At 44.1% G+C, this 144,179-nt stretch overlaps 1 protein-coding gene across 2 annotated transcripts; it reads left to right on the top strand.

The window, feature by feature from the left end:
- Positions 1-37,722: 37,722 nt before the first annotated feature.
- Positions 37,723-110,680, top strand: PLA2G4A (phospholipase A2 group IVA). Of its 2 annotated transcripts, XM_086617267.1 has the most exons (17): positions 37,723-37,846; positions 44,669-44,750; positions 61,465-61,613; positions 65,190-65,303; positions 69,718-69,755; positions 71,151-71,292; positions 81,634-81,770; positions 86,189-86,411; positions 87,748-87,862; positions 92,342-92,479; positions 92,795-92,887; positions 95,638-95,709; positions 98,407-98,649; positions 105,783-105,967; positions 108,712-108,907; positions 109,115-109,272; positions 110,295-110,680. In XM_086617267.1, the coding sequence occupies exons 1-17, from the start codon at positions 37,814-37,816 to the stop codon at positions 110,424-110,426; spliced, it is 2,250 nt and encodes a 749-aa protein (XP_086473393.1). In that variant the 5' UTR covers positions 37,723-37,813; the 3' UTR covers positions 110,427-110,680. The 2 variants fall into 2 exon arrangements, with proteins under 2 accessions (XP_086473393.1, XP_086473394.1); XM_086617268.1 differs by lacking the exons at positions 69,718-69,755; positions 71,151-71,292.
- The last annotated feature ends 33,499 nt before the right edge of the window (positions 110,681-144,179 follow it).

Raw genomic sequence — 144,179 nt, 5'->3', positions numbered from 1 at the left:
GGGAGCTGGGTCTCTTTAGCTTGGAGAAGAGGAGACTGAGGGGGGACCTCATTAATGTTTATAAATATGGAAAGGGTGGCTGTCATGAGGATGGAGCCAGGCTCTTCTCAGTGGCATCCGATGATAGGACACGGGGAAATGGACATAAGCTGGAACATAGGAGGTTACGCTTAAACATGAGGAGGAACTTCTTCCCAGTAAGGGTACCAGAACACTGGAACAGGCTGCCCAGAGAGGTTGTGGAGTCTCCTTCTCTGGAGATGTTCCAAACCCACCTGGACGCGTTCTTGTGGGATCTGATCTAGGTGGTCCTGCTCCGGCAGAGGATGGGACTAGATGATCCTTTGAGGTCCCTTCCAATCCCTGACATTCTGTGATTCTGTGATTCTGTGATTCTGTGATTCTGCATATTGTGCCTCCTTCCTGCAAGCACAGTTATTTCTACTCAGAGTTTAAAATGAAAAATCACCTGCGTGTAAAATGCACGTAATTGACAAAAAGCAGCCTCGATGTGGAAGTTCATCCATTCTTACTTCTCCTGACTTACACGGCAGATGGAGGCTTGGTGGTCTGTGGGGTTGCTTGGATGCTGGATGGTTCTTGCTAAGAAGAGAGAGCTCTGCACAGAGTCCATACAGTGAATTCCTGCCGTAGCCAGGTCTGTGCAATCAAGGTGAGGTCCTGGTGGGGAAGAGCATCAGCAGGGGACCACAGGTTAACACCACCACTGTGATAGAAGCTGTTTTCTGGTTCTGCTACGTCATTCACGTTGTCTTCTTGTACCTTAGCTTACTAGTACCTGTGTTGTAGCATCCTTGGAAAGAAAGGGACTCTTGCGTTTCTATCAAGTAGCTGGTTTAGCTATAAAGACTTTTTTTTGGCATCCCTAGCTTTGTGAAGCTGTGCATGTCTTCATTTTATACTGGTTGGTGCTGAGAAACTGGCAAAGAAACTCCCTAAAAACCCCACCCTCACCCTTCCTCAGTGCAAAACTGCAATCAGCCTGCATCCAACAACTGCCAGCCAGCGTCTACGGCGAAACTGGCTTAACTGTGCTTATTCAGTACTGGCTAAAGCAGCCCTCTCTGAGGAAGACCCTCTGGAACTCCCATACTCCAAATATTTGAACCCACAGCAAAAATTTGAGAGCGTTTTTAAAACTGATGTGAGTGCCCTACATGTGGAAGTGTTGTACTAATGTTTGTGTGGGTACATCTGTGCCCAGCCCCTGCTTAACGGTTTGCAGAGATGGATCCACATGATATTTTTCCCTCTGAGGGTGGTGAGGCACTGGGACAGGTTGCCCAGAGAAACTGTGGCTGCCCCATCCCTGGAAGTGTTCAAGGCCAGGTTGGATGAGGCTTTGGGCAACCTGGTGTAGTGGAGGGTGTCCCTGCCCATGGCAGGGGGGTTGGAACTAGATGATCTTTGAGGTCCCTTCCAACCCAAACTATTCTATGATTCTATGACATCCCTCCTCCCAGGATAACTCCGTTTGCTTATCCATGTGCTCTCTGCTGCTTGACGTGTTGTTGACTGAGTATGACCTCTGTTTTTCCAGTTCTGGCTCGTAGCCAGCGTATTTCCATCTGAAGTTTTATGATCCTGATACTGAGACCTAATTATCTAGTTATGTGTGTCTCACTTCCAGCCAGTGTTTTAGCTGCATCTTACATCTCTTTTAGTGAAAAACACAGTGCAGTGGCATTAATGTCTTTGGTACGTGCCTGTCACTACCCAAAAGTTCAGATTTCCCCAGTTCTTCAGGCAAACAAAGACAAAGGAGTAACTGAGCAGGGTCACAGCTAGGAAGCTATGAGGCATCGAGGCAAGCCAGCAGATAAATCATAGAATCATAGAATCATAGAATGGTTAGGGTTGGAAGGGACCTTAAAGATCATCTAGTTCCAACCCCCCTGCCATGGGCAGGAAATCATCTGAGAGAAGGGCGAAGAATTAAAGCTGATAACCTAGTCAAGCCATCTTTCCATGTGGCGCAGAGCCGGACGGGACCGTGTCCTGGGAAACACCCAAGAATTGCGGTCTTTGGTGAACATTAGCAAGGCGAAAATTAAATCTAGAATCAACCAGAGCTCAGGGAATGATGAGTCAGCTGATGTGGGGACATCTCTGTTTTACAGAGGAGCAGCTGGCTGCCAGAGAGTGATGAGTGTCCCGATGGAAAGTGTCATTCTTATCTTCCAGCTTCATTGCCAACAGTTTGTTAAACCTGAACAGATCCACTTGCATAGAGTAAACCTCAACTGGTAAGTATTTCTCTTTTGTTTTTTTTTTTTTTTTTCCTCTTTCTTGGTTGTGAGTAGTTGATATGATACGCTACGATGCAGATTGTGTTTGCCTTGCTTTTTGTGCATGTTACTGGCTCATACCATACTGGACAGAGGTACTTAAATAGATACAGTGAGTGTGTATGTGTGTACATATGTGGCACATCCAGCCACATAAACGTGTACTTACAGGATTTTCTGAGAGCCCAGTGTGAAAAAATAATTCAGTTTGTCTGAAACTCTAGACCTAATTCCAGTCTGGATAAGAAATCTCTAGTATATAATTTCTGGAAGGTCTGACTGTAGATAAAAATTTAGATAAAATGTAGCTAAAATCTTTACATTAACTGATTTTGGAACTTGTGGCCTTCTCAATTTAGATGTAGATTATTTCAAGCTAATAAACCAAGTGATTCACATGGATGCAGAGGCTTTGTGTGAGGCTGATGGTTTCAGAGTGTCCCCTTGCTCTGTGGATCCCTTTTGCACCAGGGGCTCGTTGCCCTCAAAGAAGATAAAATTAATGATGGCAGATCTGTTTCCTGGCCTGCCTTCTCATCCTTTGCTCCTGCATTTCCATCCAATCACTTCAGTCCGTGGACAAGAAAACGGTACAGATATTTCTCTAATTTTGGGAAGGAAGTTCAAGACTATGTGCATGTGCACTGGGCAGCATAATGGGAGGCACTGCATAACACCAACCAAAACATACAGAGCCGTTCTGGCATCGTCAAAGTTGGCATGGAAGAGAAGCAGCGCGCTTTGCAAGAACAAACAATTCCCTATTAAGACACAGTGCAAACACAGGGATGTCCTCCGTGAGATTCTTTTAATTCTGTAGAGCTTTTAGCACGGTGCTAAATTTAAATTGGAAATATCATTTCCATTTAATCACTAGGAGAGGAGCAGTTAAGTTTTTCTACCTCGTCTTTCCTTGCTAATGGCCCTCTGTGTCTGCTGGACTTCTCGGTGTTTTCCCTCCGAGTCATTACACTTGTCTGGCAGAGGAAAAAAATGTACTGTGTAAGTAAAAAACTTAAAAATCTGCTGATAACGAGTATTCCTAGCGTGAAATAAGGGCGCTGTGTGGGGAGTAGGAATTAGTTATTTCTACTCAAGTCTCCCCAAAGCTTCAGGAAGAATGGGTTCGCTTTGGCAACCCGTGTTTTCTGACAAGAAAAGCAAGGACTGTTAACCTGGATTTACAAACCGTGCTGAGTTTAAACTGTAACAATTTCAAGCTGCAAATTCTTGTTTGGTTCTTAGAAACAGTTAAACATCTTGATGTTTTTACACTGAAGAATAAAAAATTCAAAAGAAAAAGGTGTAGGGTAAAAGGGTGTGGATTCAAGATACATTTTTAGGACTTAAAAAGTTAATCGAACTTTCAAAACTTCAGGTGTTGTTTTGGTTCAAGCTTGGGTTAAAAATGCCACTTTAGATCCAGGAATAGTAATCCACTCCTCCAAAATTCTCACATTCCTTCTTAAGGGTGTTTTACAAAACTAGTGGCTGAAGAGATGACAGCATATTATAAAACAAAGTTCGACTAAAACTTTGTCAAAAGAAATAAAAACGAAATCCTGCCATCTCAAGTGCAAAACTACTTGAAATTTCCAGTGGACTGATAATGGATTCATCAGCAGTAAATCAAAGATAATAAATGGTAATGGTTTGCCTACAGAAGAAAATACCCAGTCAGTTGTTATTAACAAATTAGTCGATTGTCTCTAAGTGAATACTAATTAAATTCTGGACATTTGGAAAAAAAAAAAAGTAATGATTAAGCTGGTTTGATGTGGATTATAATTATTTTTAAACTGAGAAATTGCTGACTAGTGGTGGCTTCATAAGATGATATTGTATTCTTTGGAATTTCTGGTAATTCAAAAAAGGGCATAAACTTGAAAGATATAGTAGTACTACATTTTATTTTTCTTCTGCTAGTTTTAAGCTTCAAATGGATGAAGTGTTACAGAGGTCTGCATATGGAGAAGCCTGAAATGACACTAAATGGCAGGAGTTTGTGAGGACAGGAAGGCATAGAAGTAAACATGCAATAAAGAATGGCTGAAGAAACCTGGACAAAAATCCCCAAAATTAAATTCAGGATAGGAACTGCAAAAATTCACAACTAAAACAAAATAATCTAAAAAGTATAGAGAGTAAAAGAGAGAAATGGGGAAAGAATGATGCCACTGAAATTCTGGTATAACCATTCCCAGCAAGGTTGTCACAAATCCCCAAAACAACCCAGTATGATTTTGAGGTTGGTCCCATCACATACCAGAGCGAGACATAGTAGTTTTTTGTGCACTTGCACCTAGACCATGGCATTGCCTTCTGAGCAGGAGACAGCTGGAAGAAGTTCAGAGCAAAAAAAAATAAATAAAAAAGGTACTTGGCTGGAAGGTTGGCTGTTCAAGTAGGTAAATATACCGCATGACTTGGCTGGATGACAGCTCGGTGGACAGCGAACTATCTATGGACATTGGAAGGGTATACGCAGGAGGAGGGAAGAAGAGTTTCAGGTGTCTTTAAAAATAGCAGGCAAAGTAACGGAGGAAACATTCATCTGGACAAAAGGGAGGGGATCCTTTAACAATGATGTCTCGCAGGCCATCACGTTCTCTCTCTGGGAAGTGGTGGAAACTTAGGAGTGTGCTGAAGAGCACACGAGGAATGGGGAGGAGGTGGCCTGATAGCGAGAAGCAAAGCAGGCACAGACAAGAGGCAGGAGAGGGAGAAGAGAAGAAATGTCCTGTTCTCTTCCCAAGCATGCTTGGCCAGGCCTCTTGCTACTGCACTGGAACTGACTTCTGAAGGACACCCATTCTGCTGAGCATCGGTGCCTTCATCTGCTAGAGCCTTTCCAGGTCCAGCTTACTTGAACATTTTCTCTCAGTGACTGAGAATTCATTCAGTCCTGCTGAGAACATACATTCCGTCGGAATGACAGTGGATTTTTAGTTGGCAGCACACCCATTAATTGCCTTTTTTCAAGTGATTGGTAGCAAGGAGCTCTGATGTTAGGAGAGCCTGAATTCAAGGTTGGCCTGGGACCAGAGGAGGTGCATGCCCATCCAGAGTAACCAGAGCAAGAAATGCCCATTGCCTACAGTGACACCGACTAATCAGGTAGGCATTTCAGAAATGATAATGTTCCAAATCGATTCCTTAGTGATGTGATATATTCCTAACGGGCCGACAGAAAAGAAATTGGAAGGCTTGAGAACATAGCTGGAGAGCTGGAGTATGAGTGGAAAAGGCAGGAAGGATTCATCTGAGGGAAGTGGCAGATGAAGTTGCTAAGCCACTATCCATCATATTTCAGAAGTCGTGGCAATCTGGTGAAGTTCCCACTGACTGGAAAAGCGGAAACATAGCCCCCATTTTTAAAAAGGGGAAAAAAAAAAGACCCAGGGAACTACAGGCCAGCCAGTCTCACCTCTGTGCCTGGCAAGATCATGGAGCAGATCCTCCTGGTGACTATGCTAAGGCACATAGAAAACAAGGAGGTGCTTGGGGACAGCCAACATGGCTTCACTAAGGGCAAATCCTGCCTGACTAATTTGGTGGCCTTCTATGATGAGGTTACAGCGTTGATGGATAGGGGAAGAGCAACTGACATCATCTACCTGGACCTATCCAAAGCATTTGATACTGTCCCACACGACATCCTTATCTCTAAACTGGAAAGACATGGTTTTGATGGATGGACCACTCGGTGGATAAGGCATTGGCTGGATGGTTGCTCTCAAAGAGTTGTGGCTAATGGTTCAATGTCCTAGTGGAGACCACTGACGAGTGGTGTTCCTCAGGGGTCGGTACTGGGACCAGTGCTATTTAACATCTTTGTTGGAGACATGGACAGTGGGATCGAGTGCATCCTCAGCAAGTTTGCAGATGACACCAAGCTGTGTGGTGGTGTGGACACGCTGGAGGGAAGGGATGTCATCCAGAGGGACCTTGACAGGCTGGAGAGGTGGGCCTGTGAGAACCTCATGAAGTTCAACAAGGCCAAGTGAAAGGTCCTGCATGTGGGTTGGGGCAATGCCATGCACAAATACAGGCTGGGCGGAGAATGGATTGAGAGCAGCCCTGAGGAAAAGGATTTGGGAGTGCTGGTGGATGAGAAGCGCAACATGAGCCAGCAATGTGCGCTGGCAGCCCAGAAAGCAAATCGTATCCTGGGCTGTATCAGAAGAAGTGTGGCCAGCAGGTCAAGGAAAGTGATTCTGCCCCTCTGCTCTGCTCTCGTGAGACCTGACGTGGAATACTGTGTTCAGCTCTGGAGTCCCCAACACAAGAAGGACATGGAGCTACTGGAACGAGTCCAGAGGAGGCCACGAAGATGATCCAAGGGCTGGAGCACCTCTGCTATGGAGACAGGCTGAGAGAGTTGGGGCTGTTCAGCCTGGAGAAGAGAAGGCTCCGGGGTGATCTTATAGCAGCTTTCCAGTACCTAAAGGGGGCCTACAGGAAAGCTGGAGAGGGACTTTTTACAAGGGTGTGTAGTGATAGGACAAGGGGCAATGGCTTTAAACTGAAAGAGGGCAGATTTAGGTTAGATATAAGAAAGAAATTCTTTACATTGAGGGTGGTGAGGTACTGGAACAGGTTGCCCAGAGAAGCTGTGGATGCCCCATCCCTGGAGGTGTTCAAGGCCAGATTGGATAGGGCTTTGGGCAACCTGGTGTAGTGGAGGATTTCCCTGCCCATGGCAGGGGGTTTGGAACTAGATGATCTTTGAGGTCCCTTCCAACCCAAACTGTTCTATGATTCTATGATTTGTTTGGTGACCTTTACTCACTGGTAGCGTTAGAATAAATTCCAAGGAAATACACATAGGAAATAGGTTGGTTGAAACAAATAATGGCCTGAAAGAGCAGTTTGCAGCCTTAGGCAAAGCTTGGACCCAAAGACGTGGCAAATTAACCATTAACCACTGTAATGATTTGTTTTCACCAGTTTCTTATAAGAAAAGCAGTGGTTTAATGTCATGACTGAGAATTACTACTCAAGCTTTAGCAATTTTGCCTTGGTTGGGCTTAGGGTGGTTTACACTCACGGAATGGAGGCAGGATTTTATCTTGAAGAGATGAATGTGTGAACACGAGAATTATTTCCCCTGAGGGAAATGCAGCATGCCGTGGGATTTTGAACGAAGGCAGAAGGTGGCCATCTAGGACCCATTTCAGAGCAGCTTTTAAGCATACAATTAAAATGAAGCATATGCTGAAATGTCTTTGACGTCAATGGGACTTCAACAGGGCTTAAGTGATGTCCTGATTAGAGAAGCTTCCATCACCTCACACTCCTGCTGATTTAAACCAGGACTGAAACAGAAGTCCTTAAAGCCTACATGCCCTTTCATGTGGCATTAAGGTTCCATGGGCAAATACGTGCACAATCAAATAGAAATGCAGTGACAAGTCATGTTGAGACCCAGAGCTAGCTGGATTATTCATGGCAAATTTTTTTATATCGCTTTTGCACAATTTCCTATGCAGGAAGCTTTGTTTAGGGACATAAAGAAAGATGGTTCATTAGGGGAGAGGCAGTGGGGAAGGTTTTTACCTTCATTGAACCATCCTGCTACGAGAGAAGGGAGAGAAGAGGTCGCCAGCCAGGAAACAAGAGTGTTGCTCTGATAAGCATGGTGTTGGAGTAAGCTCTGTGTTCTTGGCATCGAATTAGAGGGAATACTGGTGTAAACTGTGCTGACCTTGCTGTCGAGTCGGTTTGCTGTGAGCGAGAAGACTTCTGCTTGCTGAGATCTGGGTGTTGACAACGCTCGCTGGAGGCTGGTAATGGTTTATGTTACTGCTGTAGCTTAAAAAAAAACAAACAAACAAACAAAACTGCAAGCAGAACAAAAGAAGAAAGTTCAGGGTCTGTAAAGACAGGAGTGAAGAGAGAAACTGCAGTTGAGGTACCCAGTCTATAGTCAGTGTTGCTTTCACTACTATATTAACAAAAATCTAGTTTATTACTGAAATAATAGTTATCATTAGTGTCTGTAATTATTTTTTCATCAGCTGTTTTACTTGGCAACTTCACAGGAGTAAGCCCTGTTGTACTGATGGTAAACACAGAGTTACGTCCTGGAAGAGAATTTAATTTGGGCATATCCAGGAATGTAAAGCAGTGTAATCATTGAGGACTATGCTGTGGCACCCATTTAATCATTAATAAAAGGGATTATGCTCTATCAAATAATAATAACATCTCCTACTAATTGGTGTGCAAGGTTTGTTTTATTTGGCAAATCACTGTGTATTCTTTTCCAGTAGACAGAGGTACTTGTAAGGGGCCAGCAGATCAAGCACGAAGCTAAAGGGTGTTTCAAGTATTGCAACATTATCCTCTGATACATTTTGGCTGTATTTACTGAAATGGAGTAAGTTTTTTTACTGAAAATTTACTGAAATTGCAGCCTGTTCTTTTCCTGGCACAAAAGCTGTTTTTCTGCTCTTTTGCAGTGCGATTTTTGGTTGTCCTCATTGGCGTTGGTCAGCAGGAGCCAGAGACAAGAAAATAAGGACAGGTCAACTATTCTGCCCAGCATTCAGCAAGCAGTGGTTTAAGAACTTTTCATTTAATAACATTCCATTTCATGGCTGCACACAGACTTCCCTTCATGTATTTCTCCAATCTCTGATTTCACTTAGTATTTGGACCTTCACAGTATCTTCAGGTGGAGATGGCCCCAGTTGTCTGCTGTGACATAAAACTGCCTGATTCTAGGAGGGTACAGTTCATCACCATGAGATGTAATGAGTGAAAAGCCTAAAGCACAGCCCGTGTTTATTTAGGAATCACCTGTCACGGAGATTTTAATCCCTTATTAATGTAGGTACACTAGATCCACCCCAGATCTCTGCGTCCCTGTGCAGAGCGTGCATCTTTAGAGTGCAGAGCAGGGTTCCTAGGGCTGAGAGCCTTCTCCTGCCTCGTACAGGCTGGCTTCGTGCTGTTCCTGCTGTGCTCGCACAGCCTGAGTCTAATCAGTTTGGCACTCCACGCTGCTCAGCACTCCTCCCACTCCCCGTCTCTTCAGACTAAATTATTTGGGAAAACACGTTCGCTAGCCGTCCTTTTGGAGGTCGGTCACCTCGGGGCCTTGGGCTTGGTGGAAACCTAACAACTCAAATAACAAGAAGATAGCTAATAAGAGAAATGACAACTCTTTGGAGGGGAAAAAAAAAAAAAAAATCCAAAATTAATCTGACCCTGGAAACTTTCAGTCCGCTCCAGTATTGAATCGATGGAAAAAAGCACATTGTGTGTCAGTCTGCCTGCAGGTTGAAATAGCTGCCACTGCTATTTCCTACTTTAGAGATTATCTCTAAAATTAGAAAAATAACTCAAAGCTTAAGAGAATGAGGGAAGGTGCAGAAAAATTAGCCAGAGTATATTTGAAACTCCAAGTTGTGCAAAAAGGAAAATCCAGACATTCCCAAGCCGCCAGTTCCAAGACATGAAACGCACATTTTCTTCTTGCCGTATCGAGTTGCCCAGGTTTGTTTGTAGAATTGTAAAAAAACATTTCTGCAGGCATCACGTGTTTATCAGCTCTTCCGTGTTGATATTTCCAGGTTTTACTTCTATTTCCTAATTTCTACTCGCAAAGTCGACTGCCAGTTTGTTCTTTTGAGGAGAATGACAGATTGCTGCTGGGTGGGGTGATGTTGGTGATGTTTGTTTGGTCTTAATGTTTTCCAGCCATTTCTGGGAGCAGATGTCATTAATCATCAGAATACTTTGCTTCAGAAATAAATATCAGAAGTGTTCCTGACAGTATGTAGAATTAACGGCCAGGATCAACTCGATAAGCAGCAGCAACTCAAAAATTCAGCTTTCAGATAGTGGAAGAAGACTTCCACTTTTATTGTGGAGTGCCTTGGGCCTCTTCTGAGATAAAGAAAGGAATTCTTAATTTCTCAGTGAGGGATGTGTAAGTCTGCGTGATCTCTGAGGAACAGCTGGCTCCTGATTGTCTTGGGTTTATTTGTATATTAAGGCAAACATTTAAGACATGTTTAACTTCTAGATGCTCTGTTCCTTACAGTGCAAGAACAAAAACAAAGCCGCAAAAAGGATGCCATTTTCTCATCCTGCAAATGTAAAAATCGTTCACTTCCGCGTGTATTCTGCAAATTTGGACTCCAGTCTTCCCAAGCTTTAAAAACCGCAGGTTGAGAGATTGTTCCATACAAGACTCATTTTTGATTATTAGATGCTTGGTACCAGATAGATAGCATTTGTACGTTGATGTTCAGCTGTTCTAGAAATATTTTGAAAATTCACATTCGGCCTCAGAACACCCAAACGTCTTAGTTTCCTTGTAACCGAAAAGGACTGTGGGTCTGTGACTCTTACTGGTGGAACAATTCCCTATTTGAGTTGATCTGGTTTTGCAGAGCGTTTCTTTGCAGGTAGGGAATATTTTTATGTGCTTTGCTTTTGTTATAATAATACAGTAGATTTCGGGCATTAGGGAATAAGGTTTCCTGATATTCAAAGCCTCTTTAATGGTATCTAGGAACTTTACTGAATATTAGAACTTATTAAAAAATAAAGCCATCTCTCTGCCTGGTGCAGTTTCTTGTTTTGGTCTCTGATGTAGGTTTTTTGTGTCTGACTTAGTTTACGGCTGTGAGACAAATGATGTAACTAACGTTCAAGAGAACGAAGACGAAATAACCCGCCGACTTTAAAGCAGAATTGATCAGCAGAAGATGCAATACTCAGCAAACACATTTCTCAAGAGCTTCTTCACGTCAGTCTGTCACACCTGGATTCCTGGGCAGTGAGCACTCCCTGGAGAATGCTCGGCTCTTTAGCAGCAGGCGGCACTCTTTGGAAATTGCACCTGAGATTATCACTACTTTGAGGTTGTCAGTGTCATTTCTGATACGGGTGTCGAGTCTCTTCCTGTGGTCCCCACAAAACTGAGATTGATTTTAGTCCAAGGAGAAGCAGAAGAGTAATGGGCATTGTGAAAAAAAAAAAAAATCCCTTTAGCATACAGGATATATTGGGAATCTGGGCTTAAATAACAAAGAGAGCAGAGAAGGCTGGAGTTGAAATGTTGATTGAAGGGGGTGCAGCTGAAAAAATGCTGAACCTTCTTCTTTTCACACACTGTCACTTGCTTACCTGCCTGAGCAAATAGTTCCACTGCAAACAGAACCGTATTCATCTGAATGAGACATTTCTCGAGTATTTTAAATGTTTAATTGAAACAGACTTCTTTCCTGCAAAGGAGGAAAGGCTTAAAAAGAAAAAAAAACCTCAAAAGAAAAATTAATGCCACAATGGGACGTTAGAGATTTGCTTACAGTGATATGTTACGTTAGTGGACATTTTATCGTAAATAAGACAATAAGAATCTTTGCCATTACATACAAAAAAAAAAAAAAAAAGACATTATAACAGAAATGCACTCATTAGGAGAGGAAATGTGCAACTTACCCTTTAACTGGAGCGTTGCCTTTGAAGAACCTGAATAAACCAGAAAACCAGTGACCTGTGCTGTTAATAACAGTGCGTCAAGAGAATGTTTATAATGCCATAATTTTTAAAAGGGCAAACAAGGTTGTCCAAACACTACTTTCAGCTTTTTCAGAAATACTTTATCTCCTGAAAAGTGTGTCTCAGATATAAACTATGGGTTCCTTTCAGTTTTCTTGTGATACTTGTGTGAGTTCTTTGCAGGAAACACCATTGGCTTGACTGAAGCCTTCGCTGCCTCCAGGACTGTGCACTCGAGCACAGCAAGTGTTTGAGCTGCTCCATACCGTCAGAAACTTATTTCTAAAAATTCCTTTTTTTTTTAAATTATGCAGTTTTCCATAAGTCTCTTTACACACAAAACACTTGCGAAAAATAGAATAAGCAGTGAGTCCTGCCAATACTTCTTCCCAAGAAGAGTGGCATTTTCTTTATTTGGACAACTCCCATGAGTAAAGGTTTGTCAGAAGGAACATGACTGTGAAGGATGGGACATGATGAAGGCCCTGAATGCCCTAAATTCATATTCCTGTTATTCCTGCAATGAACAGAGTACAGTCCCAATGCGTACTTCCCTCTACTCTGCCCTGGTGAGGCCGCATCTGGAATATTGTGTCCAGTTCTGGGACCCTCAGTTCAAGAAGGACAAGGAACTGCTGGAGAGAGTCCAGTGCAGGGCCACAAAGATGATGAAGGGAGTGGAGCATCTCCCTTGCGAGGAAAGGCTGAGGGAGCTGGGTCTCTTTAGCTTGGAGAAGAGGACACTGAGGGGGCCTCATCAATGTTTATAAATATGGAAAGGGTGACTGTCATGAGGATGGAGCCAGGCTCTTCTCAGTGGCATCCAATGATAGGACAAGGAGAAATGGACATAAGCTGGAACATAGGAGGTTCTGCTTAAACATGAGGAAGAACTTCTTCCCAGTAAGGGTACCAGAGCACTGGAACAGGCTGCCCAGAGAGGTTGTGGAGTCTCCTTCTCTGGAGATGTTCCAAACCCGCCTGGACATGTTCTTGTGTGATCTGATCTAGGTGGTCCTGCTCTGGCAGGGGATTGGACTAGATGATCTTTGAGGTCCCTTCCAATCCCTGACATTCTGGGATTCTGTGATTCTCTGCTTTTTACTGATGGGGCCTTCCAAGCTCCTGGATGTTTTGCTTTGAATATTTTGAACCACTCTGCTGTTTAGTAGCGGGGCCGACTTAACTTCTTTTGATTTCTGTGGTGATGCAGCTTTTTCATATCACAAAGTCTTCATTAGTTACTCCTTTTTAGTTTGAATTCCCAACTGAAATGTATTCCATACAGTTTTCTGTTTACACTCTCTTTTTCTGCTCCTTTAGATATGTGTGAGGTGTAACAGGAGCACTCAAGGATGACAGCAAATTTTAGGAAATCTAAATAAATTTAATGCATCCATCCTCTATAGAGCAGAAGTCAATGAGATCCCTACAGTGGAGCCATTCTTCACGGGATGGGGTTAGAGGGAAAGTCTTAGGAAAAGAATTTTGATAACCCAAATACAAGTGTAGCTCATGTGGCAAAACTTTGAACTGCTGATTTAGATGTGTGCAGCCTGCCACTTGATCCAGTTTCACTGCGAGGCCAGTATCTGGTGTCCTGCTGATTTTTTTAAGGATGGTCGTCGGGCAGAGATGAGACTTGTGGACCAGTGAGTTCCTACTTCTTCCCAGACAATATTAAATTATATCTATAAACATGATAAAAGCATGATGTATTTGAAGGGAAATCATGCCTCACAAACCCGCTTCGAAGACGTTAGCCACCCTTTCCATGAAGGTGATCCAATCTGATACACTGGGATTTTTGAAAAAGAAGGTAAAATATCCACAGTCCTCTCATGGATTAATAAGGGGTTAAAAGAGGGGGAAAAGGATAAGAAGAAGTGTTCAGTTTTCTTAACTGAGAGTGATAACCAGTGGAATCTCTTGCTGGAGCCTGTGCTGTTGGATATGGTCATTCAAGAGAAAATAAAGGTTTAATAGTGAAGGAACCAGCTTTGGAGCTAGCAGAAGTATTCCGTGTCGCTGGAATTGCAGTACCTATACACAGATGTAGGTCCAAGTTCAGCATTACTGTTTAGGCAGGAGAGCTGGTCGTCACTGTGGCTAGCAGAAGGCAAGCAGGAAGTTAAAAATAGTCGGGAAGGGAACAGAAAACAAGCAAAACCATTGTTACTGGGTGAACTCACAGTGAATGAAAGAGCAGTGACTTACGCACCTCAAGACAAAAACGAAATAAAGAGGGATTCTTCAGCTTGGAAAAGAGATGGTGACAGACACAGGTCTGTGAGTGACAGGTGATTTGGAAAAGGAGTATGGGAAATTACTCGCTGTTACTTACAACACGAAAACTCAGTTTCAGCCAATCGATGACCAACCCGTAGACAAATAAACAAAAGGAAGTAAGTTTTCCATAACCTCAAAAATTGTGGAATTTCGAGACGTAGGAAGGTACAGAGACTGAAGGTATTCCATCAGAAAGAGTAGACATGATAAAAGTCATGTCCACAGGCAGCTAGTTAAAACTCCTCATCCTGGTGCAACCTTAAGGGGAGGAAATCCCAGGCGTGCACATCACTGTTGGGGAAAGGAGCATGTTCCTACATTTTTGCTTTAAGTCCCACTACTGGTCACAGCTGCAAACACAATGCTGGGTAAGAAAGAAGGTGGGAAATGACAGTGAGGACAGCAGATCCTCAGAATAATGAACTCCATACCATTCATGTTGTTAAAATATTTTTTTTTTGGTCTATTGCTTCTTTTTGTGACTGATTTTTGTTTAGACTGAGGCAACTTCATTTACTTCTATAATGTAAATGGTACTCCAGGGTATAATTTAATAAAATATTTGGTCCTGCATTCATCTCCTTTAAAATGAACGGGTTTAAGTGGTCCTGTAAATAAGATCAGCCTTAGTGGATAACGATTCTAACCTGTTGAAAAGTCACACGATTCTCCTGTCAAGCACGTGGCAAAGAAGCTGGTAACACCATGTATGAGTTTTGAACACTGTAAATCTACCTGGAAACACCAGCTGCTGTGAGATGGCTTCAGCTGAGCGGGGAGTTCACAAACGGGCCCTGCGGAGCGTTCGGCTGGCCCTCTGGGTGGCACCGATCTGGGGGGAATCATAGAATCATAGAATCATAGAACGGTTAGGGCTGGAAGGGACCTTCAAAGGTCATCTAGTCCAACCCCCCTGCAAGGAACAGGGATATCTCCAACTAGATCAGGTTGCTCAGGGCCTCGTCCAACCTGGCCTTGAACGTCTCCAGGGATGGAGCATCCACCACCTCTCTGGGCAACCTGTTCCAGTGTTCTACAACTCTCATGGTAAAAAATTTTTTCCTAATATCCAATGTGAATCTACCTCCCTCTATTTTAAAACCATTACCCCTTGTCCTATCACAACAGGCCCTCCTGAACAGCCTCTCCCCATCTTTCAATGGGGGAAATTGAATCCAATCCAAGCAATGTGTCGCTTTGCAGTAGGCACGGCTGTCCACCAGTTCACAATCCAGTGGGAAGCAGGACAGCTCTGCCTTCAGTGAGGGGATCGAGAAGAGGGAGCTTGGTCCTTCACAGTGCTGCATGATCGGGAGACCTTAGATGACAGGCATGAGTTGAAAGAAGCAGGGTACAGAATAGATCTAAAACTCCTCCTCCACAATGACAGTCCAGCCATGGCACAGGCTGCCCAGAGGTGGTGTGCCATCGCTGCACTCAGAAGTTCTCGAGTTTCCACTGGATCAAGCCCTGGGCAACCTGGTCTGACCCCAGAGCCTCCCCTCTTTGAGAAGGAGGCTGGACCAGAAACCTCTTGAGGTCCTTTCCAGCCTGAGTTATCCTGCAATCCTATCATTTTATGATGCCAGACGTAACAGATATAATAGCAGACAATTACAGAGACTAACTTCTTCCTTAATATGAAGGTTTCACCCGTCGTGCTGTACTTCAAGCTCTCAGAAGATATTTCAGGATCGCAGGATTGTGTCTGAAACCTGCTGTTATTTTAGCCCTTCATGTTTGTTTCCATAACTGTCACGGGTGACTTTGCCACAACCCTGGAAAACCACCACGTAGGAGGAAGGAGGGACAGAAAGAAGGGGTCTGCCAAGGAATCAGACACCTGAGCAGAATTGCCCTCGAATGCAAATTCGCCTCATTTGCAGTGGAAAGTCCTCCAGAACGATGAGTTGTATTTTAAGTGATAGAGGAAATGTTTGCGTGTGGATGCGGGGGAGTAAGTGCAGAGGCAAACTGGCTTAGAGGAAATTTCAGTTTTCTGCTGTACCGAAATGTCTGATGAATTGTCTTAGAGGAGCGATCTGGAAATTCAGAGTGCATTTATTCTGCCAGACGTCAGTGAGAGGAGGCACTTGGATAGCTGCTGCTTGCAGAGAATCCAGCTTTAGGCAGAGACCCAGACAGACTATTCCAGGTTATACAACTGATAAGCAAATGGCTGTTTTTCACTAGAAGTGGTCTTAAAAGCAAGATTTACAATTCCCCCCCTCCCAGCCCATTGTGTTATAAACAATGGATAACATTATTTTCAGCACAGAGAGATATTTTATATTTCAACACAGAAAGAGAGATATTTTGTCTTGACAAGCAAATGTTTGAAGCCTCATAGAATCATAGAATCACAGAATGGTTTGGGTTGGAAGGGACCTCAAAGATCATCTAGTTCCAACCCCCCTGCCATGGGCAGGGACACCCTCCACTACACCAGGTTGCTCAAAGCCTCATCCAGCCTGGCCTTGAACACTGCCAGGGATGGGGCAGCCACAGCTTCTCTCGGCAACCTGTTCCAGTGCCTCACCACCCTCTGAGTGAAAAATTTCTTCCTTAGATCTCATGGAAATCTGCCCTCTTTCAGTTTAAAATTGTCCATTTCCCCTTGTCCTATCGCTACAGGTCCTTGGAAAAAGTCCCTCTCCAGCTTTCCTGTAGGCCCCCTTTAAGTACTGGGAGGCTGCAATAAGATCACCCCAGAGCCTTCTCTTCTCCAGGCTGAACAGCCCCAACTCTCTCAGCCTGTCTCCATAGCAGAGGTGCTCCAGCCCTCGGATGGAGGCCTCAGGAATGTGGAGCAGGAGGTGGCCCTCTATGGAATAGCTGGGATTCGTAAGCCTGAGCAAAAAGTGATTTTTTTCTGATACATCCTGAAGTGTCTGTGCTTAAAGGTGACTGGGAGAAAATACTGGGTTTGTGTTAATCATGTGACAAAAGATCCCTTTTTGTTTACCTAGTTGCTTGTTTGTCCTGATATGCCCAGACTCGCTGTTCCGTGGTTCGTGCTGGGTTGTGTCTGAGCTTTGACGCTCTCGGGCAGCGCGCTGAAGCGGCCTCTGTCATTTGTCATAGCTTCCCTTACAAGTCTGCTTCAGAAAAGACCTTTGTCTGCCCCGTGCTTTGTCACAGCACCATTTTCCACACCCTCTAATTGCCTCGCCGCAGCCCATGGCTTGTTTCCACTGCGGACCAGCCGCTGCTGGGGAGAAAATCTAAGGAGGCAGCCTGCTGTCTGGGGGCTTTGGGAGATCGAAACCCATTTGCAGCACGTGTTGATCAGTGGAGAGCAGAAGTGATATCTCGCACTGCGGGGTATTGCAGAACGAACAGCAGCAGCAGGGAGTTGGTAGTGGGTTGACATAGTCTGAAATTTAAAAAAATCTTCACGTAAAAGAGAACAGAAGGAGGTTTCTTAACCCGTATCGTTCAGAAATTAGGTGATGAAGCGACCCACAAAATCTTACACGGGTGAGATGCCCTGCGTGGGCATGAGAATGAGGGATGGGGGAAGGCATCTGCTGAACTTGTTTTGTCACAGAGGAAAAAATATCATGAAACCCTGCCTGGAATTTTCTTGAGGAAATAGGATTAAGACCAAAAATGAGTTTCATAAGGTTATATGAAATAACAGGAACAGTCATAATGTAAAAGAAATCATTTCTTGCGTCTAAAGAAGGGAAGAGGAATTTTTGCTCTCTAGTTAGTCAGCTCCTTATCAAGAGTCTGTGTTTTTTCCTTGGACAGGGAGAAAGGGGAGTTTCAGTACTCGGAACTACGTGAGTCTTGATGGAAATACTGGAGTTCCCCTGTTTACTGGGGTTTGTGTTTATTTTTGCATTTGCTATCTGTAACACCACAAAGAAAGAATATAACCAGAGCCGTACCCTGGGAACAGTGATTAGCATAAATGTAAAAATGCCAAGAAAGAGAGCTGGAGATAAAGCCTTGGTTTGCAGATAACCTTCCCTTGGTACAGTTCAGGGACAGCTAATCAAGCCTGTGGGCAACACGTGGCTCCACAGAAGGTTGTAGATGGCTGGAGCGGGACCGTGCGAGGGTGGAGATGGTAAAGCAACAAGATCCCTGAGGAACGCAGCTCCTATCTGTGCTGGAGGGGTGGGTGCTTACGGTCACCTCTGAGACATACACAGCTTCTGCAAACTCTGCCTCTGCTGCGCTCAGCAGGATGTAGTCCCTATCTTGGGTACTACAAAATAGGAAAATTTGGTGAATTTACAGCACAGGAAGGGTGGCCATACCCTCAGCCTTGCCAATCAATCACCAGTCCAAGGGAAGAAAGTAACTAGCTTGCTAAGAGCAATCATATTCATGCCTTTTGCCTCTTCTATGTGTCTCAAGTCCATTACTGAGCTCTTGCGACACATCTTAAAGAGTTCTTTCCTACCAAAAGACGAGTTGATGGTGATCTTCAGATAGCGGTTGACGTGGAAGTCAAAAGGACCTGAAAAAATGACACCGTCATGGTTTCACTGCATCTTTCTGGTTAACGTTCCCCCAAATAGGCATGACGAGGCAGTGGGCGAAGAGGTTGTCCACATCAAATAAGTGCTTTCTGAGCTGGCAGTCCTAGGTTTGCTTTCTAAACGTGAACTTGCCCCTCTTTGTGACGGCACTTACAGGACAGCACTTTCCTACCATGCTATTTTTCCTTACAAGATGAGACAGAAAACTAGGTTAAAAGTTGCTCAGCTCTTGCAGTGCATCATAGCAGGAGACCAGTAAGATGACGGGGAAAATGAGGTTTCTGGCTTGCATTGCTTTGCACCGAGGAGTGGCTTGCTGTCCTCTAATTGTGGCTACTGGTTTACTACACATTAAGGAACCTTCTTAAGAGAATGGGAACGCCACTTCTTTACCTCTCACTCGTGGAGGTGTACCCTTTGGTTTTCTGTTCTTTGGGGAGGTCCTAGTTGAGTCATTTAAGCCATTTCTTTCTTTTATCTCTGTTTTCTTATGGCCACGTTTTTCAGAGAAGTGGGTTTAGATGCTAAATACGTGCAAAGCCCCAGCAAATTCCATCGTAAAACTTAAAACGGGGTATTTGGAAAGAGCTTGACGGCCACATCAAAGCGAAGCTCAGCCTTGTCTTTTGGTGCCTCTGGAGAAGAAGTGGCTGCTTTGAGACCTGTTATGTTGAGAGCACAAGTTGCGGGCAAGCGGCAGGTGAGCTTCCAGCCTGCCAGGTTCTCCCGCTGATTCCCACAAATGTAGGTGGGAAATGTTTTTTTTTTTTGGGGGGGTGTTAATGATGCAGCAAATAATACAATACTTCAATTTCCAAGTACACATAGGTATGTTTCGAAATACTTCCGTTTTAAATCCTTTAAAGCGAAACAGAAAAAAAAAAAGCCACGGAAGGGAATTTTACGGTCATTTTAAACATTCACCACGAGCAACGGTTACAGCGTTAACAAAAAGGAACATTTCGCCAGCTACCGAACCCAGCCGGCTGCTTGCTTTAACCTCCTCCTTCCCGCTTCCCCTTCCTCCAGGAACGACCATTGCGCCCCGGCTAAGCGCGCAGCTTTTAACCCGCTCCGTGCCAGACGAGGACCCGGGGGTGCCATTGGAATGAGGCGAGTCGGACTTCGCCGCCGCCCCCTCTCCTCACGGGAGCGCGGGCTGCCGCCGCTGCGGCGGGCGGGTCGGCCTTAAGGCTGCCCGCCGCTCCGCCACCGCAAAGCGGCCACGGGACGGGACGGGACGGGACGGGACGGGACGGGACGGGACGGGACGGGACGGGACGGGACGGGACGGGTCCCCCGGCGCTGCCCACCGGCAGCCGCCCGCCCCACCGGCGCCTCACGCCTCTTTAAGAGGCGTCTGTCAGCTGACGGCTGGCGCCTCCCCTGCCGCACGCGTGAAAAGCGCCGTGTGGCCGCGGCGGGACCGTGCCCCGGCCAGGAGGGATGGCCGCGCCCGCGGGACCCCCGGCAGCCGTAAGCGCGGCGCCTCCTCTTCCTCCTTCGCGGGGGAGGGCTGGCACAGCGGGGGGGGGGGGAGAGGGGTGCGGAGAGCCGCGGGGTGGGGCGGGCCGGAGCGCGGCGGGGAGGAGGAGGAGGAGGAGGAGGCGAGGTGCCTGCAGCCCCCCGCCGCGGCAGCCCCCCTTCCGTCGCAGCCCCCTTCCGTGAGGTGCGCCGGGGCGGGAGCGGCGCCTTTCCCGCGGGCGCACCTGCCGCCGCCGCGCTGCGCCCGTCCTTCCCGCTCCGCGCAGCGCGGTCCTGCCCGCTCGCCTCTCTGCCAGCAGCTCCGTCGCTGTCCCCCGCCCGCCCGCCCGCGGGCACGTCAGCGCGTAAAATGGAGCTTTCGTGAGGTAAAAGCGAGGCAGCGAGGGGTAAAACGGCGGAGTGTGGGGCGGGGGGGTGCGAGGGTATGGCTGTGGCCGCCGTGCAGCGGGGGAAGGACGGGCTGCCCCGGTTGCTCGGCGTCGGTCCCGCAGTCCCGGGGCGGTGGGTTCGTGCCCGGCTCTGCCCGCTGCCGCTGGAACCGCCCTTGGCACGTTCGCTGCCAGCTCTGCCCTCTCGTCCGCTTATCCCCGCGTGGTGCAGTCCGGCTTGAGGTTCATAGGGAAGTGAACCAATGCATCCGTTGAGGAAAAGTGTCACAAAATGTCTGCGACAGCAGCTTTTCTTTCGGGCCTGGTGCGAAAAGAGTTCCTGTTTGTGACTTGCAGCAGGCGTCTGTCCCCGCATGTCGGGGGTACGACAGACCCTAATCCCGTGTTTTCATGGGGTGACGCCGCGTTCCTCCTTGGGAACCAGCTCCCACGCTTTCGGCGGTAGAGGTTGATGGGCTGACCTCCGGTCAGTCCTGCTGCATCCTTTGGAGAAGCTGCCTGGGTGGTGCCAGCGGTTCCTGGGCTGGCGGATGTGTTTCCGCCCAGGCCTGCAGGTATCTGCATCCGTCCAAAGTCACTCACCTTTCCTCCAGCAGCCCCTGACGATGGGTTTGGATGGCTCTGCTGGGCTGTGAGATGGAGCTGCTGCAGCTCCAGCACCGCTTGGCTGTGTGATCATAGAATCATAGAACGGTTTGGGTTGGAAGGGACCTCAAAGATCATCTAGTTCCAACCCCCCTGCCATGGGCAGGGACACCCTCCACTACACCAGGTTGCCCAAAGAGGTTGATCCCCACAGAGGTTGTCTGTTGGCACCTTGGCTCGTGCCGTTGGGGAAAATCCCTTGGGCCACCTGAGCTGCCAGATGTGAAACTGTCAGTTTGGAGACTCCTTGCTGGTCAAGGAAACTAGATAAAGAGCTAATCCCAAGTGAGGAGCAATGGTGTGGGTAGGACTTCTAACCACAGTGGATGTTCCTGACAGGAAGATGGTCTTCTGCACCTCAGGAGGCTCAAGATATTTACATATGAAACAATTGATCAACTGCTCTGTGGTTACTGAGAGTTGTTTAGTCAAGAATTTCAGGGAGAAACGTGAACCCAAAACTGATGTGCTTATTTTATTTTCTTTCTGCTGGGGGAAGGTTTTGAATATACAGTGTAGAGTGAAGTTCTCCTTTGCCCGTGTGGTCTCTCAATCTCCACATTGTCCCTTTGCAACCACCTTTCTGCACTCTCCTGTTCTTCTATGGTGGGGATATGTAACAAAAAATAAATGGAAGCACTTATTCTTGAATCACATAATTTAATCTCCTCCTGCGTGGCCAGTTAATCTGCACTGGAAAAATACCAGTTTGACTTTTGGCACCAACTGCTGTTTATGACTTGTTTTTCTTAGAAGAATTAGACAAAAAGCAGAAAAAAAAAAATTCCAATGCAGTTGCTTCACTGCAATTGCACACTTGCTTTCATCTTAACGTGAATGTGTTTTATTGAACATAGTTATAATAAGGTGCCCTTCTGGAATTTTCATGACTTTGGGTAGATTTCTTTTGTCAGCTGGCCTAAACCAGCCAGAATAGGAAATGTTTCAGCCCATCTGTTTTTGCCTTAGTGTACTTCAGTTCGTAACTTCCACTCATATATAGGGGTTCTTCCAGTACCTCAAGGGGGCCTACAGGAAAGATGGGGAGAGGCTGTTCAGGAGGGCCAGTTATGATAGGACAAGGGGTAATGGTTTTAAAATAGAGGGAGGTAGGTTCAGGTTGGATATTAGGAAAAAATTTTTTACTATGAGAGTGGTGGAACACTGGAACAGGTTGCCCAGAGAGGTGGTGGATGCTCCATCCCTGGAGACGTTCAAGGCCAGGTTGGACAAGGCCCTGAGCAACCTGATCTAGTTGGAGATATCCCTGTTCCTTGCAGGGGGGTTGGACTAGATGACCTTTGAAGGTCCCTTCCAGCCCTAACCATTCTATGATTCTATGATTCTATGAAAATTATTGAGTATGGAGGGAGCCCTGACTATTTCCTTCCGTGGTGTTCTGCAAAGCCGTTGAGCAGCCACCTTGGATGTTTTGGGTAGGGTCTACTCTCTTCCTCAGCATGTTTTCCTGACAGTTCTAAGGGACTGAATCCAATGCAACGTAGCAATGACTTTCCATGTGCGCATCGCTTCAGGAGTAACAGCAAACGGCTCTGGCTCCCAGTCTGTTTTAATTGATGTGCAATATTCAGCGATGTAGCAACTTCTCTGCACATGGGTTGGGAGAGGACAGCCTTGGCAGTAGAACTGAAGGTGTTCTAGATAGTTGGGAGCTGTGGATTCAAATTGAATTCAGTTACTTGACCAGGATGGGCTGGGAGATACCAGGGACAGACTTGCATAGCAGCTGGAGAAGGAGATGTCTCCTGCTTGTACCCAGAAGTTCAAGCATATGAAAACTGACTACAGATTAGGAGAAAGTACTTATTTTTCCGTGGAAACTTTGTAGCACAGCAGGCAGAGAAGCTCAGAGTATGGTGTGGCCTGTGGTTAGTGTGTGGATAAGTTCAAGTTCATTCTTTACCTGATACAAAACGCTGATGTGGATCACAGTCTCCTTGTCCTTCGGGGCAGTGTCCTAAGAAGGGGAGTGATCTTGAGGGAGCAAAACCAAATTTTTGCCTAATTGCTTACTTGACATAGGTGGGGAAACCCACGTTTCAGTGCTTGCTGAATTTGAGTTTGCGACCAGTCTGGTTTTGTTTCACTTGCCTCTTTCTAAAGAGAAGCTCCGTGGAATCTGGGGAAGGATTTCTCTCTGATTTCATGGGCAGTGGCAGCAGAATTGGCTGTTTTACTGTGATGTGATGAACTCTTCCGTGTGTGTTTGCCATGCCTCGGTGATATAACTGCGCCTTTCCCACTGGCCTGAAAAACAAATCCCAGAACCTGTCTTAGTAATGGAAATGATCTCATCACTGCCCTGGGTTATAACAACGAGATGTAGTAACAGAATACTTTCAAAAGAACTCTCTCTTTTCTTTCTTTCCTTTTTTTAAAAAAAAAAAAAAAAAATCAGCCTGGTATTCAGATTTTCCTGAAGGCTTTCATTTACTGTTTACCTCAGAGAAATGATACGAATTTCCTGACTGTTCCCATTTCCAGTAACCTGTGTGTCAACGTCTGGAACATCTGGAGCAGCATTACTCAGCCCACGGTGCAGGGAGGGGAGGTGGTCTCCAGGCCATGTGAAAGTGGTCCACAAAGCACCAGGGAGCTCCAAAGAAATTTTTTTTTATTATTATTTTAAACAGATTGTGGGGAAAGTAAAAGTAACTAATGAACATTTAAACTTCAGCGAATTTTTTAATATGGAAAATCCTGTGGCAATACTGCAAGTGAGAATTGGTGGATTTTCCTTAGAAACATCAATTAGTTCTTCAGCTTGAAAGTATTCTATAGAGTGAGATGATTGCAATGAAAAATAAGACCGCAGTGTTAGTGAGGGGGAAAATATCAGACATATATTGACAGATGATGGGGCCATCACTGTACAAATTTTATTCATTTTCTCTAACGTTCATAAATAAATCCCTGGGCTGTTGCCCGTGGTAACTCGATGCCCATGTTGGTCCTGCATCAGCTGGCAGATGTGGCAGGGGCACGGGCACTGCAGTTTTTCCTCCCAATACGTTTTCCTTTCCCAGCAAGACAGTTGCTGGGATGACACTTTCCATCCCAGCTCGTTTTTTGCTGCGCGCTGGGGCTTCCAAGACTGTCGGCGGTGTGGTGACGGAAGCTTTTGGGATCTGGACTGGCAAATACAGACTGACTGTAGAAGTCAGTACGTGAGTGGGTTGTCCAGACTCTTCAAGTAATCCCTGGAGGAAAAACAGGTGCTTCCAAGATAAAATGAATGTGATCCTAAAGCAGATATCCAACAGGCCACGTGAATTATGTGCTAGGAGCACCTTTCTCTCCGCTAGCTAAGCACAGATGAAGACTTTTACGTGGCAGGGGTTTGAAGTGAGGTGGATCCCACCTCTGGTGTCTGTGTCTGAGTGCAGTAGTCTCTGTCTGCAGGCCCTCTCTAAGTTTTGAGACACAATCTCGTTTCAAATGAGTGGTAGCAGTGGGAATGGTGCATCCCAGAGCTTAGAGCAAAAAATACAGCGCTGCTTTGTGTCTGCCGATAACAAAATTACTTTGGCAGACTTGCATAGGCTTAATTACCAAATTAAATGTTGCACATTGTTTATTTTCACCACCTTAGGATGCTAAAAGCTTATGTTTCGAAATAGGAAGTAAGCTGCTTGCAAACAAGAGTCCTTGTCTCTCCATTGTTCCGACTTCCATCTCTTAAATATACAGATTTAGGAAGGGAACAGAAAATGTAGGGTCAAGAGCTTCTACATACACAATTTCAGAACTATACATGATTTGACTCAAATTGATTTTTTTTTTTTTGCAATTATCTGATAGTAAAGCCATCGAACTGACTCCTCATTGCTGTTTATGGAGTGTTTTCCTTGAAATGATCTCAGCATAAATCAGTAAAACTTGTATTTCTTTCCCTACTCGTATCATCAGTCCGTTAGAACAGTGCTTATATCCTTAGCCCAGACCTGTAGGAATTGCACTTTATGATAAATTATCCTTTTGTAGTTATGGTGATTGTGAAGTCATGTGTTTATTTGTACACACACAGACAGAATTATGATAAGATCTGTACCAATGTGTATTTCTTGTGCTAAGTGGCAGTCACAGCCCCCAAGGGGTTGTGGTGAAGACAGTGAATGGTGAGGAAGGCTGGTAAGTGGGATGCTGGGGCAGATGGAGATGTTGGAGTAAGGAGCACAGTGAATGCATTTGTATGGGCTGTCTCATTCTGTCTGGTCCACTGCAACGGCCAGAGTGTTTGACAGAAAGATCTGGCTTTTGGAAAGCCTTCTGGGTTAAGCATGTGGGGTTTCTTGGTTTGATTTTTTCTTTTCCTCCCTGTTGCCATGTTTGTGTCTCCAGGATATTGATTGTAAATGAGTCTTAACTACTAGAACCGCAGTTCTCATGCATTTTACTTACTATATTGTCAATTGGATGCTAAAAATAAATGCCCCCAAGTAGAGAATTTGTTTTGCCCTGTTCCAAAACCCACCAACGTCCGTGGGCAAACAAACCATGCTCCTTGGCATTGTGGTACCGAACACGGAGCCGCTCTCGCTGCAGCCTCGCTTTGCATGCTCTGTAGGAAAGTCGTGCCTTGGTCAAGTCAACATGCAAAAGTGTCCAAGCACAAGTACAGGCTGGGTGGAGAGTGGATTGAGAGCAGCCCTGAGGAGAAGGACTTGGGAGTGTTGGTTGATGAGAAGCTCAATATGAGCCGGCACCGTGCGCTGGCAGCCCAGAAAGCCAACTGTGTCCTGGGCTGCATCCAAAGCAGCGTGGGCAGCAGGGCGAGGGAGGGGATTCTGCCCCTCTGCTCTGCTCTCGTGAGATCCCACCTGCAGTGCTGTGTTCAGCTCTGGGGGCCCCAACACAAGAAGGACGTGGAGCTGTTGGTGCAGGTCCAGAGGAGGGCCACAAAGATGATCCGAGGGCTGGAGCACCTCTGCTATGGAGACAGGCTGAGAGAGTTGGGGCTGTTCAGCCTGGAGAAGAGAAGGCTCCGGGGTGATCTTATTGCAGCCTTCCAGAACTTAAAGGGGGCCTACAGGAAAGCTGGAGAGGGGCTTTGGACAAGGGCATGTAGTGACAGGACAAGGGGCAATGGCTTTAAACTGGAAGAGGGGAGATTTCGATTGGATCTAAGGAAGAAATTTTTCCCTCCGAGGGTGGTGAGGCACTGGGACAGGTTGCCCAGAGAAGCTGTGGCTGCCCCATCCCTGGAAGCATTCAAGGCCAGGTTGGATGAGGCTTTGGGCCACCTGGTGTAGTGGAAGGTGTCCCTGCCCATGGCAGGGGAGTTGGAACTAGATGATCTTTGAGGTCCCTTCCAACCCAAACCATTCCAGGATTCTGTGATTCTAAGTGTAACTCTATGCAAAATCAGCAGCTGCTGCCGGACCTTGCAGTCCTGTTAGGAAACAACCACGGAACTACAAGTTGTTTTTGGGAGGAGGTTATTGTCTTGTAGGCTCTTGGCATGTAATTAGTCAGAAACTTTCTGGTTGTGACCCTTGTGCACCGCCTTTTAAAATAAAATAAAATATTTTTTAAAATATTTATTAAAAAAAAATAATCTCTCCTATAATGGAGACGTGTAAAAGGTGCTGCACTTTGGAGGCACTTCCCTTCCTAAAAGTTTCATGGATGTGGGTGCCTGCTTCAAGGAACATCTGGTGTCAGGATCATCTCTAGACCTAGGCAATTCCTGTAAAATACGAAACTAACCATTGTTATGTTGCTGATTTGGTTGAATCCTTTTTCCTCCTCATCCGAAGAGAACCGACGATGAGTTTCTAACCGTTGGCACAAAGTGCAGCGCCCCTTTATCTTTTAATAAAGGTGTGAATCTGCCCCGTTTTCACAACCACGGGGTTTTTGAGCTGTCGTCGTGTGAAGAAAAGATATTTTTCCACGTGGAACCTCAACCCTTCCACGATGAATCAAGGGCAGTGCTAGTGAAAGACCTCAAGACAAACAAGAGCAGTAGCTTGTACAACATCTGAGAGGAACGTGCAGGAAGCAAGTCCTAGCTTTTCTTCTATCCAGCTTGTTTTTATGGGGGTGTGTGTGTTCAGCAATGATACTTGCAGACTCATTTTTTTTTTGTTACCAGACAGTTTAAGGTTCCTGTAGGAAGTTGGTGTGATGTCTGTGCTGACAGTAATGAAAACCACTTTTTTTTTTTTTCCTAATTGCAAAATCTGCCAACATCTTGCATTTCTCTGGCATTTTCCACGTTCAATAGCACATGCTCACACAGACTTTCCTGGTAAGTGACTGATTAAATTTAACTATTGCATACTTCCAAGTATTATTTTGCTTTTTATACTTAAATTCCTTTTCCAAGAGTCCCAAATTTCTTAATTTAATGAGTTCTTCAACTCTCCTGTGGCCTAGTGAATAAAGGTTTAATTTTTATAAGGATGTTTTTAATATAGAGAAATTAAACAGCATCTTCCTAGTCATTAAGTCAAGTCTGAATCAAAATTATGTGTAAAAACCTGAAATGATGTCTCATAATCTCACTTCAGACACTCTCCCCTTGCAAATGCAGTGTTGTAAAAGAAATGACCACTATAATTATAGTGAATTTTATTAGCTGGTGTTGTCTGAAAAAACTTAAGGCGTGGTGTTCCTGGGATTTTTTTTTTTGACTCATCTTCTATGTGCTTCCGAGGATAATCTCTTGTGATTTAGGAACTGCAATAGTGCAAGCATGAGAAGGATGTTTGATATGGCTAAAGCAGAAGGAAAACAGGTTTCGTTGCCTGTAAAACTTTTTTCACCAGTGATCATAGAGTAAGGATCATCTGATCATCACTTTTCACACGCTCGAGCAGAATGTGTGGTTGCTTGTGGGGCAGTCCTGCTGCTTGGTGTCACTTGTTAGGTGTACATGGAGGGCCAGGGAGAGAGTAAGGAGACAAAAATTCCTATGTCTGCTCTGAAATGAATAGTGTGGGAAGGTGGACAAGAGTCTCCCCCGACTGAGAGCGACCTGGGCACATACAGACTGCCTGTTATGAATTAATGTCAGTTGTCATAGAATCATTGAATCGCCTGGTTGGAAGAGACCCTCAAGATCATCGGGTCCAGCCACTCACCCTGCACTGTCAGGGTCCCTAAACCATGTTCCTCAACACCAAATCCACACGTTTTTTTAAACACCTCCAGGGATGGGGACTCCACCACCTCCCTGGGCAGCCTGTTCCAATACTTCACAACCCTCTCTGGAAAGAAATTCTTCCTGGTATCCAACCTAAATTTCCCCTGGTGTAACTTGAGGCCATTCCCTCTCGTCCTGTCATTCATAACGTGGGAGAAGAGACCGACCCCCATCTCCCTACAACTTCCTTTCAGGTAACTGTAGAGAGCGATAAGGTCCCCCCTGAGCCTCCTCTTCTCCAGACTGACCAGTCCCAGCTCCCTCCGCCGCTCCTCATAGGACAAGTTCTCTAAACCCTTTACTAGTTTCGTTGTTATAAGCATGAGCAAACTCTCACAAAAAGAGTTTTATTAAAACTGATGTCGTTCTCCAATGACAGCTTTTCGCTTTGACAGAGTTTAACAACAAAAACTCCTGTTGAAGAGTGATTGAACATCTCCGCTGTGTGTTCCTCTGCCCTGTAGCACGAGGCAGTCGTTTCCCCTCAGCCTGGAGCGGGCACATCAACTGCTGCTTTCATGTGCTGGGGGAGAGTTTGAACTGGCAAGGGAGGCAGTGAGCCCTCGGCGGCTGAAGAAATCGTTCAATTAAAAGCTTAGTTTGGTAAGAGAGTAGTCATAGTTCATCAAAGTTTCGCTGGACTTTCTCTGGCTGACCAACCCTCCGTGCCTCACAAGAGCCTGAAAGTCCCCCTTATGTCCCTGCTTTTGCAAAGCTGTAGGGAATATGCAAATTTGGGGTTTCTCCCTGACTTTGGTTGCTGTCCATTTTCTTCTTGAGTCATCGTTTGTGGCTCCTTAGTGAATTAGATTGTTTGTGTCGCGTTTCTTGAAGGCCACGTTTAATGTCTGGGTGGCTGGCTAGCAGTTACTGCTTTTTTTGTTGGTTTTGTGGGGTTTTGTTTGGTTTGTGTGACCGCTGGTGTAGCTAATCTCTTGGTATTGGTAGACACGACAGCAATGTTTGCTATATCTTCTTGCTTGTGACAAATAGAAAATTTTCCAATAGTTTTATTAAATCAAAATGTTATTTTCAGCTTTAACCCGTCTTCAAAGCCTTAGTTGGTAACGTGCATCCATTAATAGTGGTTTAGATCCTTCCTCCTCATCCTCTCAGGGCAGCACTTGAGACAGTGGTGTGAAAATGAAGCAAGCATCACCCAATTCAAAGCTTTCCTCCTAAATCGGTGGGAAATTGCACTAGAGCTCTTGCAGCAGCTTGGTGGTTTTGCTGGTGTTACTCTGAACTCAACGGAGTGGTGGAGCAGAAAATTCCAGCCCTTTTGACTCTGCCGCTATAGCCCCGGGAAAAGAGCAGGCACAGGCACTTGTCGGGTGGCGGAGGTGACTGGGGAACAGGGAGAGCTTCAGGGAAGCCATGAGAGGCACGGTAGGCAAAGAGGAAGCTCAGGAAGGGGCAGAACAATGTGCTGCTCCCTTGTGCAGTCGCCGAGCTGGAAGATAACTCACTGCTCACACCCTCCGGCCGGGAGAGGAGGGCTGCGGAGAAGCCACGACAAAGTCTTGCTTGAGTTTGTAGAGAAAATCAAAACTCCTGAGTAAATGCTTTGCTGGTGTAAGTTTGGCTTCAAATCCAAGTTGGTAACTTGGGAGCTTTTTTTGGAACTGCTCAAATCCTGGACCGGAGGTCTCTTTGGCTGTGTGGGTCAGGCTCTGCCCCAGGCTCCTTGGCTTTGTGAGGAAGCCAGATGTTGGATACACGACAAAGACCACTGGTGTAGGTGCACTTTCTATTGCAAAAGTGTCCAACTGCAGACTTATCAAGCAAATGGATAGGGCAGTTGGGCTATCCTGCTAGTTCTAGTATTTATTTGTTAATGATAAAATTATTGATGTGTGCAAAATGCCAAGAAATCTTTCGGAGTATAAGTTTACCACTTCATCTCTCCCCTCAAGAAAGTGATATATGCAGCAGGGTTGGCTGTATTTGCCTTTGTGTCTACGTGTTTGTGTGTAAAACATACGTTTCTGTTACTCAGACTCCAGCTTGGCAATACCTGTAAAACATTTCCCTACAAATTTTACTCACGTCATTTAAAAGAGACTGAAAAATCTCAGCGTCAGAAGTTGGGTCATGACTACTCTTACTAGAAAGTCCTGACAAATTTCCTTGAGTCACTCCAGCTCTTTGTCATCCTTTGAATGCTATGACCGTGCAGACCAAAGGAAGTGCAGCACAATTGTCCCCTTTTCTTGCAGCCAGGGACCAGAGCTCATATTTAGAATAAACAGTCTAAAACCAGAAGATGAAAGTTGTAATGTTGAGTCACGTTGTGCAGACACTGTGAGTGTAAGATGATGAAACACACCTTTGGTGTGCAGTCCTTTCTCCATCCCCGCCGTGCCGGCGTGACGGGAGCCTGTGTGTGCTGGCTGGTGGTAGTTTGCACTGAAATGCCAGGAAATTCAGGGGAAAAAAAAAAAAAAAAGTCATTTGGATAACTTACTCTGAATACTAGCTGAATTGGAAAAGAATTTAAAAAGATATTTAAAGGAAACGTTCTCCCAACTTTGAGCTAAATTTGTTTTATTGTTGACGTGCGTTACCTGAACAGAAGCCAGCTCTTAATTTTGCCAGCTCCTTGCATTTTGAGCTCTTTTTGTGGTTGTTCTTTTGTGTGTAACCACTGTGTAACTGTAGTGCAGAGGGATTGGCATCCTGAGAGCATCGGGCAGCTTCGCACGCATTGCAGCAGCTTGTCTCTCCCCTCCGAAAGTCAAACGTAAATACTTAGGGAAAATACTAGAATAAATTTTCATTTCACGTTTCTGATTTTAAACCATCCCTATTTTACAGCAGGGAAGTAAAAGAAGGAGCGAAGATGTAGATATGTTAGAGATATGTAAGAATCAAACTCATTTTAATCAAATTTTAATAAAATTTTAATAAAATTTTTAAAGGCATTGGCCCAGAAATATTGAGAAGCTGGATGAAGCTGTCACCAAGGGAGAGTGAGGGATTTGGATTGAGATCTTTGGAGTCTAAATCTGGTGCCCTAAAACATTTGCCAACGGTTCTTTCCACAGTACCAGTGAGGTTTTTTAATGGAGTTCCTGGAGGTTTTGTCAGGCAACAGCTTTTGGCTGACACACTGCAGCACAGGACAGGGAATCAAGAGTTTTACCCAAGATCCAGGTAGGAATGAAACACAGGGGAGGGTTTTTTTTCCTCTTCTTCCCTTCACCTGAGTTTAAAGGGATATATTCAATAAACAACTGTCCAGTCAGGTGTTGCACTTGAGATGTATATCGCTTAATTTTAGAAGTTATTATTTAAGTGTTTGCATTTTTGGCAAAGCTGCCACTGGTGTTGAGTTTTGCCACTGGTGTTGAGTTTTTCCGCTGCGGAGAGCCTGGCTCAACATCTCAAACGTGCTGGGTGCTTGGGGCACCCGTTATCTTGAGGTTGAAGTGTGAGGTTTTGTTCTCTGCTGCCTGAAGTTGGCTTCCAAAAGTAAGAATGCTCTTAAAAGAATAGCTGTCATGTGTAAAAAGTTTATTTGTGGAGTAACTAAATTCCGAAATCCTAATGTACAGAAATGCTGGGCATTTTTTCATCTTGCTTTTTCTAAATGATGGTGTGCCTGTAACAAATAGCCTCCAGAAACAATCTTCTTGAAATAATAGCTGGACTTGACTTCTGTACTGTAATTATTCTGGTGGGGAATATATCCTAATAATTCTACTTTCCATGGGACTTCCATCAGATTTTTCGCATTCTTCTTTGATTTTTGGCCTTCTTGCTGGAACAAAAAGTTAGCTGTTTCCCACATAAGCTACAGGCAGTCTGACCTACACAGTGGGGATTCCTGATCTACTGCTTGAGGCTTTGACGTGTTTTGAGGCTCTGCCATCCAAGCTATCTGGCTTGTTGGCTTGGATTTCTATAGAAGAAGACAGTGATCTTTGCCATTTATAAAGGATATTCTTGGAGTCCCTCAGCTGAGCTTCTTTTTATGTTCAAGGCTGTTTTTTATTTCTAGTGCGATTTCAATTGAAGTAAAATGCAAGACATTGGAGAAGAGTTACGTAAATGTATTAACTCAAGGAACTCTTTCATTCTCAGAATCAATTAACTCCTGACTTTGGATTTACTCAGTTCCACTTTCTAATATTTCTGTAAGTTCATCATACCGTAAAATCATGGATGATGACATGACTTTTTCTTGTAACCTCTTGCAAACTGTTGCAGTGAGTGTTCCTTGTTCACTCTCCTCTGCGTAAGCAGCATAGTTGTAAGATCAACCACCATGCCCTGAATCAATTGCCTCGTCCTCCAGGCCTGTCATTAACGGTGCTTGGCTGGGTGGGAACTGTACTGGGAACTTCCATGACCCATGTGAAGCAGGTGGAGATATTTGGCAAAAATGCTTCCAGCCTCTTGAATATTTCTGTTGGTAAGGTCATTCCTTGCAGAATGCAAGATGGGGATTTTTCTTCTCTTGCACCAAGTCCAGCTGAAGTTTATTACAAGAGCGTATCTCTTTGCCCCTGACTCACCAAGTCTTGCCTCCAGTAAATTCCTGTGAGTCTCCATGAGGTACTGGGCATAGAGAACTGGCCTGATTATATTACTTCTGTCTTCCTCGCTTTTAGCCTCTAAAGTAGCTTCCAGCACTACGTAAGGTGTAAATTCACCTTGCTCAGGATTTCTGCGACATTTCCAGAGTTTCAGCCCTGCTAGTGTGTTTTACAGCTCTCTCCTTCCATTGAAAGGAAATCTTAGTTACTCTGTGTCACCTGTGGTTGCAGAAATTGCTTACAGGCTGACAGGTCATCTTTTAGAAGGAGATTCACCATCTTTTCATTTGTTGCGTCCTCCGTAGCAGGAAATCGTGTGGTTTCCCAATCTTAAAATCTCCTGTCTGGCTATTGAGACTGTGTCAACTTCCTTTCCAAGCTTCACCCCAGAGCATCCTCCAAAAAGGTGGCACAAAGGTCGAGCTTTTTGCTTTTCTGCTCGGAATCCTTCCTTCCACCCATGCTGTCTTAGCAAGGCATGGGAAGAGCATTCATTGCACGTCAGCAAAGCATTTACTTTTTCATTTGTGATGAGCATGGAGTGATGGGTGCTCTCCACAGAGTCAGAGGTAAACCTTGTTTCTTGTGTGGGAAGACCTAAATTAAGAAATAACATTCCAGTGATTTTCCAGGATGCTAGGCGAAATCTTGTGGAACCAGATTATTTGTTATTTCTGTTATACAATCGCAGGATCAATCTGTAACCAAATAAGATTCTGTAATCCGATTTGATAAAAAAGGATGGTGAATTCATACCAAAAGCCTGAGTCAATACATGGTTTATTTTGTGCCCCTTCCTCTTATCATATTAGATTAAGCATTAATGACTGTACTGGTGAGTCACACTTAATCACTTATTTTTTAATTGTCTCTGTCTTTAATTTTTAAGAAGAATTGGTGAGCTTGAAATAAACAATGTCCCTTTTATGATTTTTCTTACATTCTTGAGGACGTATTCCGGTGGCGATATTTATACTGTGTTCTGAGTAATGGTTTTCGGAGCTTTTCTGCTTGGTGAGACTGTGTAGTAATCTCATACTCAGCGTGAAATGGGAAAATCTCATTTTTCTTCTTGTCCTTTGTCCTTGACATATCCTGTAAAACGGAATTTCCTGTAGGAATTTACTGCAACACTGAGAATGAGAATGTTCCAGTGACAATCTCCATCCATGTGTGTGTGAACTTCTCCTTGTGGAGTTGCTCGGTTATTGCAGGCCTTCAGAGACAATAATCCCGTATCCATTTCTCTCTGTCACCTCACGTGAAAATGAGCTGAGATCGAAGATGATCTGAGGGCTGGAGCACCTCTGCTATGGAGACAGGCTGGGAGAGTTGGAGCTGTTCAGCCTGGAGAAGAGAAGGCTCCGGGGAGACCTTCCAGCAGCCTTCCAGTACCTAAAGGGGGCCTACAGGAAAGCTGGAGAGGGGCTTTTTACAAGGGCGTGTAGTGACAGGACAAGGGGCAATGGCTTTAAACTGAAAGAGGGCAGATTTCGATTGGATCTAAGGAAGAAATTTTTCCCTCTGAGGGTGGTGAGGCACTGGAACAGGTTGCCCAGAGAAGCTGTGGCTGCCCCATCCCTGGAAGTGTTCAAGGCCAGGTTGGATGAGGCTTTGGGCAACCTGGTGTAGTGGAGGGTGTCCCTGCCCATGGCAGGGGGTTTGGAACTAGATGGTCTTGAAGGTCCCTTCCAACCCAAACCATTCTGTGATTCTATGATCACAGGAGAACCTTAATTTAAACAGCGAAACACCAATCCGCTAACAGCGTGTTGCTTTTGATGTCTGGAGCTGTGCCAAACAATTAAATGCTCTCGGGCTGACAAAAGTAAGGTTCATTTTTGGGTGAAAGTCAGATTTAGGAGCTCAGCAGAAAGCTGTCTCTCTGTTACATGGCCAAGCTAAACCATGGCCTGTTCAACAGGCTGTGTTTGCTCTGGTGTTTTGTGAACTTGGATGATTTGTCAATAAAACATCAAGAAATATATCATCCATCATGCTGTTGGTTGGAGCTGGATGGAAAACCAGGACATTAGGCTTTGTGGATCACATCAGGGTCTACTTGCTCCCTGGTCCTTTTCTCCCTGTTCAGAGATTCTGCCTGCGTATCTTTGCTTGCAGTTTGTGTGTGAGTGTTTGTGATACGGTTGTTGATGACGTGATGCGTATTTGTCTGGCTGCACGATCCTTGTCTCATTCAACGTGGAGGACAGGTGGTGCTTGGGGATCATTACGGCTCTGCAGTCAAAGAGACCGTTGTTTGCAGGATCATAGAATCATAGAATGGTTTGCGTTGGAAGGGACCTCAAAGATCATCTAGTTCCAACCCCCCTGCCATGGGCAGGGACACCTTTCACTACACCAGGTTGCTCAAAGCCTCATCCAACCTGGCCTTGAACACTTCCAGGGATGGGACATCCACAATTTCTCTGGGCAACCTGTTCCAGTGCCTCACCACCCTCAGAGTGAAGAATTTCTTCCTTATCTCCAATCTAAATCTGCCCTCTTTCAGTTTAAAGCCATTGCCCCTTGTCCTGTCACTACACGCCCTTGTAAAAAGTCCCTCTCCAGTTTTCCTGTAGGATCACCAATGGGTTTGGTGCAGATGTTGAAATAAATGAGGCAGGGGGTTATAGGGAAAGAGAGGATGATCTCATGTCGAAGCCAGTTGACCAGCGGAGTGATGATCTGGAGAACTGGAACTCTGCCTCTAGGATGCTGGACAAATACCTCAAAGCAGCCTTCTTCTCCTAGGTCTAACCTGGTGTCTGATTTCCACAGATAGAGCCGTACCCTCAGCTTAGTTTCAGGTATCTTCTTGAAATGAGCATGGTAACTTCTTGTTGGCTGGGCAGTCAGGGGAAACTGTGTGTTTTCTGTTTGATGACTTAGAATCATGGAATGGTTTGGGTTAGAAGGGACCTCAAAGATCATCTAGTTCCAACCTTATAAATTTCCTCTTCACTACAGTGATTGGATAGCCTTTACTGGTCCCATTTCTTGATTGCCTTTGAAGTTTGCAACACTTCCTCAAAAACTGGTATGGCAGGGCTTGCTTACCAAGGTTCTCCAATGTCCTACTTTAAGTAGGATGAAAGGTGAAATAAACTCGAATGTAACAAACCAGTGATACAATATGCCTATAAAAACAATGCTGCCTCCCTCACATCTCCCTGTTTACCCCACCGTTGGACCTGACTGATAGAATTTTAATGAAAATAAGTCTTTGCAATTACAGCCGGAGAAGAGCGGTGGATTTGTGTGTTAGAGATCTTCCCTGAAGTCCGAGAAGCTACTTGTTTCTGTGGTAGAGATGGCTCGTTCCTGCTGCCCTGAAGGAAAGCTCTGACCTGAATGTGTGTTAGCCTTTCTCGTTCAGACTTCCTTGGATAAACCCAAATAAATAAAACCAGGTGGATTTCTAGCCTCAAGCTATTGTTAGGGCTGGCAGGAATCAAAGAAGTGATATCGTAACGTTACTGTGATCGTGGTGAAAGAAAATTTTTGTTGCAATGCCTGCATGTGATTGCTCAAGAGCAAGGGTTTGGGGAGTGACATAAATTGTCATTCTTGAGAGCTTATTCTGCCCTTTCTTTCAAAATTGGGGATTAAGAATCCTTTCCTTGAGACCAAGCCTTCACGTGATGCTTTTTTCTTTTCACTTTGAAGCTTCTGCTGGTCATTGAGGTCTGACTGTGGTCCAGCTGAATCTGAGGACTGCAGTTCCTGTGGTTTTTTAGAGATGCAGGAAGGAATAACCTCTCTTAAATATTTTTTAATTTGATGGTTGGAAACAGTTCTGAAGTTTAAGGCCTCTGGTGGCCCCTGATTTCAGTAGAAGTCTTCACAAAGCATTCAGAAAACAGTGGCCTGTGAAGAACCTGTACAAGTCCTGCCAGCTGGTTTGCGTTTTGCCCACCAAAGCCTCTTGTGGATCCCTGGGGACAACTGGGGTGGCCAGGGAGGTTGTACACAGCTTCAGCTGGAATTCCCTTCCCGGGTTCACAGAGGGCACTATTGCTGCTCGTTAAATGAGCAGCCGCCAAATCAACTCTCCTGTGCTATTGCTGCAAATTAGATTCTGGGATTTGTTTTCCGTTGTGTTTGTTAGAGGCAGTTAGGTGCAACTTTGGGAATTTGTGGTTTGCAGAAAAAGCTTTCAGAGTGAAGGCGGTCCGAAAAGCTGTGTTGAAGTGGCTCAGCACACCCTCACTACTAGGGATTGCAGTTACCTGGTGGGAGTTGCTGCCCATCCTGCTTGTGCTCTACACCTGGCTTTTCAGTTCTAAAATTCACGTCCCTTGCTGTGAATGCAGGATGTATCCTTGTGCCTTACCTTGAACAGGGAGGAAGATCATCTCTGAGGAAGGAGGAACTTCCTGAAGGAGGAACTTCATCTCTGTCCTGTCCTGAGCATGTGGGCATCTTAATATAGAAGCAAAGCATGGGAGCCAAGAACTTGTAGCTACAGTAAAAAGGCTATTAACTAAACACTGATTATTATTATTATTATTATTTTTTAAAACTCATAATGCATGGAAGCATACAGATTTGAATTTATGTAATGGATCAATATAATTGCTCTTTTCTTTTGCTTATCTGTAGAGCTGCTAGAAACACTTGGATGACTGGAATTCAAGATATTTGGTTTGTGCTCTCACCCTGAGGTACAGGAAATAAGCACAAGGAATTTCTCCAGTTCAGGCAAGTAAGTATCTATACCTCCATAGCTTATGTGAAGTTAAGTTCTTGGTAAACAAATGAGTTGTGGGAACCTTCCTAAAGTGGAGGACTAATTTGCTCTGTTACAAAGTGTAGTTTAAAAGGAACATAATAATTTTAATGATTTTTTTTTCTTTATTTAAAGGATCTGTCATACTGAACTCTGCTTTGAAAAACTGAGAAACCTCTTCTGTGTAGAATTGAAAGAGACATTTGACGGTTGTCTTGAATAAAAATTAAAGCAAAAATGTCTGTCATTGATCCCTATCAACACATTGTGGTAAGTAACTTTGAATTTTCTATGTATCCTGTCTTATGTAATATATCCTGTCTCTTATAATATATCCTTTTAGAAGTTACTCTAAATAAGCACAAAGCATTAGAGTTATCATTAATACCTTAAAGAAATGGTAAATGTGATTACACAAATTTATTCAGAAATTCCTTGGAATGAAATTTGAAAGATTCAAGTGAGTTTTTCAAAAGCAGGTCGTGGCTTTTGAAACTACAGACATGTAGCTGCTTATGTGTAAGTCAAAATGGAACACAGGCTCCTAACAACCTCTTGGGTGTGATGTCACAGAGTATCTTTCTAAAGGACTTACTTGTTCACAGTGTTTCATCCAAGTGCCTATAGCTGACTGCTTCATACAAATTTTTCCACACACGGATTGCCAAAGTGACCTGTGGTCTACAAAAGTAGCATCACGTGTTTAACTTTCTCCCTTACAGTACAATTTCTTTTGTACAATTCTAGTTATGGAATAACTCTTTTCCCTTTTCATCAGCATGGATAGAAAGATAAATTGACAATTTTGGAAATTTAAATCTTAAACTAGTGTGCATCAGTGATGTCGATTCAAAGAAAATCTTCAAAATATAGCCTGCAAACTCTAGGTAAAGGTCAGTGAAATGATCTGTGCCACTCAACCAAAAGCTCCTGCTTCCTCCTTTCCGCTTGATTCCGGTGTTCCTGCTGGATCCCTTGTAGCAGCACTCAAAGGTGTCTGGCTGGAGTGAGCCAACTGACCCTGCCGAATTGGCAGAAAAACTGCTCAAAGCAAGAGGTTGTTCCTCTGCTGGCAGAGGTGGCCCAAGGGCAGGGTGCAACCAGGCGAGCACAACCTGTAGCAGCAGAGAAGTAGGAGCAAGGGGAGGAGGAGAAGGGAAGTGGGAGCGGAACTGCCCTTTGGATGGCAAGGCAGTGGAGTGGCTCAGCAGCCTGTTGAACACTGGCTTTCAGCTCTCATGTTCCCTCGCGTGTATTTGCTTGGGTGGCTTTCCAAAGTAAACACTGAAATTACAATTCCTACTCAAATCTGGAAGCAAGCTGGGTGTGTTCACAACCAGCACTTTTCGTAACAGTCCCAGAACCTCACGGCAGGAATCCAAGATAGCTCCCATACACTTGTCAGAATGTTGAACTTTTACAGGGCTAAAAATACAGCGTGTGCTTCCTTGAAACGATCTCTTATCAATTCTGTGGTTTCTGCCCCACGCAGTCACATCCTTTACGTGAGTTTGCAGCCAGCAGATGTCAAACTTGTGTTTTACCCGCTCCCTAGTCCTGTGAAAGCTGCTGTAAAGGCAAGTTTCAGGTCGGTGTCTGTATTTAACAGCCTTAAAACAACACACGAACTTCCTCCTTTCTGCATCGGTGCCCTCTCCTGGATGGAATTCTGGATCTGATCTATACCTTTGTGGAAGAGGTCTCAGGCACTCGACATTTTGTTGAATCATTCATGTAACAGCTCTTTTTTTCATGCCAATTTGTGTGCCACAACGAGCAAAGTGCAGCCTTAGAAGTAGTTAATCCTCTGGCAATGCTGAGCTGCTGCTGTAGGAATGTTGCTAATGCAGGAAGGAGCACTGTTAGTGCAAGAGCTGATCCCATAATAGCTTGAAAAGTGAGTGGAAATCTTTGAGGTTTCTTAATTTGGAAACTGAAATCGCATGGAACGTTTTACTAAAATTTAGAACAGTCAAAGGCAGCAATATGTATTGTCATATCAATACAAAAATCTTGAATTTTTAATTATATTCGGCATTAAAAGACTCAAAAGAATTCTGTATTTTCCGAAAGTCCTGCTGTTAACCATTATGTGTTTTCCAAGCTCTTTCTTTTTCTTTTTTTTTTTTTTTCCTCATTCTATGAAAGACTCTGAGGAAAAAAATAAGAAATTCACAAAGTTACTGCAGGTAGAGACAGAAGTGACTGTATCAAAAATGCTTTTAGATTCAGAGAATAAAGAATTAAAACACGTAATACGTGATCAGTTACATTGATATGGGGGATAAATATTACAGCCGTGGGGGAAATCACTTTAAGGCAAAATTTGTGTGTGTGTGTGCACAAATGTTTGTCTTAATTGTAATACCCCGTGACAGAAGAACACGGGCTTTATGAAAATCTGGTGCTTAAGAAAACAGGCAAACGTTTTTATTTGCCCAGCCCAGTTGTGAGCTCAAGTGTCCTTAATGTTAAGGAAGTAAAAGTAATAAATACTTATTACACAATCTGTCCATACCAGAGCTTCCTGCTTGGTGTTTTGTGTGCAGGTACATCTCCTCATTGAGTTACCTTCTCTGACTCAGCGTTCTGGGATTTGAAAAATGCTATTTTCAAGGCATGCAAATCCCTTGCTTTCTCAGTAAACGCGGAACGTTGGTAGGTAAAACCCGACTGTGTTACAGGAGATCTTGGCATGTTGTTCCATTTCCCAGTCCCATAGTGGGAAGGTAATGCTGTTTATGGACATACAAATGCAGCGATATGTAAAACAGAGGAAATCAGATAGTTATGGAAATTTTACTGTGGGGGGAAAAAAAGCAGTCAAAGGTGAGAGAGGAACAAAGGAGGCAGGAGGAGGAGCTGGAAGAGATGAAGAGCTCTGGTGTGAGAACAGGGGATACTGAACCATGACTGTGCAGGATACTTGGAAAACTGTGTGGATTGAACCAGTAGAGAATGGATACTGTCCACAGGAGGTTCCGTAATTCAGAAAACCCATGTTCAGAGAGGGCATATTGAAAACTCTTTTTTTCCCCTCTGTTCTTCCCTAAATTTATGGAGAAAGAGGAAGTGAAACGAAGCACGTATGTAAAGCTAGGTCACTTTGGGTGATAGGATTTAGGTTTTTGAGTTAATTGTGAGCTTCTGAAATTTTTAACCTGGCTTCAATTTTTAAAGTATGCAGATGTTGCTCCACTCAGTGTTGCAACGTTTAAGTGATTTATAGACCATCGTCTATTTTTCAGAAGCAATTGAGGAGTTGGCCATGTACAGATTTTTATCAAGACTTAAGATGAATGTCAGTCAGTTTGGAAAATGCAGCTTAGTCATCTAAACTAGCAAGGGCTGGATTTACAAAGGTATTCGGAGTCAATATGTTTCTTGGGGTATTTTCAGGCTGCATCTACTTCAGAACTCAAGTCTTTCCAAAAACTAACAAAAAATGCTTCTGAAAGTTGCACCAGGTGTTAATATGGACATTTGGGCCTCTTAATATCCTTAGAAACTGTATCCTAAGTGGAAAATTGCCTTAATTTCCGATTGCACTTAAGTTGCATGAAAAACATTTATTTTGGGATAAGAAAAGATCTAGGCTTTTGAGCTTCCTGTGTATCTCTGTGTATTTGGGTTTTTTTTACTAAGAGAGAGATCGTTTATTTTAGTAGTTGCAAATTTCTTGCAAGCGTGTGATTACAGCCAAATATTAATAACTCTCTCATTATAAGCCTCTGTGGGTTATTTTGGGTGAGGCGCAGGGAAAACAGATAATGTTTTTCTGTTTTGCCAGACCTCTGTGTGCTTACATTTGTTTCAGAGGATACCAGATGTTAAACCAGACTTCACTTTCTTGGCAGAACAACGGCTGGAATGACAGGGTTTGCTGCTTAAGTCAATAAAAAGCAATTTTCCCGATAGTATTAATAAAAACAGTTATTGATAGTATTAGTAAAACAATTACTGATGTGTAACAGAAAGTAGTGATGATCCCTGTGCTGCCATGGTGGGAATACACTAGTAAGTCATGGTTTGGCCTTGTTTTGGTGGTGGACCTTTTATTTAGGCATCTGAGTTTCATGAGTAAGACTAGGAGATGCAAGAAAATGACTTTACAGAAGTGCTTTTGGTCAGTGAGCATCTTGGTAGCATGTATAGTATCCCCATATTACAGCCAGGACTCTGGGGCACCAGAATTGCACACAGAGCAGCTGGGAACTGGATCCAACATGCCCATGTCTCCTACTCGTCGCTTAATTATAACTCCATCCTCCTCCTTGTTGCTAAATGTTCAACGATCTCTGATTTGTGGGCTCTAGTGAGGACAGGCTCTTTCTTAACAGCTGAGAATAAGGAGAAGGGTTTGTACTTTGGGCTGTTTCTCGTAATTATGAGGTTGTATGTGACAAAGGAACTACATCAATCTGCGTGAACAAACCCTGAGGCCAGCCCTGCCTTGTGAAACCCACGCTTCAGCCATCTGACATGCGTGTGGAGGTGGCACACACCGATAAAACAGCTTTGAGCGCGTTCAGGAAGCAACCTGAAAACAAGGGGCGGCGAGAGTCGGTGTTTTCTGGAGATTCACAGCTTGTAAAAATTCTTGAAGCAGGGTAAATGACAGAGCTGGGGTACTGGTGGTACCAGATAACCACTAAAATCCCTGTTTACCCTGCTGTAGTGGAAAACTGGACTTTTTTTTGCCACGTGGCAGAGGCAGGAGTTTATTCAGGGAGTTTATTAACCCCATCCTCCTTCCCATTCATCCGTCCACTCTTGGAAGCTGCGATGCAAAAGGTGATGGATGTCACAAAATCCTTGGTTTGTCTTCATGTCAGCACAGGGCAGGCTGTTAGGTAGGTGTTGCTTCCGAACAGCTTTGAATTCCCCCATCTAAACTCTTCCCGCTGGGTTTGATGCTTTTGAGGTGAGTTAACAGTCCCTGTTGGGAGAAGCAGGTAGAGCCTGGATTCCATTTTTACTGGGATAGTTGAGCCGTTTACTTGTGCAATGACGAGTATGGCACTTGTAAGGCAGTAGTTTGTATTGCCACAGTTTCCCCCCGCCTGCTTACTCGTTCTTGGAACCAGACAACTCCTACAGCTTACAGGGGGAAAATTACAGAGTTGGAATTTACTGCTGGGCAGACTGTCATGAAGTGAAGCCTCCAGCAGTTGTCACAACATGTGGGTGATTACAGCTGTAATAAAGATGCAACGATCCCGTGTCTGGGTCAGCCAGTGTCTGCAGTGAAGTCATACCCTCAGCATCACTGTGGGCACTTCCTCCTCGAGGTCATGCCACGGTGAGGTGGCGATGCCTTTGCAGACCTCTGGACTACGGGCTTGTGGAGGAGTTTGTGCTGGTATCATTTGCGTTGTGGTTTTCATGCGTCCTGACTCTATTTAAGTATCCACAAGCCACTTTTGCTGTCTTTAGAAGATTAGGTTTAGCTTTTTTCTTTTTTTTTTTTCCAGAAAATGGTATATAACCTATAAGAAACTGTCATTTTTTTGGTTTATTTGTAATAAAGCGATCCAGTGGACACCTGGGCACTGGATTTGGCAAAATTACATTTTGGACATTTGTAATAAAGGGATCCTGGAAAAGGACACCAGTCTCTGGGTGTGTAAGCATGTTGTAGATGTGAAATAATGAGGCTTGGCTGAAACAACCAGTTCTGAAATGACTGAGAACCACCTGAAGGCACTTAAAAAGTCTAGCAGTTGAAGCAGCAGTAGCTGAAATGGAGGCATGTGCCACTGTTGGAAACTAAGCCACGTGTGGGTTGAAGGGTATTTTTGGTCCCAATGACTGATGTGCAGTGTTTATTTTAATGTCTTTCACAAAGTTAACGAGTACTTAGGAAAAGATAAAACAATATCACAGTTTCAGCTGTAGAAATGGAAACCTGGGAAACGGCTGTATCAGTGCATATCATAGGTCCTGCAGGAGGTACACTTTTGGGCCGGTGGCTTGAGCGGTAAGAGCCAGGCAGCTTGGACCTGGTGCTCGTTGTAGAGGCAGAGCTCAGGTGTGAGATGGTCCCTCCTGGTGCCAGAGCTTCTGTCGCAAGAGCGCGAGCTGGCACGCTCCAGGTTGTACCCCCATGTAAGACAACATCTGGGCACTGGGGGCAGTCAGACAGCTCGAGTGCCTTAAGACTGGCTTTGAGATAGCAGTGGAGGTGGAAGTGCTGAGGTGATGGTGTGAGACCTGGTCCTGGCTCTAGTGCATAAAACTTACCCACAGGTGTCCCTGTAAAGGCCGATGTGGTCTGCCTTGCGACACACAGTGGTGGTTCTCATAATGGTGCTCAGTAGGTTGGTCAAACTTACAGCTGTGTAGGTAGAGCTACAGCGGGTGTGAGTTACTGAGCTCTTTTCATTAAGGCTTTTTCTTTGGTTTCTTAATTTCACACCTTTTTCTACTTCCGTAGTTCATTTGGGACAGAGCTGCTGTTAGAAAGGCGGCTCCTGCTGTGAACTGGGGCTTTGCAGGAAACAGGAAGCTCCAGAAGCAGCGTGAAATTTGCTTGTCGATGTTTTAACAGCTTGCTTTTCACCTTCCCTCCGTTGTCTTAAGGACACTTGCATTTCGGGTATCGATGTGTCCTAAGGTGGTGTATTCCATGCACTACCACCTATGTATCCCTTGCATGTGCAGTATGCATATAGCTGTTTCAGAACGTATACTTTGAAATATTTGCACCCATTCTCTTTACTGGGGGAAAGTAATTACAAAGAAGAGCGCACTGTAAAATAGCCCCCTTTTTATTTTTTTTTTTTCTCACCGTACCAAGTTGTCCCCGACTGACTAAATGCCTTAAAGCAGGTTCTGTAGAGAGGAGGAGTGTTGTTCGTTGAGATTAGTAGGTGTGGCTGCAGGAAAATCCAGCAACCCTATTATAAAGTCTGACCTTTCTGTAAAGCTACAGGGTGCAGTTCAGCTTTAAGATGCTCTATCCAGTATGAGTTTCACTTACATTTTGACTGGGTGATTTCTCTCTCTCAGTTTTTTGGAGAAAATGAAACCTATTTGGATAGGTGGTTTTTGGTTCTGGAGCTTAATCACCTCTAACTCTCTGACTTCCAGGTGGAACACCAGTATTCTCACATATTCACCGTGACAGTGAAGAAAGCCACGAATGTCACAAAAGGAGCGTTTGGTGACATGCGTGAGTATTTCTGTTTTGCCTCTTTCTTCTAGGAGACTGTTGCTGTAGGCAAGGGGAGATGACACAGCAAGCTTGTCATCCATTAAATGATTGTTAGTGGGTTGGTGGCGTTTTGGTGGCTTTTTTGGGGTCTTGCTTGTTAAAGCTGGGGCAACGTACCCATTTCCTTGCTCACTCACTAACTCAGAAAGCAGATTTGCCGCTCCTTCTTTGCATGGATCCAAAAAAGCTGAGTGAGGTGTAAACAATTTGCCTACGAGCAAGTGACACCTACACTTAGTTTTTTGGCTCAGTCGGAAGTGCTGCTCCGAGTATAGTGAAACTGGCAATTGCTGTATCTTCAAAAGGCTGTGGTTTGGTGGTGGGAAGACTTAAAAAGAAAGAAGCCCAGAGCTCTGCTGAGTCAGTGCCGTAAAAAGAAAAAAAAAAAAAATATCCAGAAGAGATAAGCACATCTCATGGTGGAGAGTTAAATAAGACACCAGCCCTTCTTCCCCCTTCTGTTGGGCTTCTGAGCCTCCGGGCTCAGTAGCCAAACAGGAAACCAGTGGGAAGAATGAGCCATGAAAACTGTTTGCTCTTAAGGGGTGAAGAAGGAGAGAAGAATATATTGGCTGACTCTGTAAAAAGGATGTTCCTGCTTCCTTGATCATGACCGTTGTGCTGTCAGCCGTCTGTCCCTTTCCCTGGCACTGCATGCAGAGCGTGGCGTAGCCTGAGGCTGCCAGCCGGTGCCGGGGGCACGCGTGTGGTGCCTTGGTCCTACACTCTGGCCAGGCTTCTCTCCCAGCACCTTCCTGGAAACTGCTTTCAGGTCGAAGTAAAGCAACTTCTCTGACACTCAGCTTTGCTGTAGCAGGTTAACAGTTAGGTTTTTTTTATCACTAGTGTCTACTGTTGATATTAAACTTGAGGAGTAGGTGGGAGGGACAGTTGGGAGGGGAAGGTTCAAGCGCCCCAGCTATGAGGGGAGCCCTAGCAGAAGGGGAGAAGAAGGAATTGGGAATCTATTTAGCATTACTATAGGTGGAGAAAAAGACCCCACAGAGAAGATGCAGTGGGGTGTTATCCTGATGGCCTCTGAGAGGGTCTTGATAGAAGAAGACTCTGGCAGTAGTGCTGTGAAGAGTAGAACAAGGGGCCTACATGCTTGCATGTGTAAGAGGATGGTTAAATGGAAAAATACAGGTTCTCAGACACAGCGGTCTCTGACGTGAGACATTGTGGGCAACATGAGAAGGGAAGAAAGGGGGTTGAAATGAGGACCTCATGATGTGATATTGAAGGGAGTATGGAAAGGGTGAAGAAAGCCAGGAGACCACGGTGTGCTCCCCCCACCTCGGACAAGTATGGTCCTGAAGTATAAACTCCAGATATCCATCAATATAATTGGGTTTTTTCCAGACAAAATGCTTATCTTATTGAGTCATCAAAACCAAAAAGCTACGCAGGAAGAACTTTTTATTTTGGTAAAACCTGACAGAACTGTGCTCAAGGGCCACTGAAACCTGCTTGGTTTCCTGTCTGAGGCAGCTACGAGTGCTCCGTAGCCTGAGGCATCTGCGTTCTGGGGTGTCTCTGAGTGGGCTTCCAAGTTCCTGGGGCTTGTTCTTGGAGTCCTGGCAAATCCTCCAAAGTGAAAAAAACAGATGTGTTGCTTCTGGTTTTATTTTGGAAAAGTGAAAAATATTTTTATTTCCTATGGACGTACAAAACTTGGTGTGTTGGAGGCTGGAAGCTGTTTGATCAGATCAGTAATCAGGTTAAATACTTAAGAAAGATGCATGAAGGTGTGAGCAGTGGAAGTAAGCATATATATAAATATTTTTTCATTTAATTTGCCAAAACCCTAACCTGTTGAAGGAATTTTTGACCTTTTAGGCTGGGTTTCAGATCTCAAGGATAGGATTCACTACCAGGGAGGGTGGCTATGATGTATAATATGAGATGCCTTGGTTGAGGTGGGTACCTGAGTGTTGCTCTCCCATGACAGAAACTACCAACTGTTGACTCTTCTGGTGGGTTTCTCCTAATTTACTCTCTTGTTGTTGCTCCACTTTGTGTAGACAGTGACTGTTCTGCGGGCAAGAGAGGTAATTTGACCTTGTGGTGGTGATGGATGTCCTGGTGAACATGAGAGATTTTGTGTAATGTTTTACTTTTCTTCTTTTTTCCATATCAGTCTTTCCAAGACTTTCTGGAATAGCTGTGAAAGAGCTGACTAAATCTAAATTTATTTTATAATTTTGCTGTTTGTGTGTGATATTTCTCATCTTAAAGATTTGAGGTCTACTTCTGCTCAAGGAGTCTCAGATAAGAGGTCTAGTGTGCATGGTGCCCCCGCTCTGTGGGTGGGCGTGAAGGGCCTGACTTCCCTGGCATAATTATCCACACCTCCGTTTCCTCAAGCCTAGGCTGGGGAGATAGGCAATGTTTTAAGTAAGGTTTTCAAGATTTCTTGAGCTCTTCATTAATGGAGAGCATAAATGGTTGTGTCATCCTTAAAACTAGGTGACAGATGCCCGCTACACCGTAACTTCCACAAGTACTGTGTTTCCTTGAGTGAACAGTTCACACACACAGCGCTGCTGATTCAAGACATTTTTAGCTTCCTGGCTGATCTGGGTGGTTGGAACAACAGAGAAGCTGGAGCTAGGATAGCTTCCAGTCTTCTATTTTTATTTTATTTGGCTGAGATTTCCCATTGTCTCTGTAAGCTTTAAAATTTTTGTAGAGTGATCTGACGAAGACAAGCAATCAAATCTGACAATCGAATCTGAATGTGGGTCATACCAGGATCTGAGTAGCTCAGCTACAGTAGCTGCTTTTGTTTCTGGCTGACAAAGCACATCAAAATAAACGAAAATGGCAATAATTGCATCATAAAAATTTTCCGTGTAAATGCTTTTCATATATGAAGGAAGTTAGTCTGCTGACACCAGTTTGTCATTCTGTGAATGTGTGTGGGGGGGTGATAAATGAGAATTACTGTAAGAATGCATGACCCAGGATGTTTGGGGGGGTTAAACGAAAAGTTTTAAGAGCAGACTCCCTCTTTCCCAGGAGTTCATTCAAATCTCTTCTTATTTCAGGTATCTGCCCATTTAGTGTTGCCTTTGTATATCAGTACTTCGTTTACTGATTCCACTTGTTTTAATTTTTATGGTGTCCCTTTCAAGGTGTCTCTTGCACTCAAGATACTGTCCTATCAACGTGCAATCCATGCGGCTCTGTCTTTACAAAAGGTTTAAATTCTGTTTTAGTCACTGCCGCTCTAATAGCTGTGCTTGGTTCTTCTGGCTAAATGTTCTTACAGGGTGGAGGATTTGAGATGAGCAACTGCAGCAGATGTGTGGTGGGTTGACCTTGGCTGGCTGCCAGGTGCCCACCAAGCTGCACTATCAGTCCTCCTCCATCAACAGGACGGGGAGAAGAAATATGATGAAAAGCTCATGGGTCAAGATGAGGACAAGGAGATCACTTACCTATTCCCGTCGCAGGCAAAACAGAGTCTATTTAAGGAAATTACTTTTAATTTATTGTCAATTAATTGTAACAGAGTAGGATAGTTAGAAATAAAATTAAGAATATCTTCCCAGCCCATACCTCCCTTCTTTCCAGGCTCAACTTCACTCCTGACTCTTCTATATCCCCCCAAGTGATGCAGGGGGATGAGGAATGGAGATTGCAGTCAATTCATAACATGTTGTCTCTGCTGATCCTTTTCCCTCATATTTTTCCCTGGCTCCAGCACGTGGTCCCTCCCACAGCATAAAATCCTTCATGACCTTCTCTAACGTGGGTCCTCCCCATGAGCTGCAGTCCTTCAGGAACTGCTTTAGCCTGGATCCTTTCCATGGGGTACAGTCCTTCAGGATCATACTGCTCTAGCATGGGTGCCCCATGGGCCACAGTTCCTGCCAGAAGATCTACTGCTGTGTGGGCTCCTCTCCACGGGCCACAGCTCCTGACTGGAGTCTGCTCCTGCGTTGGCTCTACATGGGCTGTGGCTTCCTTCAGGGCACATCTACCTGCTCCAGTGTGGGATCCTCCACACGCCTCAATGTGGATCTCTACACCACTGTGGTCCTCCATGGGCTGCAGGAGGACAACCTGTGTCGCTCTGAGGGAAGGTCTGCTCCGGCACCTGGAGCACCTCCTCCCCCTCCTTCTTCACTGACCTATTATCTGCAGAGTTGCTTCTCTCACACTTTCTCCTTCCTCTCTCACAGCTGCTGCACTGTGTTGTTTACTCTTTCTTACATGTGTTATCACAGAGGTACCACCAGTGCTGCTGATGGGCTCAGCCTTGGCTAGCAGCTGGTCCATCTTGGAGCCAGCAAAAACTGTCTCTGTCTGACATGGTGACAGCTTCTGGTATGTTCTCACAGAAGCCGCCCAGCCCTCCTACCCTCCTGCTGCCCAGAACCTGCCACATAAACCCAATGGAATATCTCAAAATCCACATGGTTTTGGTGAGGATTTAATTGTCTTAACTGCTTAGCTTTCTGCTGGTCTCAAGGGTCAATAGATCTGGTAAAATCACTTCTTTGACTGCAGCTTTGGGAAAAGACCTTGCCTCCAGATCACTGAGTTCTTATATAGTGGATGTTCAGTTTTGAATCTTCTCCAGATCTCACACCATGCTGTAGAGCCTTTCCTTCCTTCCGTGACAGTACAAGAATTTGTAGAAAAAGACCAGAATCTCAAACTGAAGCATTCTGGATGAGAAATGCTTGCAAACTGTGGTTCTTCTTTCCATAGGACCTCTCCCCTTCTAGATTTTCAGGAGGCTTAGTGGAAAATTGGGCCCAAGGAACCACTGTAAAATTTATACTACATCTTTAAAGATCTATTTTTATTTTAGAATATTGGCTTCCAAACAATTGGTAGCATCTACAAAGGAAACCAGTTGTATGACTCCACTCTTAATGATCACTCGTCTTGCTTAATCCTGTTTTGGATTTGCAGCTTTCATTTGCTTCATCTGCTTTTGATGTTATGATCATAAACAGTGTCATTCCAGGCATTTTAAGGAAAAAGTCTTTTCTTAAAAACGTTTAAAGTTTGGATAGCTCGTGGCACTAGTACTCAGCTTCCGCCGCAGTTTCTGTCCACCCAGGATGCATTCCCACTGTCGTTGGGCTGCTCAGATAAACAAGTTGAAGTACTGGGAGCAGGCCGCTCAACAGACCTCAACCTTGGTTGCAAAACGTGCTAACACGGCGATGGAAAGCAGCTTCCGTAAGTGGCTCTTGGCACGGCTTGCCCAACCAGCAACAGACATCCCCGGCAAGTCCAGGAGATGTTCTTCAGCTGGGACAGTGTTGCCAGCATGCTTCCTTGTTGCCTCCTGCTTCTCCAAAGGAAACGAGGAGCCGTGGGACGAGTGCACGCCTTTCCCTGCTGGGAGGATCTGCTTCAGCAGTGTGGAAGGAAGGAGGAGGTGATGTCCAGTGCAGTTTCAGTCACCGTTTCTTTTGCCCTGGGGTTGTGTTCCCTGTGAGCCGGAGCTCTTGGCGGTGAAGCTGGCTTATGTAAAGCCAGAGCCACAGTCATCTGGTGCGGTTCAGGGGGGTGTGCAGGGTTTGAAACCCCTCAGCTCAGGGGAGGAACTGGAGATGCGCCTGCTTGTGTTACAGCAGGGACACAGCACTTTGTGTTAGAGCAGCTCATTGGGGACTGATCCAGCTGTTTTCTATGTCACATCTGTCCAGTCTTGCGCCCTGGCTTAGCTACAGTATACTTGATTTAACTGCTGAAGCGTCATCAGATAAGGCTCTTTCTGGCCCTGAGGCAGGACCTGATTTTTGCAAGGGAACTTATAGAGGAAAACAAGCCAAACTCCTCCCCTTTGCCAGCCTAACAACCTGGAAAAAGTAGGTCAGAGTTGGCCAATCTTCCAAGTCCTGCAAGCTGCACATGCAGATCTTCACGTGGCCCGGAGCTGTAGGATGTGCTGTACCCCTAACAGAGCAAAGCGGAGGAGTGCCGGAAGTATCTCGCAGGAAGGAGATAGAAATGTTCCCATTTGGAGCCATGCTGCTCCAGTCTGTGCTCGAGTGGCCTGGATGGGCAACTGAGTCTGAGGATGACCAAGCTCTGTGGGCTTACAGAATCATAGAATAGTTTGGGTTGGAAGGGACCTTTAAAGATTATCTAGCCCAAGCCCCATGCACTGAGTAAGGGCATCTTCAACTAGATCAGGTTGCTCAGAGCCCCATCCAACTTCACCTTGAATGTTTCCAGGGATGAGGCTTGGATGAGATCTACCACCTCTCTGGGCAACCTGATCCAGTAATTCGCCACTCTCATCGTAAAAAAAAAAATATTGCTTGTATCTGATATAAATCTACCCTCTTTTAGTTTAAAACCATTACCCCTTGTCCTTTTGCAGCAGGTCCTGCTAAAAAGTTTGTCCCTATCTTTCTTGTAGGCCCCCTCTAAGTACCGGAAGGCTCCTAGAAGGTCTCGCTGGAGCCCTCTCTTCTCCAGGCTGAACAACCCCAACTCTCTCAGCTTCTTTTCATAGGGGAGGTGCTGCAGTCCTCAGATCATCTTTGTGGCCCTCCTTTGGATCTGCTCTTTTCCGTACTGGGGACTCCAGAGCTGAACGCAGTATTCCAGGTGGGGTCTCACAAGAGCAGAGCAGAGGGGCAGAATCCCCTCCCTCGCCCTGCTGCCCACGCTGCTTTGGCTGCAGCCCAGGACACGGTTGGCTTTCTGGGCTGCCAGTGCACATTGCCGGCTCATGGCCAGCTTTTCATCTGCCAGCATCCCCAAGCATCATTCTCCATGGGGCTGTTCTTAATCCATTCTCTGTCCAGCCTGTACCTGTGCTTGGGATTGCCCCAACCCACGTGCAGGACCTTGCACTTGGCCTTGTTGAACTTCATGAGGTTCTCACCTCACAGGCCCACCTCTCCAAGGTCCCTCTGGATGACATCCCTTCCCTCCAGCATGTCCACCACCCCACACAGCTTGGTGTTATCTGCAAACTTGCTGAGGGTGCACTCGATCCCACTGTCCGTGTCGCCAACAAAGATGTTAAATAGCACTGGTCCCAGTACTGACCCCTGAGGCACACCACTCGTCAGTGGTCTCCACTAGGACATCGAGCCATTTACCGCAACACTCATCCAGCCAATTCCTTATCCACCGAGTGGTCCATCCGTCAAATCCATGACTCTCCAGTTTAGAGACAAGGATGTCATGTGGGACAGTGTCAAAGAAAAAGTCTACTGCAGATCTCAGTCTAACATTGAGGCAACTGCAGACTTAGATTTCAGTTTCCTTGACACGTGCAATGTTTTTGCCCTATTGTGGGGTTGGCCAGAAGCAATGCTGGGAGATGAAAGTCATGTTGGAAACAGGCTCATGTGTTCCACAGTGAAACTGATCCAGAAAATGCTACTTTTTCCAGTGGCAAAAATATCATTTCAATGAGAACCGAATTCTGTCTCTGGATACTCGCCATGTAGTTATTGAGGCACGGACTGTTTCTGTAAAACCTCAGTGAAAACTTGTTTTCATCCTGGAGGAAAACTCTCCTCTTACTCCATTACGCTGTAACGATAACATCAAAGTGGTGATGCTGGCGTAGACCAAGGATCCATCTTGCCTGATATTCTGGTTGAAGGACCTCCTTGTCTCTCTGCTTGAGGCCTGTGCCCCACTGTGACCAACTGCAGTGCTGGGAGAATGGAGCTTGACTGTGACTGGGGGCTGGTTCTGTTTCATGTGCTGTCACGTCTCCAGGCAGAACTTCGTGGTGAGGCTCTGCTCCAGGGACTTGTGGACACTACTGTTTCTCCACTTGGGGCCTTTCACTCCATTTAGGAAAGGTCTCCCTCCTTTTATTGCATTTGTCCTCTGTGATAATTTGATTTCTTCCTGCTTTCTTTTCTTTTCCCTCTGATCCCTCTTCCTAGTGAGGGCTTTGAAGTTGTAGTAGAGTTGGGCTAATGCCTGATCCCAAGGGAGAATGGGAAAGAACATCAGTGATAGTCAGAAGAACAGGGCGAGCATGTGATACTTCCCTCTGATCCTCTCCAAGCACTTGGCTGTCTTCAGGAAGGGACTCCTTGAGCTGGATGTGCTTCTGATGTGATTAGTAGCCCTCACTGAGTTGCTCTTGCATAAACTTCACTGGTTTTCCTTGAATCCACACAAGTCTTCTCATCCACAGCTCCTTTGATAAGGAGTTCTGTAAGTTGCCATCTACTGCATGAGAAGGCTTTTAATTTGTTTTGAAAATGGTTTTCTAAAAGTGTGGTTTGAAGCATCCTCTGGTTACTGTCTTGCATTTTACAGGATACTCCCTGTCCCATGTATCAGTCTGCATCAAAGGAAAGTTCGTACAACTAAATAAATCATAGAATCACGGAATGGTTTGGGTTGGAAGGGACCTCAAAGATCATCTAGTTCCAACCCCCCTGCCATGGGCAGGGACACCTTCCACTACACCAGGTTGCCCAAAGCCTCATCCAACCTGGCCTTGAACACTTCCAGGGATGGGGCAGCCACAACTTCTCTGGGCAACCTGTGCCAGTGCCTCACCACCCTCTAAGTGAAAAATTTCTTCCTTAGATCTCATCTAAATCTGCCCTATTTCAGTCTAAAGCCATTGCCCCTTGTCCTGTCACTACACGCCCTTGTAAAAAGTCCCTCTCCAGCTTTCCTGTAGCCCCTTTAGGTACTGGAAGGCTGCAATAAGATCACCCTGGAGCCTCCTCTTCTCCAGGCTGAACGGCCCCAACGTGTTCATCGATGTATTTCTGACTGAACGTGTTCTGAAAGGGAGGAAACCAAAAAATCATCAGCCTTCCTTATCTTCATTGCTACAGAAAGGAGCACTTTTTTAAAGCCTGTCCCTAAAATCTCTGCTCTACCGAAGTATCCGGCCAATGGTGTAGCAGGACAGTTGCGATACAGGGAACGGCTGTGTAATCACAGAACCCCAGAATGTCAGGGATTGGAAGGGACCTCAAAGGATCATCTAGTCCCACCCCCTGCCAGAGCAGGACCACCTAGATCAGATCACACAAGAACACGTCCAGGCGGGTTTGGAACATCTCCAGAGAAGGAGACTCCACAACCTCTCTGGGCAGCCTGTTCCAGTGCTCTGTTATCCTTACTGGGAAGAAGTTCCTCCTCATGTTTAAGCGGAACCTCCTATGTTCCAGCTTATATCCATTTCCCCTTGTCCTATCATTGGATGCCACCGAGAAGAGCCTGGCTCCATCCTCATGGCCGTCACCCTTTCCATATTTATAAACATTGATGAGGTAACACGAGGTCGTGCCGTGCTTAGTTGGCCGGATTAACTCCCTGGCACGATCATCCCTTTCCTCACGGCCCCATTCCCATCGGTGTGGGAGCGCTGGTCTGTCCGAGTGCTCCGTGCTCCCTTCTGCAGCCGTGCAGACGCAATGCCCGTGATAGCGCAGTAGGAACGGTTCACGGGTGCCACTTCATTTTTCAGTTTCCTGTAACTGCAGCAGCAACGATGACGCTTTTACTGAGACGTGATGTTTACGTAGCCGACCCGAGCTGTACTTAGCTCCACTTCTGCCCAGTTAGGACAGCTCCAGGTTTTTAAAACATTCCTGACAATTGTCTGAATTCAAAGTCAAGGGAAGAACCTCTTCTCCTTCGCAGGCCTGGAGGCTGCACTTCAGCAACACAGTAAATCCAGCCCTGGGGCTGCTGGGAGGCCACCAAAACCTCTAAAGCCTCACGATACCAAAGCCAGATCCAGTGTAAACTTGTTCTGCGGATTGGGAAAACGCTGCCGGTCGAAATTTGTGTTAGCGGACTCTCTGCCAGACTAGCAATAACCTATACGCCATCAACTAACACAGATCTGGAAGAAAAGTCAAATTGTGGGTTCTGAGTAATTTCCCAGGAATGCGGCGATGTGCCTAAACCTCCTCTAGACGGAATTATCGCTGCCCAGATCTGGCGTTACCGTGGCCCCGCAGCCGCGCCGCCTCTTCCTCCTCTCCTGCCTCCTGTGTCTTTGTTGGCGGAGTGCTAGGCATTTAAATTAATTTTTAAAAAACCTCAAACCCCTTAGATTCTGGCATACTACTAGAAAAACAGATTTTCCTCCCGCTGTTGCAAGCTGCTGGTTTAGTCACTTTTTTTCACTGCTGTCTGTCTGCAAAGGGAACTGTACAGATAACCTAAAGAAGTGGATATCTTTTTTTATCTTGACACCTGTACGAATTCGGATTGAAACTAGGAAGGGTTCAACTGACTTGCTTGGGTTTTGTTTTTTCCTTTCAAGGCTGGATCAGTGGAACCACCAGTGATGTCCCACCTCAGTAAACTGGGTGGTAGCGCAGTGCCTGTGCTGGGAGTTCGGTTCTTTCCTTCGCTTGAAGTAACGCCGGAGATGAAAAGCACTGTAATAAAAGGCACTAATAATCTCTAATAAACGTGTTACCCAATCACAGGGTTTCTCATCCATAGCTGCTGCTCTGGGAGCTGCCTTACTTCATTCGTAGTCACCTTCCGCTCATGAAATCTCGCACTGCATCATCCCCTTTGCAAAATCCCTCTTGAAAATGAAGGTCAAAAGCCCTGGCATTCCCTCTAGCGCCTTAAACGGGCAGCAAATAACCTGTCACCTCCTCCTTGGGACCCCTCACTAGCAATCTCTGTGTGTACTCCTGGATATTTCAGGTTCCCTGTGGCCTTCTGGCATGTCTCCAGCCTCTTAGTCTAGCATCTGTGTTACTGCTAGAGTACGAATTTGTCTGTTTGAAGACTCTCAAGAGTATCTGCACCGTGTGAATGGGACACCTGAATTTGTAGCAGACTTGGCTACAGTCCTCTGTGAAACTGGAGATTCAGAATGATTCTAAAAACACAGCTCAAAGGTTCAGCCTTGTTGCTGTTAGTTGCTGCCGTGTTTTATGGTGTTGAATGGAGGCTGTGTGGCTGCGATCGTTTTTAATGCCAAGATTTCCTAAGAGGGTGACGAGATGCTTTTGTATGTGGCCGCCTGACACAGCCAGTTCTGCTCCTGCTGGTCCCAGGCTTCACCTCTTCAGGTGAGAGAAGAACTTCCTGGTCTCCAAAATCACACTGGCAGCCTCCGCAGCAATGGCTCTACCTGCTTGTTCGATGCCCATGAGTTGGCAGGGAGGCTGCACCGAGCTGATGTCTCACCCTGGGCACCCAGCAGCCTGGTCAGACTGTGCCACCTGTCTCACCCTGAGCACCCAGCAGCCTGGTTGGACTGTGCCACCCATCTCACCTTGGGCACCCAGCAGCCTGGTCGGACTGTGCCACCCCCTCTGTCCCATCACACGGCCGGGTGGCATTGCTGGCTGCTCTATGGAGCACCTGTGGCTCTGCCTTTTTTCCATTCCTCCTTGCTCATCTGATTAATTTGAATTAATTTATCCATTCCTGGTGCCATGTTCTCCTGAACACAGGAGATGTCTTTTTTTAGGCCTTTAGTCTGTTTCTTCACTAGTGTGCAGCAGAGCAAGCGTAAACCAAATCTAAAAATTCATACATTTGTCAATATGTTTGGGAATTAATGATATTTGACAATTATTGATAAGTACTGTTTTTAAGAATTCCGTTTTTTAAATCTGAAAGATCACATTAAACTGAGAAAAAACATGGTTTTAAAATTCATTACATTTTCACCTGACTGTGGCAGAGAGGCCAAATTGTATTTCCATGTCACTGCAAAGCATATTGTCCAGTGAGCCCCAGAAAATTCACTATTTGAATACAAAATCCGTTATGATTTTTGAACACACATCAAAACTATGTTTCTGGCCTGGGAAGAGAGGTAGCTCATGCCGTGCTGGTTTACAGACAAAAAAAGGCAAATTCTTATGGTGCAGAATTCTTTTGTAGCAAACCACGTTTTGGAATACTTGAAGAACTTTGCATTTCTTTCAACTTTTGATCGACAAATGAGGTAAATTTTAATGTACATTAAATGTACATTAAATGTAAATTTTAATGTAGTGGCTTCATCCTTGCTATTTTGTATTTGAACAGGCTTTCCATAATTTCTGTATGTCTGTTATGCTGTTGAAATAATTGAAATTGGAATGACTGAAATATAAATTATATGTCTGAAATGTTAATTGCATTAATATGGGGGCCTGATGACAGTCGTCTCACCAAATTAGTAACATAAGATGAAATGGTTTCCAGTCATTGTAGAAAATTTTACAGGTTTCTTTAATAGACAGGTTGCTTAAAGCATTACTCATTTTTAATGCGATAATAGTTGGTCCTAATTAGTGTCCATTGTGTGTTTCACTTTGTGATTCACAATGTAATTTAGAGATAGAATTCTATAGCAATTACTTAACCAGGAGATAAATCAAACAAGGAAAAGTCATTGAAACTTTACTTCCTACCTCTTGGCTATTTCTTAAGCTACTGTGTTTAAAAAAAAACCCAACAGTTTAGATGCTGACTCTGCTTTGGTTGTTGGATATTTATCTTCAGCTCCTGGAGATTTGGTGGACGCTGTAAATCTTACAAAATATTTATTATGAGCATCTTGTTAATTACAGTTCATCTGGCTGTAAGCTGCTAATTGCAGGCCCCTCTGTTAGCTCCATTGACATCAATGCTGAAACTCCTGATTTTATTTTTGGGTGTAAAGGTGGGGTACTCATATTTAATTGTCAGTTAATATTAATTTTTTCCCAAGAAACACTACTGTAGTCTGGTCCCTCTATTCCAGAGCCGTTAGATACGAAGCTTTTTGACACTGGGACCAGTGTGCCGTTTTAGTTGCGTGCACATGTTGAGGCACTTGCTGTGCAGAGTCCAAGGGTGCCAGGAGGAGAGGAATATGAGGTCATACCATACACTCACTGTCTTGTGGTAGTGCGTGTGTCTATGTGCAAACCTTCCAAGTTTTCCCTTTGCAAACCTTCCAAACTTTTCCTACTTTTGAAAGCGGAGACGCGCTGCAGATTGCTAGCCTGTGAGTTCCGGAGGAGTCACACGGGAAGCCTTGCACAAAGAACAGCCTGGAGCCTCGCTGAGCTGTGTAGAAACTGCATTTTCGTCGGAAGTGTCCTGAGCAAGAAGTATGGATTCTTGCATGTCGTTTCTCTTGTAAAGTCTGGGGTTGGTATTTCAAGTAGGCTGCTGAAACAAAAGAGCGATTCCACGACAGCGTTGGCTCTGCATGGATGAACTTCATCCTCTTGTAGTGATTACGCTTGTGAAACGTCAGCTTTTGGCCCGTAAATGATTTCATAAAGGTGAAATAGTGAAGGGTTTAGAGAACTTGTCCAGTGAGGAGCGGCAGAGGGAGCTGGGACTGGTCAGTCTGGAGAAGAGGAGGCTCAGGGGGGACCTTCTCGCTCTCTACAGTTACCTGAAAGGAAGCTGTAGGGAGATGGGGGTCGGTCTCTTCTCCCACGTTAGGAATGACAGGACGAGAGGGAATGGCCTCAAGTTACACCAGGGGAAATTTAGGTTGGATATCAGAAAAAATTTCTTTCCAGAGAGGGTTGTGAAGTATTGGAACAGGCTGCCCAGGGAGGTGGGGGAGTCCCCATCCCTGGGGGTGTTTAAAAACCGTGTGGATTTGGTGTTGAGGAACGTGGTTTAGGGACCCTGACAGTGCAGGGTGAATGGTTGGACTCGATCTTGAGAGTCTCTTCCAACCAGATGATTCTATGATTCTTTTTAAAATCAAAATATCGATAATGGCAGTAATCTGGCTAATTTTCAGTTAAAGTTTTGGATGAGCTTTTTGAAAAACATACCAAACATTAGTTTGGTGCAAATTGTTTGCTACTACAAGTCCCCTGGGAAAGACACAAACCAGAATAAATACGTTTGTGTAGAAGGATGCATACTCTGTCTGTTTGTCTGTCTGTGCAAGGTAACTTTAGTATTTTGAAATATATGAAGTGAATACTGTTGTGTTATTGCCAGTTGCTGGTAGCTGATTTTTGGTCCCCAACCAGTAATACAGAGTAAGATTTTGATTGCTACAGAATAGCTTTTAGCAATATCTTAATCAGAGCACGCGGTCTTCCAGTATTTTTCCTCTTCATCTGAAGAAGGAAGTTATAAAAGAATAGGTTTTCATTTTCTTAATTGAAAGTAGCCCAAAGTAAACTTTCAAACATGAAAAGGCAGATGATTAACTCTTTGCCTGGAGTTAAAAAAGATGATGAAGGCAGGGAGTGAGGGGGCGGCTTGGCAGGACGGAGTTACGGAGACTGATTTTTCTAAGTTTAGCTGTGCCGTGCCGTGGGTTTCGTTTCTGTTTCAACACTTGTTTGGAGTCTGTCTGATAGGAAGTTAGTAATGGCATCTGCATGCCAGCTGTGCAGTGCTCTGGCCTTTCCCCGTGCTTTGGGGTTTCAAATGCAGGTAGGGAACCCTTTACTGGTTTTGTCCAAAAGGGAAAAACAGAGGTTTGTAACTTTTAGTTAGACCTGATCACATCATCACCCAAAAAACGGAATGGAAAGGGAAGGATTGATCTTTTGCCCAGAACGCTCTTCAGCACCAGGATTTTGGTAAAAAAAACCAGGCTTTTGTATGCGAGTTCAGTCTCTTGGCAGCACAATTGTGTAGTTTTTATTACCAAAGTAGTGCTTGGTGTCCCGACTTACCAGCTGAGATTTTGTCAGTGCTGATTTCACCAGATATTTTGCTGTTTAGTTCCGAGGGGCCTTGATTTCCTTCTTCCTGGCACAGTTTTGTGCAGTAATTCAAGGGAGCTAATGCATTCAGTAAAAGTTGGCAAGTAGGTCCATCCACCAGTGAGAAAACAGATTTTAAAAGCACTTGGGGGCTGATCCCCCTCTTCCCCTGACTTTAAGAGCGAGCCAAGATCAGACATAAATTCGTAGGAGCTAATAAAGATTGCTGTTTAAAGGCTTTCCACACTGGTGCCCAACTTGAAATGGCTGCTTGTTAATTAGGCAGGTAGCAGCGTGATCTGCCAAATCGCAGCAATTAGCTAAGCCCCGCAGATACGGAGCGCCGTGGACAACTCCCAGAGAAGTTCTGGGCAGCGTCGTAACAGTCCAAGGAAGTTCTCACACAGCGAAATCTTGGAGTCACAAAATCGATTTGCAGGCAAAATTTTCATTGTGAGAGCCTGAGTCGAGGAGAAGGTTTGTTTACTGTCCCAAAAGTTTTCCCACCTAGAGGAATACTTAATTCCAAGCATAACCCTTGCACGTTATTCTGCATCTCCAGAGATATTTGAAGTACTTTGCGGGCAAGTTCAGTGTCTTTTATGTTTGGCAGTGGCACCAGAAGACAACGTTAGGTCGGCTCATGTTTCCCACTAGAATTGCCAGGAGGCCAAACGTTTTGAATTTTGATTCCTTTCTGCCCTGGTACATGTACAGAACCTCCTGAGTAGTTTCAGAAAACCTTTTTTTTGTTGTTGATTGTTGGTTTTTTTTTCCAAAAGACAATCGATTCCCATTTGAAAGTCTAAAAATTTTTTTGTTTTACTCTTTTCCTCCTTCTCCCAGCTGAAATGATCATGTGGTTCTAGGCCTCAGCAATCTCCCTGATGACGTTTTCTTGAAATCCAAGAAGCTTTAAAACCTTTTGGCTCTGTTGAAAAAAGTATCCTTAGACTTTAAGTGTACAAGGAGGAATGTTCAGACCAGTTTCACCTGTTAATGAGTTTTAATCTCTTTCGAAAAAAAGACCTTTAAGAAAAGGATTCTGGTTTATGGTGGGTGTTGTATTTGCTTGCAAATGTTTCACTAAAGCAGAGGGCAAACTTTGAAGAGAGGATACTGGAAAGATGTGCGCATTTTGCCGCAGCAGAGCGGGTGGTATGATCATGATCACCAAATCCACCGAAATAACTTCCCATGCTCTCCTGTGAAGCATCTGAGCAATGTTGTAGGGAAATCTGTAAAGGCCTACATCAGCCTTGACAGAAAAAAAGGCTCATTGGACAGAAAAAAACCTCATTGGACAGGAAAAGTACTCCATGCTTTAACTGGTTGGAGAGGTGGGATTTTTAGGGCTGCCAACAACGCGTTCTTTGCTCTCAGGAACGGCTGCTGTTAGACAATTCAGCTGAGTTTTGTCCATGTGTATTTTTCTCCCACTGATAGTTCTGATTAGCTGCAGTTGGTGTGCGTTTCTATGTTTTCAGTTGGTGCTCTGGGCAGTTATTATTCAAATATACCGTGTAAATAAGATCTTGCTTTTTTGGTGACCTCCACGAAGCTCTGGTGATTGCACTGGCTTCACATTTGAACAGCTCTCTACGCGGTGTTCAGCAGTGTGAGTGACTTGACTGGTTTCCTTTATGATTGCCAAACCAGCAAAGGTGAAAGAGGATCCAAAACTGTCTACCAAGCTGCTTGTTTGCGTTCAAGACTGGTTTTGTGGAATACTTACTTCTGTTGCAGAAGCCACAGTAATTAAAGAGAGGAAGGGGGTAGAAGTATATGTATTTCCAATAAACTTGAATCAGTCCCAGTGCTGTTCTGTTTATTCCAGGCTTTTCTCCTCCCCTCTTAAAAGCATAATGCTTGTTTCTTTTTGGAAGATTGTTAATATCACTGTATCCTTCATGTCATTGTATTCAAGTAGTTTGTAAAGCTGAACGTTTTTCTGTCATAGACCGTGAAGTGATCTGTGGTTTCACGTCATTGTGTTGATGATCACAACCCAAACTTGAGTTTCATCTAACTTGAACATTGGTTTTGCTCTGTAGTTGACACTCCAGATCCTTACGTGGAGCTGTTCATCCCTTCCGCCCCTGACTGCAGGAAGAGAACGAAACATTTCAATAACGATGTGAATCCTGTGTGGAACGAGACCTTTGAGTTCATTTTGGACCCCAACCAAGAGAATGTTCTTGAGGTAAATCACATGGCTGAGCTGCTTCTGTGAAAATGACAGTTGTACAACGTCTGGAAGATTGAAATAACAGTAGCTTGTACATGTATGGCATCTGTTGTCCCGAGATTTCAACTTTTTTTTTTAAATACTAAAGACTGATTTTTGCCTTTAAGCACAGTGCTGAGCAAGAGGTATTTTATAAATTGTGTTATTCAAGGAGTAGTCTTGAGAGTCATTGTGAGATATGCCTCTGAGTCATCTCTCGGACTGCTCCTGAGAGCTCGTAGCTCACTATTCTTCACATCAGCCATAAATTATTTTCTTCTTGCTTCTTACAACTGATTCAACTATTATGGACAGTGAATAGCTGGCGATGAGGTCAAGTCTCTGCCCATTCCCTCCTTCTCCCTGAGGAGACAGAAAGCAGAAGTGTGGTTCTGCTTTCTCCTCTATTCCTGAAACCAAGGGCTGAGTAGCCTACCCAGTGATGTTTTGGGTGCTCTTATTCCTTGTGCAGGCTTGTCAACTAAGCCACCACAAAGTCTCAGTATGTTGAGCCTTTCTGGGTTGCGTACAACCAACCCAGAGTGGTAAGTGTGACTATTTTGGAAGTGGGCATGGCAAGCATTTTCATGTTATCTATAGTCCTTTGTCAGCTCAGTTCTTTGCAGGGGATGGCCCTCACACATGAAGTCTTCTGACCCAAGCTTGTGGAGTTTCAGTCTAAATTGGCCAACAGGGACAGAGGCTAACGCCTGTGAAGCTTCTGTTTGAGCTAGTAACCGTAATCTCTTGAGGCTAAGCTGTTCAAGATCTGAAAATTGAGTTGTGCTTCCTACAAGGCTCCCTGTGTACCTGGGGAGGGGGGTAGGTTCTACAGTTTGGGGAGGAAGAATCCCACGATCAGCTCAGTGGAGCACAAAGAACTGTCATATGTATCCTGCACAAAAGACAATGGTACTAGGGAATTCACAGTAACTTCACTACCGCTTTGCAGAAAGCAGATTATCCAAAATAGCTTCTACCAGCTGGTCAGGTGAGTTGGTTCTTACTAAATGTTTTGCTTGTAGGCGTGCAAACTGTCCACAGGAAACTTGAGAAGAGTTTGAAATCTCGAACGTAGCTCTTGCTTTCTAATAACAAGTCAGGCAAATCGATATGAGGAATTAGAAAGAGGAATGGAGTGATTCTGGCTTCTTCCTGAGAAAGTATTTGTGGAAAGAGGAAGAAGAAAAGAACTTGAGTTCATCAACCTGCCTTTGTTGCAGTAAGGGAAATCCAAATTGTTTCAATTTCGTCTGATAAAGCCTTTGTGGATTCTAACAGAAGTCCTAGGGCAGAGAGTTTTACCTGCCTCTTTGCAGATCCTGTGCTTTTTGGAAGATCTGCAGGAGCTAGAGCTGGCTAAATAATTGCTGTGATCTTTAGTAGCTCTCATGATCTTCGAAAGATGAGCAGAATGGTAAACTGAGGACTAGCAAATAATAGTTAAAACACAGTCCCTTGGTTTTACTGGCATTGTGTAAAGACTGGGTCAGATGCAGTGACACTTAGGCAGCTTCTCCAGTAAGGTATGAATTTGTTGAGTACGGAATTTCGTTCAAGGATTTTTAAAGGATAAATTGTTAAAGTCATGAACAGCAGTGGCCTGCTGCCTTCCTGGGAACAGTACCACCTCTTGTGCTCTGTATCTTTCTGCATTCTGATGTGAAAAGTTGAGATGCTGGCAAGCCATTCATTTCTTCCTGTTACATGATCTCAGCTGGTTTTGACCACGTGGAGGCCTGGGTCGTTCGCTTCCTTCTGTGGTGATAATGTGACTAGCTGATTTTCCACCAGGGTGAGAACTCCCAGTTACTAAAATTAATTTGGCTAACGCTTTGTGAGGTGTGTGTTGAATTTTAGCATGCTTTGATGCAGATGTTGTAAAGTACAGGACTCGGGTGCTGGCGCGCTGTTGATTTCCAGCTCAGTATGGCCACAGCATGCTGCCAGGCTCTGTGAGTCTCTGTCTCCTGTAACAGAGCACAACAGGACTGACTGTAAGTACAATGTGGAAATGTGTGTTTACAGTAACCAAAGGCTGTTGCTGATTTCTGACATGTATGCTCTAAAATTCCGTGGGAATTGCCTGCAAAGAGCCCGTGATACCATGTAATAACACTTGATTGTGGACCTGGTAGATATCTATACTTGCATACACATGTCTTGTTCATGGTGAACGTTCTCTTCACCATGAGAGGTGTAGTCATTAGGTTAAAAACGATGTTTGTGTTCTGCCAGTGTGGTACATATGCCCAGTGCCCCACAGAGCCTTTGGATTCTGCATGGACTGTGGTGTCAGAATTGGAATCTGGAAAACCACCTCCCCACCTAAAACCTCCCTGTGAACTCCCAGGCTCACACAGACTTCACAATCCTCTTGCCTCATCAGATTATTTTAAGCTAAATCTTTAATCCCGAGTGCAGTTTTCACTCTGAAGTGCTACCAAAATCCCATTAAGAAGTTTTTGCTGTCGTTGGTTTTAGAAGACAGCCCTCAGAGATTACAGCAATAAGTAGAAAGTTCTGCAAGGAAACAGAAGAACGTAGATGCCATTAAAATCATGAGTTCTGTCCTAAAATACAGTTCATCATTTCAAAGGGTTGCTTGTGGCACAGGATGAAGAGGATTCTTTATAGTTGAGAAGAGACTGAACCCAGATGTAGCAACTAGTTATTCAAGTGATTTTATCTTAATTCCATTTGTTTTGTACAAAAGATACGGTCCAAACCGCAAACATATGATATTTTAGAAGATACAATTCCACAAAGTGGAAAAAAATCCTAAGCCAAATGAGTTTGGAGAACTCTAATAGAAACCATGTAAATGATAATTTGAAATTCTTTCTGAACATCTTACTTGAGAACTTGGAAGGCTGCCACTGAGAAAAAAGGCTGCTGGATGTAGACCCAGCTGGATTAGAGCAAAAGCATTGAACAGTGTTCCGCAGTATCCGCATACATCTTTGGATGGTATCACATTTTGGGAAGGTATATACTCTGGCACAGAGGATATGAGGAGAGACTTGAAGATATGGCTGGATACAGAGGAAAGCTTTGTGTAATTTGGAATGCTGCATGTTTTGCCAGTACATTGTTCTAAAAACCTTGGTCTGTACCAAACCTTGGATGTGTGAATTCTATCTTCACCGAAATGTTTTTTTGGTGTATCGCCTTTAAAACTGTATTAATTTCTTCGTAAAGAAGTTCTGCTTACTGGAAATTCAAAGTAACTGTGTGTTTTATATGTATAATTGGAAGTTATTATGTCTGCTTAGAAAGACGATGAGATTTACTGACAAAGGTGCTCAGATGAAAAATGCTTTTCAAATTATGCCATTGTAGCCTGCGATTGCATGCCTTGAAGGTGCCACCTACACTCTACACGAGCTTAGCCTGATTGAAAGGAGCACATCTGTTGGCATTGATGGTTGACAGGGTTGGGTTAGGCCTATCCCTTTTCCATATAAGATTTCTTTTACTTTAGGCATAGGCTGTATGGGATTAAAAAGGGATTTATCGGAGTAGAATTGAATACCTGTGTATCTTTTCTAGGTTACTTTGATGGATGCCAACTACGTTATGGATGAGACTCTTGGCACATCCACATTTCCTATATCTTCTCTGAAACTGGGAGAGAAGAAGGAGGTCCAGTTAACTTTCAATGCTGTAAGTTGCAACATTCATAGCTTTGCCTGGGTTGGTGCAGCTTTGAACGTGATGGAAAGTTCTTGAAAGAGCACCTGAACTCTTTGTTGTGTAGACCAGGGCGTACCACGTTTCAGCCCTTTACCAGGTGTCTGAATTCTGTCTGTGCGACGTTCTGGTTAGATAGGTCTTCACAGACCAACAGAGGATGGTGCTTATAAAAGTCAAAGTGATGTGCCCTAAGGACTCTTACGGAGTCTGATGTTACTCAGAGTATTCCCTCAGTCACTTTTTTAAACCATGAGAAAAACATTTGACCTGCTCTTGATACTTGTCTGAAGGAAATCCAAGACTATTTCTGATCCCATCAGTCTACCTCAGTACTGTACATACCTGTTTTCTTAATGTAGAGCTAAGTTTTTAATTCAAGAAGGGGTTTGAATATCATGGAAGCAATAAGGATGGCAGCCTTTCAATCAGGAAATAGCTGAATATATGGGGGCACAGGAGAGCGTATCTCGGGAGGATTGTTCTCTTCATACCTTGTCCTGAAGCTCGTTTTCTAAGCATTCACCTGCTGAGAGGAGAATTTAAGCAGTGCCACTGAATCATAGAATCACAGAATCACCCAACGGTTTGGGTTGGAAGGGACCTCAAAGATCATCTAGTTCCAGTCCCCCTGCCATGGGCAGGGACACCCTCCACTACACCAGGTTGCCCAAAGCCTCATCCAACCTGGCCTTGAACACTTCCAGGGATGGGGCAGCCACAGCTTCTCTGGGCAACCTGTGCCAGTGCCTCACCACCCTCAGAAGGAAGAATTTCTTCCTTAGATCTAATCTACATCTCCCCTCTTTCAGTTTAAAGCCATTGCCCCTTGTCCTGTCACTACACACCCTTGGAAAAAGTCCCTCTCCAGCTTTCCTGTAGCCCCTTTAGGTACTGGAAGGCTGCAATAAGATCACCCTGGAGCCTTCTCTTCTCCAGGTTGAACAGCCCCAACTCTCCCAGCCTGTCTCCATAGCAGAGGTGCTCCAGCCCTCGGATCATCTTCGTGGCCTCCTCTGGACCCTCTGAATGCCTCAGTGGCCCTGCTGAGAGAATCCTCTTTAAAATCTAGTTTCAAACTTTCACTTGCTAAACCAGTTTCTGCACCACTTGGTTCAATTCAGTTTAGTGGCCTTTGTTAAGTGAGAGGTTACACAGGTTTTGCTCGTCAGTGTAGCACCTCTGCTGCTGATGCCTGTGGCTTCCAGGGAGCTAACAGAAATTCTTTTATGATACGTTCCACTTTCAATAAATGGCTTGTAGTAATGCAGCCCTGGTTGACATACAACAATGGGAACACTCTAAAAAGAAAGGCAAGTCCCAATTGGATTATTCTCTTCAAACATGTTTACAAAACAGATGGAGTCAGTTTAACTAACAGGGGTTGTCTGCCTGCATGGTAAATCCTGGAAATTGTTGTTAAATCTGTGTGTAATTGAGCTGCTTCTCCACAGATTAAAATCCTGTTATTTATTAGCGTAACCTATTGCAGGCCGTTCTGAACATAGTTTAGGACTCGTAGTTATATCCATCACATCTGGTTGTCTTTATGGGTACATATATCATATGCATAAAGGTTATCTTTATATGTATATATATCATATATATCATATGTATAAATACTGTCTGCATTTCTGTTTTGGGTTTATTACGTGATCAGAGGTCTTGCTTTGTGACTGCTCTGCTGTTTTCCATGTGATACGACATTAAAAGTGTGTTTACAGCACATAACTGGTTAAGGCCTATTTATTGGGAACTGGAGAGTTTCCTGTGTAAGATTTAGCATTCAATTAGGTGTAGCCTTAGGGCAGTTGGAATTTGGATACGCTCCTTTTTTTCCTTTTTTTTTTTTAAAAGTTTCTGCATTTTTTGAAGTTTCTGCACATTTCTGTCACTAAGTACTTCAGCAACTCAGGCTCCCAGAGCGTGGGCTGGCTGCAGATGCCTGGTTCTGCCAGGCACGAGGTGAGGCAGTGAGAAAGGGCTGATGAATAAATTCTGAAAACAGTTTACAAAGCTCATGCCAATAGTGTAAGACCTTGCCACATGACAGATGTGCTTTAACTTGCATCGGCACTTAGCAAAGCTTGGTAGAGTAGATAGGGAGGCAAAAAAAAATCGGTGAAAAAAACCAAATACGTGCTGAAATTTATAAGCAAACGGTAAGAGAACATCTAGTCAGGTTGAGCCCAACGTAGGCAAGTTGTACACACAACGTGTGTTCCTGAGATTTCTGCGGCAGTCTGGATAAGGTATAGAAAAGTTACACCAGGGGAAATTTAGGTTAGATTTCAGGAAAAATTTCTTTCCAGAGAGGGTTGTGAAGTGTTGGAACAGGCTGCCCAGGGAGGTGGTGGAGTCCCCATCCCTGGAGGTGTTTAAAAACCGTGTGGATTTGGAGTTGAGGAACATGGTTTAGGGACCCTGACAGTGCAGGGTGAGTGGTTGGACTCGATGATCTTGAGGGTCTCTTCCAACCAGATGATTCTATGACATTTCTCTATGAAAATGGCATGCTAGCTCCCTATTGGAACGTTTCACTCCAAGGGTTTATTTCATACCGTGTGCGAACATTTTTTTCAACCGTTGGCTCACCATGTGGTTTCTAAAAGCGCTTTCTAAATTAGTAATATCAGGTGCTGGAAGAATGCAATTACTACCCTGTCTTTGAAGTATTTCCATAAATGACTCTTCAATCTGTTTCTTCATGTCTCCCTTTATTATTTCTCTGCCTTTCCTTTCTCCCACCACCCTGTTAACACGCCACCTCATTTACGATTCCCGTTTCAGAGGGCAGGAGTGATGCCAGGTTCTCCCTGGCCTGGCAGCAGGGACGTGGGAGGTGGGAGGCCAGAGGCAGCTCTGCGCTCCGTCGCCTCAGCTGCTCCTTGTAACTGCCAAGCAATCGTGCAGCCTGAGGTGGGGTAGCTCCAATCCTAGCGATCACGTGCCACAAACGAGGAGGATAATCCGGTTATAGCTAGGGACGGAGTGAAGCAAGGCGTTGTGAGTCTGTTACACATCTACGAGGCTGCACCAGTGCGTTGGTGGCCATTGCGTACAAGAGAGCTCGGGGAGGTGAAAATGTTCTGTCTGTTCTCTCTTCTGGCAACCTCATACTCTTGAATTTTGCCTAACAAATGCAATTGGTGCTTTAACCATCATTTTTTAACCTTTTTCATAGAATTTTGTAGATTTCTAGGTTGGAAAAGACCTTAGAGATCATCCAGTCCAACCGTCCCTAATCCCCCATTAAACCATATCCCTAAGTAGATCATCCACCCTGTTCTTAAACACATCCAGGGATGGGGACTCAACCACCTCCCTGGGCAGCCTATTCCAGTGGCTGACAACCCTTTCAGAGAAGAAATACTTCCTAACATCCAACCTGAACCTCCCCTGACTAAGCTTATACCCATTTCCTCTTGTTCTGTCACCCAACACTAATGTAAAGAGCCCTTCCCCCACCTTCCCACCATCTTTTCTCAAGTATTTGTAGGCTGTAATCAGGTCTCCCCTCAGCCTCCTCTTCTCCAGGCTAAACAGCCCCAATTCCCTCAGCCACTCACCATAAGTTTTATTTTCCAGCCCTTTCACCAGTTCAGTTGCCCTTCTTTGGACCCACTCCAGGAGCTCCATATCTCTCTTAAAGCGAGGGGCCCAAAGGAACCTCCAGGGTTTGCCTCCAGGGAACCCCTTCAAGTGCTCCATCAAAGACATAGAGGAGGCAGATCCGTAGCTTATGGGTCAGGTACTTCTATGTGGTCTGCAAGTGATATCATTATGTAGTGACACTTATTAATTTATTTGCATCTTTCAGGAACTCATAAGCAGTCACTCTTCCTGATTGATGATTTAAGTGTATCTAACTGGGGAAGGACACTTGGTGGCTCATGTGGAACACGGAACAGTCATTCCCTTACAAGTTTTTGTTTCAGATACAAGTTGAGTATGAAGTTTACCCAGTGAACTGGGAAACAAGGAGCAGATAGACTGTGGCTGGTAGTAGGAGCGGCGGATCGTAACTGGGTCAAGACAATTGGATCTCTTCTGGCCAAAGATGAGTAGCGCTGTCAAAAAGTGGTTGTCAGTGGAAGAAAGCCAAGGCAGTGGGATCCAATTAATGAAAGTCAGGACCTAGCAGCACCTAGCACCATCTTCTACTGTGTTCAGTGCTGGTGGTGTATTTTGAAATCACATCATGTGATTTTTTAAAAAAAGTTCCATAGAAAAGAAACTCGTCCGTATATTTCGGAAATGTCCTCCTTTTTTTAAAAGAAAAGTGATTTAAAGAAAAATTCTGGCAGTAATAGTTTATGTTCCAGGTGCATTTGTGGTTTTTTCCCTCTGTAAGTGGTGTAACCATATTTAAATATTTCTTGCTTAGGTCACAGAAATGACTTTGGAATTGTCTCTTGAAGTATGGTAAGTATCATATTTTTTTTTAAAAAAGTGGAATATGTTTTTTTTACTTTACTCTCTTTGCTAGAATTTTCTTAAACATGTGTCAGGTAGAGCACAAAAATTCCCTGTTTTAACCTAGAAATACCAAGTACTGTAAAGCCAGGAAGGAGACTTTAAAATTGAGGCTTTATTTTCACATTGTAATTCTATCATGGGCTTAAACACCATTACTTATACTAACAGGTATGCCCTTTCCAAATGTTTGCAGGAACGAGGCCATCATATATTAATTTCTCATCCTGGTTTATCTGAAGCACTTTCCTTTCCAAAGGCTTTTCCTCTAATAAACTCATAGACATCATGTTCAGCTGTTATCCTCGTTATTTTCCCTTCTATGGTAACTTTGTGTCTCATGTTAACTTTAAGCATATATGGCTGCTCATTACAAAGCTGCCCCTGAAATGTTTTTGAGTGTTAATACCATGCAGTACTGAAGTCGAAGGTGAAGATCTCAGTAGGGCCAGGATTTCGCTATGTGTAAATGGTGTAAAGTGGATAGAACCATAGAATTGTAGAACCATGGAGCGGTTTGGGTTGGAAGGGACCTCAAAGATCATCCAGTTCCAACCCCCCTGCCATGGGCAGGGAAACCCTCCACTACACCAGGTTGCCCAAAGCCTCATCCAGCCTGGCCTTGAACACTTCCAGGGATGGGGCAGCCACAACTTCTCTGGGCAACCTGTGCCAGTGCCTCACCACCCTCAGAGGGAAGAATTTCTTCCTTATATCCAATCTAAATCTCCCCTCTTTCAGTTTAAATCCATTGCCCCTTGTCCTGTCGCTACACGCCCTTGTCCAAAGCCCCTCTCCAGCTTTCCTGTAGCCCCTTTAGGTACTGGAAGGCTGCTATAAGATCACCCCGGAGCCTCCTCTTCTCCAGGCTGAACAGCCCCAACTCTCTCAGCCTGTCCCCATAGCAGAGGTGCTCCAGCCCTCTGATCATCTTTGTGACCTCCTCTGGACCCGCTCCAGCAGCTCCATGTCCTTGTTTTGGGGACTCCAGAGCTGCCATGGACTCCAGCCTACGCCATTCTATGATTCCATGATTCTATGATAATGCACCACTACAAGCTGCGTATTTTGTGTTTGGTTTTCACTAGTATGTGGGCAGTGAGGTTTCTATGTCAAATGCACGACTCAGAGACGCAACGTGCCATTGTTCTTTGCGTCCATCACTCCACGAAATCAACTGATGCAGTTGTGTCGCATGACCAGTCATAATTTTATGTTATTTTATTTCATCTTGTGTCACGTAATGAGGAATTTACTCTTACGTCCGTTCGTTTCCCTAGGTGATGTTTTTAATTCTGTTTTGAATTGTGCCTTGTGTAGAAACCTGTCTGTTTTGCCAAACAGCTCTTCAACCGATCTCCGGTTCAGCATGGCTCTGTGTGACGAGGAGAAGAGATTTCGGCAACGGAGAAAGGATAACATCATGCACAGTATGAAATCCTTTCTAGGAGAGGAAAACAGCAAGAACTTGACCACTTCCCGTGATGTAAGTTTGGAGAGTTGACACTGAGATGAGTCCTGCATTTGTCCCTCAAAGGAATGAATGGGACATGCGAGGTAGAAGAGTTCAGTGTAAAGACAGATGGCAGAAGCAAAGAAATGTCTTTTTCTGCTGCACACATACAATATTTAGAACGGAGAAGAGTTTTTCCTGTGCTCTGAATTTATAGATTAAGGAGACAAAATCCTGTGCCGAAGTGAAGCTTCACTTAAATAAGATACATGGATTGTGGGCAAAGGGACAAGACTGCGTAAATGCCATCGTAGGACAGAAATCACAGCTTTTCATTTGCACGGGCACCTTAGGCTGCTGTAACTTTTGTCTCGTTCTTTCTTGTTTTAACCCTTAGCAGGCTGTGCCTGGGTTAAAACTGGGGAAAGGAGATAAATCCATGCTTTTCATTTTGCTCTCATTCTGAATCCCCTGCTTCGTTAAGGTGTTGGTTCTGAGCTGAGATCGTCATCCGGACGGTGCACGAGGGGCGTGTGAGATACCTGCTGCACCGGGAGCGCGGTGGCTCTGGGCACGTGCCCAGCTGCAGAATCTGCCCTTGCAGGCTTCATACCCAGCCTGTGCTCCTAAAGCGGCCTCGCTTGTGTGGCCTTCGTGTCTGCGAAGCCATTTAGGCAGGAAACGAGCTGGTTTAATGGTCGAGTCAGCTTAGAAATCATTTTCTTTTCTTCTGTTCGTTTAGAGGATTAGGATTATGAGGTTTGTTTCTTAGAGAACGTGAGGAACTGCAGCTTTCATTGACTGGCTGGTGCTCCGTACCAAGGCAACGGGAGGTCAAACCATCAGATCTAGATGGATTGATGGTGGTTTGGGTCACATCAAAGTGAGGAAGGATGCCAAACCCCACTGATCTTGTCAGTGATTTCATAAAGCGCTGCATTGTTTTGAGTTAATTAAGGATATGCTTGGTAGAGGTCCACTTGTTTTGTAGTAGCTTTTCCATCCTCCTCTTTCTTTCTTTGTTCTCTGTCCCGTTCTGCTCCCAGAATTGTGACAGGAAGACTGTGTGTATGTGGGGGGTGTCAAGTCATGAACAGATGTGTGTTTTAGTATAAGCAGAATGTGACAGTCTCTTGCAGAAACTGGAACCAACACAGTGGAATTCCTTTTAAATGGCTATGAGGTTTTGAGCAGGTGGTAGATGTGTTATTTCTGTATACTTTTGAACTCTGCCTTGCGTGGTAAATTGTGCTCGGGCGAGCTTTCTGAGGAAGAAGAAAGAATTTGACAAGCATTGTACGTATTTTTTTTTGTAGAGATACCAATTGTGCGTAACAAAGGAACGTTTTCAAGGTTTTGGAATTTTCAGTTCTTTTAATCTTTTAATCTTAACACATGCAGATCTTATCGGAATAAGTATTTGTGGATGTGACATTGGTCTGATCTTCTACAGCAGAATAATATCTTAGAAAGGATGCAGGTATTTTGCCAAGATCCAGTTGGGACTGGGGTGATACTCAGTGCCTGAAGTATCAGTTCTATGCAGGTGGCATGTGTGCATGGATTATTGTAGATGCTAGGTCATATTCTTTTTGTCATCAACTTCCTTTGGTATCCCTCACCATCTCCAATACTGAAAGTTTATCAGTTAAATTGCATCTTCCAAGACCAGACAGCAATCTCTTAATTGTAGGAAGGACTGAGGTAATGCGATTTTCCTCTTTTTCATATGCCAAGTGTGTATTTTGAAGCTGACTTGTCAGAATTCTTAGCTGCTTCTAGCGATGAAAAAACCCTTTTTGTTCAAATTAAGATACAGTTTGGTCCTTACAGCCTGGCATTTTTACTGTTATTGCTACAGATGGGAGATAGCAGGAGGATTTATGGGATGTTTGTAGTCTTAACATGGCATCAGAAGTCGGGAGACACAATGAGTATTCTTAGCTCCCTGTGAGTCATTGTTTAATCTTAAACAAGTCACTTACTCAAAGTTCACCCAGGTTTCTTCATCTGTGAAGAGCAGCACACGTGCCTTGCAGGGATGCTATGAGACTTTAATACCTGTGAAATAATTGTATATCCCTGCTTGAGGAAGTGATTACTTCCAGATTTCCTTACTTAATCGTCAGGCACAGTCTGAAAACACAGAGGATGAGATTTTCTCCTACCTATGTTATTGCTCAGGGTTTTTTTTTATAATTTTTGTTACTTTAAACGATTTTCTAAAAATACTATAATCAATTAAAGAAAGCATGTAGAATCACAGAATCATAGCATGGTTCGGGTTGGAAGAGACCTTCAAGATCAAGTTCCAACCCCCCTGCCATGGGCAGGGACACCTTCCACTACACCAGGTTGCTCAAAGCCTCATCCAACCTGGCCTTGAACACTTCCAGGGATGGGGCAGCCACAACTTCTCTGGGAAAATGCAGTTCTCTTAAGATTGGATTTACAGAACAATTTTTTAATAATCATCTGTGTACCCCATGGCAATTTTTTTTCCACCACAGGTATTCTTTCCCAGATTTTGTGCACTGTGTTTCCAGGGCATTTGGATAAAAACATCTACACTGCTCATTCCCAGAACAAGATTTAATATGTTTTAGGGTTTTTTGCCAGATTACTGGAAAATATGATTGAGATAATCTTTTTTGGAGCTTGCTTTTCTTAAAACATATCTCATTTCCCAAATCCTTTTCATTTTTATGCCCAGTTTGGTGATTAAGCAGTCAGCACTTGTTGAGATGAGGCACCCATTGACTGAAGTGGAGCTGTATGGTGCTGAACTTGTCCATGCAGCACGGTGTCCCATGGATCCCAGAAACAGTACAGATGCATTGACAAAACACTTCATCTGCCTTGTTAAATCCTGTTCAGGGGAGTTTGGATGATATCTAAGCCGACTTGTTCAAAACTAGTTGGCTCTCTCAACATTGTACCATGCAAAGAAACCAGAGGATGAAGAAAGCCATGCTGGCATGGCCTTTGGTTGTTCAGAAGTGGGCACAACCATATAGAATTGAGTGCAGCAGCGTGGCCAGGGATTAGAGCAACGAGCTTTTGTCTCCAAAACTTTGGAACTGAAATCACATTTTTGCCATTCGCTCACTGCGTCACTTTCTTGTGAGTCACTTACCCTTTTGGTCTAAATTTACCAGTCTGCTTCAATGGTTTTAGTACCTCTGCCTCAATTTTACTGATTATATGCAAAGGACTTCAGGTTCAGAGTGCCTCAAAGAGCGGAGTGCGCCAGCCCCAGCCCGTGTACACGGAGAAGCACGCACACCTTGGTGTCCCATCCTTTCTTCATTCTTTCTCAGTTGTAAGGTGGCTTCTTGGTTCTTTTGCCTTTGTGCTCTGTCTGCTTCCCTGCTGCCTCTGCCCTTTTTATCCTAGAGGGCAACTTGTAAGATGGGTGTATGTAATTTAAATTTTACCATTAATGTGTTGGAAACTGAATTGCAGCTAAAAAGCTGCTGTAACAAACCTACCTATAGAATCATAGAATGCATGTAATCTCCATTCTATGGTATTTATAATACCATACCTCCATTTATGATACCTGCTTGGAAATGTGCTCTACCTGCCTCTGCAAAGCAGGAAAGGACCCTTAACCTTCATAGAATCATAGAATGGTTTGGGTTGGAAGGGACCTCAAAGATCATCTAGTTCCAACCCTCCTGCCATGGGCAGGGACACCTTCCACTACACCAGGTTGCCCAAAGCCTCATCCAGCCTGGCCCTGAACACTGCCAGGGATGGGGCAGCCACAGCTTCTTTGGGCAACCTGTGCCAGTGCCTCACCACCCTCTGAGTGAAAAATTTCTTCCTTAGATCTCATCTAAATCTCCCCTCTTTCAGTTTAAAGCCATTGCCCCTTGTCCTGTCACTACACACCCTTGTCCAAAGCCCCTCTCCAGCTTTCCTGTAGCCCCTTTAGGTACTGGAAGGCTGCAATAAGATCACCCTGGAGCCTTCTCTTCTCCGGACTGAACAGCCCCAACTCTCTCAGCCCGTCTTCATAGCAGAGGTGCTCCAGCCCTCGGATCTTCTTCATGGCCTCATCTGGACCCGCTCCAACAGCTCCATGTCCTTCTTGTGTCCCTTCATCACCTGACTGACGCCTGCAAGTCAACTTGTGTTCAGTTGGCTGAAATGAATGAATGTGAATGCACAGTAGGTGCTTCTCTTCAGTTATTTTTTCATCATTGAAGTGCTTTATTTACTGTAAGAAGCTTACTTCAGCTGCTGCCGTCTACTCTAGAACTCTTTGGTTGAATTTCATTCCTGGAAATAAAGTAGTGATTACAACTTTTCATACTTGGCTTTGGTATCAAGCGGAAATGAAGAGATGCTATGCATACACCTTCCTCTCGGTGTACCCACCCTCTCCCAGTACAGGAATCTATGATTCCCAGAGTGCCTGTGGATTAAGTATACAGGAAGCATTTGCTGTCAGGATGCTAGTGACTCTTCTTGACATTCTTTATTGATCCTCCTTACAGATTTCTCTGCATCCTGAAGAAAACTCAGATTTTCCTTTGCGCTCACGCCACTGCACAGATGAATAGATTTGTTGAGTAGTGGTGCTTTGGAAGTCTTCTCACATACTTTTTCCAGGCTTGCACCTGCAAACCACCGACTTCATCCTGTCGGGATTTGTCTGTGTAGGTTAATTAGGTGGTGTTTGTAAAGAGCTTTCAAAGCCTGATGTACATTATTAAATTTGTGATTAGTAACGTGGCTCTTCTGTTCAAAGCAACTGCTCCGCTATTGGGGTGTTGGCTTAACAAAACAGGCATGTCCTAAATCTTTACCTTTGTTTTGTCATTTTTTGCTGGATAGCTATCTCTGGAGGTGCATGATGAATGCTGATGCCAGTAAATACCTGTGGTTTCTATTACTAAAGCTGAACATGTATGAAGATAATCAAATTATCTTACTGCATCAAGAACAAGCAGTTTTTGTGGAATGGAAACCTCGGGAAATGTCTCAACATACTCGGTCATTGTGCATGGTCATTTCCGTGTGACTGTGTGTTTTCAGTCCTCGGGGAGTTTCATGGCTTGGAGTATGGAGCCTGCAGAGAGAAACTGAACTCAGTAGTCACACGGTTCCTTTTCTAATAACTAATCCCGTCTATTGGCACCTTAAATTGCATTTCAGTGAAATTTTTGACTGATTACTGTTTGATCAGATAGCGGCTTTCTGCACCACTGTGTAATTCTGTTTATGCTTAGGAACAACAAAGAGGTTGTTACCTTATCACCATTGATCAGTGGAAAATTCTTCTAGGTTTCGGAAACTGGGAACCAGGTGAGACCTTTGCTGAAACACTTGATGATGGTAGCAAGTTAATTTTTAGAATCACAGAATCACAGAATATATCAAGTTGGAAAGGACCTATAAAGATTAAGGCCAACTCCCTCCTCCTCATCTCAGAACCACCTAAAACTAAACCATATGACTAAGAGCATCATCCAGATACTCCTTGAACTCTGTCATGCTTGGGGCCGTGACTGCTTCCCTGGGGAGCCTGTTCCAGTGACCGACCACCCTCTCAGTGAAGAACCTTCTCCTAATGTTCAATCTGAACTTCCCCTGCCACCGCTTCATTCCAATTCTTTGTATCCTATCACTGGTCACCAGAGGGAGGAGATCAGCACCTCCTACTCCGCTGTCTCCCTTGAGGAAGTTGTAGACTGCAATGAGGTTGCTCCTCCACCTTCTCCAGGCTCAACAAGCCAAGTGACCTCAGCCATTCCTTGTAAGTCTTGCCCTCAAGGCCTTTCACCATCTTGGTCACCCTCCTCTGGACACACTCGAATAGTTTGATGTCCTTCTTAGATTGAGGTGCCCAAAACTGCACACAGTACTCGAGATGGGGCCACACCAGTGCAGTGTAGAGTGGGACAATCACCGTTTTGTCCAGAAAGATATTGTGAGAGACAGTATCAAAAGCTTTGCTAAAATCCTAAAAACTCCTATCTACTGACTTCCTGTGGTCAACCAGATGGGTGACCTTGTCATAAAAAGAATTTAGTTAGTTAAGCAGGACTTTCCCCTCATGAACCCATGCTGGCTGTGACCAATGACTGCATTGTCTCTCAGGTGTTTTTCAGTAACTCCCAGAATGACCTTCTCCGTAATTTTATCAAGCACTGAAGTCAGACTGACAGGCCTGTAATTGCCACGGCCTTCCTTCTTAACCTTTTTGAAAACTGAGACAACATTCGCCACCTTCCAGTCAACTGACACCTCACCAGACTCCCAAGACAGTTGAAAAATAATGGAGAGAGGTCCTGCAATAACATCAGACAGCCCTTTCAGTTTCCTGGATGAATCCCATCAGGCCTCGTAGACTGAGCACGTCCAGCTGGAGCAGCAAGTCTCAAACACGTTCAGAGTCACTGGGAGTTTATCATCCCTCCAGTCACGGTCTTCCAGCACAGGGCTCCCGTAGTTCCAAGGCCCAGCATCGGTGTTAAAGACAGAGGTGAAGGTTTTAAGCGTCTCTCCTTTGTCTACGTCCCTATTTGTGAAGTGACCGACCTCAGCAAGTAACACAGCAGTGTTATCTCTGATCCTCCTTTCGCTCTTCACATATTTTAAAAAAGCCCTTTTGTTGTCCTTCACAGTGGTGGCCAGCTTGAGCTCTAATTGAGCTTTAGCCACGCGAATTTTATCGGCACAGTGGCGAACAGCATCGCTGTAGTCCTCCCATGTTACCTGTCCTTGCTTCTGATGTCCTTAAGCTTTCCTTTTCTGCCTAAATTCTAGAAGAAGATCCCTGCTCAGCCAAGCCAGCCTTCTGCCTTGCTTGCTTGACTTCCCACACTTTGGAATTGCCTGCCCTTGTGCATTCATGGACCTCAGGACCTTCAGAAGCAGATTCCCAGGGGATCTTACGAACGAGCTCCTTCAGCAGCCCCAAGTCTGCTCTCCCCGTATCCAAGGTCAAGGTTTTGCGGTCAGTTCTTCTATCGCTGTTTTATTTTGTCTTCCTTCTACATACTTGGAGAAACTGTCCAATGGAAGGGAAGAGCTTTGAAGCCAGGGCTGAGAAGGCTGGGAAGTAAGAAGGAAAGAAATATAAAATAAAACCCCTGTAGGTACATTTTGGACACGGAGTCACTTGTAACTGGCTCTGCTTTTGCTCACTTTGCTGTCTCTGGGTAGAGGAGGACGGGTACAGATACTCATAAATTCTCCTTATTCTCCTGTAGCTTTTGCAAGGTCGTTGTGGATTTGAGCCTGTCATCATGCTGTGCAGCAATATCAGATGTTTTTATTATGAAACGTGTTTTTAAACTCGTAGCCAGAACATTATTTGTCTCTCCTGTTTCTGATTAGTGACTTTTACTGCTTTTGGCTCTGTCACAAAGATATCGGTCGGATTAAAGCTGGTGTTTGAATTGCTTTAAAAATCGATGTGGTTTTGTAACTAAATAGTTTATTTAATAACTAAATTTAATATCTTCTCTATTTTGGATTATGGATAAGAAAGACAGACCTTCTAAAGAAGTTCTGAGTATATTTTTGTTTCGAAATCTTGCTGCAAGTGGCAACTTCTTCAAATAGATTCTGTTTTTTCAGAAAGCAGGCGATTAGAGTCCTAGGTACCAGGGCATCGTGGGGGCAACAACTCGCCCATGCCGAGACCTGACATGGTTTATTCACTCGATTTGTGGACTTTGTGGTTGTATTTTAAAGTCTGAAGCAGCAGCACAAATCCGTGCGAGTGACCTGAACTTGAAATTCTGGACATTATTTCGGGAGACAGGTAGATAGGACAGTCGTAATGATAGTGTTTGACTTTCACTATATATATATAGTATATATAGTATATACACATATATACACATATATATATACATACACATATATACACATATGGTATATATATATACACACGTGTTTTAATATTTGACCTGAAGAGTCGGAAAAATCAGACATTACCTTAAGGAACCTAAAATGGAGAATTCTGCACAGCGATAACACTGTGTCCTATTAGCAAATAGTATGGAATAAGAGGTACAATATATGGCAGAGTCATAGAAGTGCTGTTTGGAAGGGACCTCTGGAGATCAGCTGGTCCCAGTTGTCTCTGACAGGAGCAATATTGCCAATGCTCAGTTTAGTGCCAACAGAGAAAATGGAGGGGGTTCTTCCTAGCAAGTCCCAGAACAACCCAGAGTTTAGCAAATTCCAGAGTCCTAAGTGACGCTCGCTTCCCAACCTTGGTCTGATCCTGAACTCAGTCACTTTGTGAGGACAGCAGCCCAAGCAGCTCCCGGTGGCCCCGTTTGCCCCTGCTTCTTGACTGTTCGTGAGCGGCAGGTGAAGTACAGCATTAGTCAGCCCTTCCAGCGTTGGCATTAGGAAATGCTTCCTGGATGCACACATCCAGGAAGCATTTGGATGGACAGTCATGCTGACCTTTCAGCAGGAGATTAAAATCTCCTATGAGGACCCCAGCCGGATCTGAAGACTTCTGGTTTTTAGAGAAAGCCTTACCCGCTTCATCATGTTGGTCAGCAGTCTGAATCTGGCAGCCACAACATCCCTAGTGGTACTGTCTTTCGGATCCTGACCTAGAATCTCCTACAAGACATGTCTGTGGTTGCATCCTGATGTTCTGTGCAACCAAAGAGCAGCTTTCCTGTAGAGCACAGCCCCCTTGCACCCTTTTTCCCCATCTCTCTTCTCAGCCTCCACCCATCCATGGCAGTGTGTCAGGCATGCACGCTGTCCCACCAAGTCTATGGCATTCTGTCACAGGCCTGTGACTGCACTTGAACTTCCAATTTTTCTTGTTTGATGTCTCCGTGCATCGATATAGATAAATTTGAGGTAAGCCTCTGAACACTCTTCCTTCTGAGCAGGAGCAGGCAGGTCTCACTGCTTGCTTTCTCCCCTGCATTCCTCCTGCATTTGCAACATTTGCACCCTTTGCTCACTTAGGTCCCCATCATTGGAGTTAGTCTAAAGTCGTCTTCATTAAATTAGCAAGTCTGTTCACTTGAGTGAAGTATTCCTCACTCTGTAGGTCAGGTGGATTCTTTATTTTCCCATGGACCATCTTCACCAGCAAGCAAGGCTTCATGGTCAAGAAGTGAAGAGTCTCACTAGTGACACCAGCTGAGCCTGATAGCATCTGCTTGAGCCATTCCTCTTCCAGACTGGAAAGATCAAGTCTACAGGCCACAGCCTTGGCTGCCTCTGCCCCTTGTTCTTGCTCCAAGAGGGGGCAAAGCACCTCTCATCTGCTCAGCATCTCCCCTGCTTGTATCACTGTTGCCCACATGGATGAGCAGCATCTGGAAGGCCAGGAGAGACTGAGCTGTTTCTCCATGTCATGATGGATCTGGAACCTGGGCAAGCAGCAAACCTCCATAAACAATCAGCCTGGCTGGCAGGTGCATCTGTGTCCTGCAGAAGAGGAAGTCATCAGCTACCATCGCTTGTCACTTTCTTATCCAGTAACCCGTGATGTCTGGTCCATAATCCTTCCTGACAGCACTTGTTCCTTCTCTGTCTCCAGGGCTCTGAACCGAGGCAGAGAGCTGCAGCTGAAAGGGGAGACTTCACTGCCAGAAGTAGCAAGCTTGCAGCTCCCGCTCTCCTGGGAATTCATGCTTCCTTCCTGCCGTTGTGTTGCCTCAGTCATACCTTCCTTCTTGCCTGCACGGGAGCCGGGCATGTTTAGCTTCCCTTTAAATCCCTGCATGCCAGGTGCTTTGTTACATGCCATCTGTTGCACCTCCTGGTCGCCAATGGGCCCTGTGTACAAGATAAATAGGAAGCTGGAAGGAAGTCTGCTCTGCTTCTCTACGAGGTTTCCACCTTGGCAGGTAGAAGAACTTCTCATGCTGCTGGCTGGTCGCTGGTCTCTCTCGCTCACGATTGGCAGCTCTCCTCCCGTGCTGCAGTCCAAAAGCACTTCTGCCACCCAGCTCTTTGGGAAGCAGGAGGGACTGAGCAAATGACGTACGGACATGGTACGTCACTCTTGGGCCCAGAGAACCTAAGAGGGACAGGTAACTTCATGGGATTACGATGCTGTTCCATTCTACATACAGTGTTTGGAAGTCGTATCTCAAAGTGGTTTATTAAAATATTTTGCCATTCTTTTCCACACGCACCGCTAAGAGACTGCAGATTACCTGCTTTTTGCCTTGTTGGAACTTTTGTGCTCGTATTTGGAAAAGCATAGGTTTGTTCTCTGCTGCGAGGCTCTCTGGGTGGTGACCAACTAATTGCACAAGGCTGGTATGTTTGGCCAGTGATTGATGAGTAACGTTTATTTACCACTTTTAAGTCTTTATCAGAACTGGTGTGGTGATAGATACGCTGTTCTTCTCATCTATGCAGGTTCCAGTGATAGCGGTACTGGGTTCAGGAGGTGGATTTCGTGCCATGGTGGGGTTTGCTGGAGTCATGAAAGCACTTTACGAGTCAGGAGTTTTAGACTGTGCGACTTACATTGCTGGCCTCTCAGGATCCACATGGTAAGGGTTTTTTCTTTTGTTTTTCCTCGTTTTTTTTTCTTCAGGAAGTTCAAGAATGGATTTTCATGAGAGTTGACTTATTTCTAAGGTTATATGTAATTCACAGTATGGCAAAGACGTATGGAGACAGCTGTCTTGCAGCATAGCAGGTCTGTAGAGCAAGTCTGCTGGTGGAGGTGTTGCAGAATGCCTCGAAGGGTGAGGACAGCTCAGTCTCCAGGTGATCTTCCTAGGAGCTGCGATAGCAGGAATGGATGGAAAGAGGTGCTACACATATGCACCCACATTTCTGCATCAGCAGCTAGTACTGTACGTACTAGGGCTGTGTGACTGATTCTTTCCTCTTGATAACCAAAACATTAAGAATCCAAGCCATTGGTATAAATCCAAAGCATGTTTTGTGTTGCTTTATTTTCCTGATGAAATGGAAACAGAATTCCTTACAATTTGAAGATGATGACTTATGCAACCCGAAATGGATTATGTGTTTCACTTTTCAGAGATTCTCAAAGTCACTGAAACATCTTTTGCTCTGTTTTAGACTCAGTAGTCCCCTTCTTAGTGGATTTACTGAGGACGCCTAGGACCTGTTCACTGGTTCTTTCTTAGCCCAAGGAGATTTGAGCAGATGTGTTTCAGTGTGTAGGAAGGAGCACCGACTGACTGCCATGCTGCAGGGCATCCTGCTGAGGACTGCCTCCTATCCCTCTGGTTGCCACTGGTTAATTTAGAAGTTACATTGTTTTTTAAAACTGCTTGTTAATCAGATGGGAGAAAAGATCTTCCAAGATTAGAAGAGTTGAAATGTCCTAATCAGGTAGTTATGATGTCCTCCTGTCTGACACGATGAACTCTTCAGCCCATTAACGGGAAGAACATCACCAGGAGAAAATCAGAGTGACGTCACTGCGTGAAAGGCACTCTCTGGGTGTTGTGAGGTCAGGGCTTTGGAGGCAGCAGAATGCTTTGAACCCCAGTGTTAGCCTGCCTCAACCACTCTTCTGAATGAGAGGGTTTCTCTTCTCCCTGCCCAGTGCGATGAACCTGCAGCCTTTTGTCTTGGCTTTCACAAAAATTGTCCCAAATTACACTTACTACAAGCATTGAAACGATTTGTTTTGACGTTACTTAAAAGCAATGATGTAACATATTTAAATCTGTGTGATTTTCATCAGCCAAAGGCATCTGGCAACCTCAATCCAAATTTCTTAACTGCTCAGACTCCTTAACACTTTTTTTTCATTAAGTGAAAAATTTCAGACTTTTCTTTTTGTCTAGCTTTCAAACTTGCTTTTAATGTCAGTGGATCAGGTTGCAGTAGAGGATGTTACGTCTTAAGAAGATTTTGAACTTTTCAAGGGAGTATCCCAAATGTCACAAAATGCTATTTTATCATAACGAAGGTTTTTTGTGTACCAGTTTGAATACTGGAGCTGCATCTGAATCCAGTTTAGGGCCACCTGGTACAACAGAGGTGTTGACAGGCTGGATTAATTCCATCAGAGTACCACCTATGCAATTAGAGGACTGGAGCACATGAGGAATTGAGGCAGCTGGATTTGTTTCGTCTTGAGGAGCAGCCAAAGGTGGTGGTGGAGGGGGATCTTAGTGTTATCTTCAGCTACCTAATGGGTAGCTGTAAAAAAAACAGACTCTTTTTGGAGACACACAGAGAAAGGGTCAGGGGTAATGGCCATAAGTTACAGCAAGATGAATTCAATTAGCTATTAGGAAAATTATTTTGCAGTGAGAGTGATCAACCACTGGAATGTATTGCCGCATCCTTACTTGACTGGGCTGGGTAAGGTGTCATCCTGTCTCTACCTGACTCAGTGGATACTTCATGTGAAAGTAGAACTTGACTGAACAAAGCCCTGAGCAACCTGATCTGGCTTTTAAGTTGGCTCTGCGTTGAGCAGGAGGTGAGAATAGAGACCTCGAGGTTCCTTCCAGTCTAAATTACAAGGTTATACGAATATCTCATTTCTTGGAGAGTAAGGGGATGTGTTGGAATAGCTAGATATAAATGAGCAAGGAATCTGCCTGCATGGTTTTATCCCCTGGTTTAACTCCAAGGAAGCACCTGAGTTTTGGTTCCACACGTTCGAAGGAAATACTCTAACCCCAAAGTTGTTAATGCTTTTGAAATAGATACTGATCTGTTCTATTCCTTGTGTGGTTTTTTCCAATTATTTTTCACTTGTGGGAAGCTTGCTTCCCCGCTCCCAGACTACATGGAAGCTTTCAGAACGCCAGAAGGTTTTGAGATGCCAAAAAGTGTCTCTGAAGTAAAGTTCCTTGTTCAGATTGAGCTGTAAAAGATTGGCTTCCCTGGAACCCGAGTTTCCTGTCACTAGTGGGGGGAAAAAGGGGGGGGCAGATTGATCACTGTCTATGGAGAGACCTGGATGTAGATTTATCAAATTGCAAAAAGTGGAAGATATTATTTGGTTGGATGAGGAGCAATAGAATTGTGTAACGCAGTGAGAAAAGTTTTCATGATGTTTCTAGCGAATGGTACGTAGTCCACGTTCTGAAAAGACGTCAGTCGGCTGGCCATGAGGTCCTTTTTTGGGAAAACCCAGGTGTGAATACGTAGTCGATCTAATGTAAACCTATAAAATCTGGATTAAGATAGCAAGATTATCTGAACTGATTCAGTCAGGAACATATGTTGGAAACAGTTTTATTTAAACAAATTTGCTTTTGCTGTCTTGGTGATGTCACCTCTTCAGACTTTGCTTGCTTGTTGAATAAGTAAATTGACACTTTGGCACTGCCTTTCTTTTCTTTCCATGCAGTCTCTTGCTTGGGAATAATGCTCTTTTCTTTTCTTTCTTTTTTTTTTTTCCTGAAGGATGGAGAATTCCTTTCCTGCAGGGACAGGCAGGTTTCCGCTCGTTCGCTCAGACGCATGCCTAACCTTGGAGCACTGCATTGACCTCCCTGATTGCTTCTGTCATCTTGCTTCAGCCTCGTGCCCAGTTCTTCATCCCTCATTTTCCTTTCCGAAGCTTGCTGCTGTGTTTGTTCCTCCTGCGAGCTGACGTGAACGCTGAGCAAGTTCTTACATCATGCGTGTGACGGGGCTCGTCGTGCCGTCGAGTGACGTGCCGGGCGGTGATCTCAGGCCCAGGCTTACCCAGTGTGTATCTCACTGCCACGCAGAGCTATGCCTGCAGCAGGGTATGTGTGCCCGAGCCAGCTAATTGGGTAAATAACAGTGAAATGAGCACCAAGTAGCTCAGGATGGCCTATCTGGAGTCTTCGCTCATAATGTTGGAGAGGGTCCAGAGGAGGGCCACGAAGATGATAAGAGGGCTGGAGCACCTTTCCTATGAGGACAGGCTGAAAGAGTTGGGGCTGTTCAGCCTGGAGAAGAGGAGGCTCCGGGGTGACCTTATAGCGGTCTTCCAGTACCTCAAGGGGGCCTACAAGAAAGATGGGGAGAGGCTGTTCAGGAGGGCCTGTTGTGATAGGACAAGGGGTAATGGTTTTAAAATAGAGGGAGGTACATTCAGGTTGGATATTAGGAAAAAGTTTTTTACCATGAGAGTTGTAGAACACTGGAACAGGTTGCCCAGAGAGGTGGTGGATGCTCCATCCCTGGAGACGTTCAAGGCCCGGTTGGATGAGGCCCTGAGCAACCTGATCTAGTTGGAGATATCCCTGTTCCTTGCAGGGGGGTTGGACTAGATGGCCTTTGAAGGTCCCTTCCAGCCCTAACCATTCTATGATTCTAATGTTGCTCAAGCCAACCAAGCGCGAACCACGGTTGCCTGCATTGTGTGTCTCAACCTTGTTTTGAGTAAACAAAACTCAGTTTCCAGAGTTGCTCAGTGGTAAAAGCAAGATTTGCCTGGCAGGCCTCTTCTGAACCCTCAGACTCAATGAAATCTCTGCACGGGTTGTCGTGGTCATGCTCGGTCTTACTATGAAAACATCTAGATCCTGGAAAGCATGCCATGTGCTAATATATGCCAGGAATTTTGGGGTAGTAATAATGAACTGGAGAGTGACAGAGGTACATCTTAGAGTGAAAGAACTGCGTGTGTGTACAAATAGGGCCTCCACTCTGCCAAATTTAGGCGTGCTGTGACAACTCGAGAAGCTTTTTTTTTTTCAGCCTGTGATAATTCTGTCCGTTGTCACTTAAACAGATAAACGAGAAACACTTTGCATCATACACATTATTGAAATGTACGTTGAGTGTTTGATTGTATGCTTTCATTTAGGACAAATTGTTTAGTTTTCTATGCCTTGAGAAAAAAGGAATGATCATTTACTGTATAAACGGTGAGTAAATTAATCTGATTTAATCAGTAATTGAATGAGATTATTTATGAGCTTATTGTACGTTTCAGGCAGCTGACATTGAACCAGGCTTTGATACTTACAGAGCCTATTTTCCATTGCAGGTACATGTCAACGTTGTATTCACATCCGGATTTTCCAGAAAAAGGACCAAAGGAGATTAATCAAGAATTGATGAACTCCGTGAGTCACAACCCTCTTCTGCTGCTCACTCCTCAGAAAGTCAAACGCTACATTGAAGCACTGTGGAATAAGAAAAGCTCAGGCCAGCCTGTCACCTTCACAGATATCTTTGGCATGCTAATAGGTGAAACACTTATCCATGATGTGAGTTCATTTTTTTTATGGTTATTAGAGTTGTGGAACTGTTACGTAACACCCACCATTACTGTTTTTTTGAACTGACCTTGGTAACGTTTAACAAAGGATGTTTAGCAATAGGAGTATTTAAAGTTATAGCTGAGCAGATGCTGGATAAGCAACTTCAAAAATGCTTTCCTTGCTCTGGGACATGTTTCTGTGTGATACTCATTTGTTTCAAGAACTGGGAAAACGTACATTCACGTGCAACAGAAAGGAACTCAACTGCTGGGTACTTGCAGCAAGCTCTTAGCGTTGCGTATCATCCGTTAAAATTACTGCTCAGGCGATTTCAACAAAAAATTACAAAGTGATGTGACCTCTTTATGCACGTCTTGCTATAAGAAAAGCCACGTTTGCTTCACAAAACACTAATTTCAAGGTGAAAGATCCACATTTCTGTTTATCGTTACTTGTTTTTCTGGAAAAAAAGGCAATAGGAAGGCTTCACACTGTTGTATTTTGTTATTGGCAAGTCCTAACTGACCGAATGAGGCACACAGATGAGTCAGGTGGGCAGAACTGGAATTTGGTCTCATTGTAAGACTGAAATGTGTTAATAGATTCACAGGCTTGTTATGTACACTTGTACCTTTCATGAGCATACGTTGCTTTTGAGTTTAAACACTCTAAAATACTGAGAAACGGGCAACACAGCTTTTAGTAGCTGTAATATATGGAGTGAGTTTCTGTCGAGGAAGGGATGCTGATGATCCGGTGAGGTCCCTGTGCACTAAGGAGTTAAACAAATGCGCAGATGCTTAGCTTAAATCTGAACCTGACACTAATTCACAGACAACACATCTTAGTACTCTTGTGTCGTAATGACTTTCAGTCCTTCTTGATTGCAGGCTCCCGAATATTTTCTGGGAGAGATTCGGATCCCTCATTAGCAAATGTAAGCCTTTTAATAGTCTGTTTGCTTTTCTTAGTTATCTTTGCTGACTTTTCAGAAACAGCAGAGGTTGAAGAACGTTACGTGGTCATCGATGGCAGTTCTGCCTAAGAAGTTTTTCCTTGTTTTCATCTTTCACAGTAGCAAAGGGAAAGAACTTGCTTTGTCCAGCAATACTGTTTTCTTTTTGGCCGTTATTTTGGATTCTGTAACGCGTGCTTATTTCATTTAAAAGCTATTCAAGCAGTTTACTGCCTTTTACAATTTCTTCTGGTCTGTTTTTCTTGGAAGTAACTCCGTTTGTCTACTTTCCTTCTCTTTGAGGATTTCAGAGGAATGAGTTGGCTCCCAAACATCAGCAGGCCTTTGTAGGATCTGTTTGAACATAATGTCTTTCTTTTCATGCAGAGAATGGACACGACTTTGAGCAACATGAAAGAGAAAATCAATAATGCACAGTGTGCTCTCCCACTCTTTACATGTCTCCACGTCAAACCAGATGTCTCAGAGCTGATGTTTGCAGGTATGTTTTCAATCTGTGTCTTGAGGCACTTGGGAAAAGAAGAGAGAAGTGCGTGGCTGAAAAAATAACCTGTTTTTTCAATACTTCTGAGAAAAAAATATATCCTGCAACTTGGTACACGTTGAAATTATTAGTCTTACGGCAAGGATTAGGAAAGAATTTGCCATCATATGAAACATTCTTTGGGGCTTAACAAAATTTGCATTGTTACCAACTGAGTACAGGGAGATTTGAATTTATAAAGAGAATAGGAAGTTGGGATGTTGAAGGATACACGAAACAGGCATATCGTAAGGGCAGTGCTGATGGGTTTTAAAAGGTGAAGGGGAAATGGACACGTTTGTGTTCAGCGGCTTCTGGGAATCCAAGGATAGAGTCCAGTGACAAGAAGTTACTCAGGGATAAGTCATCACATACTTGGGTAGGTGGATACTTGTTTGATTGGTGCGGTGTTTGCACCAAGGTTACAGGGTTGTGGAGAACAGGCATCAAATGGACATATTCCTCATGGCATACCATGGAACTGAGCCTTTTCCTGTCCATGGAAAGACAAACAGACTGTGTTTTAGGTCAACGACCGTTTATTTCTCTATCATTCTTGGGTTTGGAGACTTACCCTTAGACCATTTTGCTATCATTCTTTTTTTTTTTTTTTTTTAACCTGAAAATAACTCTAACAGCCTCTTTAGGTTTCTGTGAAATGTTAAGTGGTGGCCAAGTTTTTGTTCTCTATATGTTACAAAAAAGAGATTTCCTATCAATTGAAAAAAATATTGCTTATCCATGAAGTAGCTGAGTACGTTGCAGGAGTCAAGACAAAAAGGAAGCTGGTGTTTCAACACTGGTATATCAGACAGGTAAAGGGAAATGTCCTCAGTCATACAGGAATATTCCTTTCTGCAATGAGTAAAATTAGAATTGAAAAAATTAGATATACTCCTTGAAGTAAAGTACTGTTGGTAACATAAAAAGGGCTTTTGCTTTTATTTATTTCATAGGTTTTAATCCCATCTAGTAGGCTCAGTTGAGAGTGGGTCCAGTTGTGCTAGGTGCTGCACGAAGGATATGTGTATCTATATGGTTCTATATCAGACTGAGAAGGGAAACACCAAGTGGCTTCCCCAGGGTCTGTAAGTCAGACATTGTGTCCATATTTCCTAAAATGATTATTTGGAAAAGTTGCTGTCAAAACTTCATTTGTAATGGAAAATCAGGCTGTGAATTAGGTTAAATTTTTCATGGGAGAATGTCTCCTTTCCTCCTTAAGAAATTGAAACTTTTTTCTTTGAAAAGCATTTTTCTTGATGAGCTCTTGTTTTCTGAGATATTTTATTTCGGTTACTTATTTACCATTTTAAAAACAAAATTATCTTTAGTTAAAATGGCCTTCTCCAAGCAAGAGCAGAAGCACCTGAGGGCTGGTCTAATTTCTCTTGCCTTACCAGTTGATCTAAAAGGGTACTGGCTCTGCCAGTGGATCTTATTTTTGCTTTTTTTGAGGCTATCATCTCTATTGTTATGTAGGATGCTAGGTCTTGATCGTTCCTGTCGTAAGTTTTTTTCCTCCTTTTAGAACTGAACAGCTATTCTTGATGTGAAATACCTAGTAAGTTTTGAACAAAAGTATATATACACATTCATATGTACTGGGTTATAAATGTAGGTGAGATTGTTCATGTTGTTTCATGTTGAAATGCATTAGTTATATCAGATAACATTCCTTCTGGGAGCGATGGTGCAAGATTTCATGCAGCTGCTAATAGCTTTCATGCCCCAGGCTCTGCATGTTTTCCCTACCAACAGCATTTCGGACCCAGCTGGCGCCGGCCGTACCCAAAACTGCAGAATCATTTTAACTGAGAGTAATTACAGTGGTTTAGTTAAAGACAGTTTTTGTTCAGTGGTGGTTTTTTTTTTAATTACAGTATCTTCTTGAATGTTAAGAAGTTATATGAAGATATTTATATCCAGTCTTAAAGAGAGGAGTGGAACTTAATGTTATAGAATCATAGAATGGTTGAGGTTGGAAGGGACCTCAAAGATCATCCAGTTCCAACCCCCCTGCCATGGGCAGGGACACCTTCCACTACACCAGGTTGCCCAAAGCCTCGTCCAACCTGGCCTTGAACACTGCCAGGGATGGGGCAGCCACAAGTTCTCTGGGCAACCTGTTCCACTGCCTCACCACCCTCAGAGTGAAAAATTTCTTCCTTATCTCTAATCTAAATCTCCCCTCTTTCAGTTTAAAGCCATTTCCCCTTGTCCTATCAATACATGCCCTTGTCCAAAGCCCCTCTCCAGCTTTCCTGTAGGCCCCCTTTAAGCACTGGAAGGCTGTTGGAAGATCACCCCAGAAATGTTTGGCTGTGGTATTGCATGCTTCTATCCCCCTGCAGCTTTGTTCACCAGCTTTGCTGCTGCTGCAATACCAGACCAGTCAAAATTTCGATTTTGGGATTTTGTTCTTGAAAGTCATTATAATAAACTTGTATCTGTGAGAGCGTGAGTGTGTGTGTTGCTCCATACCACGAAGTGCCAGAGAATTCTTTTGAGAAGCAGGACTGCCTTGAGGTACGGATTCATAGCACTCAGATCCCAGGCTGATCTGAAACCCTCCAGGTTTCCCAGGGATCCTACAGTCAGCGCTCGGTCAGCCGTGTTCATCACACGTATGGATTGGGAATGCGCTTTTGATCTGCCCACACGCAGCAAGGCTGGGCTGTAAAGTGAGTCTGGTCTTTGTGTGTGACCACAGTCCGTGCGTTTATGTGCCCAGTCCTAAATCTGCCAAATGCTTCGTGTTGGCAAAATGTTACCTCTTCCCTCCTGAGAACAGGAAAAATCAGTTGTGTCTTCAGCTGGTATGAAGAGTTTTGATGCAGCGAACCCTGCGGAGAGGTTTGACTTCAGTACAGTTTGGGTTAAGCCACAGCCAAGGAACTGACCCAGTTTACTGGGATATCAACACTAAGATTTTCTCTTGTTACAGAGTTCTTGTCTCTTGGGACGTTCAAGTCCTCATTTATATGGCCACTGTCTCAAGGAGCTTCTGGAATGGCAGAAGCTAGTGCTGAAGCCCTTTAATTTTAAGGCAGAAATCTTATTTCTCTAAGCAGGATATGTGATTTGAGAAATCATCCTCAGTGCAAACAGGAAAACGAAAATGGATTATCACAGATTAATTCTGATTCTAAACTCGATTTTGCTGTCAGCATGGTTCCGAATACATATCTGCCAATTCCTGTTTATATATCTAAAGGGAAATACCACTAAATTCTTTGATTGGGTCTTCAAAGGACTTTTCTTCTCTTCCAATAAATGTGAAGATTCGTGGGTGGTTTATCTGGGAAATGGGATGTTGTGTTTGACTTAGCACAGATAAGCATTGCCCCACGAAACGGAACTCTCCGCAGTCATGATTAAATCTTCCCTTTTCGGGACGAGTGGTTAACCTTATGCTCAACGTTCCAACAGAAACACTGAGGATCTTGAGGCATGGATGACACCCTAGGACTTGCAGGGCTTTTTCGAAGCCGTTTCTCTTGCTTTTCTATTTCAGAATTCTTTCTAGTTTGTTTACAGAAGCAGTCAGATCAATCCCTACTGAAAATACGGAAGGTAAAATAGATGAAGGGGTGAAATACTGAAAGCGTGGGGTATTTTTTGTTCATATTGCTCCCTTTTTGAAATGAATTCTCTGTTGTGAGCAACTGCACTGGTATCAAAGAAGATACTTCAAAATCAGCTAAAATCCATTTTCAAAAAAGGTGTACATCAGACAACATAAATCTCCTGAAATTTTCTGCTAAGATCAGGAAGTGCATTTTAACATCGTGTTTGCATTGACCTCTCTGTTCAATAAAATGACCTGTACTTTTAAAAATATGTTTTTCATTGACAATAAGGTTCTCAGCTGCTTCTCAGCTTTGCCTTTTCATATTGGATTTCACTGGGAACTTTAGGTTTTGGTGGAATCCAGATGACTCTCCTAGCTTCTTTCACAACTTCGGAGATGTTAAAGAATTTTTCTGCCGCCTTTGTCACTGCCCGCCTCCGCGCTTTTGGTAGGATCACTGTGAAAGAAAAGAAACTTGGAACTTAGACCCACGTTGCATTTCATGTGACAGGGAATCATGTTGAAGTTGAGATGAAAACCAGATGTAGTTGTTTTTTTTTCTGCTTCGTGATCGCTGCTTTTATACTTCTGGTTTTACAACCTCGTATTTTTTCACTGACGTTTGCCGTGATAAGAGAGAATGAGAATTACTTCTCTGCTGAGACATCAGGCTATCCTTCATTTAAAATCAAAATTTTGACTTCTGCACAACGTAAGAGATATTCCTGGTGATTATTTAGCTTCCCATGTAACTGAAATTTCTTTGCTTAAGCAGAGGTTTCATTTTTTTTATTATTTTCATCCTGTGTTTCTCTTCAGGCCGAGAGTGCTAACTAAGCAGAGTTTCGTTTCTTGTTTTGCAGACTGGGTGGAATTCAGTCCGTATGAGATTGGTATGGCAAAGTACGGCACTTTTATGTCTCCTGATTTGTTTGGAAGCAAATTTTTTATGGGGACAGTGGTGAAGAAGTACACTGAAAATCCCTTGCATTTCTTGATGGGTGAGTGTGTGGCAGAAAAGAGACTTTAAAATAAAATTAATTTCAGTAGTTCGTGGACAAGGGATTTTAGATAAAATCACACAAAGTGTGAGACAAGAAGCAGAGTTCTCAGTTTGTTGGAAGACATCTGTTTGAAAGATTTCACAGACGTGGATTGGCATTCCCTTTTTTTTTTTTTTGGTGTGTATATCTGAGCTTATGACTTAGCATATTCCAAAATCAGAGGTGTGTCCAGAGAGCAACTGCTTAAATAGCTCAGTATATTTTTATTTTCATCTACCAGCCTCCATTCATTGTTTACTTTTTCCCTTCCAGGTGTCTGGGGCAGTGCGTTTTCTATATTATTTAACAGAGTGCTTGGTGTCTCCAATTCTCAAAATAAAGGTCCCACCATGGAAGAAGAATTAGGTAATATGAGTAAATAAATCTTCTACTGTGCAAAACAATTACTAGCAAGATTCAGTGTGCTCTTACTCTGTGGAAGGATGGCACTCTGCTGGTAATCATTTTAAGAATGTGGAATACAAGTAATTTTAATAGCCGAAGTTGCTAGATGCTGGTGAGGTGAGGGAGAGTTAGTGATTTTCTTCTCTTTCTTTCACTTTTGTTTCACCTGCATATATCCAGCTATTTTCGTGAAGTTAAAAGAATCCAACTCCCTTTTTTATGTTGTTGTGCTGGTTTTTGGAGGTCAGAAGCTGACAAATACTTGATAGTTACTCGTGTGATCTCTTGCCACTGGACTGTATTATTCAAGGGATTAGTAAAGTAAAAAGAAATTTTATCGTCTCTGGATTGCTAGATTGTTCCTTTCTAATCATAAGTCACCTGTTGGTATCTGATCCTTTGCTTACTAATTTTAATGATTTTGGTTTCATTCCTAGGGCACAAATGGCATAATGACTGTAAGGAAAGAGTTGTAGCTTGGTTCGAGTAAACTTTGCTGTGTTTTATTTGAGAATGCAGTTGGTATTGAAAGGGTTTTTTACACTTTTCCACCTATTCAGAAGACAGCATTACAGGGAAATATGAAAACAATAAATAGTTTGTACTAGAGAGCCAGATTTTTCTGAAAAGCGTGGAGAGAAAACTCAGATTGAGTTATTTAAAAAAAAAAAAAACAAAAAAAACCCTCAGATTCATGTTTCTGATACACATCATGGGTGTTAACACCTACTAATGGAGGATCTCTGACAAGAAATTTGATGGTGGAAGTGTCTATGTTACTGCTTTTTAAGATGTTGAGATAAAATGTTATCTCTCATCCGTGGCTCATTTGACATATAATTTAAAAAATATACTTTGAAGTGGGATTAGGTGTGAAAGTACTAATGTGACTTGAACCACAGTCTATTACTGGAGCTGTAGATGTCCCAGTGAAATCTTGGTACCACCAAAGTGAATGGTGAAATGCCAGTGGACATCAGAAGAACCGGAGTCACACACAGCATGTATAAATTGCACCTGGAGGCAGTAAATAAAAATTTTGTGTGGGGGTTGATTTAAAGAGATGGTTTGAGGTCCAAAAATAGCATTTGTTGGTTTTAGTAGCTTCCTTCTTTGGTCACTAGTTTTTGTTTTGACCTGCCTCCTATGTCCTCGCTCAAGAATTTGTGCGTGTTTGTCTTTGGTGCGTGTTTGGCCGTGGATGCTGTTTGGTGTATTGCAGACCCACTGAGAATTAAAAGGTATTTAAGGAAAAATACATGATGACTAAGCTCTTCTGTTTCTGTGGGGATTTTCACAGTGTTGTATTTAAGGCTAAGAGGGCGTGATCCTCTTTTGGAGGACAGCAGCAGTGGTGGTCATCGGTATCCAGTTCATTCCCAAGGGTCATAAAGCTGTGGGTTCGTACACCTGATATCACAGTGACTCCCTCTGCAATCTCCCCTTTCAGCCAGGCGTGCTTATAGGAATTAAATTTAGATTAAGCAAAAACCACAAAGTATAATTGTCATTGTTTTGATACTGCATTTGGTAGAAATCACAGCACTTGTTGGAAATTACAGCCCAAAGCAGGGGCGTACCACCAGAGACCAACATCTGCGTTGTCCTTCTTTGAGGAAAATGTTCTTTTATTCTCATTTTTTAATGGAAGAAAGAATTAGTTGATAATATGTTCAAGTTCATTAGGAAACAACTCTCATTCAGTTTATTTTAACTGGCTTCAAATTTCAATTAGAGATGATTCCTAGCCTACATTATACTAGGCAATAAAGAGGTTTAGTTTTCAAAAGTCTTTCCTTGGATACAGTTGCATCACTGGGCTTCAGTATCTGTCCCCAGTCTCTGTAGGATATAAGCTTCTGAGATGAGGCTGCTCATAAAGCATTGCAAATCTACTGTATTCCAAGAAAGACTTCCCTCTATAATTAGCAAAAATAACGTTGTCAGCCTATAATCCATCTCCACATTAATCCACCTCCACTACAAACCTCACCTGAGGAGTGCAGTTCCTCACTTTGACTCCGAAATAATTCTTGGAGATAATAATGACTTTGTGGCTGTTTTGGTTGTTAACCCTAACAAAATGAAGATTTTTGGCCAGAGAAGTCCGGTCATTTCTGGTTTTATTTCTCTCACTTAATGTGATGAGATGAAAGCAATTGTCTTTTCTACCCATGTAACTTGATTTTTCATGCATACTCCAGTAGAACTTTCATAACCATCTTGGCTTTTGTTTTTCCCCCACTGTTTTTAAAGGTACCCATTCATACATGTATGAATGAGGTTAAGCATTCCTCTTTATTTTTTTTAATTTATCAGGTAATTAAGAGAAATTAACATTCTCTTCCTCGTTCACTAAGAGTTATTGAGAGGGCAGTAGCTATACATCTAATTTTAATCCAGGGTAATGAAATGTGTCAGATACGTGGTGCAGAGGTGAGTGTATGTACTGCTTTGGGATTGCATTTGGTTTTCTCAGCCCTTTGGCTGATCTCTTTAGTGCAGGAGCTTTGCAAAAATTGCCGGCTGCAGCCAATATTTTCTGATCAGATTCTGATCACAGAGATGTCTGCAGCAGATCAAATCTCTTCAGGTGTATTTTCTGTTATGAAGACTGTGATAGTTTTGTGACTCAAATTGTTTCGAAATTCTTAGCTGTTCTGATAATTAAACCCTGGCAATTTAAAGTCATTTTCTATTTCTTTCAACAGAAAATATTAGACTAAAGCACCTGGTAAGCAATGACAGTTCAGACAGTGAAGATGAATCACAGCATCCAAAAGGTAAGGAAATTCTCACGTTTTATTTCATAGTTTACTCTTTTTATCCAGCTTTCACGCAGCATGGTGAAGTTCATGGATGTTAGTAATTGGCCATAACTGGTTTTCTGTAGTCTTACCAGTAGTCTTTTATCACGAGAACTCTGCTCTCATTTATACCAATGGCCCAAGGATTTTAAAGGAGCCAGCTCAGCAAAATAGGGAAATGTTGAACAAGAGACCTCAGGAGGGCCTTTGCCTTGACTTTGTGCCTCCTGCTCGAGCTGATGATCAACTGATTCTCTCACATGTCTTCAATCTTGGCATCAGCCCAACCAGGCTTCCCAGAGGTCTGCGATTTCACATGCACCCAAAAATTAGGCTTGCTGTGCTCATAATCTCCGGAAGTCTGTTGCCAGCAAGCTCCTGAGCTCAGAGGAATGTTTGGATTGTTATCAGCCCAGCAAACTGACGCTATCCATTGTTTTCAAGGGTTCCTTGGTCAAATAGTAGTGTTTCCAGCATTCACAGATGTCTTCCAGCACCTTTACAAATGACATCTGATACAGGAAATTCCTAGTGCTTGGCACAGTGCTTTAAACAAGCCTAAATCCATTTTCCCAGAAGAGGCACAACCACATTGAGCAGTGGGCAGAAAAGATCCTCCTGAAAATTATCTTTAGGCACCTAAACCACTTGGGGGTTTCTGTGATTTTAGTCAAGGTCTCTGTCTCATCCCAATAATGCTTTCTGTGTTTGATGATACTTTTGGGGACAGCAGTGATTTTCACCTACAGAAATCTATTACGATTTTAACAACTAAAGCAAAGATGGGAACGCAGCTCTTTGTAATTTTAGGATCTACGGGAAGAAAAGAAAACCTTGTGTGGTGAGTCAGTGAATTATGTCGTTATCTCAGTTCAATAGTGACTTCTTCAGTTCCCCTTACATGTAAAATAAGGGAGAGAGGGTGAGACCACATTTTCTGTTTATTTGTGGATTTCTTGTTGAAGCACTATAGCCCTACATTTCCCTCGTAGTTTGTAGCTGTAGTGGACAACCTACAAATCTGTGATTTGTAAACACTTGGTAATCTCTCTCACTTCTATAGAATGTTATTAACATAGAATCATAGAATGGTTTGGGTTGGAAGGGACCTCAAAGATCATCTAATTCCAACCCCACTGCCATGGGCAGGGACACCCTCCACTACACCAGGTTGCCCAAAGCCTCATCCAACCTGGCCTTGAACACCTCCAGGGATGGGCAGCCAAACTTCACTGGGCAACCTGTTCCAGTACCTCACCACCCTCAGAGGGAACAATTTCTTCCTTAGATCTCATGAAAATCTCCCCTCTTTCAGTTTAAATCCATTGCCCCTTGTCCTGTCACTACATGCCCTTGTAAAAGCCCCTCTCCAGCTTTCCTGTAGGCCCCCTTTAGGTACTGGAAGGCTGCTATAAGATCACCCCGGAGCCTTCTCTTCTCCAGGCTGAACAGCCCCAACTCTCTCAGCCTGTCTCCATAGCAGAGGTGCTCCAGCCCTTGGATCATCTTCGTGGCCTCCTCTGGACCCGCTCCAACAGCTCCATGTCCTTCTTGTGTTGTGGACTCTGGAGCTGAACGCAGCACTGCAGGGGGGGTCTCAGGAGAGCAGAGCAGAGGGGCAGAATCCCCTCCCTCGCCCTGCTGCCCACGCTGCTTTGGATGCAGCCCAGGACACGGTTGGCTTTCTGGGCTGCCAGCGCACGGTGCCGGCTCATGTTGAGCTTCTCGTCAACCAACACTGCCAAGTCCTTCTCCTCAGGGCTGCTCTCCATCCATTCTCTGCCCAGCCTGTACTTGTGCTTGGATGTAGAGATGTACAGATGTTCGATCTTCGAGCTTTGCGGCATTCGATGCATGTTTTCTGTTTACTTATATAAAAACCAGCTCCTTTACAGCCTGGATTAAAGAAGCACCTTTCAGTGCTGGATTTGAAGTGTCAAACCTGAGCCTCAATTATCTATTTATACAAAACACCTCCAAAAGTCACATTTTGAGAGTGCAAATGCAAGGTGACACCAGTCCAAGTTACTTTTATTATGATGTCTAGCTGTATACATCCAAGTGTGGACATTTCATTGTACTCTTTAGTTAATTAAAACCACATATTGATTGTAGTCTGCAGTTTACTGGAAGTATATTTTCAGATATTTTAGAATTCTCATGCTATAGCATTCACGTTTATGCAGACTGACTTTGCCTTCTTCAGGAAAGCTGGGTTTCTAGCAGTCAGCAAAGGATGGAGAGGGGTGTCAGTACACATCCAGATGAAATAAGTCTACATAGAGCATGGATCTTGGCAACTCACTTCTGTCCCCTGAGCCCAGGAGAGCTTGCAGTTTGGGTGCTAGCACAGATAAAGCTGTATCCTCATTGCCCTTGCCATCCAGACTAGTTAAATCCAGCCCAGGTCATGTAACTTATTCCCAATCTGTTTTCCTGATGGACACATCCATGCTGCTGTACTGCAAATGAAAAGTTTTTCTGGCCTGTGAAGGTAAGAGGATGGTTTCTCTCCATTCCTCTGAACATTCAGTCCTCAGCTCCTTGACAGAAGGCTATGACCCAGCTCCTTTTATTTTAATGGATCCTTTATTTTAGTAGACCTGGAAATCTTGGGTTTATACTTTATATGTCAACTGTCTCACCAATGGTTATTTTCATTTTCCTCCACAGGCACTGAAAACACCAAGGCAAATGAAGAATACCAGAACAGTAGCCAAGAAAGCTGGGTGCAGCGAATGCTGATGGCTTTGGTGGGTGACAGTGCCCTTTTCAACACCAGGGAAGGGCGTGCTGGGAAAGTGCACAACTTCATGCTGGGATTGAACCTCAACAGCTGTTACCCGCTCTCTCCTCTGGCAGACCTTCTCACTCAGGAGTCCGTGGAGGATGATGAACCAGACACAGCCGTTGCAGGTTAGTTGGCAGAAAGCCTCTGTTGCTGCATATGCACTAGTGAAACCAGCAGCAGCAAGTTCTTGGTGTGCTGACATCGAACTGTGAGGCTTTCAAAAGCAGGTACCTGAAGGCAGGAGAACGTTTCTGTAGCCGCAGTCGTTGGGTATTCAGCAGCAGCAGCAGAGGTTGTGAGGTGACTGGGTGTCACGGAGGGCACTGCACAGGGATGCCATCCAGAGGGACCTTGACAGGCTGGAGAGGTGGGCCTGTGCAAACCTCGTGAAGTTCAACAAGGCCAAGTGCAAGGTCCTGCACGTGGGTCGGGGCAATCCCAAGCACAAGTACAGGCTGGGTGGAGAGTGGATTGAGAGCAGCCCTGAGGAGAAGGACTTGGGGGTGTTCGTTGATGAGGTGCTCAACATGAACTGGCACCGTGCGCTGGCAGCCCAGAAAGCCAACCGTGTCCTGGGCTGCATCCAAAGCAGCGTGGGCAGCAGGGCGAGGGAGGGGATTCTGCCCCTCTGCTCTGCTCTTGTGAGACCGCATCTGGAATACTGCGTTCAGCTCTGGAGTCCCCAGCACAAGAAGGACATGGAGCTGTTGAAGTGGGTCCAGAGGAGGCCACAAAGGTGATCTGAGGGCTGGAGCACCTCTGCTATGAAGACAGGCTGAGAGAGTTGGGGCTGTTCAGCCTGGAGAAGAGAAGGCTCCAGGGAGACCTTCTAGCAGCCTTCCAGTACCTAAAGGGGCGACAGGAATGCTGGAGAGGGGCTTTGGACAGGGCATGTAGTGATAGGACAAGGGGCAATGGCTTTAAACTGAAAGAGGGGAGATTTAGATGAGATCTAAGGAAGAAATTCTTCCCTCTGAGCGTGGTGAGGCACTGGAACAGGTTGCCCAGAGAAGGTGTGGCTGCCCCATCCCTGGAAGTGTTCAAGGCCAGGTTGGATGAGGCTTTGAGCAACCTGGTGTAGTGGAAGGTGTCCCTGCCCATGGCAGGGGGGTTGGAACTAGATGATCTCTGAGGTCCTTGCAACCCAAACCATTCTATGATTCTATGGCTTCTGTCTACTGCCTGCCTCCCATGTGCCCTGGCAGAGTGTGCAGAACAGTCCGTACCTTTTGGAAGCGAAGTGGCTCTCTGTTTTGAAGGAATTGCTGGCAGAGGTGACCAAGCTGTTTTTGTGTATGGTGCCCTTTGTTCAGACCACTTTCTCACTCTCTTGGACTTCTCCAAAGGGCATCCTGTGTTGTTCCTTCTCTCTTATTGGTGCGGAGCCTTCTGGTGGAAATAAAACTTTTCATTGTCCTCCTACAGGGCTTCCCTGTTCCAAAAATTTTGTAGCTCTGCTACTGTCTTTGCCTTCCTCTGAAAAACCTATGGAGGCATCACACTTCTTCACTCGTAGATCCTTGCTTTGCTGACACCATGTTCTTCCCAGCGTGACTGATCTGTCAGGTGCATTCACGGTTCAGGTGGGACCGATGTGTAGATGCTTCTACGTTACCACATTAGCAGAAGCAGCAATGTGGATGGAAAAGCAGAATTTTTGAAAAATGTTAATTTGTGAAAGAAGTTCAGTGTCTTACCTCACTCCGTGAAGGACATGATGTCTGGGAGAGTAGCTGCAGAGAATTAGGAATCACATTCGATTTGTGTTTCGAAGATTTGCTGTAGACAGTGTTCGTTACAGTCTTCTCAGTGAGAGCCGATGAATTTCTTAGTATTCTTCTGGCACTGGTGCCTTTTTTTTTTCCACTTCCTCAGTAGGCTGCAGAGCTCTGAGTGAAGGATGTGAGTTTCCCTATAGGAAAGTTCCATCACACTGAAGATGTGCACTTGGTGGAGCCTCCACGTACAAGTTTCTGGGATACAAACTGTAGTGCTGCTGGATTATTGTGGATTATTACTGACATCCCTCAAGCCAAGGAGCTGCAACTCTCTGGAAGTGGTGTTCCTCCCATGGTTTCATGGAGCAGCACAGCACTACCAACCATCCCTCGTGGTAACAGTAGTCACTTCAGCCTTTACGTTCTACCCAGAGGAAAGAGGTTGTCCTGGCTGGTCATTATGCAACAGTAAATACCAGATGTTGTTCAAAAGCTTAAGTAGCAGACACGCTGTAATGTGTATTGTTAATGTAACAAATCCCTTTGAGGGGTTGGATAGTAATTTCCATCTGTACTCTGCTTTCTAAATATTTTTATCATCTCCGAAGTGTTTACAACTGAGTAATCTTAATATTTATAGTCGTTGTAAAAGAGGCAGGAAAGCGGGTAGTAAATTGATGGTTGGAAAAAATGACAGTTGATGAGAATTTTGCATAATTAAGACGTGTGGATAATCTTCAGAATCAACTCTTGACTTCCTGGGGTTTCATTTCAATTGAAATAAAATGCTGCTTTGACAGAACGAGCCTGCACCCCTGAGACGATTACTTTTGAGTGCCTGAAACTTCTTTGGGTAAAAAGTCTGGCAAAAGTTTGACGCAACTGCCGTTTTTTTACTGTTAGCCGAAGCCCGCACTCATAAACCTGAACTAGCAACTCAAAGCTAACAACTATGGGCAGCTGCAACATCATGGTCAAGAACAGTTAGAAAACCCTTGAAATTTCAGCAGTTAATACAAAATTTAGTCATTCAGTAGTGTGATAAGTGTATCCACATTTAAATGCTGTGGGTTGGAACTAGATGATCTTTGAGGTCCCTTCCAACCCAAACCGTTCTATGATTCTATGAGTTTTGCTAACATATGTAAGAGCCTAGCGGCCCAGAGGAGTAGACAGAAAGGAAATTTTGGTGTAAATTTAAAATATTGTCTATTGCCAAGGCGCTGGATGCATTTAAGCTTTGCGTATTTCATAGAATCACAGAATCACAGAATGGTTTGGGTTGGAAGGGACCTCAAAGATCATCTAGTTCCAACCCCCCTGCCATGGGCAGGGAAATCCTCCACCACAATTTATTCCTACTACTAGGAGTATACCTGTCAGCTTGAGTACAGAGAGAAGTCTGAATTGCTTTAGGACTTACTTTATTTACCAGACACTCTGCAGGAGAAAGAAATGAATCAAAAAGGAAATAAATAACAGTTTGCACCTCCAGTTGTCTTGGACCTTCTGTGGGCCCACTGACTTGTGCTGTGGCAGACCTAAGCCGGTGTTACAGTCCTTACTGAGGATGGAATTTAGGATCTGCGGTGCGTACTTGATCCGAGAGTAAAACACTCAGCGTCGCTTCGCTGCAGGTTCTGGTTTTGCTGAGCGTTTTCTGAGTTGGTCTCAAACACACTTTTCATAGAATCATAGAATCATAGAATGGTTAGGGCTGGAAGGGACCTTCAAAGGTCATCTAGTCCAACCCCCCTGCAAGGACCAGGGATATCTCCAACTAGATCAGGTTGCTCAGGGCCTCGTCCAACCTGGCCTTGAATGTCTCCAGGGATGGAGCATCCACCACTTTTAAACTTTACACCCCTCGAATGATTTTGTTGTGAGCTCAGAGTCAAGTCGCTGTGCCTTGGTGTTACAACACACCAAAACCTCTTGAGAAAATGCCAAGTGAATAACAATAGGGAAAAAATAACTCATAATCTCTGGTTCCTTATTTCAGTATTTATGGAAACTCTGTTATAGTAGACGCACGTCAGTAGCTAAAGCAAATGCCCTTTTCATCTCCCGTACTTCCATTGAAGCTGTCATCTGTGACAAAGTTGGGTCTCTCAAACAGGCTTTCTTTTTTATTTCCAAACAATTCTTAACATCCGTTTGTGTATGTGATTACTGCGGATCAGCCAGGCGTGCTGGGCTGCTTTCACACAGGGCTGTGCTTGTAAACATCTTGTGCTCCCCCCACTTTGCTGTTTGATGGACTGAAAGCTTCTCATAATGGGGATGCATCTTTCATAAAAGCAGTTTCAGGCTCTCAGAGCATAAATACTCCATTCAGTCTTCATACTGTTTGATGAATAAGGATGGATTGACTTCCCAGGGCAGCTGCAGTATACAGAACAATTGTCTTGGATTCATGTGTTGTAAAGGATGAAAAGAACAAAGATTCCTTATCCAGCCCTTCAGAATAACTACAGCACAGATTATAGAGCAGGTAACTCTTCTTTCAGCATCAGGGATGCTGATTGTACGTTCCAGCTCTCCCAGGAGCAATTGCAGGCTCACCTGCAGCGTCCTGACCCGCAGTTCCGTCTGCCTGCTTGCCCTGTCTCACTGGGCTGTTGTGCGCAGCTTCTGGCCTCTGGCTCCAGATCCCCTGTGAATTAAATCAAATTACGTGCTGAGTCTGCCTTTAAAGTCACCTCGTTAAAATGACACAGGGTTGGCTTCATCGCTGTTTGAATTCTGAGCCCCTGGAATGGACACAAGTTGCATTTTGGAACTTTTCTTCTTGGTTCCGACATTAGAAATGTACTTCTGAAATGAATTATAATCATAGAATCATAGAATCATAGAATGGTTAGGGCTGGAAGGGACCTTCAAAGGTCATCTAGTCCAACCCCCCTGCAAGGAACAGGGATATCTCCAACTAGATCAGGTTGCTCAGGGCCTCGTCCAACCTGGCCTTGAACGTCTCCAGGGATGGAGCATCCACCACCTCTCTGGGCAACTTGTTCCAGTGTTCTACAACTCTCATGGTAAAAAATTTTTTCCTAATATCCAACCTGAATCTACCTCCCTCTATTTTAAAACCATTACCCCTTGTCCTATCACAACAGGCCCTCCTGAACAGCCTCTCCCCATCTTTCTTGTAGGCCCCCTTGAGGTACTGGAAGACCGCTATAAGGTCACCCCGGAGCCTCCTCTTCTCCAGGCTGAACAGCCCCAATTCTTTCAGCCTGTCCTCATAGGAAAGGTGCTCCAGCCCTCTGATCATCTTCGTGGCCCTCCTCTGGACCCTCTCCAACTGGTCCATGTCCTTCTTATGTTGGGGGCTCCAGAACTGGACGCAGTACAAAAGAAAAACCCTTAGGTTGAATTTCTCCTGTAACCACAGAAGACTACAACTAATAAAAACAATCTGTGTGGCCATTATAAAGGTATTAACGGCATTATGATGTTTTATCATTTAAAAGATCATAAACTTATTATGATAAATTTGATGGTGGAGTCATGAAGGCTGTAAGGAGTAGGAACTGTCTTGTTCTTCACTTCCTTTTTGGTAGGAAGTTTGTGAACGCAGTAACGCTCCTGTCACAAACATTGTCATAGCTGGCAGTGTTCTTGTTTAAAGGATCCCTGTTGACTTTTAAATTCAAATTTTGTAAACTAAGATAATGCAAAACCTGAACAAAAATCTTTCTGCAATTTTTAGAAATTCTATTGAGAACAAGGGTTAAATTATGTTTGAAATATTGTCTTTAAAAAGGGAGGGGGAAAACGAAACTAGTCTACTTCTGCTGAAGGATCTGTAGTAAATGTATTTTTTTTGCCAGCGTTTTTTTAATTGTGATGAAGTTGATAAGCACTAATATATTTTCATTGATTTATGCTAACTCATGGTTATGAAATATATCTGATTCTAAACTAGGTCTATAAAGACACTTAGCCCTTCAGCAATAGGCAATGATTTGTGTCTTCTCCCTTAGAAATCAAGGGAAATATTAGGAAACTGGTGCCTCATTTCATAGCAAAGTGCCTTCTAATAAATAATAACAGAAATTGAAAGTCAAAATATCTCTTCTGAGATATTTTGCTGCTCATAACAATAAATTTTCCTCATGGAGCCTGAAATGATAGGAACTCCACTTTGAGTTATTTTTGATGGCATTTTTTCACATCAAAGTATCTTTTCCAGATTACTTCCATCGGCAATAGGTAGGTGCTAGGAAATTTAATTATACGAGAAATAATTACATTATTCCATTCAGCATTCCTTGGGTTACACTGCCCTCTACAGATGCCAACATTAGTTTTCAGTCAAAAGGCCAAAACATGCGGTGGAAATATTTTTAAAATCTAGATCAATAAGAGACTGTCAGGAGAAAAGTTTGAATTACTGCTGGGATAATTCAGTAGATTCCAGAGACTTGGGGAAATGCAAAGACACTTAGGAAAAAGTTTTTTCCTCAGCTTTTTATCCCAGGGGATATTGGGCTTAAACAAGAAATGTCTTCTTCAGTTTGGGCATTAGACATAGGAGACTATTTTGTACGATACCGTGACAGTAACTGCAGAAAGTGGCTTATATGTGGTTCTGCCTAATGCTTAAATTTCAGAGGATGCTATGGGTCACCGTTTCTTTTTGTTCCCAGTATTCCAGTGAGTGTGACGTCATGAGATTTGATGTAGGCTGGAAAACAAGTCTTAGCAGTCCTAGTTTTCAGGGACAGAAACAGACACAGAGAAGCGTCACGCAAGAGCAGAGCCACATGAAGGCTTTTTAGGCAAATTTCGGTTATTTGGGGAAGATGAGCTGGGAAGGACGATGGGGTTGGAAGGGAACTTATGGATATAAGCTGGAACATAGGAGGTGCCAGTTAAGCATGAGGAAGAACTTCTTCCCAGTAAGGGTACCAGAACACTGGAAGAGGCTGCCCAGGGAGGTTGTGGAGTCTCCTCTGGAGATGTTCCAAACCCACCTGGACGCGTTCTTGTGTGATCTGATCTAGGTGGTCCTGCTCCGGCAGGGGGATTGGACTAGGTGATCCTTTGAGGTCCCTTCCAATCCCTAACATTCTGGGATTCTGTGCTTCTGTGAACCTGGGGGAAGAGGTTTGGGCAGGAGTTGTAGGACACTGAGGGGATGTAGGTTAGGAATCTGCCTCTTAAACACTTTCCTTTGTGTGTGGGTTGTTAGGGATGAAGGGGTAAAGCTGGCAAGGCTAGAGTCAAACCTGAACGTTCGTCCCCTTCAGTTGTGTCTTGAGCCGCCTCTGCGTCTGCTTTGGGACATGGTGTTTGTCTACTTGACATACTGAGGCCCCTTCCAGTTCTTTTTTTTTTTTCCCCCCTCAGTCTCCCGTTGTTAAGGCGAGAGTTAAGGTTCCACATGAGTTCATGGTATGTTTAGCTGGGATACTGTATATTTAAATTCTGTGGAACCTTCAGTTTTTGGGGAAACACTGGAGAGCCCGTCACAATTTCAGTTCTTAACTGATGTGTTCCTGTTATGTTTTGTTTTCATTTGTTCTGCACAGATCCTGATGAGTTTGAGAGGATATATGAGCCACTAGATGTGAAGAGCAAGAAGATCCATATAGTGGACAGTGGGCTTACGTTTAACCTGCCATACCCGCTCATCTTGAGACCTCAAAGAGGCGTTGACCTCATCATCTCTTTCGATTTTTCAGCGAGGCCAAGCGATTCCAGTCCTCCTTTCAAAGTAAGTCAGCCAGGCCGTTCCTTTCTTTGTGTTCACAAATGTGAGTTGACTGATGAGTGATATTCTTCCAGTCGGGTTGGTTGCACGTTTCATGGTTCCAGAAGGCCGTAGTGCGTTGTATCGACAGCACTGGAGCAATTTGTTTCCACGTCAAGGCAGAATATTGCCCTCTGCCTCAGTTCCTGTTTACATGACTCACATGAGACAACTGACACAAGGAAGGCTAATATAATTCCTTTGAAATGGTAGCTTTGTTGTTTTTATGGAAGTCTTGCCTTCCCACTGAATTGCAGATTTTTATTTGCTGTCAGGATTGAACAATTAAGTCACCATTGTGCTAGCACTCTAGCTCTGTACAGCTGTTCTCCTCTGTGATGTAAACAGTTTTCTGTCATCATCTTGCAGAAATACATCTTCGCTCAGTCACTCTGGTATTGCTAAATGGGTACCATTTGGGAAGTGCAGCTAACTGCTCGTTTGCATCTCGCTAGGATAATCCCAGTAGGACTCCTAAATCCACCCAGGCCAGGGCAAAACAACCACGGAAAAATACAGATCAAATGACATGGCTGCTTTCCGTAGCAGGGGTGGAAAGCACAGGTGTCATTCTGTAACGACCTGTGCAACCTACACATCCAGACAGCTCCAAATGATCCAGCAGATCAGAAAAGTTTAGTGTGGGATGGTTTTGGTAGCTGACACAGAAAAAGCAGCACTTAGGAGACTGTTGCTGGGAACTCAAAAAAGAGGCGATATTTGTTTGGAACCCAAGTGGATATTATAAAATAACCAAGAAAACCTATCTGTTTGAGAAACAACTGGTGTTCTTTGTTACTTTACAGACAAATTTCAATTAGAACAAGGTATTTTTTTCCCTTCCTCTTGCTATCAAGGGATAAAATCCCCAAACAGTGTTAGAAAATAACAGCAGTAGCAAAATGAACTCTAGATCAGTGTTGTCAAATGCAAAGAAAAACATGCTTGAGAATAAAAAGGAGTAACTTCTGTAATCTCCAGGTGTCTTGGGGACTACCTGGAAGAGTAGGCCACTGAGAATCTTGTGCTAGTGCCGAGATCCTTCATTTTTCCTCAGTTGACTGAATCCCACAGTCTGTTTCTTCCTTTTATTTTCGATTTGTTTAAGAATTTGTCTCCTTTTTTGTCACGACTGACTATTTTCCCCATCAGCTAATTTTACTGGCACAGCACTACTATCTCCTCTGAAACTTCTTTTTCCTCCCTACGTTGTGTTCTGCACGTGGAGTCTGTGCAAAATACCATGTAGTTACTAAATACTCTGTTACTCTTAGCTTACGCGTTGAGTTTTCCATCTCTGTCGGCTGCAATTTTCTGTTCCGTTTTGGGGAACGTACGATAACACGGAGACGTGGATTGGAAGTCAAGTAGTGTCCCGAAGGTTTTTTTTCTGTCAACTCAATTTCAAAATTTCAAAAAGGCAAATCCTTTTACGCAAGAAAAAATGGTGGGAAAATGAAACAGTGCCAGAGGTTTTCGTGAAGCTGCCGTTGAAAGGAACAGTTGGTTATTTCCAAAGCATAAACACGTGTTTAATAAAAAGAGTGATGTACCTCCAGCTAATACACAGGTGCAGTCCTCAAACAGAGGCTGCATGCTAATGGCCTAAAGGACAGAAACCAGTTTTCTTTACTGGCTGCGCCATCCCATTGGTTCTGCTCGCCTTACAAAGAGTAAATGCCAGGTGAAGAGCTGGCCTGTATCTATGGCAGCACTCGAATAAACTGTTTTTACTCCAACACAGCAGGGCAATCAGCCAGCTGAAGTCAATGACTCTACTTTTGTTTTATTGTTTTACACCCACTATCTTTTAATCTCTCACGTATCTAAAACAGTTGCCCAAAGAAGGGTCCTGTTCCATTCAAACCCAAGATTAAAGATGTTGACCTTCCCTCTCCTCCCTCTCACACACCCTCGTTACAGGCTTTTGAGTCATTGTTTACAAATTATTTTGTTTACCGAGTTGTCATGAGGAAAGAAAAGCCTGTGTTCCAGACTTACTTCTTCACTTAGCATGCTTTCAAATGCTCTTCTGTACTGGGATGTGACTCTCTGAACATAACAACGCCCAGATTGCTGTTTATTAACTCTCACTGGTTTCCATAGCACTGGTACTCAGTTTGCAAGTAAAATTACGGATGGTTTTTTCTAGTTGTCAGCTCTGTAAATTCACCCAAAGATTTATGTGGCAGACCAGCTCTTTCCTTCCTGTGAATCATCCACCAGCAGGTGGTGAAGATTGGACGGGCAGAATTAGGTGCTCAGTTTGCCATACTGGGTCATCCGTACAAAGAGGGACTGGATTGACCTGTTGTGATAGGACAAGGGGTAATGGTTTTAAAATAGAGGGAGGTAGATTCAGGTTGGATATTAGGAAAAAAAATTTTACCATGAGAGTTGTAGAACACTGGAACAGGTTGCCCAGAGAGGTGGTGGATGCTCCATCCCTGGAGACATTCAAGGCCAGGTTGGATGAGGCCCTGAGCAACCTGATCTAGTTGGAGATATCCCTGTTCCTTGCAGGGGGGTTGGACTAGATGACCTTTGAAGGTCCCTTCCGGCCCTAACCATTCTATGATTCTATGACTGGAAAGAAGCATGGGTTGATGAAACTGCCTCCAGTGACCAATTTGACCTGTATCTCTCTGCGTAAAATCTCGCTTTGCAGTGGATGCTTGTAGGCACCTGAGTCTTTGTTATCTTTTCAGGAAATTTTGCTTGCTGAAAAATGGGCCAAAATGAACAAGCTTCCTTTCCCGAAAATAGACCCAAACGTATTTGATCGAGAGGGCATGAAGGAGTGCTATGTCTTCAAACCAAAGGATACCTCTTCGGAGAAAGACTGTCCCACTATAATCCATTTTGTTTTGGCCAACATCAACTTCCGGAAGTACAAAGCTCCAGGTGAACACACAGTTTCCAATCCTAAATCTAGCTGTTCCTTTGAAGCTTTACAGTGGCATGGTGATTATATGTTAGAAACATTTTGTCTCCGAAACAACTCCTAGGTCTCTCTGTAGTAGTTGGGGATTTCAAAAGAGCCATTAAAAAGTAAGACAGTAAGTCCTCAGAAACGTTTAGGTTGTATTTTTGTATTTGTTCTGTACGCAGGCGTTCCAAGAGAAACACAGGAAGAGAAGGATTTTGCAGACTTCGACATTTTCGATGATCCGAATACACCGTTCTCCACCTTCAACTTCCAGTATCCCAATGAGGCTTTCAAGAGGCTTCACGATCTAATGGAGTTCAACACCCTCAATAACATAGATGTACGTATGCCAGTGGGGAGGAGGCTTAAAGGGTCTAGATTTTTAAGGGGGAAGGTAGATGGTGTGAGTGAAGCCCTAAATCTGCCATGCAGAAGGAACAGGGATTGACCTCAGCCTGATTGTTGCCACGTACAAAGTGCTTCCTGCATTTGGTTGTGCCCCTTGCTGTTCTCAGAGTCGTGGCTGGATCGAAGCCCATCATAGCTGGTGGAAAAATATCTGCTTTATTTTAATGAGGGATGGATTATACCCTAGGTAAGTTCATGTTCTTTTTGATTTGGTTCCTGTGGGCTTTTTGTCATTTTACCATCCAAAATCCTGCAGGGTGACTGAGCAAAGGTGCCTGCACAGGATGTAGACATCATGTTCAGGATTTTATACTCAGTTCTTTATGTATGCTGATTTTCTTACTGAAAAAAAGGAAAACGGAAATTTTTTGTAAAGATCTCTGGCAATGTCTTTATCAACTCACTCAGTAATAATTATTTTTAATGGATACGAGCTGTAACACAAGACCATGATCCCAGCATCCACAGGGTGACTCGCCCTATTCACAAGTGTAAATGATCATCCCAGATAAAGAAATTATATTTTTTTCAATATGGTGAACAAACCTTGTTACTTCAGGACAAAGGAAGCAAAAGTTAAGAGTTAATCTTTCTTGTGGTAATAATTATTATCTGTATCTGTGGATTTTGATGGATTTTCTCAATGTTTGATTCACCTTTCAGAACTGCATTGGGAATCAGTTTAAATGGGGTGTGTTCTTGTGCGACTTCTTTGACATGGGTGGTGTTCTGTCCTATCTTTTTATATTGACTACATTAAAATCAGTGCTTTATACAGTCGAAAAAATAATACTCGTAGTAACACTCTGTTTTGTTCATTTCATTCAATAATGGAGCAGCGACAGAAGCAGCAGCAACAGTGGGTGACATCCGAAGGGGTCTTTTCTATCAGTTAATGAATCATTAAAATGTTAGTTTTTTTCCCTGAATGATGCATTCTTCTCTGTTTTCCAGGTGATCAAGCAAGCTATGATGGAAAGCATTGAATACAGAAAAGAGAATCCATCCCGCTGCTCCGTGTCTCTCAGCAGCGTTGAAGCAAGGAGGTTCTTTAACAAGAACAATCTTAACAACAACCACACGTAGAGGATGCGCCGTAGGTCCCGTTCCCTCAAGAAGCTGGTTCTGTCTTTACAACAGGAGTCAAAAAGACATTCCCAGAGCGTCACTGCTCCTCAACAGGGCTGTGCGAAATTCCCGAAAACGTTTTCCTGTGAATTTTCAAGTTTCAATATAATTTTATACTTCTTTTTTTTCAAACTGAAAACATTGAAAACATTTCAGTATGGTGATATCCTTATTTTTAAAATGATGGAACTAGTTTATTTTGACTAAAATGAGTCGTGGGGCTCAGGGTCTTTTTTTTTTTTTTTCCTTACTAAACTGTAAACATTGGTTTCTCGTAGTGGGGCAGTCGTCTGATTTTTAATTGATGTAAACTGGGCGTATCTTAAAATGGAGTTAGAAAAACTGTAGACTCAAACTTTAATAACAGAGACAGTATGTATTCCTGGCCTTGAGCCCGGATCTCACTCTGCTTTGTATCAACGAGAAGATTTCCTCTGACTTTGCTTTCAAAAGTCAATAATTGCCAACTCCTGCGAGGCAACAGCAGCTCCCTACGTATCAAGTCTCTTGGCTGCCTACTAGCTCTGTTGAGGTTGGTGTCTTATCCTGGAGGAGGTTTTGCTCACTCATAATGGTTGGCTGTCTTGGCCTTACCAAAACTCCCTCATCAAGCTGTGTTTCAATTTTCACTTTTCTTCCACGAGTGGTGTCTCTTAAAAAAAAAACAACAAACTTTTGATAACAAACGGGTGTCAAAAAAATGGGGTTTATAGATCAAGCAGGATCCTCAGCTGGTTATTAATGCTGGTAGAGCTCTTGTAACTGATGCTGAGGGGGATCTGCTCTTGAGTATTTTATTCTGAAATATTTTCACAAAAAATTGAAGCCCGCTTTACTACTGTTTAAGAATGTTTGTATCCACTCAGCAAAAGATCCAACCTCCTTGTATTTTCTTTTCCTCTCTTGTTCCACAAAATTACGCTGCTTAAATTCTTGAGCTAGTAGCACCCGTGTGTTAAATTGTTGTTAGTTGATGTATTTCTGACTGCTACAGATAAATTAAAGGTGATTTTGCATTTGATCACAATTAAGAGCATCACATTTCGGCAAAGGGACAGTGACAACGTTTACTGGGGATGGAGAAAATGTCCCTAGGAAAGAATGTGAAGTAGCTCACGTGTTAAGGGCTGTTTTTAAAAATAGATATTTAGTACGTTGAGTGATGAAAGACCGTGCATAGACATAGATTACTTCAGTAGCACCTCAACAAGTGTTGAGATGACTCCACAAATGCACGGAAAAACACCGTCGCGCCTCCGGAAGCCTCCAGCCTCCTTTGAAATAACGCGATTGGCAAGTGCGTGACGTGGGGAAGAGCACAAGGAGCCGACGAGGTCACTGGTGGCCAGATCCAGGAGCCCCACATTTTCGGGGTGCTTGGCTGGCTTGTTTCTTTTTTGTAAAGTTCCCAGGATTAACGCTTAGCAGATGCCTTGGGCAGCCCCAGCTGTTGTTCCTTTAGCTGCTTTCTTCTGGAGTTTGAAGGTGACAGAAGAGGCTGAATGGTTGAGTTGAGGGTGAGATTGCTGCCTCTGAGAGTGAGCGCGAAAGAACCACAGAGGTGTGTGCCGAGGTGAGAGGGGAAAAACACCTCCCCAGTTGCCCACCAGGCTGCTGGGCCAGCTCTCCACAGCGGGTGGAGAAGAGCGCTCCTTTTGCTGAGATGATCCAAACAAGAGGGCAGATTTAGATTAGATCTAAGGAAGAAATTTTTCACTCTGAGGGTGGTGAGGCACTGGAACAGGTTGCCCAGAGAAGTTGTGGCTGCCCCATCCCTGGCAGTGTTCAAGGCCAGGTTGGATGAAGCTTTGGGCAACCTGGTGTAGTGGAGGGTGTCCCTGCCCATGGCAGGGGGGTTGGAACTAGATGATCTTTGAGGTCCCTCCCAACCCAAACCGTTCTATGATTATTTGCAGTGTCGTGGTCAGAAGGCGCCCATGTTTCTCTCCGGGAGCTGCAGGTGGAATTTCGGTCTCAGGATTTCTGTGGATGTTCACAGGGTTCAGGTTGCACCCTCTGGCTTTCGGATGGGGCGGTCGGGGTCCCGGCGAAGGTGGTGGCCACTTTGGGCGCAGACCCTTTGAAGCGTAGCTGGTCTTTCGTTTGATAGTTTTCTGACAAAGTTTTTAGCATAACGGCTCGTTTGTCAGATTTTATACCAAATTCAGTGGCTGTTCCTTTTATGGTGAATTATCGAGCTGTTTTTAATTGCAAAACTCCGTAAGCCCGTGGGAAGAGAAGGAATTATAAAGCATTTCTTTTAACAGCCACTGCGGCATCCCTCTTTAAATCTACATGTGATGTTACGTGATTAATAACATTTTCTGTATTGATCAATAGGTTTTCTCTCTGTTTGAGTTAGTGCATGTTTAAAATCAAGACAGAAAATAAAAGTAACTTATCTTAGTGCTGCATAATTTAAACGTTTTCAATAAATTTTCGAATACAGGAAGAAACTGGTACTGTTGTTCTATTGTAATATTTTCCTTTTAATGTTTTATTTGCCTTTTGTTAACATAATATTGTTATTTTTTATTTTATAATATGTACCTACTCCATTTTATGGAAGTGTTTTATCGTGCTTTATACAGTTTATATTATCACAGTGTTATCAGATAATAAAAAATAAAAATTATATTTGGCACCTACTGTTTTCAGACGGTTTATTTCCATCATTTACATGATATTTTCACTTTTATTCTGAAGAAACGTGGAAACAGCTCAATGGTGTGTGGAGCCTGGTGGGAGAACTCACGAGCAGGAAATTCCAGGTTTTTGCTTACTATTCTGTCTTTTTAGTTTAAATGTTAAAAGTACAACTTTCTGAGCAGTTCAGTGCGTGGGGACAACGCATCAATCTGGTTTGATTCCTACTGATAAATTCTGTTATCGGCACGGCCAGGTGCTTTGTGCTGTTCTGTTAAGAGCTACTACAGAGACATAAATTCCGAATATTGGGTCTTTGCTGCCTTTAATCTCGGGTTTCTTAAAAAGCAGATCAAGGAGGGAAGGTTCTTCTGAACTGGTTGGGATCAGGTAGCTCCCGTTTGTTGATAACCAGGAGCATTCTGTCGTTTGCAGGTACTTCAAAACACGAGGGCGTCGTTCTGATGGTGGAAAATGTGGGAATATTTGTCTCCCGTTACTGTATGGCGAAGAAGGCTAAAAGTCAGCTATGACCATTGGTGTAAGAGTGAAACATCAGAGGCAGGAAGAGCTCGTGGTCTGAAATTTCAGTGGAGGGGGTAACAAGTGTCTCACTATGCACCGAGCCCTCTTGAGCCAACACCGCCAGGGCCTCGCAGTGCTGCGGATACTGGAATGGGTTTTCTCACACTGGAGCAGAATATCTGTCTGCCAGGGCAGGAGTCCCTCTTCCTCTGCTAAAATCAAATTTGTCATAAAAAAAAACCCCTTAGTTCTAACTTTTTCAAATGTTTGAAGTGGCTTCTGCTCTCCGGAAGCTCATTGGTAAGTTCATCATTTTAATTCCGCTACAGTCTGGAACAAAAAAAAAAAAAACCTCCTTAATTCTGTGTCCGTAAAATTCAGATGGAAAAAATCCATTTTAGTACTATCAGAATCTTAGAAATTGAAACCTTATTTCAGTTCAGCCGCAGAGCAGAATGCTGGAACTTATAGTCTTAGTCACACATGATAATAAAAATTACACCAGAGGAGAATAGTAATAATAGAATAGTAATAATATAGTAATAATATAGAATAATATAGAATAGTAATAATATAGAAAAAAGCTTCATTCGTTTCTGATGACCTGATATGAAACCAAGAACATCCACGTTTTTCTCTTAGCCTAAAAAGTTAGTCCTTTGTTTCTCATTTCCCCTTCCCTCAGTCCCTGGTTTATGCCTGCAATGTTTTTTTCCAACCAAACGTATGGATACCCGGAAGATGGCAAAAGATGGGTTTAGAGAATGAATTCTGCCAGGTGTCAGGAATTATTTCAGGTGATGCCTGCAGGACGTGGAAGTGCCGTCGTGGTGGCCCGGAGCGACTGCAAAAGAGCTCAGCCTTGCAGGTGAGCGCGGCTCCCGAAAAGCAGACGTGGATGGTGCGTCTGTCCCGCTCCTGCCTCCAAACCTGCCCCTCGGATGACGTTTCTTTTCCGTAGGACCTTCGGGCAGTCTCCAGCTGGCAGGACAGGAACCTGAAATCCCTGCTTGCTTTTTTTCTTCAGCAGCGGAAAAGAACACTCGGAATAAAACCCTCTTGACCCGGAAAGCGCGAGAGCATCGTTCGCATCAGCGAGAAGAAAATTCATTCTGGCAGGAAAACAGGTTTGACCCGGCGCGTTTCGTCTGCGGGGTGAAACTTGAGCCGTCGGTGTAAACAGGCTGCGGGGTTCTCTTGAACGCAGCCCGGACCACCCACGGATCTCGGCTCCCAGAGCAGCCACAGGCTCGTTTTCGAGCCGTCGGGCCGCTCCGCACGTGGACGCGGGATCGGTGGCACCGGGGAGCGCGTTGTGCGACCGACGCGCGTTTACGTAACGCGTGGTTGGCCCCGCGCTCGCTCAAAGCAAAAGCATGTGGGCGTTTCCTGGAGCAATAAATTCACCCATCACTCTTACTGCTCTGGCACTTGGCGTAGGGGCTGGATCCCACATGGATTGGGCATGAGCGTGACTCACCCAGTTAAGTTCTCCGCACGGGGCCCTTCTCACGCTAGGTAGGAATTCTAGACCGTCATAGTTCACAGCCGAGGAATTCCCCGTGACAACAGAAACATGGGTCTGTTTTGCATGTGAAGAGCAGGCGGTGAGGCAATGAGGTTGACAGAGCCACTTGTTAACCTTTTGACTAAACAAAAAACCGCAATATTCAGTTCGGAATTCAAGGGGGAATTCCTTCTGCGACAGTTTAACTCGTTGAGTGCCAAGCCACGGAGGCTCGGCTCGAGCAGAAGTTAGGGACCGAAGGCCAAGCCAAAAGATTTCCGTTCTCTTTAGGTTTTGTCAGCAGATGTGTGGGAATAGAAGAAGAAAAGTCACAAAGTAGGCAGCTGTGAGCTCAGGGAGCCCCAGTGTGGGAGGGGAGACCTGGACCCCTGGCGTGCCACGAATACAGCCAGGTCCGAAACATACATGGGGGCAAACGGGGCGCTGAAAGGGAAACCCCAGCCGTGACAGGACCACGGGCAGGGGTTGGGGCAGGGAGGATGTCTGATGTCCACAGAGGGGGACCGTCCCGCCGGCACTTTGAGCTTCCCTGCAGCTCCATCTGCACCTGGAGCCATCAGCCCCGTCATCAGCCCCGTCCTTGAGGTCTTCCCAGGCCTGCCAGAAAAACCTCGGGGAGCTGAGCGTTGACCCAACTTTATGCTCAAAAAATACTTTGCCTTTAATCAGAGCAATGCTTTTGCAGTGCTTCCTCCCTGAAGCCTATGGCCAAGCTAGAAGCAGAAACCTGAGTGCTTTGAGATGGGTTTGGCCCTTGTGTTCCTTTCTCATTCTCATCCAGATGTATTTTTTTAGGCAAGTTGTAAGTGAACGGGGAAAAACAGGCAGCTCCGTTCTTACTCGGGTGTGAAACGATGAGTTCTGCCCTTGCAGAGCAAGCTACGTAGGTAAAGTTATCCAGTTTCTTTGTTACCATTTTCTAAATTAGCTTCATATCTGCTCATCACTCAACTTCCCGGATGGGGTCGCAGGGACGGAGGGATGGGGAGAGCACTTGGTCTGCACAGGAGATGGAAACTCGCCTCTTCTGTAGGGCAGGTCATTAAGGGCTTAAGATGTTCATGTAGGAGGCATGATCTGCATCCAGCCTGTGCTAAACACACGTTATAGGCGTTTTGTTGCCAACGCGTTGTTTAGGGTGCGTTCCGGAAAATATATAACGGAATTAACGTGATGACATTAAAAGAAATTGAGGAAAGTGTTTTTCCCTGCGTGTTTGGCAACTAGAAACACTGATACTTTGCAGCTGTAGATGTAACACAAATCCTTCCTTCGGGTCTCGTTTTGCTAAACCTCAGGGATTTGCTCCAGGATGGTTCTGCATCACGGTCAAACGCTGTTTATGACTCCAACTAATCCGTGTTATGGATGCAGAGGAGCCCCAACCTCACTTGCCCTTTGCCGGTGGGTCCTGGGTAGAGATTTCATAGATTTCATAGATTTCATAGATTCATAGATTTCTAGGTTGGAAAAGACCTTAGAGATCATCCAGTCCAACCGTCCCTAATCCCCATTAAACCATATCCCTAAGCAGTTCATCCACCCTATTCTTAAACACATCCAGGGATGGGGACTCAACCACCTCCCTGGGCAGCCTATTCCAGTGGCTGACAACCCTTTCAGAGAACACGGGATGAGGGAACACGGTGGGACCAGAGGCTGAAATGAGATCCGGATCAGTGGGTGAAAACCCCCGTCGGTGCTGAAGCGGGACGCTGAAGCGGGACAGGACACGTGCCATGGGCGGTCTCCGAAGTTTGTTCTGCAGCGCTCGCAGCTGAGGGTTGACCCTGGGAGGAACCAACACCTGCTCAGTGCTTAGCATTTTCCCATGTGCCTAATAAAGCTGTTGAAAAACACCAATTCGGTAGTTTTACCTCTGGTAACCTCTTCTGGTTTCTGAACTCCAGCTTGTTTGACCTTGCAGAGGTCCAAAATTCAGTAATGCTGATTAACTCTCGTTGGCAGCTTCTCCCTCAGCTTCAAGCCTCCTTTAACATCTTGTTTAAAGCCATATTCCCCTCATTTTTAGGTGGAGAAGTTTCTTTCAAGCCAGTTTAGAGCAGGTTTCAATAACCTACCAGACCATAGACCATTTTCTGTTGTTGCATGCCTGCGTGTCTTTTCTTTATCTTTTTTTCAGGCAGCGTGGGACAAGGGCTTGCCAAAAAATAAATGAGATGATAAATGTTTGGCATCTGAAATCCTCACTGCATCTTTGTCGGTCGCTTCCTTTTCTTCTTTTATTTTTATTTTCTTTTCGAGCCTGAACTGTTTCTCCCTGAGCCTGATGTGCTGTGCCAAGCAAAGGCTGTTTGCCAGCAAGTAGGTGGTGACCGTCGGAGCGATGGTGACAGCACGGGTGTCACGGGAGGACGGTGCGGCCGGGAGCTCCGGCAGAAAGAGGCAGAAGCTGTTGGCCAATGCCTGATGTTCTTAATTCCCCAAGAGGAACACCCGTGCTCTCTTTTCCTTGTCACTCTTCCGTGGCACTTCTGAAACAAGACACGGAAGCGACACCTAGATTAGTGAGATGCCCGTAATTAGCAAGCTTCATTAAGTCGCTAATGGAAGATGGTTGCACCCAGCAGTGAAGATCATGAAAACCGTGGGTTGCATTATCAAATAGGATTAACAGAAATAGCCAAAGGTCGGAGCTAATTATTTTTTTATTCCACAGAAGAACAACTTTAATTCAACTCACTTCCCTGCCCACCCCAGCAGAGTCATCTTCAAGCTGCAGCCGCCCACTCGGATGTACCACCTGAGAGCAGGTGGGCAGCCAGCGTCCGATGAGCTGCTGTTCACCAGGCCAACATGAGGGCCAGGCGTGTTCTGCCTTCTTCTGATTTACTTTTACGAAGCTTCGTAACGCAGCTGCTCGGTAGCCAAGCGGCTCCGGATGTGGCCGTGGCAAGAAAAAAAAAAAAAAACCACCACAACAAAAAGTGGCTGCTGGTTCACTGGAATTTTTGATGTTTTGCAACTCGCTTTCAGCATGGAAAGTATCAAGGAAAAGGAAAAGCATCTGGCCAGCACACTGGCCCTGCGGCCACCCTGGAAGCAGCCGTTCCTCGTAGTTTTGTTGCTGTTTCCAGCTCCCCTGATGAGCTGCTGGAGCCACGGCATCCCCTGCCCTGATCTAGACCCTTTGGCTGCTGTTTCTGCACCACAGCCCTGGCCCAGCTGGGGCCTGGATGTGGCACTGGTCTTTCTCTGCACTAGATCATCAAAACCAAGGTGTTTCAGTGGAATATGTGTAGGTAGCTTTGCCCCAAAAGTCTCCAGGCTGCAAGGAGCTAAAGGCAGGGCAGTGCATGAGAAGGCTCCCTTCCTTCGCTCTACCCATGGTAGAGAAATACCTGCCATTTTCAGGGTGCTTCGGGTGATTTCTTTTCACTCGTATTCCACAAAAATGTAGGACACTAGAATACACCATTACTCACTCTCTACTTCATATTTACCAAGCGAGAGTAGAGGGGGGAAATAAGACAATTGTCTTTTTCACAAATCCCCATCCGCTTCTGGCTTTCAAGGCGCCTCGGAAAAACAGAAACCTTCCCTTTACGTCCAGCTGCCACGAATAAGAAGTTGTTCAGATGTTTGAAACCATTTTAAAAGGTCTCCACCAACTGGTTGAAATACAAGAAATACAATCTTCTAGATGAAAAACATGAAAATTTATACAGCTAAATATACATATTTAAAATTTATATTCCGCTTACAAACTGTTGTTGCTCAGGAGCAAACCCAATGCACTTTTCTTCTCATCCTTGTGGGCCAGTGCACGTTTCCAGCTAAAGGAAACATTAAAAATAAAAATTATCATTGCCCTGATGTTTAGTTCATGTGTCAGTAAAGGCAGCAGAGTGACGGGGTCGACGTTTGTCTTTCTGCTTGTAAATGATTCTGGCAGTGAGAAGGGTGAGTTATGTGTGCAGCAAAATGGGGTGAAAGTGGCCTTCTAGGTTTAATGAAATGGCTAAAAACTGGGAGGGCATGAAAAATAGGTAAGTACTGAGGGATACCAATTTGCCAGATACAGACTTTACAAACTGAGGTAGAAAACCTCTCTCCATCTTGAAGGCTGTAGCCTCAGGTGCTTCATACAACATGGACTTCAGCATAGATGCTTTCCTTACAAGCGATGGTACCTCCCTACCCACAACGTCAGCCACATTTCAATCGATTGGAACGAAAATTCAAAAGAGCAGACCTAAGTCTATAGTTGTGTTTTACACTAAAACCAGCCATTCTTTCAGAAGAAAGAGTGCCCCTTCTGTCGAAATAAGGCAGTTCTGACCTGTCCCTGACATGGCATCACCTGGGTGACAAGAGGTCTTTAATCAATGTCTGTCTTTTTTTCTTCTTTTTATTCAATGTTTTGTTTTTAGAGCACGTTTTGGTGCGCTGACTTCGAAGGATTTATCAGGAGAGGTTTGGGCCGGACCGACGACATGGCTGATACACAGAGAAGAAAACACATCAGCTAATGTTGGTGGAGTTGATGGGAATAAAATAATCCCAGGACCACAGCGCTTCATTCTGCAGCCTGAATCATAACGTATGGATGGGGGTACGTGAAGGATGCCGGAGGGCGTAAGTGACAGGTGGTGGGTTCCCTCTGTTGGCTAACCACTATCTAGTCAACATGTGTCATCTAAACAACATCTGTCAGACATTGCTTTATTTCTTAAACAGAAGTTAAAAGGAAAGAGGGAATGCAAAAAAGGGCAAGCTGTAAACCCAGCAGTTCCTTCCGTGCGTGTGGTTGGAAGGGGGAGGCCAAAGCTCTTCTTGCAAAAACATATAGCGGCGGCTAAGCTGGAGAACCACGCACAAGAAAGCTACGCACGGAAAAGTCACTAACTTCAACCTTGCATCTAGACCTGAGGAGAATTTGCCCTTTTAAATTTGGTTTCCTTTCAAATTAAAACGAGCAGTTGGAGTCCTGTAGCTGAACCACCTCTAACCAGCTCACTTTGGTAAAGTTTTAACGTTTCACTCAAATGTAAAATTTCAACATTTATGTTCTAGAGTGTGGTGAAAGCCAACTTTTCTGCTACGTTGTGTAATGTAATAAATATCAGATTGAAAAACTTCATGGAAATGTCATTTTATAGTTGCCTGTGATGTTGTAAGATGCATGTAGCAAAAATGTGTTGACTTAACGGATGCAACTGAACCATGGTTTTCTGATGACAAACCATCGCAGTGGAAAACAGCCTTTGTTAGTATTTTCCTCGTTCCCTGTGTGGCAGGACACTGAGGAAAGCTCTTGCAAAAAAAAACAAAAAAAAAAAGCAGGTCGAGGGAAGTGAAGCAGGTCAAGGGAAGTGATTCTGCCCCTCTACTCAGCTCTCGTGAGACCCCACCTGGAATAGTGTTCAGCTCTGGAGTCCCCAACACAAGAAGGACATGGAGCTGCTGGAGCGGGTCCAGAGGAGGTCACGAAGATGATCAGAGGGCTGGAACACCTCTGCTATGAAGACAGGCTGAGAGAGTTGAGGCTGGTCAGCCTGGAGAAGAGAAGGCTCCGGGGTGATCTTATTGCAGCCTTCCAGTACCTAAAGGGGCTACAGGAAAGCTGGAGAGGGGCTTTTGACAAGGGTGTGTAGTGATAGGACAAGGGGCAATGGATTCAAACTGAAAGAGGGGAGATTTAGGTTAGATATGAGAAAGAAATTCTTTACACTGAGGGTGGTGAGGCACTGGCACAGGTTGCCCAGAGAAGCTGTGGCTGCCCCATCCCTGGCAGTGTTCAAGGCCAGGTTGGATGAGGCTTTGGGCAACCTGGTGTAGTGGAGGGTGTCCCTGCCCATGGCAGGGGGGTTGGAACTAGATGATCTTTGAGGTCCCTTCCAACCCAAACCATTCTATGGCATCCAATCATTATTACCCAGCTGGACTGAGTTGCATATAATGAACTAATTAACTAATCAACTCAAGGTACAGACCCTGCCTACAAGAGGCAGACCATTTCCTCCTGGCTGTGGAAGATGCAATAGCGTCCTTGGTGCTGCAGCTCAGGCTGGTGAGTAACACCATTCTGTGATTCTATGATTCTAAAACACAAAACTTTGTCTTATGAATCTACAGGTAATACCCAAGTGAGGGTCTTTTGCCTTCTAAGTGAACACAGGTTGTGCAGGAAAAATAGAAATAATTTCAAAATGGGGCCTTCATCTCCTGGTAAAAGGAGGAATCAGTGCTCAAGTGCCTCTCCAATGTCAGCTTTGGCTCCTTTGGTGTTTGCATCACGACCAGCACCCCCACCCCCCACTCCACGCCCCACTGCTATGGGCTGATGGTTTTTAGGAGAGCGATGTAATCCAGTGTGGTGAGGATAGTCCTAGGGAGGGATGCGCTGCTCCCTGGAAAGCCTGGGCAAGCTCAAGCCTTGCTGATCCCACAGAGGTGATAAAGTCCTTCCCCAAGGTAGAACGAAGTGCTAAGTGCTGTGATGTATGAGCTCAGAAAATGGGGTTTTAATGATTCATGAGATTTCTCCTGGATGCACAAACACACTTTTTTGCAGGACATTAGCACCAAGAGCCTCTGAGCAATCTGGTTGCCCATCAGGTGAGGAGGACATAACCTGAACAAGTCCTTCCCACGACTTGAGGACAGGCCACCACAGAATCAGTCCATCGAGCTGTAAAAAATCTAATTAACCTTGGAATAGAAATTATTTTAGTGTAAGACTGAAGAGGTTTCAGTCTTCCTTTACGGCAGGGCATGTCTGCCAATTTGACAGTTGGATTTTTTTCAGCCATCTCATCCCAAAATATTTTCTACTTCTCAGTAGCATCACAATAAAAGCAATTTTAAGTTTACTCATTTTTTTTTTCAGTAGAATTATGTATATGGATATGAGACATTCACGAATGAAGTGTTTTGTGGAGTCTGTAGTTAAGCTTACAGAAAACATGAAGAAGACAATGTCAGTGCCTCCATGTGCTCAGCCTCTGTGCTTACCCTGCCTTGCTCCACCTGTAGATGCTGTCCAAGACTGTTAGCTTAGTTAGTTACAGGATGGTTATTTGCTAAGTACCTCATGTATGAGTTCTCCTCCTTCACAGCAGTCTGTGGCTATAAAAATCCTCGCCACTGCAACTCATGTCATGAACAAGGACGACGGCCTGTAAAAATACAAAGAAAATAAACCTCTGCTTCTAAAAGTAGGAAAATTCAGATTTCCACTGGGGTTTTTTTTGGCAGCGACAAATCGAGGAAGAGCTGCTGGACCTTTCTCTATCTACTTGGACTTGCAATGAGTCAGTGTCCGCGCAGGAGAGCGGCCTTGGCCGTGTTGTTGGTACCAGCAGCGTGTGGTCCTCACGCATCCCCTCCGCCGGGGCCACCGGTGTACACGTGTCTCAGGTTCCTGCCGTATCTGCACGTGGGCCACTGAAGGACAGTTGTGTCCTCTGGGGCTTCTGCTTGTGTTTTATATCTAATAAACACCCATGACACTGTCATGTCACAAACGAGTTGATGGTGGTTTGGGTGAATTTCAGCCATAGGCATAAAAAAATAAAGAAAACACAGGACATCGATGGACCAAGTGAGTCAACTCCCATGGTCAGTCCCTGCTGAGGATTTGGTCTCAGGAATGGAAGTTAAATGCACGGGGAATGGAATTTCCTTCACAGGCTGGCTATTTTTTTGCTCTGTGCCTTGTTGTTTTTCTTGCCTTTAGGTATTTTCAGCTGTAAAGACCTAAGAGATAGATTGTTGATTTATTATTATGTATCACTCTGGTGTGAGCAGGCAGGGAAGAAAATGGGACTCCGTAGTTGGACTTAATTTTAGCACATAAAAAGTTTATATGTAGCTAGACAGACACATATATACACATATTTATAGCAGTCGTTCTTTAGAAGCGACAGATCTGACATAATATGTGTCGGATTTAATATTAGATAGTGAAGGAACCCTCAGCCTTTTGTAGGCTTTGGGTCCTGTCTTGAGCAATGCCTTCTGGATGTGCTCTACTCCAGGTCACCACAACCCCAACCGCTGTCATTGACGTACCGTACTTTCATAGATAAAATCTGTTGGTTAGCTGTCTAAAAAAAAAAAGGTTGATTGAGATGTAGTGTAGATTATTTATGCTGACAATATGATGGGAGGTTTGATCTCAAATCAAATTAGACTGCCCAGGGAGGTGGTTGAGTCCCCATCCCTGGATGTGTTTAAGAATAGGGTGGATGATCTACTTAGGGATATGGTTTAATGGGGATTAGGGACGGTGGGACTCGATGATCTCTAAGGTCTTTTCCAACCTAGAAATCTATGAATCTATGAAATCCTTTTTTTTTTTGCCAGCAGTAAGAATTCCTGCCACTGTTTCCTAAACTTGCTTGCTCATCTCTCCCATCTTTGTTGTCCCCTGCTTCTGATCCTATGAAGGGTACGAGGATTGAGTATACCACCTGGTGGCCTCTGGGTCTTTTTGCATTTGGTAAGCAGTGGGTGAAAAATCCCTGATTAAATATGTACTTCATCAGAATTTCATAGCAAGAGAAGTCACACAGATGCAGGGATGGGGGAAGAGCAAGAGGAACGGAGGTCGGCCAAGCAAAAGAGAAGAAATTTCAGCATGTCTTCCCCACACGTAGCCATAGGTATCTCTAAGAGCTGGACATCCATCAAAAGGCTGATGAAAACCATCCTGCCCTTTTTTCCAGTTGCTAGCTAGTAACACTTTCAAACTTCCCGATTCTTCAGCCAAACAGGAATACTCATTAGCTGTCCTGTTTTTCCCAGGTGTGTTCAGCATTGTTTTAAGCCTCCAACCCAGAACTAAACAAACTTTTAGTTCCTCCTTAGTTACTATTTACCTGTGCAAATAAGGCTGCGATTATTTCACGGGTTGTCTTGTAATAGTTACCTGTTTTATTTTCTCTTCCTGACAACAAATTAGAAAATCCTGAGGCTGGAAGACAACTAAAACACTGTTTCAAACTGTAGCTCATATTAATCTGGATTTTTGTTTAAGGAGAGTCACATCATTTTTATCCAAAACAATCTCTCTACAATTAATAGTGAAATTTGGTTTGGAAGTCACCAAGTAAGTCCATAATCAGAGTTGTTTCAGAGTTTAAGGAAACTGTCAGAACTGTGTAAAAACTGCTAGAAATGTCTCCAAAGGTCATGAATTTTCTGAGGGTGAGAAATTTTAATGATTATTTCAACGATTCCTTATTCTAGAATTAATACAGAATATTTTTATTTGATGCAAAAAGAAAAAAGAGTCCAGAGAAAGTTTTGCCAGTGCAAATAGGTTAATTTTAAATTCTATTTCTGGAAAGTCTTAGTGCTGTATACTTGGTAAGATTTTGAACTGGTTAGGCAGATGAGGGTAAGGATTGGTGCTGAAATCACACGTGGTTAAGGTTCTGGTGACAGGACAAGGGGCAATGGCTTTAAACTGGAAGAGGGGAGATTTAGATTAGATCTAAGGAAGAAATTCTTCCCTCTGAAGGTGGTGAGGCACTGGCACAGGTTGCCCAGAGAAGTTGTGGCTGCCCCATCCCTGGAAGTGTTCAAGGCCAGGTTGGATGAGGCTTTGAGCAACCTGGTGTAGTGGAAGGTGTCCCTGCATATGGAACTGGATGATCTTTAAGGTGATCCAACTCAAACCATTCTGCGATTCTATGGTTCTGCAAACACTTAACAGCAGTGATGGCCATGAAAGGAATAACAGCATGTTAAACCTTTTCCTGAGTTACTTTTACAGATCTTTGACTTGAAGATGAGACTAGCTACTCTGCATGGAATACTGTTGTTATTGCAGTGAAGGTGTTAAAGTCAGTTCTAGCTCTAAAATGGAAGTGAATGTGAATTTGCAAGTTAAGTCTGGTCCTGCCCCCACCCTATGGAGGGGAAACCAAGTGACATTTCTGCAGGTGTTGGTTACTTGCAGGGGACTGTCTGGGTATGCAGCTCTCCAGAGAAGATCGCTTGGCAGATGAGAACAGGTCCTCTCATCGCTAAGACAACATTGGTTGTTGGCTGTTTGGCATCTGGCTGAAGAAATGAGGTTGTTTTAGGGGTAGCTGGCAATGATCCTGGTTGACAAAGCAGCCACTGCACTCCTTTGGGTGGTGGTGCCTCGTTTCTCATCGCTGTTGAGGATGGAGCTAGAGAGCAGTAGGGCCAGACCCATGGCAGGGTTGGAGCTGTGCCCAGCATCTCATGAGTTGAGAGCTGCTGCTTTAGTGATGAGCTGACCCTCAAAACCTTCCCTCTTTTGGGCTGTGTGGGGTGACTAGTGACCCCAATACAAATGCTACCCATGCCACATATAAACTCTACTTGGGTTAGTCCATCAGTGTGGACGCAAAACCTATGTAGTGGCCCAGCAATCCAAGATTTTTTCACTGTTTTTCCTTCGTAAGTTCTGTTAGATCCTGTGTTTGCAGCAAAGCTCAAATCTTGCTCTTTGTCCTCTTAAACAAAATGGTTCAGCCATACTACTTTAGTTGCTTGAAGATCTGTCCAGTTGACCCTTCCAAAAGTGTTCAACGGTCCTCTGTAAGTTGTCTTCTAAATCAGAATGATAAGAAAAGATAAGACAGACCCAGTAATACAGGAGGAGCGAAAATATGTCATTCCAGGCACTGTAAAGACTTTTCATTCTGGCAGGTGAAGTGTTGAAATTCAAATGTCATCTTTGTGAGTACTTTGAAGAAATTTGTTTATCTGTTATACTGCTTGGCACTCACCATAAATGATGTAAATAAATACAGGGCACGCACTATGCTGGATAAGAGGTTAATTTTCCCGTGCTTGAAAAATCTCATAGTGAAAACAGAAAGTGCTCTTCTAAAGTAATTTATGCTTAGGAGAAAAACGTAAACGGCACGAAAAGCGGCAAAGTTTTCCACTGATTGCTTGCTAGTAAGCAGATCAAGCAAATTGCAAAGGCAGCTGGAGGTGACTTCAGACATAAGTCAAAAAAAAGTATGCTATAAGGAATGGAAGAATATAATAGGCTTTTGCTCTATTAATATATGCATGAAAGACTCCCTTTTGAAGTTAAATAATTCAACCGTATTGTTAAGCTTCATGGGGAGAATAAATATATTCTTCCGTTTTCAGGGTTTCCAGTTAAATCAGCACCTTGCTGGCAAACTAGCTACTTATATCTGTGTTGGTTTTTGCCATCGTCGCGCGAAGATTGCCCATTGTGCTAATGGCTTTTGAGTCTGCCGTCACCCCGCTGTCAGGTGGAGAGCAATCGAAGAGGAAAAAGAGGAAAAAAAAATTGTGCACCACGCCGGCAGAGAAAGAGCCTAAGCTGCAGGATGAAAAGCAACCCATGGACTTTGCAGGAATTATGTGGAAAGGGAGAGAAGACCGCGTGGCTGTATTTGACTTCACCGCTCTGCTGTCTTGCCGTTCTTCTGCCATGAAAATAGTTTTAATTAAAACATTTAGAGCGCTCCAGATGGAACATGGCTTTAAAGCAGGTGTATGCAGCGTGAAGCCTACAGCGTTGAAACCTCCAGAGCTCTTCTTCCCTCTTCAAGAGACAGAAGAGGGTCCGTTGGGATCAGCGCTGAACGAAATCTCGGAGCTTTCTCGAAAGCACGTTTAAATATTGGCACACTGCCCTCCCCTCCTTCCTTCCTTTTTTTGGCAGACGACAGCTATGAAGACGACTGCTATGAATCTAGACGAATACTGTTTGATAACGTCGTTAGAAGATCGATTCAGCTTCAGCTCCCTTCCCTTGATACAGTCACGGGGTGGATTTACGGGATGTTTTCCTTGCTGCTAATTGGGGTTAAGCTTGGTATGTCCTTCATTTGTGTTCAGAAAAGCTTTAACACAAGCAGCTATAGAAAAATCAGCCCTCTTAGTGGCTGGCTACTCTGAAGCACTGGCTTATCAACCTTTCAAAATCCTGGAAATATTTTGTTTGTTTGTATAAAAATCTAGTTTTTAAACGCTTGCAATGTCTTGGCCTCAGTGAAATCTCTTGACAGTGAATTTCACAGACAAACTTTAATCAGACTCTCCCCCCATTCTCTTGTTTTTTTCTCTTTCAATGTATTGCTGATCATCAGCATGTGTTCATAGCATGAAAGAGCAAGAAGTGATAGACTTGTACTTTGATTTGTTTGGCTTTCTTAATATCTACACTATTTTTCTCCATCTGGGAATATACTGAAGCTGCAAGACAGGCCAGTTGGCTGTCCCTTCACCTCTGCTATTCAGGGAAGCCAAGGCACGTGGTGATGGAGATTTCCCCGTGGTTGACTGGCAACAGAGCCCACATGGTTGCATTATACTATGTTTAGTGTTTTCTGCACTGTTAATAATGTATTCTAAATGTTGGACTCTACTTTCTGACATTACTTTTGAAGGTCTTTCTTTTTGCCATTGTATTTTGTACACCTACTTTTATTTTATCCTCGAATGCTCCTGTTGGCTGTTTGTCTCTGAACTGGGCTGTATGTGAAATATATTTTACCCAAACACATCCGTATTGCAATGCCGTGGTGCGGAAATGCAAGACTTAAGAGCAAGACATCAAGAGTATCCAAAATGTCAAGACAGTATAGTCAAACTCTTTGAATCTCCAGCAGTTTGTGGAGATTGGATCTTGATTTCTAACTTTAAACCTGAGAAATCTCAGCTTAATGAAACTGGAAAAGGGACTGAAAAAGCCTATAGGAATTTTTGGTATGGAATGTCACATTTACTGTGTTCAAATGTTTCTCTAAGGGGTGTATAAAGCTGAAGCAGGGGCCAGTGGAAGAAACCAAGGGCCTGTCTTGAATAAATCAACCAGCAAAGATGTGGGAAAGGAGGGAATTTCTTGTTTGGGCTATGTGAGGCTGCAGTAACCTGAGATGTAGGTTCTCGGAGGTTGAGCTGTCGGAAAAGTGGCTGAATCGAGACTGGAAAGGGCTGTTCCTCTTTTTTATACAGTTTACCAAAAACCTGCCAGGTTCTGATATCTGTTTTTCACCTGCCTTGATAAGCCTGATCCGAGCAGCATTCTGCTGCGCAGTTCCCCCACCTCAAACCAGTCCCACAAGCAACATCTACTGGTTTCTGTGCGCCACCTCTTGGTCGCTGGGGATGGACCATTCCTTCTGCTGGGCTTTAGGGAGCTCTTGTTCTCCACACGCTCTATTCATTTCACACTGGGCTTTCAAGAAAATAATATTAAAAATAATGTAATGCAAATGAGAACCTTACATTAGTCATGATTTGGTTAAAAGCAGAGCAATATTACAACAGTGCTCTACGATACGGTCTCCAAGTAGGTCGTCTCCTGTGAAGATGGGAAGCAAAACTTGCTGGTGTTAGTGAGAGCTGGATCACGGTTATATGATTTCAATGTATTTTCCATATCCTGCTCTTGAGCTTCTCTACACGATGCTGAGGCCTGGGGCATGTGGTCAGGTCTCCTCCGTTTGGTATTGAACGTGGGGCTGATGGATGGGCTCTGCCCTGGAGCTCTGCTCGTTGGTGAGGAGAGCCATGAGCACGAGTGGCAACAGCTCCTTTGACACATCCCTGCAGCTTCAGCTGGAAGTTTAGTAACATCATACCAAGGAAATGAGAAAAACCTGCATCTCTGGAACCAATTTCGAATCTGCCTCTGTAAACCACATATTTGCGAGCAGAAACAGAATCTAATGTTTTGGATCAGATCCAGGTTGTCTAGTTGGGGTTTTTTGTGTGTTATTTTTGTGAAGGTTTGTGGTCCCTAAGACTAACCTGTGCCAGATCTTTCAAAGAAACCCACTATACCCTATAGGGAGGAAGTAGTCTGATGTGAAAACATCAAAGGATGAGATTGAGCATCCTTTTTATTAACACACAGAAGCACAGGTGCAGCTCTCGGTTGCCTTTCCATTTATTCATCCAAACTCTCATACAACTGATTAAAGTTTCAATAATCGATTAAGACAATGCATTTCAGTTCCTCTGTTTTTGTTCTCAGGAAAGCAGACGTTCCCAGCATGGTGTGCGTTGGAGGGTTTTACATGACGGTCTGCAGGTCCCCGGTGCCATGTGGAGAGAAGACTGAGCAGATGGTGATGGCTTTCCCTTGGGATCCCGAGTTAACATTGAGATGAAAATCTCATTCATTAGTTCCTTAATGTCGAGTGCTTGAGTGACTCTTGGGGCGTTATCTGAGGAATTGCAAATGAAGGAGGTCTTCAGAACCACGGGTGGGATGGAAGGTGAGCATTTCAGTTTAAAATGAACCTTTCTGCCCTGTGCCTGCAGCATCCAAGTCAATCGCAGTACCTGAGCCCTCCAAACTCATCATCCTTTGAGCCTTCTCATCAAACAGGTTCACCTCCCCGCTCCAAAACTAAATGTACTTTGCCGACTAATTAAGGGACTTGTGCCTTCGGGCCACTTTCTACCTACAAAGGGCAGGAATTGCAGCACTATTAGCGGTGCTAATTAGATAAATAATAGTTTTGTAGCCTGCCTCCAGTCCTTGAAACGGGAGCAGAAATGGAAGGAGTTAACTGCTGCTGCTTTTTACAACGGGGATTTGTGCTCTAGGAATGACTTGCTGACTTATGGTCTGCCTCTGTTTGCAAGTTTTATGGTGCCACCCAGGATTAACTGATTTTGCCATTAAAGGGAGATAAAATGATAAAACTAAAAAGCAGTCTGTAAATTCCAGCAACAAGGGGTGCCAACCTCTGCGTTTTGTAATGGATGGGACTTTGACGTTTTTATGTTCCTCTTTATTTGGCTCGAGCTGGGGGAGAAAACATTAATTGCCAGGAGGTAGAGAGAGAACAGCACAACTAATAACAACATGAGTTTATAGGACTGTGGGATGGTTTGGAAAAGCACAGGGATATTCCTTCATATTAGCCTATCTTAATCGGGTATCAAGGAATCATTAAAAGAAGCAATAGAAAGTTTTAAAGGAACGAAGGAAGGCCTGTAAATATTTAAAGAGCAGGCTGGAAAGTCCAGATAGGTAAGGCAAAGCAAAAAAGTGGAACTAACTGATCTTTGACATCTCTTCCAACCCAAATCATTCTATGATTCTATAATTCTACGATTCGTTCCTCTCAAGGGTCTGACTTCAGCATCCATCACACCCGAGAACAGCCCCAGCTTTTACAGCCAGAAGTGGAATGACTTTCAGCCCTACAAAACCTGTAGGCTGTCTTTCATGGCAGGGTACCCGCATCCTGGGATGGCAGAGGTCAGGCACCGCTGCCTGATGCTCTGAAGGTGGGCAGCAAACTGCAGGGTTTTGTTTGCCAAGGGGCTCAGACGAGCTGTGCTCATCGAGGCGGTGTTCAAGGGCAGCAGACCACCCTTTGTGTGCTCTGAAGACGACGTTTTTGTGTGTTTTTTTCTTTTTTTTTTCCCCCCTTTCAGAAGACATTTAGCAGAACTCTGCTCAGTTATGCCCAGAGTCGGTACGATCATTAAGAAGGAAAGGAACTGGAAATCGGTACATCTCTGACTGGTTGAACATTTACTCTCATTACAGCTTGAATTAACTAGGACAGCAATACCAGCATGGCAGGAGCAAAACACTGGGGAATAAAGCACCAGGGTCTGATTATTTTTTTAATTATTTTTCTTCAAACAAAAATGGGATGATCTGTCTCCCCTCCCCTCCGCTCCCCAGCCAAATAAAGGAGTTTATTTCAAGTGGCTAATGATGACTGCCAGCTCTACAAAATATCCTTTTACTCACTATTTTCCACTGCCACAGTCATAATTCAAGGGATCAGCTTTGTTCCACAAAAGTAAAATGGTTGTGAATAGATTATGCTTGGAGTCGAATTTTGAGGTGCGAGTTGCTGACTAGATTTCATCAACAGAAAGGAGCTGGCAAGGATCTTTGCTCACCTTGGATAATGGAATTTCTTTACTCTTGTAATCTGAGCAGGTATCAAAAACAGAAGAGAGTTTCTATAACTGGAAAACATTCATGAGGAACCAGCCACGTTATCCTACGGGCCGTAGGATGACCTTACCCATGTGGTATGACCTGTTTTTTTCCATATGGTGTCTCAGGGACCTGTATTCTCCTTGTCTGGCTGGTACATGTGAAAGTTGGGAGGCTCAGAGAGACCGTTGTGTCTGTGCACCCAGATACTCAAAAGGCTTTCAACTTTGCAGTGTCTTGTTTCTGAGTATTTGGGTTTATCTTCCTGCAGCTCCTATGTGGAAAGCAGTAAAATTGGCATTATTCCATCAACTCTCCTTGTTTTTTTCTTTACCTAGAAAACCAAAGGTTTTCCTTGGGCTGAGAGGAAGATCAAGACAAGGGAAAGAAAAGACAAACAGGTAGAAATCGAGTTGGCTAAACATGAAAAAAACCCTGTTTTCTATTTTCTCTCCTATTTGGAAGAAGCCTAGAAACAACCTGAAATGAAATCACTAATTCTAATTGGTTAATCTCGAGATTAAAAAGCTAAGTGAATGCAAAAATTTCATTTGAAATAGAAACATCAGGTAAATTAAGTAAATACATAATGTCCATGCTAAGCAAACGAGAGTCAAAGCACAGGCTGTGGAAATCAGTTGGCTAATATGGGATTTTGAAAGTCTGCATGTATATCCTAGGCCTAATACAGACTGAAATGTTATTCTACTAATTTATTCCCATAAGAGGTAAATCAGGGAAAAGTGAAAATGGCTCAAAGGACGATTTAACTGATTAGTGCTTTGATCTGATTTTGCAAAATTGAATTTCAAAAGAATACTGTTAAAAGTATCCCAAGAAGTCAATATGGATGTATTTACATGAACAAAATGTTCTGAAAATGCTATGAATTTCCCTTTCTAATTTTAACCTCAGTTTTGACCATGGGTCACTATTTTAATTCAAACAATAAATGAAAAAAGACAGATTAGCATTGAAAGCGGCAGTTTGTAGCCCAAGTAAGCAGTAAGTAACAAACTGGATTAGTCTTAAGAAATTTTTCTTTTATTGATAACGTCAGCTCATAAATTCTTGTTCAAAATCACATTTTTATTTCTTTGAGGGGACGGAGTCAGAGGGATCAAGACAGGAATGATGCTCATGTGTCACTTTGGGGTCTAGCAAGCCTGAACGGGGATATAGATGCTGTTGGATAAATTCTCATTTGCACATTTGTGTTGCTAAATTGGTCTTATGGTAAAAGAGAATTTAGCATTTTCTAGATGTCATATCTATCTTTAAAGCTAGAGGAGTAAAATGTGACACATTGTTGTCCCTCAGGGCTGCAAAGCATTTCAGCCAAAGAACTCTTGAATATTAAGTTGATGGTCTTAAAACAGAGTGTTTGGGAATTTTGCTTTCAAGGCTGCATTATTAGGTCCTGCTTTGCATGAAGTACCCAAGGCTACCTCCAAGGTGATATAAAGCTTTATTGCTTTCCCAGTGGATGGAGTGGTGGAGAATTTCTCTGCAAGGATATATTTACCTGCACTTTGCTTGGTTAGCGTACAGTAGCATGCTTCTTACTTTTTTTTTTTTAAAAAAAGAAAACTAAGAGAGCATGCAGACTCTTCTCGGCGTCTCTCACTCCAGGTAGTCTTTGACTTCAGCCCTGTTACTGACCTCTTTCTTGGGGTAGCTCGGTCCTCAGGAGCTCCCCAGGCCCAGCACATTTGTGCAGTGGGTCCCTGGGCACCCCAGCTTGAGCTGGTATATTACATCGAGGTGAGAGCCAACCTGTCTCACGGGACCCTACTGGCTGCCGTAGCTGATATCCATTTCTGAATGCCACTTCCAGTTTATTCCCGGCGGTAGCATTTTTGTGGCAAACTTAATGAGGTTTTTCTTACCTCTGGGAAATTAAAAAAAAGAAAAATAGTAATTGCTTATTCAGAGCTAGTCTAATATATTTTCAGGGATGACAGGAAGAGAGTAAAGGGAAGGGGAAGACACCTAGTGTGTGATGAGCTGGTGGGCGAAACCAGGCTGCACTGGTCTGACTTCTTCATCAACTAGAAACAACAAATCCCACCATTAAATTGACTCCTGGAAAAGTCAGCTGAAAATTCTGTATATATTTAAGAGCTAGCGTAAGACCACCATAGGTCAGATCTAATTTTCATGAGAAGCATCTAGAAGATGGTAATCATGTTAAAACACATATGGAGCAGATACCAGTCCTTCCGGATGCTTCTTTTATCACTGGATAAACTTTGTAGAAGGAGCTAGAACAAAACCTAAAATGAGTAGTAATGAACATTTAGGGAGATGAATAAATGAACCTATATCTGCTGGTCCTGCAAATCTTGAACCAGGGAGGGTAAGCTGAGTTATTTAGATACAGTTCTTCAGATTTTTAAATAAGATTTCGATTAATTACTGTTAATTACAGTTGGTTGGGAGGTTCAGAGCGCCCTGTGAAGTGAGTAGAAAGGAAGTCTGAAATTGCCAAAAGATCAAAGGAAACCAAGCATCAAGATCTGCTGGTAGTAGAGTAATTTAGAGATGTTTGCTTTCATGTGTAAATAAAAGAAATGTAGTATTTCTCCTAGAACTTGTGGTTTTCCTTCTAGTTCTTCACCAAGAGGTACCTGCAGGAAGGAAGCTTCCTGCTGTGAGCTCTCTGAGTAACATGGGAGTCAAATATGTCGTAGAGCGGTCTTGATGGTATATCAGTGAAACTGATGTAAGTGTCACCATACTGTTAGTAAATGGCTACCAGAGCGGTGTGTCTACATGTATCTATACCTTCTAATGGATCACTATTTTTACAGAGTGCACCGTTCAGTGACCTTGGAACAAGGATGTATGTGCAAGTAGCTTGTGCTGACAACTTATTGGCACTCAAAAAGTAGGAGATTATAGCAGAAGGCCCCCAAAATGCAAGCATGACATGCTACAGAGGCCTTGTGAGTGTGGGGCACAGAATGGTAACTACTTGTAAACGTGTACCATGAGTGGTCCTTACTGGTCCTTAAAGGATGTAACCATGGACACTGAATAAAGCTGATAGTAGGTATAACAAAGAGAACAAAGAACAAGTATCCAGCATACAATAACTGCCATATATGTTAAAACTTCATATAACATGGAATTTATGCACCAAGGAGGAGAGAGCAACTAAGAAAACCATTAGAAAAGTCATAAAAATAACCCACGGAAATTCAAGAGTGAAGAGGAAGAAATCCCATTATCAGCATTATAATCCTCCTGGTGAGGAATGTGGGAAGCTAATGACAATGTAATGACATTGAGTGAAGGGTGAGCATAACACCAGAAGAAGGGATAGCTGTGAGAAAGTTTTGTACGGATGGATTTTTAATATATCATTATTGCAAAAGAGCTGCTATAATTGGGTACTTTGAACTATAAATGTTTATGTAATTGTAACTGAACTAATAATAATTCTTGGATTAGACTGTCAAGACTTCAATTAGACTATCAAAAAATGTTTGACCCTGCATATCAGGTGTGTTCCCTTGGCTCACACAGGTTGGGTGGGGTGTTGGTATGGTCGTCTGCCCTTGAAGCTGTTGTAAAATCTGGATGTAACAATGGGTGTGATGGATAAAGGGCCTTTTGGTGATCTTCCTCAAGAAACAGAAAAAGTGGTACAAGTGGTTTGTTAAAACTAAATATGTCATAGAATCACAGCATGGTTTGGGTTGGAAGGGACCTCAAAGCTCATACAGTTCCAACCCCCCTGCCATGGGCAGGGACATCCTCCACTACACCAGGTTGCTCAGCCTGGCCTTGAACGTCTCCAGGGATGGGGCAGCCACAACTTCTCTGGGCACCTGTTCCAGTGCCTCACCACCCTCATCGTAAAGAATTTTTTCCTTAGATCTGATCTAAAACTCCTCTTGTTCAGTTTAAAACCATTGCCCCTTGTCCTGTCACTACATGCCCTTGTCAAAAGTCCCCCTCCAGCTTTCTTGTAGCCCCTTTAGGTACTGGAAGGCTGCTGGAAGGTCTCCCTGGAGCCTTCTCTTCTCCAGGCTGAACAGTTCCCAACTCTCTCCGCCTGTCTTCATAGCAGAGGTGCTCCAGCCCTCGGATCATCTTCATGGCCCTCTTCTGGACCCACTTCAGCAGATCCATGTCCTTCTTGTGCTGGGGATCCCAGAGATGAATGCACTACTAATGTAATAGTTAGAAGAAGTTATTCTTGAAAATGTTAATATTTGTGACTAATTCCTCTAAAACAGGGCGATTATAAGGCTAGCCAGGATGAAATATGTCGAAGAACCTAGTGAAGACTGTCATCCAGGCCAGCTAACAGGGAGCAACCTGACAGTAAAGAACAAAATTGGAAGACAAAAGAAAAAAATCAACCTAGCTTTGTGAATGTTTGGAATGGGTGAGCTGTAATGGGTGGTTGTCTCTTGAATGTGTGCTGAAAGGCTTAGAGGTAATCAATCTCAAGGGCTTCACGTCTTGATCGATCTTATCTGCTAAAGCTATTTGATAGGAGGGGCTTAAAAATTGAGCTACACATGAATATTCATTATAATGTGGAGGACCTTTCAGCAACTGGGGAAAATCGGTGCATGGAAAATTTTTTAGTGGGACTGAATGAAATTCTTTTAGGTGGATTGAATTTCATTCCAGCTGACTGCTCTTGCACCACCTTCAGCAAAGAAACTGCAAGTCCAGCAGTAGAAATTCCCTTTAAAAATGTAGCTGAGCAAAAGGGCTGGAGGTAACTGGCTTTCAGTGGAGATGTGATGCCCTCTGGGCAGAAGTTACGATAACAGCTGCATGTTTAGGTAGGCTTTCAGTAAAGGAAGAGATGAGGCTTGGTTGAATTCTGCGTGAGAAAAAGATGCTGGGAGGATTTTTGTTGCTGAAGCCATTATGAACCTGAAACATCTGGATGCTGTTTCTCAAAAGGGAGCCGTGAGGCAAAAAGGGAGCTCCTAGTTTTAGTATACATGTAAGAAAAGAAGGAAGTTATGAAGGAGGAGACAGCGACCTCCCAAAGCTTTTACTGGCTGTCTTCTAGCACAGTGACAATTCCAACAAGGTTACAGATCCAGCCAAAACCGTTTGTTTTGAGGAAGTAAGAAGCTGTGCATCCTATTCAGAAGGACAGAGGTTGTACTGTATGGCCAAGCTCGTTGATGAGTTATAGTGAGAACTGACTCTGATACAAAAGCTACCTCCAAAGTAAAAAGAAGCCTCAAAGCATTTTTTCAAAAAAAAGAAAAAACTTTCAGATAATATATATTAAAAAAAAAAAAGTATTAATCACAATACCTAAGCTGAAGTGTTTCACGTTTGGCTTTCTAAAATGTTAAATTTCCCAATATCCATTCCTTAATTCAGTTTGCTGTTTAAAATGATAATTTTCACATATTCTGTTACAAAAGTTGTTGGGTTTCCATCTCTGAGACTTGAGCAGGTAGCTGAGATAGGGGAACAGTGCATCTCCCTTTGCCAACTGCTGACTCCGAGAGAACAGAGAAATCAAATCCACCTGGTTTCCCTTCCCCGAGTTTCCAAGGTTTCAGATTATGCTGTACGACGGCAGATAAAAGTTGGCTTCACCTTAGGAAAGCGGTGGGTTTGCAGTTCAGTTGCTACCTGGGTGAAGCATTTTGCCAAAGAACGAGACCACCTCTGTACAAAATCGTGATAGTTCAATGTGGGGGGGTGTTCTGGCGGCAGGGGAGGGGATTTGCTCCCTGTGCCACCAGATCTGAGTCCCATCCCCCCCGGGGGGTTGCGCCAAACCGGCGCCTCTGCGAACGGCCCCATTTAAGTTGGGACAAAGGGGCGGGAAAGGGGCTTTTGCCCAGGGGCGAGGAGAGGGGCGGGGGGCGCTGCCCTCGCTCCCGGCTGGGCGGCCGCTCGGGCCGGGCCGGCGCCACGTGCTCAAGATGGCGCCGGGGGAGCCGCATGGGGGGGGCTCGGGAAGCGCCCCGCTCCCGGGGTGCCCGCCGGGCCGAGCTCCCCCAGAGAGGATTAAGATCTCAGAGAAAACAACCACAGCGACCAGGTCAGTCAGGATGGAGCAGGAGGAGCTGTGCTGGAGCTGAGGTTTCCCTCGCAATCGGTGTGAAGATGGCGGGCGGGCCCCTGCAGCCAGGGTGCGCTCGGCGGGGCACAGACCCACTCGCGGCCCGTGGAGAAACCCACGTCGGGGAAGAGATGCCCGAGCCCAGGAGAGGCCGTGGAGCAGGGGGTGCACGAGCAGGTACTGTTAATAATGGGCAGGGGATGCACGGCGGGGTCGTGGAGGCATCTGGGGTCCGTGGGACGGCCCGCGCCGACGCGAGGGGCAGCAGCTCCCTGAGGGGCCGAGACTGGTAAAGCCCGAACTGGTGCGATGCGTGGGGAAGGATTTCAGTCCTGCGGGCAGGGCTTAGCTGGAAAAGTTTGGGGACTTTTTCTTCGTGAGTAGGGGATCCACCGAAGCAAGGGAAAAGGGTGTAAGGACTCCTCCTCCTTTAAGAAAGGAGCGGCAGTAACAACATGGATGAACTGACCTGCACCCCCCATTCCCTGTCCCCCTGCGCCGCCGGGGGGAGGTAGAGCCGGGAACGAAAGGAAATAGGGGGTGGGGAGGTGTTGTTTTAAGATCTGGCCTTGTTTTCTCTTTCAAGAGAAGCGGTTTCGTTCCCTTATGTCTCCTGTTAAGTAGCTGTTAATAGATTGTTTTGTTTTATGAAGAAAACCTGAGTCATGTTGTGCCCGGGACCGTGGTTGGTGGGTGCTCCCTCTCGGTTCTTGTCTCGACCCTCAGTCCAAAAACCACGACAAAAATACAGTTCCCCCCTCTTTGAGAGTATTTCCCGATGGGCTTGTCTGCACTGGGATGTTGTTGGTGTAAAATAATGTCCTGGGACTCGAATTTCATCTGCACGTCGGTGCAGAAGCTGAGTGCATGCGAACTGATTTTAGCATCTCCTCCAAGCTCTCCGTTCCTGCAGCCCGTCATCCTCTCCCCACCTGCTGTGGGGTTTGTGGGGTTTTTTTGGCATGTGCGTGGTTAATTTACCTCTCTGCCTGCGGAAACGGCAAAGCATCCTGCTTAAATTCGGCAAAGCGGCAGTGAGATTTGACTAGGACCGTTTCAGCAGGTGTATCCATCCTTATTTTCTCCTTAATTCTGTTTCTACTGCTGAATGCGGAGCCGCGATGTCCTGCTGGGAAGTTTCCCCCACATCCACTAGATGTTAGTATTGTTCTGTGGAAGTGCCTTACAGCAGCTACACTGAATTCCCGACTAAACCTCTGCAAATATGTGGAGCTCTTCCTATGTCAAACCCTTCCTCATCACCAACAACCTCTCCCCCCTCCGCCATAATTTACTTTTTCGATTGTTACTGTCACATGTAGAATTTACAAAATTGTCACTTAAGAGTAGAAAGTGACAATTTCCGTCTAAATCTCCTGGATGTGGAGACCTCTTCTGCCCTTTTTCTAAGTACATTGAATTCATCCAGCACATGGCAACTCTTTAAAGAGCAAAACAGCAAAAAGGAAGGCTATTCTTTTGGCTCTTCTCTGAGTTTATGACTTCAATTCTACAAAGAAGTACTACTGAGCTTTACATTCTCATTTATTAGTACTGGGATTAAAGGAAAAATTGTGAAAATTGTCATTAATTTTGACTTTGATTCTCATGTTTTCGTCTTTTTGTTGTTGTTTTGTTACATTAGCACTTAGGAAAATTTGTTTTTAAAGAAAGAGATTTGTTGTGTCTTTGTATCTTTTCTGTCTTGTTTGAGCTCCCTCTTTCCCCTCATTTAAGCATACGGCCAAATGAGGAGAGCTGGTGCAAGCCTATCTGCTTATTTCGGTCCCATCACACATGGTCGTGGCTTCCTCTGCACCAGTTTCAGAGTTTTACTGATGCTGTCGTTAATCCAACAGAAAACCAACCCGGAAAAACCTTGCAAATCTAGAAAAAAGCTGCAAATCCTCCTGCTGAAGAAGTGAGCTCTGTGGTGGAGAAATACTAAAAGGTGGGGGACAGGATCCCATCCTCCATCTCCCTGGGGGTTTTGTTCTCCGTAGTCACCGAAGAAACTCCAGTGGTTGACTGGTGACAATGGGAAGGAGTTCCTGGAGCCAGGTGGGAAGGAGCGAGCCTATTGCTCTCAGCACCGTTGACCTCCTAGATAGGCCCAGCCCTAATTCATTCTATTCCAATTCTAATTCACAGTTCTCCTGTGTTCTACCTCATGAGCTTGACTTGTAGCCTGTTTCCTTCCATATGCTTAGGAGACCTTCAGTAAAACATGCTAGTGGAGAAAGCAGTGAGAGGGCTTTCAATCTACTATCACACTGGGGCGTTTAGGGAGGGCAGACCATCCAAATGTCCTGCTGAATGGCCCAAAGGCAGTTTCAGGCAGCCTGCAGGTTCAGGAAGGTGATGTTGCATTGGTTATCCTTAAATCACAAATCAAAGTCTATCTCTGCAATCAAAGCATTAGGGAACAGCGGCAGCTTCTCGGGTTGTTCGGGATCTCAACGTGCAGAGACACACTGGCCTTAGCAGGGCTAAGCTGTTTGAAACCCAGATTGTGTTCCTGTATCAGGGGCTTGCTGGGTGGCCTCAGCCTTGCTGTGCCTCTCCAGTCTTGCTTTTTAATCACCACACCAGCCTACGCTTCGTTATCAGTGTGCACGGTGACCAGGGAAAAGGGTCTTGTAGGCTCCGTTGAGTGTGGCACCAATGTTAATCAATAATAGACAACTAACTCATGCTGCGGAAGAGCTGGCTGTGTGCAATTTTGAATGTTCTTTTCAAGGGCCGGAAAAGGCATGTACACCAAACCCTTCATCCAGCTCCTCAGAGGACGGTGGTTATTTCAAAGCTCTTAAGCAACTTTGGAGAAAAGCCACAAAGCGTCTCCCTCAGTAGCCATGACTACATATGTGTGGTGTAAAGCTTCTGGTCGCACGTTCATGCCTTCAGAGGAAAACTGCAAATTTCTCAAAGCAAAATCCTGGTAGATTTAGTTCTAGTTATCCTAGCTATTTCTGCATGCACTATTTTAAAATGTTTATATACAACCTAATTAATCCGAAATTGTTCATAAATTTTGACTGTCTGTAGCAACAGCTCAATACATTGGCTCGAAACTATTTAATGTCTGGTAGAATTAGGAGAAGTCATGGGCAGATGTGGTTTGGCAGATTGATCCTGGGCTGCAGAGACTGCCATGGAGATGGACAAGCAGAGCAGCCTGGGAGCACTTCTCCTGCCGCAGCCCAGGCTGTGCTGGCTCTGCCTGAGACTTTCCATGGCTGGCAGAGAAGGGTCAGAGCAGGATCATGATATTGAGCAGTCTCTTGAATTTATATGCCTGTGGGATCACTCCATGAAAGCCGTCCAGGGAAAAAGAGGTAGGACTCATAATCACCCATAGTGCAGGACACATTCGTTCAGATTTCTCTTCCATTTGAAGGTTTTCCGCTCATGCCTCCAAGAAGGGTGCCTTCAGCAGTAGGTTGGTTCTCTCTTCTGCTGCCTGGAAGCTTAATTTCCCTTGGGGCCAACCTTGACATTAGTTGATGGCCATGACCACAGCGGTATCAAAGGCATTCAATTTCTTAAATTCTTTTCAAAAGGATGTAAAAAAATGCACGTGCCAAGCAGTTCTACTGGGTTACCAGCTCAAAATAATTGATGTTTACTGGGGTGAGAGAAGTGCTGAGTGTGACCCTACTGGTTAGAGCTCTCCCTGGTTCCACCCTGTGCTAAGGCGTTGCACAATGGCTTTGGCATGAGCTCAGGGCTGTGTTGCACCACCTTCTCTTCCTCTCTACCACAACTCAGCAAGTGTGAACCAAGAACGTGGACAAGTTTCTTTGCTTACATGTTGTGTTTAGGCAACACTTTGTGATGTGTTTGTCCCAGTTTAAAATACAAAGAGTGTTGAAAACCCTTCAGTTTCTTCCCTTGTAAAACATTAATTCCTATTTTTGCTACCTGGCTGAGAATCTATTTCTTTTCTGAACACTCCTGGGAAAAAATCTATGCAAAACTGCTGGATCTCTTCCCATCACCTTTCATTTACTTCCTTCAGAAGATCACAAAATATGAGAAAGAAAATAAACCAGAGCAATTCAGAGACGCTCTTTTGTATCAGAAATATTTCCCTTTTCTCCTCATAACTGCTTGTCTCACCTGTGTCTGATTGCACAGTGCACATGGTCATCTGTACGCGCCGAGATCAGCACACCTGCGGTCCTGAACCGACCCATACAGTCCCAGTTGCCTCCATAAGAGCAAACTGGGTGATTTTGGAGGCAGTGCCTTGGGGATTCAGACCCATGAGCCTTTTTCAGATTGTTGTTCTTTTGCTTTTATTGAGGCTTTTACTGCATGTGGCTGCTCCAAATCATCCCAGAGGGTGTAAATATGGTATGATAAATAGAGAGTTTGATATTTTGAAGTTGTGTACTTTCATGTGGCTGTTTTGTGGGTATGGTTTTCATTTGGTTTGGTTTGGTTTGTGTCAGGAATTGGAATTGGATGGGAATTTCATTGCTACAGATGGTGCCTTGACAGAAAACTTTGGTCTAATACAAATGGAACTGAAATTTCAAATTATGCCCACAGGCTTAGAAGAACAGAATCCAAATCAGTAATGCAGCAGGTGTTGGCCATTTGTAATTTCTGTTCCCTCATCGGGGCGGTATCAAGCATCCGATCAGTTCTGGTACTTGTGCAGCTTTGGCTCTGATGTATCAGTGTCAGCAATACCATTTATTTTCTCTAAAAGGTAATATCTCTGCATATATATAATTTAACCAGGGTTCAACCTCGATGTCAGTCAAGACTTTATTAACTTTTCCTTGTCCATCCTTTTATAACAACTCGCTTTCCACCTGAAATGAACATATTGGGCTTTACTGACACCTCTACTTAGGATCACCCTTATTTAAAAGCCTTGACTGCAAACTTCAGCAACTCTTGGCTCTGTTATTTAGAAGCCATGAAGTACCTTGATGGTCTTGTCTAGCTTGCTGTTCCCTCTTCATGAATCAAAGGGAAAGTTTGAGAATAATTAAATTCCCTTGAATTTGCATAGGAAGCATATCTACATGTTTTCAGGGTAAGAGAGAGCAACCCAAAGCTTCCAGGAAATCATCACGTTATTGACTTATGACTAAACTGATTCAAGTAATTATGGAATTCTTTTTTTTTTTTTTTTTTTTTATTTTCTAGGTCAAGGAGCGGTGATTGGTGTTATGTTTTTCTAGCATTGTACCATAGTAAAACATGCAGTGCTTTCTAAAACAAGGGCAACTTCAGTCTTGGTGCCTCACTGGAGTTTGTTTTACATGGTGACAGTGGTAGATGTGCAAACTTCAGGTTAGCTACACCACATTTTTTATGTGAAACTCTGGAATTCCTTACAACAGGGTTCACCCCATGGTAGATAATATTCACTTACATTTGACCTCAGTGATAATAATAGAAAGTTTCTAAACATTTTGTTCTATTTACAAGTCTCCTTATAACAATTCTTCCTAACTCTGGTATGAAATAACATGTTTCATTTCATAAATGGAGACAAGTCTATGAGGAAATATTCTGACTCTTTAACTTCTAATAGAAAGAGGGGATAGAACATATTTGTTTTTTTTTTTAAAAAAAAAGCTTTTCTGAAAATATTTAGATATTAAAACTTCTCATATCTTTTGGAAGTTCCACCATCAGAACTGTTAAAATACGTGAATCTAATCTTCTGCCTTAATTTGTTTGGTGATTCTTGTATCTTTGGGCCTTCTCATAGGGCCTTCTCATTCTTATTGGCTGGAATTGAAGAGTCCAATGCCACAGATAAATTCCTTGTATTGGTGTTTATAGATCATGATTAAATATTTTCAATTCTCTTTTGGCTAAACTAAGATGACTGAAGTCTTGGACTCTTTCTATGTGATGTAAACTTCCAAACCCTCTGATTTATCAGTAGACTTTTTGAACCATGTACATCAAGACAAGGTTTGCTGTCTGTTAGCTCTGCCATGTACTTGGCAGATGTACAATTTTATGTTTCTCCATCTTTAGAAGAGTGCTACTTGCTGTACCTGGTCTACTAAAGATCAATATAAGTCTTTATCAGTGATCGTTCCTCTTTCATGTTTTCCCCTGCCTCATTCTTTGTTTCCCCTGCAGGTTTTAGTGAGGGCATGGTGGAAAGTTTTCCTTCCTCCTATCACTAGTAAAAACATGAAAAGCATCAATTCGTTCTTGTGAGATCCTGCTGAAAAAGTTCCTGTTCAATTCTGTGTCCTTTCCCCTTTACAGGGGTATTTCAAGAGTCCCCAGGTAGCTGTGTAGCTGCTGCCATCACAATTTTTTGATGGCTCTAGTTGCTTTATCAAACCACTCACGATACTTCATTAAAACTTTCAGATAAGGAAAATGCACGGATACTTCAGTTACAGATACTTATACTTTCCAGCACTTCTATGAAGTGCATGGATATTGCTAGCTGCCTTGCAGAGAAGAGGAAGCTGAGGTTAAACTGTCTGAAGTGCACGGGAAGTCTGTGCCCGGGAGAGAACAGAAACTCCCTCCTCTTGCATTCAGTCTGATTTCCCAGTCAAAACCAAGGAGCTCCTACTGAATAACCGAATCTATGCCCAGTTCTGGGTTCCTCACTACAAGAAAGGCATGGACGTACTGCAGAGAGTCCAGAGAAGGGATATGAAGATGATGAAGGTACTGGAGCATCTCTCCCATGAGGAAAGGTTGAGAGCTGGGGCTGGTCAGCCTTGGGAGGAGAAGGCTCAGAAGAGCTCTCATCTGTGTATGTAAATACATGAAGGGAGGGTGCAAATAAGAGAGAGACAGGCTTTTTTCAGTGGTGCCCGTTGGCAGGAACAAAGGCAATGGGCACAAACTGAAACACAGGAGGTTCCCTCTGAACACTAGGAAAACGCTTTTTTACTGTGAGATTGACCAAGCACTGGCACAGATTGCCAGAGAGGTTGTGGAGTCTCCGTCCTTGGATGTATTCAAAAGCCACCTGGACACAGTCCTGGGCAACTGGCTCTAGGTGGTCCTGCTTGAGCAGGGCGGTTAGACCAGATG

Source organism: Tauraco erythrolophus, chromosome 10, assembly GCF_009769465.1.
Source record: "Tauraco erythrolophus isolate bTauEry1 chromosome 10, bTauEry1.pri, whole genome shotgun sequence".
NCBI lineage: Eukaryota > Metazoa > Chordata > Aves > Musophagiformes > Musophagidae > Tauraco > Tauraco erythrolophus.
Note: the sequence above shows the minus strand (reverse complement) of the source record. Positions and strands in the feature narration are given on the sequence as shown.

Coding starts and splice junctions, on each gene's coding strand:
- PLA2G4A (XM_086617267.1), top strand. CDS start 37,814: ATGTCTGTCATTGATCCCTATCAACACATTGTG. Junction 61,614..65,189: donor ACCAAGAGAATGTTCTTGAG/GTAAATCACATG, acceptor TATCTTTTCTAG/GTTACTTTGATGGATGCCAA. Junction 105,968..108,711: donor ATTCCAGTCCTCCTTTCAAA/GTAAGTCAGCCA, acceptor TTATCTTTTCAG/GAAATTTTGCTTGCTGAAAA.